A 104407-nucleotide genomic window follows, 5' to 3' on the forward strand; every position below is an offset into this window, starting at 1 on the left:
TTTATAATATGGAACATTTAACACATTTTTCCATCAGTTTTCTTCACCAACACGTATTCATCGTGAAAAATGGCCGTACAGATTGAATTCAATGTAATCCAACTGCTAAAAAAGTTTCACTAAATATATTTTTTCAATGCATAAAATATGAACTATTATCTTCAAACTGCAGTAAGTATTGAGCCTAAATAATGGCTGACCAAACTGACATTTCTTTTATTCAGCATTACATATTTTTAATCAATATTCCTTCATGACTGGGGGAAATAATGGGATGACTGTTTTTCAAATGGACAGCAAAACACTTATGATGACACTGCACACAGTTACAAGCATTACAGGGATCCTTTTGCACTTCAACGATGGAGAATCTGTATGAGAAAAACACAAAAAAACATCAGGACTTGCATTTTTATACTGAAAAATGTTGCATATTTAAAGGAAAAGAGGCCCATGGGGGGTTTTGTTGGCTTTTGTCAAAGCAAAACATTACAGGTACATACAGTTAGAAGAGTGAATTTTCAGAGAAAAGGCTGCGCCCGAGGTGGTAAAGAGTAACTAAGACTATGTATGCATGATTTCTAGACTTCTCTCGCCTCTTTTCTCACTTCGTACATCTTCAGTTCCTGTAAATCCCTCTCACCATACATGCAAATTGAGGACGAGACATAAGGAGAGAGTTGTCTTTCATTTTAAAGCCAAATAAATCAACTAATAAACAGTTTTTCAAGCCCAACTATATTTTATAATATCAAATGTGGTTGGAGTTTAACAGTCTTTCTGAGAACTTGTATGTGGAGCTTCTTTTGATCATATTCACATCAAAATGTCAGGATATCGGATATCAAACCGACTTTTCCTACACCAAATCATCTTTAAAACCTAAAAAAAAAACTTGTGCTGAGTACTTGTTAGCATGTCTTCTACTTCCTGCCACGGTTTTGTGTCTTATCTCGTTTATGCTTCGCTGTTTAAAACATAAAGGATGCACCTATACACCCTGCATTGGAGCTCTATTTCAACTGTTCTATTTTATGCAGAGGAAGAATCAAACAATATGTGGATGTGCATGGACCCTGAAGCCAAAAGCTCAGGTTAACAAAGAGACAATGCCATTGTGATGATACCTAACACTGTAGTTTTAGGTTGATCTAGTGCAAAGAAGTCCAACTAGCTTTGTAGTATACGCCTATGATTGGTTAAGGTGGAGAAGCTGATTGGCCAGCATCTGGTACATTCAGGAAGTAATGACGTATTACCGTTACAAGTTTAGCTGTGAAGCAATCTGGCTGAAGATGATTTGCAGTTAGATATTTTCTCGAATGCTCCAGATGCAGGAGGTCAGAGACTAAAGGAGCTGATTTGGTCAGCTAAACCAATGAGCTATTACCACAAAACACATAAAAAATGTTACTGAACTAAGGTGATAATACATGTGTAAATAGAGACTGTACATACATGTAAATACAGATACACATGTATATGTACGGTGCAGATATGAACATATGCAAACACAAGCCGGCAACAAATAAAAGACACACTAATATAAAGCTTAAAAGACTTTTTAAAAGATGTTTGGTCATACATATCAAACATCATACGGGACGTGTCCTGTGGGAGGTGTTGCGGGAGTATGGGGTGTCTGGCCCATTGCTACGGGCCATTCGATCCCTATACAACCATTGCAAGAGCTTGGTTCGCATTGCCGGCAATAAGTCGGACTCGTTCCCGGTGGGTGATGGGCTCCGCCAGGGCTGCCCTTTGTCACCGGTTCTGTTCATAATTTTTATGGACAGGATTTCTAGGCGCAGCCAAGTGGCGGAGGGCTTTCGCTTTGGTGGCCTCAGAATTTCATCTCTGATTTTTGCGGATGATGTGGTTCTGTTGGCTTCATCGGGTGAGGGCCTCCAGCTCGCACTGGAGCGGTTCGCAGCCGAGTGTGAAGCAGCGGGAATGAGGATCAGCACCTCCAAATCTGAGGCCATGGTTCTCAGCCGGAAAAGGGTGGAGTGCCCACTCCGGGTCGGGGATGAGTTCCTGCCCCAAGTGGAGGAGTTCAAGTATCTCGGGGTCTTGTTCGCGAGTGATGGGAGAAGGGAGCCGGAGATCGACAGACGGATTGGGGCTGCAGCTGCAGTAATGCAGACGCTGCACCGGTCCGTCGTGGTGAAGAGGGAGCTGAGTGTAAAAGCGAAGCTCTCAATTTACCGGTCGATCTACGTCCCTACCCTCACCTATGGCCACGAGCTGTGGGTAGTGACCGAAAGGACGAGATCGCGGATACAAGCGGCGGAAATGAGCTTCCTCCTAAGGGTGGCTGGCCTCTCCCTTAGAGATAGGGTGAGAAGTTCGGCCATCCGGGAGGGGCTCAGAGTAGAGCCGCTGCTGCTCCACATCGAAAGGAGCCAGCTGAGGTGGTTTGGGCATCTGACAAGGATGCCTCCTGGGCGCCTCCTGGGTGAGGTGTTCCAGGCATGTCCCACCGGGAGGAGGCCCCGGGGCAGACCCAGGACACGCTGGAGAGATTATATCTCTCGGCTGGCCTGGGAACGCCTTGGTGTTCCCCTGGATAAGCTGGAGGAGGTGGCTGGGGAGAGGGAGGTCTGGGCCTCTTTGCTTAGGCTGCTGCCCCCGCGACCCGGCCCCGGATAAAGCGGATGAAGATGGATGGATGGATGGATGGTTTGGTCATACAGCTTTAATACGCAGTGACACTGATTCTTAGGTATAATTCTTTGCAAGCAATTTAACACTTTTCTTTCAAAACGTATTCCCTCCCATAGATGTGAAATTGCGTTGGTATTCAGTAACAAAGGAGATCGCATGCATTTCCCATCATTTGATATGTGCACTACAAATGGAGGTATTGTCACCATTAGAGGTAACCACTCCCATCAGATGAGCTTTGTTTTATTTGAGGAAAAGATCACAATTCAGAACAACATGGTACTGATTTACACTAAACGCTCGCATTTAAGGCGCCAAGTGGACCAAACAATAGCAGCAAAGTGCCTCCGACAGAGCAGAGCAGAGCAAACAAAGCCCTCACTGTAGGGTTAAGGGTCTAATAGTATTCAAACATAACTTTTTCACATGTGAATAAACATACATGTAATATTTAACATTATAAACGAATGCCTGGATTTTTGTACTATTGTAACAAAAAAATTGTACAATTTTATGACATATTAAAATAAACTTGTGCATTTGGACCTTTCCCTTTCTTTTTGGTTTCAATATACTGGACCAGAGTGATTTAGTGGTTATATTTTTTCTAAATTTGTGTTAGAAATTTCTGGTTAATTAAATGAAGTGCATCAAATTGTTCAGTCAAAACAGTTTCCATGGAACAAGCTCATAACGGTTCCGAAAATATCTTCTACTCTGTGCTCAGTTTGATGTTTGTAGTGATCTAAAAGTCCTCAACAATGAATTAATCCATTTCAATTGAACCAATATGACCGATTTTATGAGTTGTACAACTTTAACACAATCACACATCACATTCAACACAGATTCTGCTGGCAGATCTACAGAAAAATCAAAAGGAAAGAACACAAGTAATGTTAATTAACTGGTTCGTTTTAAAGATAATTTTGCTTTTAAAAGAAAAATAAACGTGGAGTGAATCCTCTTAGGACTGAGTCATCATCAGTGACTCTCTAACACTATCTAAAATCAAAAGAGCCAAAAACAAAACTGCAAAAAAAGAGAAAGAAAATTAGCCTCAAAACATGCTTGAGGTAGATGCTCATGTCTATGTGCTCAGGCCCGCAGGTCACAGATACATCTGAGTTCTCTAGGAGAGGAAAAATAAAAGATTTCAATAAAGTCGGTGGAAGATTGAGAATGTTTTTAAACTAGAGAACTCTCATTATGCTTGCTGCACAAAGCCAACAGTTACCTGATAAACAAACATTTAGCAGCTACAATGACATATACTTGTTTCTGGAATTGACAGAAACCCAAAAAGACTGTTAAAACAAAATGAATGGTGGAGTAAGTCTCTACTTTTATTTGTATTTTATGCACAAGACTTGTATCTGCTGTTCTGGGGCATCAAAATATCTGCTGTTGCTGGTCTGTGAATATACGCCGTTTTAAATGACTCTCTCGGAAACATACTCAGTATCCTTCTTCCACACTTGAAATTGTGAATGAAGCGATTTGGGAGATAATAATAATAATAATAATAGTTAGGGATATACAAAGATGTTTAGATCTATAAGGACGACACAAATATGCAACTTGATAAATGTCAACAAGTATTTATTATTTAACATCAACATATTAGCTCCCTCTGCTGTCTGTTCTGCAATAAGAGGCAGCAAAAAGAAGAAAAAAACAAACAATGTAGCATGAGCAGCTACTTTTTTCACCATTCTTAACTCAAAAATCATTTAAAAGTTCATTGTCATTGATTTCAAGGTGCCATCATTCCTTATCAATAAGACTCTTGACAACCTGGTTCAAATCATTTATTTGCTATACACAGTTATTTTAAATTATTCTGAGCCCTTATCTCCCCATTAACAAACTATATGATTTATACTGAAGTTGCATGCTTAGATAACCGCCGACCACCATGTCATATATTTGTAAAATGGAAAAGCTACATAGAAATATGAAAAAGACCATGCACTGTTCCTTACTATTGTTCCCCATGACCTGTTTTATCATCTACTGTATAATGACCATGCATTGTAGATGATGAAATACTGCACTAGCAGTTTGGGAGATCTGTAAAAGGACTCCACTCTGAGTCAGAAGATATTAGAACTTTCTCTTTGTGCGCCCGATGTACATCCCGCCGTGAACGGTCAGGCCAGTGCTGAAAATATGGCGAAACACATGATGACAGCCACCAGAGGCCCATTGTAGCTGCCCCCATTATTCACACCTTTGTGAACAGGAAAAGAGAAAAGCATTAAGGTATTAAAACATTGTATATCTAATGAGTCAGCATTGCTTATTACAGACAGAATAAGTAACCCGTTCAGAATAAATTTGTACACGCTAACAGAGAAATGTCATACGTCAGAATTTTGATCTTCTCCTGTAAAAGTGAATCAAAAGTAATGGTCAGAAATGGATAGATTTCAAGCTTATTGTGCTGTTGAAAAAGAATCGCTTAGTTGCTTTTCTGAAAAAAGTCACACACTAGAAATCTCATAAACTGATGCTAGGTGCATTCAGGCTATGCAGGCAGCTTAGCATAAAGCCTGAAAACAGAGGAGAAATAACTTGGCTCAGACTCGACAGGTTAACCAAAATCTACCATCAAAGACTAAGTTTTGATAATTTTTTAAAAAATTGTGTCAGCGTTAATCTCGTTAAAATTACGTTAACGCCATAACCGCATTAACGCGGCAAATCTTCGTTAGCGAGTTAGCGCGGACACGGGGCTAACTCGCTAACGGAGATTTATCATTAAAAATATTACTCTATTTATTGTAATTTAATGTAATCCTCTGTTTTCATCCACTAGCTGTATTGGCAGATTTGATCAGGTAAAAAATAATCTTTATTAAGCGGCATGAAAGGGTAATAACACAAGAATACATAGTTTATTGCAATTTGTTCTAAACACATACCAGTTTTCTTGTTGCCCACAACTATGATGGGAGAGGTGATTGTAGCATTGCTCGAAACATTCCCCTCGTCTCCTAATGGCGCCTCCCTAAGTTTCCTAATTTGGGGGCCGCCACAGTTCTATCGAAAATAAACAAAGACAAACAAAATACATTTTATTTATCTTAGTAATACAAAAAAAAAAATGAATTCTTTCAAGATGTCTGGTAAAAACAAGTCACGTCCACTCACAGGCAGCAATGAGCTACATGTGGATGCCTCACAGAGTCTGGTGACACAGTGCAGGTAGAAAGCGGAAACTGTCCGATTTTTGTGCTCCACAAATCTGAAGGCCTCAAAGTTGAAGTTCGCAGTATGTGACGCTCCGTTTTGTTCCACCACAGTCTGTGCATCCCGTGTACACCTAGAGTGAAACAAAATACATGCACTTGAGAAGGTTTCAAGGGCTCGCTTGAAATGAGTTTCATACTATGTGAATGATTAGATGAATTGTGGTTACATTTGTATAACTCACCCCACAAACAGATCATAAGAGGTGCTTTGCGTGGGATATGGACTTGTTGTTGCAAAGCATCTGTCCAGCAGCACATTGAACCTTTGGGGACAGACAGAGATTTTTTTTATGGGTCTTTTCTGTTAATGCAGCCAGTCTAATGTAAATAGTTAAAGCTTACTTCTTTGTTAGATTGGTGGCTTTCACTGAAACATAAATCTTCGTCTTCAACTCAAGTCCTGTTTCTGGGATGGTTAAGAGCTGTTGGTACTGTTGATCCTGTTCCACAGAAAAGTAACTGAGTAACTGAGTTTGAAAAGTTTTTTGGTAATCTTCCAAAAGTTTTAAAGGGTCTTACTCTGTAGAGTTGCATACTCAGTGTGCTGATAAAGGTGCCATTGTTGTCTTTTATGGCCAGAGTCACACCAGATCTGTAGTTGATAAAAAAAAAAGACAATCATATTATGTTTTTATTTATTTTTATTTATGCTTTTAATATAACAGGTGCATTTATGCACATATTTTTTGCATGTGGCATTACATACTCACACAGCCAAGTTTGTGTTGTTGAGCAGATATTGCATGGGGTATTTGCAGGAGAACTTATACAGGATCTGGGGCCTGTAGGTGATCGTGCCCGCAGCGGGGTCTATAGAAGTAACAGCGCCAGAGATGTTGACAAACTGGACATTTGAAAAGTCAGAAAACTGCCCAGTCCCAACTTGAGTGGTTATCTGTTGACAGAGAAGTCGTTTTTAGCTTGACAGCATACAATAAATTTATTTTAAAAATGTATTATAAATCTGCAGCAAAAAGCTATTGCATAGGTTACCTCAAAATTATTATTGCAGAAAGATAGAGAGGTTGTATTTATGGGAAAGCTGAATTTTAATTTTGGTGGGACGGCAATGAAGTCAGCTGTCCCATAACATCTAGGATTGGTGATCTGATTATTGAGGACCATCAGGGACTCGTTGTAAAAAGAATTGTATATCGGGCAAAGGTAGATGGTCAAGTCCATATTCTCAGTGCCGCAGGTCACGGATATGTCAGAGTTCTCTAGGAGAGGAAAAATAAAAATATTTAGAACAAATTACTGGAAGTTTAAGAGTTTTTTAAACTGGAGAACATGCTGCAGAAAATGATGATACAAACCTGGAGCTCTGTTTGTAGGACTTACAACACAAGCATCTGGTATCTGAGCATCAGCCCTCAAAATTAGGCCAAGCAGGAATAGAAGAAGGAGCAGCTTCATTGTTCTCAGTGTGGACCTGTGAGAAAACACCAAAACAATGAGAATAAGGCATTCACCATTTTCTTTTAACAAAAAGTGTTTTTGGGAAGAAAAGAAAAACTCTTCAAAAATGGACAGATTTCTTTTCCGTGTCAAAAACAACGGGGTAACCTCCCTCCAGGGCAAAGCTTACAGAGGTATTCGTTTCTTAAGGCCATTGTACAACACACAGTAAGCAGCCACTTGAGAGGAAAAACAGAATAAATGTGCTATTTTCAGTCAAGTTCATTAACATCAAATTGATAGCACATTCATAGTTGAGATGATTAAAAAGGTAATTGTATTCTGCATAGACACATTCATCATGCTGTCTCAGTACAAAAATATCTCAAAATACTCACAATACACTTAATATTTATCAGGTTTAACTTTTACATTTAATATTTTTCTCTGCTAATACATAAAAATATTTTTCCTGAGGCAGACACTTTAATTTGAATAATTTTCATAAATATATTTTTCTTTTTTTTAATTGTGAGACTCACCGATAAGCCTTCATCTGGGGTCTTCTTCCTCTCAGCTTCCAGATTCCAGATCCTTTTTATACCGTTGTCCCCACAGGGGCGGGTGATGGAAGACAATAGTGTAACCTGAACACTGAGCCTTGAACATGAACATCTTCTTTTTTCAAATCATTTTGGTTTCTTCTTTTAAAATACAATGTTGACATTTATGCCAAGGAATTATAGTATCATCTATGGTATCACCTTATGTTCTTGTTATATTAATTTAGTTATTTTATTAATTTCATCTTTTTTTTTTATCTGAAGTGAAACATCATATTTAGTTTCATAGCCAAAAAACAAACTGCACTATAGGATTTGGTAGGAGTGTCAACATGTTGTATAAAGACTCATTAAACTGTGCTGTTTGACATAACGTAACATATATGATCTATTTTAAATTAATACATTTACGGATTTGAAAAACACTTAATTGCTGTCTTGGGTATGAGCTGAGTGCGTGTTGCCTAGGAAAGATATACAAACAAATAACATTCTGTTTTCAAAGTTGTCTGATCAGTGATTTGATCACAAGTTCTTGGAGATCTAATGTGATAAAAACAGAAGTAAGTGTCGTCAGAGTTTTGTAATGGGTCGTTTTTTGTTTTGGCCTCAGGCACTAAACTGAAAATAGAACGTTCAGCACTGTTGTGTATAGTCTCTAACTTAAAGACACGCCTATCTCAGAGGAAAACCAAGGTCTTTTGTGAAGCACCAAGACACGAAAGGGACTCCCCAAAGAACACCACCATAATACAACATGAAGGGACAACCTGAGAAAGATTACTTTACAGGGATCTAATGTCAAATGCCAGTTATAATCTCTTCTTTGTTGTGAAAAAAAAAGCATTTGTCTGCAAGCAACACCATCAGTGTTACTCAAGGCATTGCTAGGTGAAAACCTGGACCCCTTGGGAAATGTTATTAACCGGATTCAGGCCTGTGGCAGATTTGCAACAGGAAGTGTCCTCAAAAACAGGTTGTTCTAAAAGAGTGCGATTGTCTGTAAGTTGTTTCTGTAAAACGGGCTCAGTTTCAGTAATAAAAGTATGATTGCTGTGATACTTGATTATGAAACAAATCTTAATTTGTATCTGATTCTCTAAAAACTAAAAAAAAATATACAACAAAGGGACACACTGAAAATGAGCAAACAATATTTTCGGAAGCACAGCCAAGGGATCCCTGGCGATTAGTAACCTGAGGATACATGCTTTATGGGAAAAACAAACAAAGACATATATAGTGCATTTAGGTGTGACGCATAGATTCTACACCTAGCTTATCACAGATGTATCAGTAGCAGTGCAAGTAGGCCAGTGTAACAACAACAACTTCCTTTCCAGGCATTTCTAACAAAAAATGTTACAAAGGTTTTTGTAACAAAATATTTCACAAAATTATGGCTTTCAAGGCCTTTTGAATTCAAATTACATTAAAAGAAACACTTCAATACTGAGGAGAAGATGCTATTTTTTAATTTATCTCATAAATAGGAGCTAAAAATGTTTATATTATAACAGTATATTAGGCTGAAACATGGACAATTATACAATTATACAAACACAAACAATTATGCAAGCTAACATCAGAACATGAAATAGACATTAAGTTGATGACAGGGCAAACTTTAGCAAAAGAGTGATCGAATAATAGGTGACTCTAAATATCTGTGTTTTCAAACAAAGCTAGTAGCTAACTAGTCATCAGCTTTACTCAGGAATTATGTGTGGACCTTAAATCCATATTTTGATACGCAAATGCACAGAATAATGCGATGAAAATATTTCTTTAATGCAAAGGCATAAAGGTTATAATTTTTTCATTCACTTAAAATTTAAACAAAAATAAATATGCAGATGATCAGACTTTAAGCGCAGTTTGGATGAAGATCCTTTAGGTGATCACTGATTGTATGTTAGATTAAATTCTGAACAGTATTTTAGGAGTAGTGAGTCTGGTCAGATCAGTAGGATCCATATATGACAGGGTAGTACATACATTTACTAGTATTACCTGGTCAATCAGAGCCTGGAATGTTCACTGATGGTCCGCTTGTTGGTCCACACTTTACCTTTCAGCTTAAACTATGTGTTAGCTGTTGGGAACTTGACATATTTCTAAAAATCCAAGTCAAAGTTGATTTACTTTCATTTCATATTCTCTTCTCGAATGGGTCAGCCACAATCAGATGGTAAAACTGGGTTTACTGGTGTCACACAATTGCATTTTAAGGCAAATAATACCAATTTAAATGAGCTGGTCTTGATAAAGTTGATCCCAGTGATGAAGTTCACACAGGCTTTGGTTGCAATCATCACATTTAAATTGTTGTAAAATGTGTTTACTTATATAAGAATAAATAAGAATGCATTTACACTTCAACTTGGGCTGTAACACATTTCCATTTCCTCTAATACAACACGCTACATGTGTCATGCTTTTCATGCTTCTTTTTGCTTTAATGGAACAAGCAAGGTATTTTTGTCCACTGGGTCCACACTAATTGTTATTTAACATTCAGATTTCTTGTAAAAAAATAAATAAATAAATTAAATGTAAGGCTTATAATTACTTAGAATGTCTTTTTAACACATGGATGTTGAATTAAGAATATGTCTGTGCAGATCACTAAAATATAATCATTTTTCTTTTTGTCAGTGTTATGTGTGAAGTTGTTAACCTTGTCCCAAAGAATTGTATACTGTCCCTAACTTTGCATACCTTGAATTATGTAATAGAAAATATAAGTAAAATATATATGTAACATTACCTTATTTTTGTATAGCTTCTATATCCCATGCTTGTGATACTAATGCGAGCATACGGATACACTTTGTTACAGGCATGAATTTTGTGTAGCTTGTTGCAGGCTGTGCCCTAAACAGTAAATGACATACATCCTGGAAGTTATATTGTATAAATATAGAAATTTAAAAAAAAAATTTTTTATTATGTGTCAGATTTGACATGATTTACATGATTTTCAAAATGCAAATAAATTGATTACTTCTATTTTTAATGACAGTTTCAAATAAGTATATTTTCTTTATAATTGTAACTTTATAGGGTAAAATTAATCTAAAAGCATTGAATCGTTTAGTACCACACCTACTGACTGCAGTTACTCCCTGCTTTATTGCAAAGCCATGAATATATGCAACACCCGACCTGAGCAGTATCATAACATTTTTGTAACATAGGAGGTGTCCTTTTTTTGTTTAAAGGGTCATATCAGAGCACAGCACTACCTCATACTGTACTGGTAAACCAACCCCAGGATTTTTTTTACCATTATTTTTTATAAAGCTTGATTATCTGTGACCCACTTGTGCATTTTTAAGAACTACACCCTGATCTCAGTGTTTGTTCTCACATAAATTTTGGGTGTTGGTTCAGGTTGTGTACTTTAGAGAAAGCCTCCAGCAATGTCCTTAATACTTATTTAGCAATGGCACATAGAGGCGTGGCTAAGCAAATGCTTTCTGGTTCAGTCTGTACTTCACAGACTGCAAAGAGTAACATTCTTTCACTTTCTGATATTTACTTACTAATTGTACTTACTAATCGTACCACAGCATACTACAATGTTAAAAAACAAACAAAAATAAACTTCTTCCAGAAGAAAAACAAAATGTAATATTAGCATTTAGAGCACCTGGTCTTTATCATTAGTTAATTAGTTAGATACAACCTCAGATTAACATTCAAAATGCCATATTATACTGTCTTTTTTTTTTTTTTTAACAGAAAATAAATCAAAATGCAGAAGCAGTGAGTGGAAAACTACAAGGACACTCTTTCTGCTTCCATTAAGAGAGTCGAATTAAGACAATAAGTAGCAGCTAGATGCCGCGAATCACATGTACTTGATTAATTGAGCATGTGCAAGTAAGACCACCTCTATAAAAGCAGGTGTTTTGGCACTTCTTTGGACTAAAGCATTCAGTTGTGTGTTGACTCAATGTCAATGAGGAAAGACATCAGCAATGATCTTAGTTGATAACTGTTGCTTTCCATCAGTATAGGAAGAGTTATAAGGTAATTTTACAGTGAGAAACATTATTCATAAATGAAAAACTTTCAAAACAGTTGTCAATCTTCTCTAGAGTGGACGCTCCAATGTCAGACAATGCAATGCTCAAGACACCTCAAGACACCTGAGAGCTACGCCTCAGACTCTACAGGCCTCAGTTAGCATGTTGAATGTTAAAATTCATGACAGTACAAGTATGGCTGGTTTGGAACATGGCAACCTTTCTAGCCGTTCTGATTTAGGTTTGCAAAGACGAATGTGAGCAAATCTCAAGCTTTCAGGAAGAATGTTCTTTAGACACATGAGACCAAAGTGGAGATGACTCGTCATGGAGAAAACCCAACAAATCATATCAGCATAAACACCGCATGGTAAATTTTAACACAGCGGTGAAGGGGTGATGGGTTGGGCTTGTTTTGCAGTCACAGGAAATGAAAATTATTCTAGAGTCAAAGGTGAGACCATGTGTCTGACAGCTAAAGCTTGAATGAAATTGAATCACAGACCAAATCTACAACAGAATGGCTGAAAAAGAAAACATCTTCACATTGCTATCAGCTGGGAATTTATCACAATTGTGGTCTTCCTCTCCTTTTTACCCACCACTGTGTCTGATCGGTTGGAACACCAACAAATCAGAATGTAGTTTGGTTATTACTCTGGCTGATGGTGGTTCTATACACACTACTTGTACATTTTGGATTAGGGTTTGTTAAATAAATGAATGACATGATGTTATATGTTGTGTTTTGTTTTTACCTCATTTTCAGACATGTCACTGAACCAGAACCAGGCATGTTCAATTCAAAACCTCAGAAATTAATGAGAATGTGTTTTGTTTTGCTTGTTTGTTTGTTTGTTTGTTTTTTACCATGACTGTATATACTGTTAAGAGCTGGAAGATAATGTAAAGTCAGCATATGTTTTCTATGCAAATGTATAATTTGTAAACTCTAACCACCAGGTGAATATAGTTTTAAAATACTTTGTTTTACAATGATTTTTAATCAAATGATTAAATAGTACTAACTTGATGTCACCTACTTCAAAATTTGTGTGTAAAAAGAAATACCTCCCCCTTAACAAACTTAAAAACGGTTACCTTTAATGAGAACTTTAAAAAACTTGAATACGAAATGACACATCACCTCAGAACTTCTTCTAGTTTCTATGTTTTCTGCTGTGTTTTAAGGCCATCTGGTCTTGGGTCATAGTATCCACAGTGTATTTTCTGCTCAGCTCACAGACTCAGAATAAAAACATTTAAGCCAAAGGTGTCCTGTGTGCACTTTACTGACAGAATTTTCTTACTGTGGTTTATTAGGAAAATGCTTTTTGTGCCACGGGGGATTTAATAGTGTGAGTGTAAGTCAAGTGGAAAAACTGCCTGTGGAACTGAGTGACAGCTCTTTCGATGAATCCAACATTGCAGTAGGGTGACCAGATCTGAAGACCAGATATGAGTAGTATTATTGTAGTTTATTAGTGCTTCCTAACTCCCTCTTAAATACATGCAATACTTTGAAGGGTTTGTTCTTTTGTTTTTGTTTTGAAGAGCTCATGCAAGACGTTAACTATTCTTAACTATTGCTAATTGCTCTTCTATCAGGTAATCAAGTTCAGGTTTCTGTGACAATCTCATCCTTTAACGAGCCACATGTTTTTGGCTTATGTAACTGGCTTATATAAACTAGATACAGGACACTGTGTTGTTATGTGAGCAAAGTGGACACATGCCCAGGACCCTGGAGACAATAAGGCCCTCTGATAAGCTGTGCACTCCTCCTGTTCAGATAAGGACTCCAGCACTGAGACCAAACTTATTCTAGTTAAGTAAAACTAAACTAAAACAAGGAGAATGGTCCTCTTGAAATGTTCAAGATGACAGAACAATAATTAAGGACAACATTTTAAGGGGCACCTGTCACTTATGGACATTGAAACTGAACTATGTGGCAGCTGGACTTTAGGAACTATTATATTTTAATTATTAAACATTCTTGCTATGAACATGCACACTATTTACATAAAATAACACAACCACAGCCTAGACTCCTAAAACAAATGCTTTCAAAAGCTTGGAAAAAAAGACAGCCAAGGTTGATGTATTTCTGAGGTCACTTGGGAAATCATTCCAGAATCTTGGTGCAAGGTCCGCAAAGACGCCCCTTTTGAAATAAGCTTGGGCTGCAGGATGGTCTAGAATGATTGGGAAGCAGACTTTAATGATCTTGTGGCAGCAGATGCAAAACCAATTAAAGCTTTAAATACAGTGCCAAAAAGACGCCAAAGGATTTTTAAAATGTATTTGACTCCTTCAGGTTTATGTAATGTTCTGATTCTAAATGTATATATATATAATAAACAATATGAGTTGCAAGCATAATCGTATTACTGTATTGTGTAATTGTACTCTTGTGTATAGGTTACATTGTGTTGCATGTTCGGTGTCTGTGGTTATGAGAGGGGAAAGAAATGTTGACCATGTCATGTAGCATATATACACATTGTACTAAAGTTGACATTGAGTGATGATGAGCACGTATTGATGTTTCTAAACAGGAAAAGTAAGAAAAAGAGATTGATTCTGAGTTCATCAAATTCTTACAAGAATGCAGCAGCAGGGGAAATTCATCGTTTCATCCAGGAGTTGAAGCTGTATCACAGCAGATTTCATACATATATCAGTATGTCAGTGGGGTAGTTTGAACTCTTGGTGGCAGAGTGGGGACCACATCTGAGGAGGCAGAAATAACTTCAGAGGGCCTATTCATCTGGAGCAGTAGAGGTGGATGGATTGATCAAAATATTGATAGTACTGATACCAAAGCTGATATTGGTATCACATCGACACTAGCACGATAGGATTGATACTCTGTTTCTAGCCTCTAATTTCAGTATGTAGCTGACTGAATCATGGGGAAATGAAAAAATATACCTCAAAAATTTAGTATGAAAAATTTCAGAACCTTTTTGTATCATGTCATGTCTATATTTTAAGACAGAAGTTGACCCAAAGTTATTCAGAGGCAGGCACATTCACATTACAAGTCTTCAAAAACCCAGTTTCAGAATATATGAAAAGCTGTGTTTGTTATGTTAAATAATTATTCTGAAATTATTATTGTTGTTATTTAGTGGTCATTAAAATGTCTATAGAATCTAAAAAAAACTGATGATGATTCATCTCATAAGTCATGACACATTGCTCTCTACATAAGCTACTTTTATAAGTTAGAAGTATCAGTATTGGTAATACTGGCCAAGTATTCACTTACTATCAGATCGCAGTAGCGCACCACTACAGGGCAGTGCCTAGCTGTGCGGCTGAGGTAAAATGGTAGTATTTCACAATTTGTGTATGTGTGCTTTTTGAGCAACAAATGCACTTGTTGCCTAATGCCTAAAAAGAAACTATGCTCCTGGAAACTCCTTTTAACCCTTTGCTGTAACCTTCCACATAACCTGAAGAGTACCTCCTCATGAGCGAATGATAGCTTTCCTTGAGAAGTCTAAATCAAGTTTAATGCAATGGTCTGGTCAGATCTGTTTTTTAGGATCTAAAAATTAAGCTTGCTTTGAAAAGTTAAATGCTGCAAAGTCAACCAGTGAAATTAAGCAGTGAAATTAAGCGGTTGGTGTGAATGGCTGAATTAGGTATAGTTGAATCCAAGAAATATTTGTAACACAGAAAGATTTTATAATGACACAAAGACTACTGATAGCAAGTTTGTGTGCTTAAATCGAGCAAATTTTCACAATGAACAAAGAGGGAAAAGGTGCCTACAAGATCACTTTTGCCCAGGACGCCATATCAGGTAACTCACTCAATCAAAAGAACTCCTTCAGGAGTACCTGAGGCGGGAACCTGTGGAATAATCCAGAAACTGTTTGGCACTGCTGGATCATTCTCCTCAGTGAGTTTGCTAGAAACGAAACTTCAACTTTAGGTTTTTTTTCACTCTCTGTATTTTCCTGATAGCAACTGCTTTGGAAATCTGCTGACGGTATTTTTAATTGGACCGCTGGTCGAGGCAGTTGAAACTGACGGGAGAGGATTGGCCAGCATCGCTCCTCCTGTGTTCTAGAGAGTTCGGAGTGGGAATAATATTGAGGAGGTCCGGCCGCTCCCACACACATACACACACACACACTACTGACTGATAGCGGGGATCAGGACCCGTCACACCCAGTCACTCAGGGCGAAGGCAACCTGCGCCACAGTAGGAAAACAACAGAGGTGAGTATAGAGAGGAGAAGCGTGTGGCATGCTGACGTCAAGTGGTTAGCGTCACGTTAACGTCATTAACGGCTGCAGTGTTTTAAGGTAACATCTAAGCTAGTTGGTGCTTTTTTTTGCTGTTGTTTTGTAATTAGGCTTATCTTACTGTCACACATCCTTAAGTATGCATGTTTAGTGTAGCTTAACCGATAGGATGCTTGACAGTTAAAATGACAAACAACAGGTATAAACTGCTGCTGCATGTTCCGTCTTACCCAAAACGGTCGGGATGAACTTTCTAATATGCGTTAAAGTTACATAAAGTGGGAAGAAAGATCCAGAAAGTTCGCATCCTTCTGAAATATGAAAGGGCACGCCCACTCGCACTGCTGCTGATAGACTGGCATGGACTTGCTGCTGCACAGTCACTCTTTCCCATCATCACTCCCAAAACAATGCAATGCAGTGTCCATAAACAGTGTTAGCGAAGCACATCAGTATAAACAAGAGTCAGTGCAATTTGCAAATAAAGTTGCTTTGCGTTATCCAAAGCAAACACCTGTATAAGTTGTCATATTTTGCAAATTAAGACTGCAAGCTAAAAACTACCCGTCATTATCAATATAGGAATGTTCATGCAGACCGTAATAAAGCATAGCTAAAATCAACCCACTGTTAACCACAGTCCAAATATATATATATTTATATATCAATCAGCTCTACTTTCCATTTTGCTAACCCAAGCCATAAAGCCCTGGCTCTTATCAAACTGCCAGTCTCCACATTTCTGCTGCACCACTACTGGCAGCATGCCCCACAGGAGGAACCCAGCCACCCACTGGCATGAAAACTTTGTTATAATGACCTCCCATGTGGTTTAAGATTAGGGTATCATTACAGTGTGTTGGTAATCTGCTACTGTAGCAACAGTAAACATGGCTTTTCCTATTTAGCTGTTTTCCCAACATTTTCCACGTAGTTTCACTCAGAAATGTATTGATAGAGAATCCCTTTTGTAGTTTATATTTTTGAGATTATAAAACAGAATATAGAATATCAGTGTCTTGTAATGGCCACTAGAGGTGATTTTGGATGGCGCATTCTTGTTAGACCAACAGCAGTCTGCACACTAAAAACACAGAGAAAAAAATTTTGATTTTGATTATAGGTGTCCAACTACCTTATTCCTGGAAGAGGCCCATGCTTTCCTGTCGTTCCTTGTTAATGTAATAAAGGCACTTAATACCAAGTTCTCAGAAAGGAGGAGGCCTAGTAACAGGTGTGGTGGACTTAACTTTCACTGAAACCATTTGTTTGAACAGCTCAGACTCTGATAATAGCCTCATTACCCCATACTACAAGAGTGCGTCATGGTATCCCCACCCCACCAGTGCTTAGAGCTTAAGTTACTCATCTGCCACATATCCACACTGTCACTTTAGTGCCAGTCTGTGATTAACAACTATAAATAATGATCTTATTCTCAGGAACCATGTCCAAAGGACCAGCAGTTGGTATTGACCTGGGAACTACCTACTCCTGTGTAGGAGTTTTTCAGCATGGCAAAGTGGAAATCATTGCCAATGACCAGGGAAACAGGACTACACCCAGTTATGTTGCATTCACTGACACGGAGAGGCTGATTGGGGATGCAGCCAAGAACCAAGTGGCCTTGAACCCAAACAACACAGTATTTGGTATGCTTTGTTTCCCTAGAAAATTCAAGAATAGAAGATGAGCTTTGATGTTTCTGCGTATTAATCCTTTATTGCTTCCCAGATGCCAAACGTCTCATTGGACGCCGGTTTGATGACAGCGTTGTCCAGTCAGACATGAAACATTGGCCCTTTACAGTGATCAATGATGCTTCACGACCCAAAGTAAAGGTGGAATACAAGGGTGAGGCCAAGACGTTTTACCCAGAGGAGATCTCCTCCATGGTGCTGCTTAAAATGAAGGAGATTGCAGAAGCATACCTTGGCAAGGTACTTCTGAGCAAAAAGATTTATAATCTTTTATTTTAAGTCTCTCTTTCCCAGCAAGACACAGAAATGTCAACAGTAGGCTGCACTGCTTGTGTCATGTTTACTTTAACAGCCTAGATACCCCCTGGTTTAAAATTAACTAAAAAACCTGCTCACCACAGTTCTCATTGATAGTCTTATTAAAATTTCCAGACGGTAACAAGTGCCGTAGTGACTGTGCCTGCCTACTTCAACGACTCTCAGCGCCAGGCTACCAAAGATGCAGGGACCATTTCTGGGCTTAATGTCCTTCGTATCATCAATGAGCCCACCGCTGCTGCCATTGCCTATGGCCTGGACAAAAAGGTATGCTGGAGTTTTTTGATGTTGTGCAAAAAGCCCTAAAGTTTGTCTGAAAAAAAAATAAAAATGTAGTAAATCCACAATCTACAAATTACAATGAAACGCTACATTTTTAGGTTGGATCAGAGAGAAATGTTCTCATCTTCGATCTGGGCGGCGGCACATTTGACGTCTCGATCCTGACAATTGAAGACGGCATCTTTGAAGTGAAGTCCACGGCGGGTGACACTCACTTGGGCGGTGAAGACTTTGACAACCGCATGGTGAACCACTTCATCTCCGAGTTCAAACGCAAGTACAAAAAAGACATTAGCGACAACAAGAGGGCGGTGCGTCGTCTGCGCACGGCATGTGAGAGGGCCAAGCGCACCCTGTCATCCAGCACTCAGGCTAGCATTGAAATTGACTCTCTGTACGAGGGCATCGATTTCTACACCTCCATCACCAGAGCCCGGTTTGAGGAGCTGAACGCAGATCTGTTCCGAGGAACCCTGGAGCCTGTGGAAAAGGCTCTCCGTGATGCCAAGATGGATAAGGCCCAAATCCATGACATTGTGCTAGTGGGGGGTTCTACTCGTATTCCTAAGATCCAGAAGCTCTTGCAAGATTTCTTCAACGGGAAGGAACTCAATAAGAGCATTAACCCTGATGAGGCAGTGGCCTACGGTGCAGGTATGGCCCCTGTGTGCTTAGAAATAGAACAACAACTGTCTTGCACTACAGAGCTTCTAATGAGCAACATTTTTTCTGCAGCTGTGCAGGCAGCCATCTTGGCAGGTGACAAATCTGAGAATGTGCAGGATCTCCTGCTGCTGGATGTGACCCCCTTGTCTCTGGGCATCGAGACTGCTGGAGGAGTCATGACTGTGCTGATCAAGAGAAACACCACAATCCCCACAAAGCAGACCCAAACCTTTACCACCTATTCAGACAACCAGCCTGGTGTGCTCATTCAGGTAAAACTACAACCTCAGTCCCCTCCAGGGTTTTAATAGTTTTGCAATTTTCATTAGTTTTTATTTTTATTTAGTTTTGACTTCAGATTTTCAATTTTATATCAGTTTTAATTAGTTTTTACCAATTGTTTGCTAGTTTAGTTTAGTTTTTATTTTTTGAAACTCCTTAGTTTCAGTTTAGTTTTGATTAGTTTCAGTTATAGTTTTAGTTGTGTTTGCAATAATTAAGTGTAACAAAATCCCAGTTTCATCATATCAGTCATTCTCTTCTGCTTATCCTTGGGTATGTTGCTATTCCAGCTACCATACTGCACCCTGGACAGGTCGCCTGTCTGTCGCAGGGCTAACACGCAGAGACAGACAACTCACATTCCCACCTATGGGTTCTTTAAATAAAGGCAGATGAGCAACCATTGATACCAGGCAACTTTAAAATGTATATCTTGGCCCCAATGAGACTATTAACTCTCGCAGCACCGGGTGTTCGTAATTTTGGTTCAACTGAATTGATAAACTTTTTGAAGGTAATTGACTCACACAGTTGTGTAGATATCCCCGTCCTGTTGTCTCGGGATGCATCACGCTGCCTTGCCTGGGGTTAGCTTCTGTTTTAGGTAAGCTAGGTTAGCCTTCTTGTGTGAGCTTTTCAAGTGCACTTTAAGGTTTGTGGGATTTTTTTTCCCTTTAGAAATGTCCCTCATAATTTGTCTGTTTCCACTACAAGACACTTGCTTTATCCAAAACACAATCATATTCAAAGTAATCCCAAATTGGACTCTGGCGCTTTCTCCCGACTTTTCCTGACATGATTCTGCGCGTGGACGGAGCAGCAACACAGACGACTCGACTAACGTGCTGCCACCTGCTGGCATAATGAGACAGCAAGAAAAAAACCTGGAAACTAAACTTCATTTTCACCCTTGACTATTGTATGACACGCACACATCAATGAAAACTAAACACATTTTTGCTATAAATTCAGTTAATTTTAGTTAGTTTTGTGAACACTCATTCCAGTTTTAGTTAGTTTTCCTTTTTTTGTTTTTATTTTTATTTCCGTTAACGAAAATGTTTTTTCACTTCTAGTTTTCGTTATTTTGTTAGTTTTCGTTAACAATAATAACCTCAGTCCCCTCTTCCATTTGTTTACTAAAATGTAAGACTGAAACATTGAAAATGCTTTTTTGATGTTTTGTCATCAGGTGTTTGAGGGTGAAAGAGCAATGACAAAAGACAACAACCTCTTGGGGAAATTTGAGCTCACCGGAATCCCACCAGCCCCACGTGGGGTTCCACAGATTGAGGTGACATTCGATATCGACGCCAACGGCATTATGAATGTGTCTGCAGTCGACAAGAGCACCGGCAAGGAGAACAAGATCACAATCACCAATGACAAAGGTAACTAGGAAGTAAACTGTATCCAGATTGTGAAAATTGAGTTCTTTGCAATTAAGCCATCTTATTGCTCTGCAACTCAGGTCGCTTGAGCAAAGAGGACATCGAGCGCATGGTCCAGGAAGCTGAGAAGTACAAAGCTGAGGACGACGTGCAAAGACAGAAGGTCTCTACCAAGAACGGTCTGGAGTCTTACGCCTTCAACATGAAGTCCACTGTGGAGGATGAGAAGCTAAAGGGCAAGATCAGCGACGAAGACAAACAGAAGGTTTTGGATAAATGTAACGAGGTCATCAGCTGGCTGGATAGAAACCAGGTATGAGTTTGTGCTGAACTGTGATTAGAAACCTTGAAAACAAATGCTCAGAATAAACTTGCATTTGACTCCCTCTTGTTACTTCTCTACAGACGGCAGAAAAAGATGAGTTTGAACATCAGCAGAAAGAGCTGGAGAAGCTGTGCAACCCCATCATGACCAAGCTGTACCAAAGTGCAGGTGGGGTTCCGGGGGGGATGCCCGGCGGCTTCCCCGGGGCTGGTGCTGCTCCTGGAGGAGGAGGATCCTCCGGCCCCACCATCGAGGAGGTCGACTAAGCCGCAGCTTGAACAGATGTGCATGAGCCTGTTCCCTTTGCTCTTGAAACGTTCGTGTGAGAGTAACACCATTCATGTTATCGCAGCATTATCTAAATACTCAAAACCATTAACTTCCATTCTCTGTTGACTGTTTTGACTTTTTTCTTCTTTCTTTTTTTTTAAACTTTGTTTTGTATGCCAGGCTTAAGGCTGTATCTGCACTGTGACTTTATTGATTAACAGTCTCTCTTGGCAGTCAAGTTCCTTTGAGTTTAGTTCACATTTGCATTCCCAGTGTTTTTCTGGGTTGATATATGAAGTTAAAATTGTTGCTTATTGCACAATGATTAGCTAAATTAAACCAAATGAAATATTTTCATGATTTCCGAGTCATTTATTTATTACCTCAAAGCTTTTCTGTGAAATTGAGCAGCACTATGGAGCGTTTTCTCAGGCATGGCTTTCAACTTGCACGTTTCAATCTGAAACTGTATCAAAGCCGACGACTAAGCAGACATGCTTGTAGTTTTTCAAGGCTTCCTTTGTGTTTTTGTGGGTAGTTTACCATCAAAATGTATTTGCTAGTCCTGATAGTGTGCACAATAATAGAGCAGAGACAAGACAGGCAACAACATTTTTCTCATTTATTTTGCTTAGTCGTGACTACTTAAGATGTTGGAAAGTTCATGGGGGTGTATTGGTTCCTCTTGGTCGCAGGTTATGGACCATTGCTGGTACACGTGTGAGAACATATGTTGAAGTGTTCGGCAGGTCAGCGCGAGTTAGAGTTTCTTGGGCATTCGTGCATCCGGTAGGCACACATGTAGAAGATACCTGAAACAGGGTAGGGTAAATAGTTGAGTAAAAAATAAAAAACACATAACTCAACACTTAAAGCATCATGAGATCCAAACCTGAGAAGAACGTGAGCACCACTGCCACCCAGCCCATTATATAGGACCAGGAGAATCGCCAGCTGCCATAACGTTTGCCGTAGTAGTTCACCGTCACCCCTGTGTACACAGCCATCGCCAGCAACACAAAGAAGCCTGCACAAAAAGATAGCATAAGTACCGGAGGTGCTAATTCTCTGCTATACCAGGAAAGCTTGTATATGTCTGCATGTGAGGAGCTCACAGGAGATAAAGAAGAGGATGCCAGCTGCAAATGTCTTGTCAAACCCGTCGAAGGAGGAGTAGTGGATGAAGGCCATGACGCCAATCACAATGCCAATGAAACAAGCCAGCAGGGAAAGGATCATGAAGGCCCGGGTGGCATCCCAGTATGCTGTGAGCCAGAGCAAGACAGGCCAGACTTAATAAATGCAGACTTTAGAAGTATGTTTATTCTTTGTTACACATTCAGTTTGTGAAGTTGTATGTCGCCTGTATTCGTGCTTGTCCTAATGTATGGGACAGATCTAGCTTGCCATCTAGAGCATGTCAAAAAAAATTGATGAAGTAAGAGAGAAAATGGAAAGCTGTTTTATGTTGTGTTGATGGTGCAAATAAAAGCATATGAAGAAATCTCACACACAGGCTCCCCACCAAAAATAGATTTCCTAATAACATCTGTGCCACTAGTGTGACTCGCAACCTACTTGAGGTGGAAGCACAATTTCGCAGTCCCACTGTACGGAGGACTGAAAGTGCCAAAGCCAGAAATAAATGAATAAATAATTCAATGCAAGCCTTTTGCGTCTTTATTATATTATTTTCAATTTTGAAATAGTTCCCTTATTTTTAATGCTCTTTTTACATCACTCCCCGCATTCCTACTTTATTACCAAACATCAAAATATGTTGTGGGTTCAGGGAGTTTTTTTATTTGTCGATCAACACTAGGTTCAGAAATGTTTGCCAACAAATAAAGCAGTTTGTCTGGACTGTGCACGCTTTGGTGAGAGCACATAAAGAAGTATAGATGCGATGTTTCTAAGTCAAATAATTTTATATTTATCCAAACAGAGGTAAAAAGGAAAGGGGAAATGTTTTTAAAATGAATGAATCTATATTCATTAATAAATGTTATTAACCACTTAATTTTAGAGATAAATAATTGCTGGTGCTATTTAAAGCATAAATGTTTTGGCATTTTACAATTAGTTAATTGGTTAATGGCTATATGTATTATTTTTTCATTTACTGTGATATTTTTTAATCAGTGAGTCATTTATTGATTTTATTGATTAATTAATTTTTATTTTTACATTTTGGGTTGTTTTTTTTTCAGATTGGGTTTTTAAGTTTCAGTCCTCCATACCCATGAACTCAAAGGAAGTAACCATAGTGAAAATTGGAACTAACAAAATATATTGATTAAATAACAAAGAAATTATTATTTTTTTCAGCTTTTTTTGTAACACCAATTTATTTAAGTATTTTATTTTATTTTATTTTGGAAGTTTTGGTCCTCCATACACATGAAGTCCAGAGGGGAAGTATTCCAGTGTTGATCAAGGTTCTGGACTAATTGTGAGCATTTAAGATGTATTAATGAGGGTATGCCTGTCTGTAGCCATGCAGTGTAAGACAACCAGCAGGTCTTACCAATACTGTCTGTATGCGTCATGCATTTCCCAGGCACACAGTACCGCCACAGGCCCTGGTGCATGTAATTGCTGGAGTGCCGATACTGCATCCAGTAGTCAGTTGCCGTGGAGACAATGAGGAGTATGTTTCCAACTCCGGCACAGAACAACCCACCTCCCATGAAGCTGTACATCCTGCCAAAAAACACTGACTGACACGTAGACAGAAAACAGGTCAAGGCCTCACCACCACATCTGAGCCCCGGCTATACCAATTAGAGCACGTACTTCCTGTTACAGAGAGGAGTAACAGTGGGCATGAATAAAACAATATCTAAATACATTCAGCAGCATGCCACAAATGCGATGCTGGAGCTATAGACAGATCTGATTGCATATATATGAAAAAGAAAAAAAGAACCGTCTTATAAGACATGAACAAGCAGCAAGTTCAATCTGACAAATCATTAACCTCTAACTCTGCTGCAGCAGGAAGTGTCTATATCTTTAAAAGCACGTGCAGGGCTGATAAACATTTTTCAAACCCAGATATATTTATGTTAAATTATACCCAAGTCTGGTCCATCAACCCAAGTCTGTTCACTGTACCAAACATGGTACAGTGAACAGTGTGTAAATGATGCACACGAGCTCGGGAATTTTATTCCATCTAGATTCAGTGGTGCATCCATAACACACGGCATATTGTTTAAATATTTTATATAAAGTGGGCTTTTCCACTCTGTTTTAAATTTAATTGAAGCGAAATTTAAGAGAAGCAAGGATTCACCCACTGAACTCAATTCAAACAACACTAAAAAAGACTTTCTTACTCCATACAAAATACAGTTAATTGCACTGTGTTTCCATATTGATCACATACCTCTTGTTCTCCTAAGAAAAAGTCAGAGATTCCAATAATTCGGGTTGTCAAGGCACGGAGGAGCCCAATATTGCCCAGGATGGCAGGAAAGTTTTGTTTGTGCATAGGAAACCAAGCGAACAAACGGGCCGATGGAACAATGGAGCGTGCTGAGCCACAACCAATCAGAGAGGATGAGTTTTGTGTTTTAGGGAATCTGCTGAAAATACAAAACCGTTAAAGCGCTGCGCACATCTCGGCAATACTGATGACACAGGGCTTTTAATTCAAAACGCTCCACAACCATACACAGTAAACCCGTGGCCTGCGCTGCTCAACCATAGTACTGCTGAAAGAGAGATTATTTAACATAGTGCAAAATGTAGAAACAGAATCCTCTGCAGTGTTGAATTATGTAATGTGACTTTGGTAAATCATTTTGCCCATTATTCACATGTTAAAGTTTTGTTTTTAATAAATATTGGGCTCTTTCTCTCTCTGATATAGACTTTCATAAAATTCAAATTGTACAATTCACAAAAACTTTTATAAGGCTCATAACATCATCATTTTAGTTCCATTAAAATGTTGAAAGTACAAATTATGATCATCTAAATAAAGTTTATATATATATATATATGTATATATTTAGCACTAGCGAGCCCAGAGGAATTCATTTAATTATAGATGAAATAAACAAAATAAATTGCTGGACCATATGCATGCAGTTGACGTGAAAGTGTGATGAGTGTGGTTAATAAAACTGTATAATGTGGGTGAAGAAGCTGCAGCACAAGTGGTTTATCTTTGCTGTAGCACCTGGCAGAGGGTTGCGTGTGAGAAATTAATATTTCATTTGGTTGCTTGATAGTGTCGCATATTCTATACGAAAAGGTGTTACTGTTGAAAGAGTCAGGACAGATGAGTTTCTAATCAGGAGCACAATCAGAGGGTCAATTATGAAGAGTTTGTTTTCCAAGAGTTTGGAAGAAATAAGTAAAGCAAAGCAAAGTCACTCCAAGTCTGACATATTTCTTGTCTTAGCTCTTCCTTCCCTGTATCGTTAATGGTGTGTTTTGACGCCTCAGTATCGAATGAAGGCCAAAAAGCAAAATAGGTTTCAGGCTTTTTCCAGTGGGTTCCCCAGTTAGGCGTAGCCACCCTTAATAACTTGTGATGCACACCGAGTCACTTTGTTCTGGAGGCAGGTCTGACATATGACAGAAACCACTCAGTTCAGAAAAGACAAACAAGAGTTACGCCTAGCAGGTGTCCAAGGTGGAAAGAGTGAAGGCAGACGTTAACGAAGCACACAGCTGAATTAATTATTTATTGGTACGGTTACTTATTCACAACACAATAAAAAAAACCTTTGAGCTTTTTTTATAAGGACAGGAGGGAAACTGTCACACTGTGATATGTACATGTAGATTTAGGCTCATGAGGAGACGCCTAAAATACATAAGATAATAAAAAAGATCTAAACAATTTACTTCCTTAAACTGAATCATGTTTTATATCAATCTCAGCTCTGTCCCATCTGGTGTATCCAAATCGTGTTTAAGCCCACATAACAGAGCTATAAAAACATGACAATAGTAGTTAATTAACAGTAGTTAACAGTTTGAGTCATGCTGAGCAATGATGGAATTTATTTTAGCATAATGTGTAAGAAAATAAGTGGGTGGAGTTTATGTAAAGGTGGTTATTTCATTTCTGTAGTCAGAGTCACTGGCTATTTCTATAAAGGTCATTTAGAGCACACACAGGTGTACAATGAGCATGGATTCAGCAGCCTGGTTCAGCAGCCTGGTTCAGCATTGTTCATTAGTGAGCTTGGCCTGCACAGGACCACTGGTAGCACGAGAATAGGATAAAATCCATTTATGAAACATTTTGTTTGAGGATTGTTTGCATTTCAATCATTTTATTATGATTTACACAAACCCTTTTTAACATATTTATGTTTATTCAGAGCAAATTTAGGTTTTAATGCAATCTATAAAACTCAAAGGCTGAACCCATGTTAAATGTGTTGGCACTAACATGTCTGCTGCTGTGACATTTTCAATCAAGTAGCACAGCAGCAGTTTATCTTCATATCCCCCTTGACAATGAGCTTCAAAGGGCAACAAGCCAATATGTCTGTACTTTTAGTTGCTATAAATACGAGTGGACCTGCTCTGAATTTAATCCTAATTTCACAAAAACCATTCACACATTTAAGTTCTCGAGCATTTACTGTGAACCATGTAAAGGAAAAGGTCAATAGTAATAGTAACTGAGTAATAACTGAGTCAAAGGCCATCACATGCTTGACTCCGTTATTACCACTAGGGGGTGCATTTTATTTAATCTTGCGCCAAACACTGACTCATTAGCTGCATTTTGACTTGCAGAATGTGCTGCACATTAACTTACCTTCCTATATTAGGTTTACATTGCAGTTTGGGTATCCAATGCTCCATACAGTAAGTAAGGTTAATGTATTAATGTCATAGTCCCGGGTCTGTGACCCAATGTTTTGAATTTAGTGGGTTTTCTAGTTTTGTTTGCTTATGAATCGTGTAATGTGTATATTGTTTCTTGTAGTTCTCCCCTTGGTATATTTAGTCTTCTTCTGTTATACATTGTGTTCGAATAATTCCTCCCTCATTGTTCCCCATCCTCTTGTGTCTTGTTTCCTGCGTTAGTCATTGATGCCTCCCCGTGAAGTCAGTCTCGTCTCGTTGCTAAGTTGTCTGTTTCCCTGTCATCTCTCAGTGTCTCTTCCCAGTCTCCTCTTGTCCTCTGCCAGATCGTTAGTTCTCCCCCAATGTGTCTCATCCATGTTCCACGTTCTCAGCTTCAGCTTTCATGTTTCACGTCCTTAGTGTTTCGTTTCTTCCCAGTTTAGTGTTAGTGAAAGTCTGCGTCTCCTTTTGCCTTTTGTTTTGTGTTTTGTTTGATTTTGTGCGGCCTTAAAATGTGGTTTGCTTTGGTTAAATTTAGTCCTACGAACTCACTTCAAATACATGATGTGCGCCTGCAGATCGTGACAATTAATCCCACATTGATCAAAAATAATTTGGCAGACAAGAGAAACATTTACACAAATCTTAGAGGACTTTTACTATTGCCCTTCACATATTAAAAATCCCCTATACAAAAAATAGTGTTTGCTATTGTTAACTAAAGCACTCTGTTGTGTACACACTGATGCATGAACAGGTCTCAACACTTAAACTGTTTTTACCTTAATCTGGGAAAGCTTCTTCAAATTCATCTTCAGTCCCTATTCAAGACGGGTTACTTTTGCTCGTACACCACAGACACTTTGTGCTCCAATTTCCAGTTGTTCATATTGTAGTTATTATGCACGTGCACTTTTTTATATAGACGAGAAGAGAGAACTAAATTTCCAACAAGGGAAAGTATCTTTCGACAGGAAAAAATGACAAATCTACTGTCGACCTAATGTTGTACATTTTTAGATACACGTGAAGTGGTCTCTTTTACAAACTGAGCCTGTGTGCGTGTGGGAGGGGTCAGCAAACCACACAGACCCTAATCCACGCTACAGGGCTAAAAGCATAAATTTGTCAAACCCCTCTAAATTGCATAACCTATTCAAATTGCATCGGATTACCATTATCATCCTAGCCTGGTGGGACCCAGCGTGTATTTGCCGAAGGCAATGGAGTCCAACTCGCTTTCCACGCCATCCACTGTCTCCCTGCCAAAACACTGTAGTACTTCCACTAATAAGATCTGCACAAAAGAGGCACATGCAGCAGATGACGGTGCAGACACGAGGAAAAGCCTTTTATATCTTGCTGCTGTCACGTTTCAGGAGACATACAGAAAGATGAAGGCTTCCTCCGCTCATTAAACCGCATTCACAAACTCGCATTTTCAGAATACTGCAATCCGTAGAAGGCATCAAATCACACACAGTGTGAAGTATTAGACATTTTACAGGGAGCATGATATAACAATATCCAAGTTCATTCAAACCTCAGGGACATTTCGCCATTTTCCTTTTTCCTCACTCTCCTCTTTAAAACCTTCTCCTGATCACATTGCTTGCATTACAAAATGGTTGTGTTTAAATTATTCAGGGTGTCTTTAATCGTTATCAGTCGTTATTTAAACATACAGAGTCCAAGATGATTTCTTTCAGTTTGGTTCAAATTTATTTTTATAGGTCACCCAGCAATGTATAGACTTCCAAGGAACCTTGAGAGGACTGTTGTTATGTATTAGCTGTGTATAAACAAGGCTAAATTGAGAAGAACTGAATTCAGTCAGCAAGCACTTGGCAACAGTGGGGAGAAAGAACTGTCCTTTAACAGGAACTGACTGAATGAAGGGATAAGGCAAAGGGGATAAAAGGTAAGAGAAGCATAAAGAGACAACATATAGCAAACAGGACAATAATGCTACGGGCCATTCGATCCCTATACAACCGTTGCAAGAGCTTGGTTCGCATTGCCGGCAATAAGTCGGACTCGTTCCCGGTGGGTGATGGGCTCCGCCAGGGCTGCCCTTTGTCACCGGTTCTGTTCATAATTTTTATGGACAGGATTTCTAGGCGCAGCCAAGTGGCGGAGGGCTTTCGCTTTGGTGGCCTCAGAATCTTGTCTCTGATTTTTGCGGATGATGTGGTTCTGTTGGCTTCATCGGGTGAGGGCCTCCAGCTCGCACTGGAGCGGTTCGCAGCCGAGTGTGAAGCAGCAGGAATGAGGATCAGCACCTCCAAATCTGAGGCCATGGTTCTCAGCCGGAAAAGGGTGGAGTGCCCACTCCGGGTCGGGGATGAGTTCCTGCCCCAAGTGGAGGAGTTCAAGTATCTCGGGGTCTTGTTCGTGAGTGATGGGAGAAGGGAGCCGGAGATCGACAGACGGATTGGGGCTGCAGCTGCAGTAATGCAGACGCTGCACCGGTCCGTCGTGGTGAAGAGGGAGCTGAGTGTAAAAGCGAAGCTCTCAATTTACCGGTTGATCTACGTCCTTACCCTCACCTATGGCCACGAGCTGTGGGTAGTGACCGAAAGAACGAGATCGCGGATACAAGCAGCGGAAATGAGCTTCCTCCGAAGGGTGGCTGGCCTCTCCCTTAGAGATAGGGTGAGAAGTTCGGCCATCCGGGAGGGGCTCAGAGTAGAGCCGCTGCTGCTCCACATCGAAAGGAGCCAGCTGAGGTGGTTTGGGCATCTGACAAGGATACCCCTTGGGCGCCTCCTGGGTGAGGTGTTCCAGGCATGTCCCACCGGGAGGAGGCCCCGGGGCAGACCCAGGACACGCTGGAGGGATTATATCTCTCGGCTGGCCTGGGAACGCCTTGGTGTTCCCCTGGATAAGCTGGAGGAGGTGGCTGGGGAGAGGGAGGTCTGGGCCTCTTTGCTTAGGCTGCTGCCCCCGCGACCCGGCCTCGGATAAAGCGGATGAAGATGGATGGATGGATGGACAATAATGCACACCACACAACATGTTAATGACATGCAGCAGCCTCATAGGGAAAACAGAGGGAGTTAAGAAATTCTCAGGCCACTGGAGGAACCTACAGCCATAATTACTGGCCTAGTCACACTAGAGAAAAAGTAGGGCAGTAACCTCCAAGAAACTAGGAAAAGTCGGCAGGTGCTGTTGGTTACTGCATTGAATCTTTCAGCATTTTGCAAATACTTGCAGCGACCAACTGTTTACCCAGAGGCTGAGGGTGTTGCATGCTCATGGGAGATAATTTTTGATTGGAGGTTGCACAGGTCGCCTGGTGGGAAGCAACCTCTGCGTAAACAATTACACTCTAACTTGGACCGACTACAGTTGCTCTTAGGCAGATTGGTGAAGGTTTGCGCCTAATTGCCATCTTATTTATAAATGCAGACGGATTGCCAACACATTCACTCTGAGTCAGACTGTACAGATGAACACAACCTATCTGCAACGTGTCTATTGGCAATTGGGGACTTGGCTCAGCTGGTCCCTAAATGGTAATATTCATACACTACATAAAAATAAGTGGTCTGTGTTACTTTGCAGTTACATCGCTTTGCAGAATTCACATTAATGCACATTTCTGTGCACGTAGACAGCAACAGATGTCAATTGCCATAATATCACAAACAGATTTCAGGTAACTGTCAAATGGATCCCATGCAATGTTGTTGCTGTTCTATCATCATCTCGATGCTCCACAGTTATTTAAAGACATCGGCTAAGAGTAGTCGCACAGACCTGATCCCCATTTTTCAATCGACCATTTCAAAGGCAGTGAGATCAAGTTCATTTCACACCGCTGCAATAATTTCGGTTGTACTGTGCTCCCAAACCTCTTTTTTTTCCTACTGCGGCTGTACCAAGAATGGTTGAGAGTCCCACAATCCAGCTCCACCTATAAGTTTGATCAAAAAGGTAATCTTGAAGATAAACATTCACAAACATTCCCATATTAGCGGCTTTAAACTAAATGGAAGCGTATTGTTATTTACTGATTAGTGCATATATTACTGTTTACCACCTCAGTTTACTGTGTTAGTACTAATTTAAGTAAAACACAACATACAGGTGAGGGTGAGGAGAAGCTTTGCAGGTGTTAATAATTTATTTTATTTGCACAAAGCCAATTCACAGCAGCAGTCTTCTCGGGATGCTATTGTATCACACAGCAAAGCTCCTGCATCCTGGAGAGAAAGAACAAAAGAAAGCACATATTTCATTCCACTTAAACATTTAGAAAATGTGCGCTGTTTAATTAATAATTTACATGCTTGATTTAGCATAGCTTTTTAACTTCATGGTAAATTTCTCATATGAACCCTTCAGACTCGCTTGGATTTAATAAGGTTTTTATTTTGATTTTTCGCTACCAAATACTCATTATGAGTTTGGCCGTCGAACACAGTTCAGTGACTCTTTAATGATGACTGTGGATATCGTTATCGAAAAGCAAAAATACGGCATTAAATAAAACGCTCACTCATGTATGCACATAAAGAGGGCCGAGTGTGCACAGATCACCATCATTCAGTATAACTCAGAGATGGATGGAAATGTTTTTCTAACAAATGCTTTATTGGTCGGTTTAAAAATGAACACACCGGTGATCTACAGGAGTACCACAGTACACAGTCACACAAAGATTACAGAAAAAACAGCAGCACACACAAACACGACACACATGCACGCGCACGCACACCGACATGATGGGTTATTAGCACATTATCTGCCTCGTGATGTCTCCCATCATTTTGGTTTGATGGTTCAGGAGTAAACAGAAGATACATTCAATAATCAGCTGTACAACAATGTAATACTTGGATTCAACCCTAACCACCCCCACAATTTGTTAAAAATACAATATTTTCCCGCAGATCCGCAGATTTTTGTAATATATTTAACCATATCTTTTAAAAAAAATTTGGAAAGATGTCTATATACACAGAGGAGGAGTAACGGAAATCACAAAAAATAAAGATTAAATCACTAAAATAAGATTTAAAAAAAAAAGAATAGAAATAGTTTGTGAAAAGGCAGATGGCAAGCCTCGACACGTTCCCTTTTCTCTTCAGTTTTTCAGCAGATACCATGGCAACAGATTGATGGTTCGCAAAGACGGGAAATCAGGGAGGAAAAATGGACGGTGTCACATGGCGTAATCGGCGACTGTCTACATGAGATTCTGGAAAGAAAAGACACAACAAAGATTAATGGGACAACAGTGTATGACTGCACAGATCAGCATCATTTAAATACAGTTTACAACAAGCATGAGCCTGAATGATTGAATGATTTTTTTTTAAATCTGCAGTTGTTTAGTGGGTAGTGCATGAAAACTGCTCATTCTTTAAAAAACTGTTTAAAAAAGACAAATTGCTAAAATTAATATACTTTGAGGAATCCCAAAAACAATAACTCAGATGACATTATGGGTTTTTTTTTTAGATGTATTTCTTAAATGTTCCCAATTATATTACATTTTATTCCCAAAGACTCTGAAAAAAAAAATACACCAGATATATTGAATCATATCTCAATAACAGGCACCAAATCATGCTCTGAAAATGAGATTTGAAAAGTGATTGTGGACATACCAGGCAGGAGGATGGCTAGAAAGTAAGAGGATTATATTTGGGCGCTTCAACTTCGCTACACTCCTCACAATTAAGGCCTCACTCACACAGGACTAGAGACCAGTTGGCAAACCTCTTGGTCGTTTGGGAAAAATGTGTGTCCCCTGATTAATTTCTGTTGGCCAGTGATTGCTGGCAGTCACAAAGTGAAATTAGCCGCAACCAAAAGCCTTCTTGTAATTTCTTTAGTAGCTAGCAGACAGTCACACGTCTGCACGCTGAGTGGCAGTGAAACTGGAAAGAAACTTGTGTTTGAGCCAATGAGCAAGCAGGTTCACAGCCAGACTACTCTTCTTTGTCACATCGGTAAAAACGATGATCTCAAGGATGACATCACTGAAGCCACATCCATTTTTTATTCTGTCTATGCAACCAAGATGTTTAAAAAAAGTGCAACTGTAACTTTGAAGGCAAACAGTCTGCATTTTTAGTTTGTGTCATGCTATTCACAGTTAGTTAGCTATGCAAACTACAGGAGCAATCACAGAGAGGTTTTTTCCCTAGTGACCTGCTGCTGTCACAGCTCAGTCACGCAGACTCTAGGGCTGTGAGACTGAGCAAACAACAAACAGGCTAAACTTTTAAGCCTAAAGATAGCGACTTTAATTAGAAAAAGACAGATTTCAGGAGTGTGTTGCATACTCATTAGTAAAGCGTGGAATTATTTCAACTGCATCTATTCAGCTGTCTGTAGGTCTTTTTTAGGTTAAGTTAAAAATCACCACAAAATCTATACTTCTAGATTTTACTGAGAAACTGCAGTACTTTTTTGAGTTTTAGATAACTATTTTTATCTCTCCTCCAAAAGCTGCAGTAAACTTTTGCCATTCACTGTCTCAGCCTGCCCTCAGGTTGCTGTTGAATGGACTGTGCACCACATTATAAAGGCTATGTCTGTTCAGCGGTATCAGCCCCAGTGTACCTCATTTCTCCTAAGACCAGCACTAGATGGTTGCTGAAACACTCCTCCACCAAGGGACCCGTAGTTTGACGTCTGGACGTTGGGCACGATGCTTGACTGTCCGTACGGGATTACATTCTTATCTGCAGATGACAAACAGATTACTCAAAGTCACAGCTGTATTTATATAGGTTAAACCCTGAGTGATGGAGCACAGTGCAAATAGACCCCCTGCTACTAAAAGCAAGGCTGCTTGACTATGGGATGATAAGTGTGCAAACATTCGGTGGCAGTTGTTTCTTTCTCAGCCCAAAGGGATTTGCATGGAGCATCATAATAACATTAATACATATCAGTTGAGGTCCAGCTGTTGAAGCTAGGCGGCATGCGATGCAAAGACAGATGTTGCTCTTTTATCTTTTTCCTGAATGATGCTCCAGGATGTTGCATTATGTGCTTACCCTGCGATAACCACTTTGTAGATCCTCTTCTTTCGGGTGAGAAATGTTCTCCCCTCTTCTGAAGAGTGGGTGAGTCACTCCCCTCTTTGTGTGCTCGACTGCGGCTCAACACATCAGCCAAGAGCTGCAGGGAGTCATCTGTGCGGAGAGGAGCCGGTGGAGGGGGGAGCTCTGCACATGATTGATAATTGATGATTAAAAAAATAAATAAACAGAGAATTTTGACTTTAAAGAAATAGTTTGACATTTTGGGGAAAAGACGCTTAATTGCTTTCTTGCCAAGAGTTAGATGAGAGGATACCACTGTCTGTTTATTATATATGAAGCTAAACATAGTAGTGCACACAGTAATCTTTGCACAAAGACTGGAAACAGTAGGGAATGGTTAACTTAGTGCTGCTCTAAAGCAGCAGCAGCAGTGCCTCTAAGGCTAACTGATTATATTTTGTTTGTTAAATTAGGAAAAAAGCACCAATGGAAAACTACAAATGGCAATTTTACATGGTGCTATTAGCCAAATTCACAGAAGAGAACGCATTATTTAAAACTCTCAGGGAGTAAATTAACGATCGTATTTGCCAAAAAGTTACTACTTTATAAATAAGCTTTACTAAACATTTACAAATATCAGAAAGACCAGAAATAATCCAAAGTGAATTCTTGCACTTGATTATGAAGTCTGCTGCCATGCTAGCCACTCTGGGGTGCTTTACTGAGATAAGTGCTAACACCAGAATGCTGTTATGCTCACAATAACAATGATGACCTTCCGAGGGGTCGCCAAATATAATGTTCTGGTTCTGACATAAACGGTAGTAACCAGACCGAAAAGCAGCGAACATTTCGGTGCTTTATTTCGGTGCTTTTTTTTTTCCTGAGATGTCACACACTTTGAATTCTAGCCAATCATTTTACCTTTGCGAGCGTAGTAGGTGGGCCCAGGTACGTACGTTCTTTTAGAGCAGAGCTACAGATTAAAAATGCCCAATGCGAACCGGTCAAAAGTCTGGCTGTACTTCACAGCAAAAGATGCAAACACAGCAGCCTGCAACAAGTGCTTTAAGCTGATACTGTGATACTGTCAAAGGAGGTAGCACCTCAAATCCGATGAAACACCTGGCGACGCATAGCGTTTTTTTTTTAAAGCCGAAAAATGAAAAAATTGATAGCTTGCTGAGAGACCTCACACCGTGCACATCGGGTGTGGTGCCTGTTATCGGACCCAGAATTAGCAACATCCCCCAAAAACCCGAAGAGGAGAGTCCTGGCCCCTAGCCCTGCCAGTGTAGCAGAAATGATGACGGATGATGATGCAGCAGCAGCCGTTCTTCTCTGCGTGAGTAGCTTAATGTTGTTTGTGTATAATTTACGTTGAGTAGGCTAACCACGTTATTACATTAATGCATGTAAGGTGAACTAGCAAACACCATCATAGCTACATGCGGCTGTCTTCTTGTTTGATGGCAGATACTTCCTTCACCTTGGCCAAAAAGGCTAAAATGACCAAAGAAAAAGCGGAAAACAGTTAAACATGAGAGGTTTTTGGACAAAGTTTGTGTTTTTTCCATTGTTTAAGCACTGCTTCCAGCCAAGAGTGATACCATATCTGCCCCATAGCTGCAGAAAAGGCTAACATTGTTATCTTTTTGCAAAAAAAACAGCTGAACATGAGAGGTTTTTGGACCAATTTTGTGTTCTCCATTCTTTAAGCACCGGTTTGAGCACCGTTTAAGCACCGGCACCATTTCAAAAGTACCGGTTTGGCACTTTGCTTAGGCTGCTGCCCCCGCGACCCGGTCTCGGATAAAGCGGATGAAGATGGATGGATGGATGGACGGTTTGGCATCAGATAAAACCTAAACGATACCCATCCCTAATGATGATATTTGTTAATTAACTGTAAGGTGTGGCTGTTAGATAACTTAGAAAACTGAACAGACTATGGTGCCTTATATACATCACCAAAGCTATTAGAATCCAGTCTCTGAGGAAAATGAAGGTCAGGAAAAAACAAACAAGGTCAATTTGGCAGTCCAGCCAGCAGCTGTTGAGATATTTAAGTAAGTTAACTACAAAACATCACATATTGATTTGTGAACTTACATTTGAAAGGCTGAGGTTTAGTAGGCAAAGGCATCATGTTGCATTAAAGACTTTAGAAAGATGTATACAGAGGCCATAAATTAAGTGTACCCTTTTCTTTGGACTTCTAAATAGCTCGTCAACCTTCAGCAGCAAAAGAGCCAAAAGAGCCATTTTAGCCCCTCCTACCAAACAACGGGAGAAAAAAAGGTTGCACAGGCTGGGGGATCAGACGTATGGATAATGGATGTAATTGGGAGAGGATAAATTAGTTCAAATTAGGTTTTTTTCACATAATTATTTTTCAAAGCTTGTGGGAACAGCAGCTGAAGGGCTAAAGAGCCGCATGAGGCTCGTAAACCACAGGTTACCAACTTCTGTTCTCTGAAATCAGACTTCTTTTTGAAACTGTGAGACTCGCCCCCTGCTGGCCACTAGAAAGAATTCACATTTGAGCCACTTCCTCACTGGCTTCTCTTTTCAGATCTGGAGGCTACAATCATTTTTATACACAGTCTTAATTGGTGACCGAACACACTAAAAGAGCACTCCAGAGAGCCAAGCTGCCAGAGTGGTTAATATACCTCATTTGTTTTTCCAGCCTAAAACAGAACTTAGAAGCATGCGGTGGAGCACATCATACCTGCTTCACTGTGCAGATCTCTCTTGTTTGGTCCATCCTTGGGCGTTTTCTTCTTACTCCTGGATCTGTGCGCCGGGGCTGTGGGGCTCGACTCTGCAGCTGTAACAGGAAATTGTCCTGACGGGAAAGAACACTGATGTCATCCTCAGGACACGAACAGGGAAAACTAAGAAACGCTGAGCGTCACTCTGAATAAATGCGACATGATTTTCGTGTACAAATTCTCTCCGTTCAGTTACATCATAAACTAAATTATACATGACACTATGTGGTTGTGTGTGGATGCTGTGAAGCATTAAGCTGAATTCAAACTGACCTTTACCAAGGCTTTCCCCTTTGAAATCATCTACCCACTGGCTAGTGCGGTATACCTCACTGCCATCCTGGGCCTTCATGTTGGTAAACAGATCGGGGTTAGACTGGGAGACCAAGTGGTGACGTGCCAAGAGGTCAAAATGCTGCAGTCGTGGACTGTCATTAGGCTTGGATGCATCTTGCTGGTGGGGAGATGTCAAAGTTGCAGTGTAGGACAGCTCATCTGGTTTAGAGGGCAGGCTGGGGAGTTCCTCCCTGGAAGTGTCCATCAAGTAGGTTCTGGCTGGCAGAGGAGGACACCAGTCATCGTCCTCCTCCTCAGAGCTAAGGGACAAGAGAAGGCAGTGAGTGTGCATCTGTGAGGGAATTACCACAAATAAAAAATTGCTTATAAACAACACTGCAGATGTGAGTGAATGGCTGAATTAACCACCAATCCCTGTCATCAGTTTACACTAATCATGTTTTACTGAATATTTTAAGTATCATACGGTTTTGTGCAAAAGTCTTGAGCCACCCTTTATCTCTTTATAATTTGCCAGGATGGTATTAGATGGTTGATAAAAGGCTGATGATACTTTTCTGTGTTCATAATTCCATCAATTTTGACAATATCTCCAACACCACTTGCTGAAATGCTCCAAACTATGACAGAGTGTCCACCATGTTTTAAAGATGGCTGTAGACACTCACTGTTGTGCCTCTCTTCTTTGGGTTCATCAGTCCATTCAAGTTCCCGTTTGAGTTGTAGCAAGCACCAAGCAACCAAAAAACGTTGCTTTGAAAGTGGTCAGGTACAAGGAGTAGACTGAAACGAGCCACGCTAAAAAAAAAAAAACCTTTGAAAAACCTCCAGAAAGCCAGGACTTTAGAAAGGAAGGGTGACTCAAGACTTTTACAAAGTACCGCACAGCATTAAACAATCAGAGATGTAAAACTACCTGCTGTGGCGACAGAAAAACAAAAGCAATGTAATGTTTTTTTACTCCCATGAACCTGCATTTTATTCACACAGACAACTAAGTTCAAACATTCGGTATGTTTGAACTTCTAAGTAAAATATCAGCTCATTTAGAACTTAATGCCAGCCTTACTTTTGTTGAAGTGGGGTCGTTAGAAACTGAACAAATTATGGAAAACAACATTTTTTTTTTAAAAATTCACTGTTTACTTTTTTCCTCATAGCAGAGGCTTCACAGACCAGCATGTTGAGAAACGAAGCTGAAATGAGCCAAGATTTTAGACTTTAAACAAATAATTAGTGATTTGCGCTTACAGCTACTACAGATGTGTGTGTTTACTTGTTGTTTTTTCCGTCTATGAGGATTTTGTGATAATCTGCAAACTAAAACACACAAATGTCAAGCTGCTAGATCACACAAGCTTGTAACATGTCGAAACAAACATCTGGTGTTGAGATACTTCCAAGTATTTCTACTTGTGCACAGAAATACCACTAACACCACTACATATATAAAAAATATTCAAATCAATTCAGTTTTATTTATATAGCACCAAATCACAACAACAGTCACCTCAAGGCGCTTTATACTGCAACTTAAAGACCCTTCAATAATAATATATATTAAAAAAATAATAACCTAATTTCAAGTCCTTGTGGGAAAAGGGAACCAGTGTAGCATTCCCGAAGACCAGAACCACCTCCATAATTTCTGTTGTCACTTCAATGCCGTCAGGGCTAATTTAATGAACGATGTGTCATTGAAAAGGCAAAGTACTAATCCAGCCTGTCAGATGGTGGCTAATGTCGTTAGGAAAGACACGGCACAGTCAGACCAGCCCTCCGATCCAACCCCGATATGTCCGCAATCTAATCTGTCAGAACTAGTTAGAGTGGACGCTCCCTTCTGCAGCCCCAAAGCACGATCTACTCACTGCCTGCAGACACAGCTGTTAATGTGAAAACTCCCCAGACTCCAAACTTCACTCGAGTTTTGCTTGGCAGTCACAGCACAGTTCTAGGGCAGTTTTGATATCCATCTGCCTTAACTGCCTCTGTCATATAGGTGAAGGCAGAGGCCTCCATGCTAAAAATAAACTGACTGATCACACAAAAATAAATGCCACTGTTCTTGGAGGGGGGGTAAAGAAGTGGCCTTAACAACAACCTGACATTTAACAGTGCAGTGATTTGTCTCACCTGTGCTGCTCATCTTCTGTGTGTGTTTTTGTACGGTGTCCATCTTTATTGGCGGGAAGAGGTAGAGACAAGACATCCACCCAGGTGAGAGGACCTGCCTTGGATGATGACCCAGTAGTCCTCTGCTTTACCAGTTTGTCTAAAAAAAACCAAACAATGTGTGAGCCATAATCGTTGTGTTACTCGTTTCCACACTAAAGCTCAAACTGCTTGCTAAGTAAAGGTTTTTAAATATGTCCTTTCTGTGTCCACAGCTGTTAGCACCTCAAAGAATTTTCCTTTTACTGGCCATTTTATATCATCAAGGGCACCTTAAGCGTCTGTAGAGTCACTGGATATCAAAAGAATGAAGCACTTAACCTCCGCATATCTTTCCATTCGCACAATATGTTTCAAAGTTTCAGAGCATGGCAGGCTTATTCACAAAGCACCTTTCAATAAGCCAATTCAAAGCCCAGGATATTGGATATAAAAGGGCATTTAAGTATATTATATGTGAGTTAATGAAGCTGCCCAAGCTTTCACATGTGGGTGGAAGTATACGTGTTGTAGGTGGTTACAACACTTGCATATAAGAAAAGAGATGAAAACATTGCACTATGGCAGCCATATAAACTATCTATAAAACAAAGCACATTTTTGGCCAATGTCAAGCTATAGAAAAAAAAGGCAGCTCACTAATATTTCCTTTTTAAGGTTGCCGTGCTCTAATAAATGTAATTACACAAGCAACGTCTCAGATTGTCACACGTAATCACAAGTCTACACGGTTTTATGAAGTTAACTTATTACTATGGAACTGCAGTGCGTTCAGAAAATGAAAAAAGATGAATGCAGACCTTCCCGTGTAATCATGTCGTTCTATATCGTCCAAGAAAAGATCTCATCACTGTGCAATCTCGTAATTAAAACGTCTTAAAAAGGTTAAGGTGGTGATGATGATGATGATCCACTTTGAATAACAGAACAGGTGTTTTCCTCCCCGCAAAATTAAATGAATGTGTGATTTTCAAATGGTCATTAACCGTCTCAACAGATTTTCAAGAAGCATAATGCTGCCATAACGACAACCAGTGTTGGTCAAGTTACTTAAAAAAAATAATTAGTAACTAATTACTGATTACTTCCCCAAAAAAAGTAATCCCGTTACTTTACTGATTACTTATTTTCAAAAGTAATTAATTACTTAGTTACTTAGTTACTTTTTAAAAACATGATTTACAACCCGAATAGGTGATAAAGCGATAGATCTTTCAGCCCAATTCTACTTTTTCTGCATAATCCATCATACAAAATGTAATCAAATGGAAAAGTCTCTTTTTAAAACTTGTTTTATTAGTTTTAATCTTTTAACTTTATGCATCAAGCAAACATTAAATTATCTGCACCATTCTCTGACTTGAATAAATTAGTTTAACATTTAAACCTATTTTCTGCACATTCCAGCACATAAAATATATTTTTTGTGTGTTTACACTCACTCTTTCAAACAGATGCAAGTAAAACACAGCAGAAAATAAATAAAGTCACAGACTAGCGGTCCTTTTGCTCTATTTTCACCTGTAAAGCAGGAGTTGGCTAGGCGGAGGTTTACCCTGGTGCAGGTGTGTGGTCTGTGGAAGAATCCGCTAGTTTCTCTGTGAATTTCCCATTACGTCATAGTGCACTCGGTGCTTGCTCGGAAGTTTAGGGGTTTTTGTTCGCTGAGAAAGAAGTTTTCTTCCCACGCACAACGGACACTAATGTTTTTGTCACTTTTTATGGAATCAAACTCAAAGTAAGGTCAGTACTTCCAAGCTTTAAACGCTGCACGCTCATACTCTCTCCCGCACTCGATACATGATCCATTGTTGATCTGCACACAGCTGTTGTCACAAACGTTGCACTCGCTTACGTCACTGTCATGAGACATTCTCGCAAAAAAAATCACGGTTTTAGTAACGCAGTAACGCAGCGTTCCTACGGGAAAGTAACGGTAATCTAATTACAGTTTTTGCAATAGTAATCCCTTACTTTACTCGTTACTTGAAAAAAGTAATCAGATTACAGTAACGCATTACAAGTAACGCGTTACTGCCCATCTCTGACGACAACTACAGAAAATTATTTTTCTCATGACTGCGTATAAAGAGCATGACAGACAACCACATTTCCAATTAAGCTGTCCAAAGATACATTTTTTAATCTTTTCCGCTTCCACAAAATTCTCACCGTTGCTCTTCTTGCTGTACTGAAGCTTGGCGTATTCAGATCCAGAGTGACCAGACTTTATGGTCCAATGATCCAAGTCCTGCTCCAGACCTCCAAACCCACTGTTTGACAGTATTGGGTTGCTGCTGTACGGGTCTGGACCCTGGTTGTAGGACGTGCTCGAGTAGGTGTCGTAGTACGCCAGGAGGTCGTCTTCAGCCGTTGTGTTGATGGTGCTGTAGATGGGACTGTCGTTGGACGCCGCGCTGTGCTTCTCTGACTGGTTCGGGTAGTTTATGATCCCAACAGCTGCACAGCAAATGACTATGTTACATTAACAAGGACAATCTTTTATTCAGCACTCTAGCATTTCACATCAGAGAGCTCTTACTGTTGTAATATCTCTCTGAATCCAGTTTGCCAGAGCAGCAGTTGACCGAGTCTTTGCTGTTGTGAGTGAGGGTTGGAGTGGGCCAAGAGTCTGCCAGCCAGGGGTAGTTGCCCATATTTGATCCCAACAAGCCAGGCCTGGGAAGAAAGATTAGATTATATCAATACTGCTTCTATGAAACACACAGTGACACTAATCATCTGATGAATCAAATCATAACGTAGAGTTTACCCTCCATTAATGATTCCTGATCCCTCACTGTGAGCGAAGCCAACTGCAAGAGGAAAAAAGAGCAAAGTTATAAATTTGGAAAACAGCAAAGAAGGTAAAGCTTTTGCCTTAAGTCCCTTTTTTCCCCCAAAGAGCCACTGAAAGATAAAGATGTTTTGGACCGAATTATCATGCTCCATAACCAAATAAACAGTTTATCCCACACGGAGGTTTAAGAAAGCAGATTTGAATTGATATTTTATGAGGGTGCACTGTTGACCTACATACACCAAGAGGAACACAGCAGATCTATATAGAGTATGCCCGCAATACATAAAAATGCAGATGTCATTTTTCTGCTGCTGGAGTTTCTGGAGTTAGGGATGGTTAAAATCCATTTTTAATTAAATAAAGAAATCCATACCATAAAGAGAAATATATACATGCAACACTATGAAATATTAATGCGTAAATTAAATTGCATATTTGCTCCTAAGGCCTTGAGCCATTATTGAACAAATACATCTCAAAGTCAGACAAGAACTGAGAACTGATGTGCTGTGTGCTTCTGAGCCAAAGGGCATCAAGTAAAGTGTGCGCTGAGCTTTTTATATATGCTTCAGAGTGTCTCTTGAGGATTTTTTCTTTCTTTTTTTCCCTTTGCTCCTGCCATGAAGACTACCCATTGGGAATAAATATATTTTAATTAACTGAATATGCGATTAAAGTGCAGGCATCGCTTTGCAAAGCACAAACTAAAATCGAAAACATTCATCACTGCTCCCGATATCCCCGGAGGTCTATTAAGAACTTTGTCACCTGTCATTGGATGAAAACAAAATCTGATGGTTTGCGTCTTTTTTTTCTCCGTTACATAATGAGTCGTCTGTGACAAGGTTCATCAAATCATCTCGAGTCCTGTGACAATAACCTCTCCTGCTTTTTCCTTTTTTTTCTCTACCTAAAGCAGGTAAGTAAGTCATAGTTAATCCCCCCTCCCCCCCCCCCTCACCTGCTGGGGTGTATGCGAAGGATGTGGTATAGTGTCCCAGCTGCTTCCTCCTTCGGTGGCGACAGTATAGCCACCCGCTGAAGCCCATCAGCACCAACCACGCAGCCACACCCAGCCCAGCGATGAAGGCTGGCTGGCGGATGACGCTTGTGATCTGCTCTGCTATGCTGAGGTCATCGCCCTTAGTCACGGTCGTTGAAGTCTTCTCAAGCGGGGGAGCTGAAAGAGAAGCGATCCAGTTAATCGAGCCACATGACACACAGCCAAAGCAGAGAGCTGTCAGTCACTTCAGGGTAGGAAAAAACACAAGCTTTTTAAATGGTTTTGTTTCCTCACATATCATTCAGGTTGATTAAATAGTTAACTGAGTAAATTCTTCTTTTAATGGGCCAGCACAGTCGAGGGGATTAGGATCAGATTGGGGCATTAAAGCACTTGAAAACTGGTTAAGTTATATTGATTTTATTTGTGGACATACTTCCTGGCTGCACAGACACGCATTAGGAGATGTGCCGGAGACGCCCCAAAGGAACAACAGGTGGAAAGTTACAACTTACAAGCAGTTTATCTTAGCCATCTATAATTAGTCTGCCATCTATAATCCAGTTTTGAGATCCCTTCCCAGATGCCTTAACGCCCACTCACATCCTGGGCCATTTGACCTCAGGAAATAGGGTGGGGCCAGGTTTCACAGTGGATTCACCCGAAACCTTGGCTGTCTGTGACCCACACCCGTTTTAACACCTTGGCTCGTGTGATTAGGTAGAGGATCAATAGGGGGTCCATGACCCTCTTGTTGGAAACTTCTATAGGGCTTAAAATCTGTTGCTCTGGTGGAGAGTCCCAAGTTCACTACGCATGGTTGCAATTATTTTGGGGTTGTAAATGATCTTTCCCTAGTGTGACTATATCATAAAACTGTAACTTGCATTGGTACAGATTAAACAAGACATAGAAGACATGCTAGTTTTTCCACCTTTGGTGTTTTTAGACTTTTTGATAAGTCAAGTTAGATCCAACAGAAGAAGTTAGAAGATCTCACCTAACTTTCATCAATAACTCAAATAGGTAAGTTTCCCATGTTTTCTGTAAAAGGGTTACAAATAAAAGAAAAACATTTCAGGAAACACTGGAAGCAAAACATGTTCTTTGGAAGCAACGTATCTTCTCTGACTATGTGACTAATATAGTCAAGTAAATTTAAAAGCAGAGCCACAGAGACACAAAACTAAACCAAATAAATGCCAAACGTATTATGCAATCACAGCTACTGACTCGAATTCGTGACAAACACCCTGCAAAAGTTAGTGTTGGTGATGCATCAGCTTTAATCGTATTCATGCAGCGCAGTCAACTCTCCACATACACATTTTACATGTGGTAAAGTCAGCTTGCAGAGTGCGTCTTTGCATATTTCGGCGTGTGTAGTAACTGTAACAGTTTGACTGACTCACTGAGAAGCAGGCTGACAGGCAGACTCTGAGCGCCCACACCCAGGCTGGTGACAGCAGCCACCATCACCGTGTAACGGACTTCAGGCAGCAGGCCCGTCAGCAGGATGGACAGGACTGCTCCATCCACGGTTCGGTTTATCTGGTTCTCCTGCTCAACGCCGCTGCCCAGACACCAGACCTGAGTGACACCAGAGTTTAAGGTCCTCACAATTTAGGCAACTCGCACATGAAAGTTGCTCTACAATGGTACAAGACTACTATCCATAGGATACAAGCAACAGGTACAAGGAGTGCTTAGTATGTAAAATCTTCCCTTCCAAGGCTTCGCACCACCTCTGCCATAATCCCCACACCTGTCCACATTCATCAACACTGAGTAAAGCTTTTATTTATTCTAAATCTTCTATAGAGCATTTGTGATGAACACACTAGGAGTTACAATGAAAATGTGTCAGGTAATACCGTGCAATATTTTCTTCCGTCAGCCTTTGAGGGCTTGAACAAAATATTGGGTGAAATATTTAAGGGGATTAAATATGATCCCTGCCTTTGGCTGATGATCCATCACACATTCAGAAGAATATGGATTCTCATGATCAGACTCATAACTGTCTACGTGTAGACACACGACAGCGAGAGGGAATCAAAACAATAGTACTCCGTGTTCTATTTTGATGTTTTTTTCCACGCTCTGGATAAGCAGCCTGATGATTAGTAATCAGTGTTGCGCTCATTCTAAGAGACAGATAATGAGAACTCTGTGTTTTTTTCCACAGAGCTAACAGATGACAGGGATGGTGACTGTTCAGCTGAGAATCTGATGACACAAAACCGAGCAGCATCGCAAGTACTGGCAACGCATAAAAGGCAATGACTAATTACTAATTGTTCATTAAAATCTGTGTTTTTTCACAAGCATCTAAACAACCAAACCTGGGAAACACTGAGTAATGCCTGCGCACAGATGCAAATCGAAAGAACAATTTGCTCCCTTTATTCGCTTTGCTGACGAGCTTAACAGCAGAAATAAGCACCAGAGAAGAAGACGAACAGTAAAATATGGCCTCACCTTGTACTCCCTAATTATGCCGCTCTGAATATTATGAGGCGGCGGCTCCCAGGACACGCTGATACTGGTGCTGTTGGTGAGCTGCACCACTGATACAGCCTGTGGAGGGGCACACAAAACTGCAAACAGAGATAAGAAAAAATGAGATGTTACTATAGTTATTAATACATACCAGAGCTGTGATAATTCCTGCACAATTTCCTGCAAATAACAGATATAATTTATAGAAACTAGAAGAACCTGAAAGAAAATAATCCTTAATTACTTATTTATAAGCACTCTCTATAAGAAATCATACAAATTAAACAGTGTCTTTATTTTTCAAAATTAAGAGGTTATTTCAGAATTGTTGCTAAATTAATTAGAACTCATTCGTTCCTTTGCTGTCTGATAATCTAACTCCACTGGAAAAACACTGTTTTTAAAGGATTTCTTTGCCTCATCTAAAGCACTTGAAACTGTTTAACTAATAAATCCCTCCACACTGATAAATGTGACTAAATATTATAAATAAAAAATAGTTCCTAATAAATTAAAGAGCTTTAATCAGTTTTGGAAGGAAACATGTTATTTTACTTTCTTGGCAGCAGTCCTTCGCTTTGCTCAACAAAAGCTGGACACAAGTGGCTTAATCTAGAGATTATGGTTAAAATCACACCTCTAAAGCTCCTAAACTAACATAATACTAACCACATTTTATTAAACCTCTATCTATGAGTTTTATTTTGAAAAAAAAACCCTCTATTTTTGAGTCCAGGCTAACTATTGTTATTCCCAGTTTCTATGCAAAGCTAAGCTGCTGGCTGTTGCTTCACATCGACTACAAAGAAACAAAAGAGGATTTAACTGGTATCTCGAATTTGTTTAAACACATATGCTAAGTCCGGAAGCCATGAGCCAAAAAACAGGTGCAGCAACTGAGTAAAATATAAGACAAAAACAGAGTTTGTAAAATTGTATCAAGCCTGAAAGTCAACATTGTTCAAATCAAATATGTAGATCAAAATCTGATGGTACTTCCATCCATGTTCATAATTCCATCAATTTTGACAAGATTCCCAACACCACTGGCTGAAATGCAGCCCCGAGTAATGACAGAGCCTCTACAGATTTCTGTCCACATTAACCTCTTTCCTGACATCCTCTGTATAAACTGATGATTTGAACAAAAAATTTGGAAATTTTGGATTCTTTGCTCCATAAGACGTCTCCGCTGGTTTTCAGTTCTTGTGTAATTTGGCACAGCTCAGCCTTTTCTCCTTTTTTCTCTTCCTTAAAAATGGCATTTTGACAGCCATCCTTCCACTGAGACCATTTGGGACGAGGCTTCAGCGATCAACTGAAGGTTGAGATTCATTTTCTGGGTCCTATGTCAGGTCTGGATATTTTTTTCGGTCTCATTAGGACATAGCATTCAGATACTCTCCCTCTGCTGTAGATCTGTATAGGTTTTTGCAACAGGCCGCTAATAACCAAGTGCACGAAAATACAGTAAAAAATTGGTTCTTTCCCAAGTTATGTGTCGATACATCGCTGGCTCATTCTTTGAGTTCAGTGCCTTTTTTATGCTTGAATGAGTCAATGAATAAGCAGCTTAATAAGCAAAAAAAAGAAAAAAAGAAAGTTCCTCTGAACATGCTCAGGCACAAGGACTGGACTGAGTTAGAAAGCAGCTAATGTCCAAAGAAAAACTGTGAAAGACCTTAAGAAAGGATTATTAGTCAAGACCACTTAAAAAAAAGTACAATAGAGTTTGGCTGCTGTGCAAACATAAAGAACTGTGGGGTGTTTTAAGACTTTTGCACAGTGTTGTACTTGCTTACTACTAGCTAGCATTACTTGCTACTGATTAGGTTATTAATACACAATCCTTACCCTCCTCCGAGGTACGCAGGAGAACCATGAGGCTGTCATGCCCTTGTAACTCATTGAAGTAAGGCCGGATCTTGACCTCGTACTCGGTACCACTGTGCAGATCTGCTAAGATGGTACTGTAGTCAGACGTGGCCTCCACATCTTGGACCAGCCAGGAGCTGCCAATCGTTCGATAAAATATACGGTAACCCTGAACATACCGCGACTGACGGGCAACCTAAAAAAGGTGGAAGACAAAAAGCACAAAAACATGGTCTCACATTTAAATCAGTTATCAAAAGCAGGGAAGCGTAACCAGCTGTTTCTCTACACGTTGATCTATTGGCGTCATATAATGCTGAGCAGAGTTTCTGAAGCTAATGTTTGGAGATTAGCCTGTCCTCCACACATTACAAGCTGACTTTGAAACCCATCAGTGTTAATCTCACACTCCATGAAATCTTGGCGCTCGTAGGAGACAGAACCATCGGCTTCTGCAGGTAGACAGACACCTCTCCCAGCTCTCTCTGCACCTGTCTGTGGTCCACTCCCTGTTCAGTCGGACTCCCATCTAAGACAGCAAAGAAATCTAATCAGTCCAGGCTGGCAACGTGAAAACAAAACAGCTGAATAGCAGAAATTCAGCAAAACCAGGGAACAACTTTTTGATGAAATTCAACATTGCTCCCGGCAGAAGAGTATCACACTGAGAAAGCAATTAGTTTTGAGACTGCACATGCAAAGCAAGTTTTATTTTTCCAAAGCATGTAGCACATTATCTCTGCCTCAGCTCTACATCCAATATCTAAAATATACTGCCTCATGGAAACTGAAATCAAGACTGAACTGTGAATAATATAATGAAAAACATTACATCAAAAAAGGATTTTTTTTTTCTTTCATCTTATGTAACTCACCCTGCGTCCTGACAGGCTCGGAGATCGGACTGGGGTCGCTGAGGCCGTACGAGTTGACTGCTCTGACGATAAAGAGATAAACGGTGTTGGGGAAGAGTCCGACAACAGTGTGCCTCTCCTGCTTCACATGGTCCGCTACTGTCTGCCAGGTACTGCCCACTGATTGGCTGCAAGATGGATAACGTCAAAGAAAAGACTATCTTAAAATTGAATTTCTTGTGATGAAGATCTGACTGTCAGAGTGAACGACTGAGATCAAAACAAGTGTGTGAACATGACTTAAATGGTAGGTCAAAGTCAAGTCTTTATCAGGAGCGTGTTTGCTGCCTGAAAGAGTTCGGATAGCTGCATGTAAAGTTGGCGCGAGGACTACAATAAACAGCTTCAAGAGATGCTTCTTTTCTCTCTCGTTATCTGTCGTGTTACCATGAGATAACAAGGTAATGGGCTTGATCACAGCTCTTCTGCTCATGCCCTAATTGCACAGACAGATGAAAGTAGAGATGCCAGGAGAGATCTGAATTTTGCATATTTAGGAAATATGGCAACTGCAGTTATAATAGTCACCCTCATTAAGGGATAAATAAATTTTTTAATCTTGCTAGCACAAGAAAATGAAGTGTGATATCTCAAAAGCTATAAATATGAGCCATGGCTGTTTTTTTCTCTTCCTAATTAAATGGTTAAATTATTTTGTCAGAAGAAAAAAAATAACAAAAATGCAAAAAAAAAAAAAAAAGTTAAACTTCTCTTTTAAGAAGTTTCATATCTATTTTTTTTAGATATACTTTAGATACACTTATTTTATTAAGTACACCTATTCTTAAAAATATCCAATTAGCCAATCACAAAGCAGTAAGTAAAAGCTGTTCTGCATGGAGATAAGGTCGAGATGACGTGCTAAGGTTCAAGCCAAACAACAGGATGAGGAAGAAAGGTGATATAAGTGACCTTAAATATCGTATGCTTGTTGGTGCCAGACGAGCTGGGATTACTATTGTTTTTTAGGGAATGGTCTGAAGAAGATAAAATATCTAGTAAGCGGCAGTTCTCTACGCGAAAATATCTTGCTGATGTCAGAGCACAGTGCCAACTAGGGATGGGTATCGTTTAGGTTTTATCCGATACCGGTGCCAAACCGGTACTTTTGAAACGGTGCCGGTGCTTAAACGGTGCCCAAACCGGTGCTTAAAGAATGGAAAACACAAAATTGGTCCAAAAACCTCTCATGTTCAGCTGTTATTTTGTAAAAAGATAACAATGTTAGTCTTTTCTGCAGGTATAGGGCATATATGGTATCACTCTGGGCTGGAAGCAGTGCTTAAACAATAGAAAAAACACAAACTTTGTCCAAAAACCTCTCATGTTTAGCTGTTTTCCACTTTTTCTTCGGTCATTTTAGCCTTTTTGGCCAGGGTGAAGGGAGTATCTGCCATCAAACAAGAAGACAGCCGCATGTAGCTATGATGGTGTTTGCTAGTTCACGTTACATGCATTAATTTAATAACGCGGTTAGCTTACTCAACGTAAATTACACACGAACAACATTAAGCTACTCACGCAGAGAAGAACGGCTGCTGCTGCCATCATCATTTCTGCTACACTGGCAGGGCTAGGTTCATCGGATTTAAAGTGTGACCTCCTTTGACAGTATCAGCTTAAAGCACTTGTTGCAGCTGCTGAGTTTGCATCTTTTGCTGTGAAGTACAGCCAGACTTTTGACCGCTTCGCCTTGGGCATTTTTAATCTGTAGCTCTGCTCTAAAAGAACGTACGTACCTGGACCCGCCTACTATCCTCGAAACGTAAAATGATTGGCTAGAATCTAAAGTGTATCATTCCATACCAGTTGGTGGCGGTAATGCACCTTTCAGTTGTTTGCCAACCGCCAATAGAAATGTAAGGAAGAAGAAAGTGTATGACAGCTCAGGAAAAAAGAGCACCGAAATAAAGCACCGAAATGCGCGCTGCTTTTCGGTCTGGTTACTACCGTTTATGTCAGAACCGGTGCCATGATGGCACCGGATACCGGTACCCATCCCTAGTGCCAACACTAACTCAAATAAACACTTGTTACAACCAAGGTATGCAGAAGTGCCTCTCTGAACATCGAAGCAGATTAGCTGCAGCAGCAGAAGACCACAGCAGGTTAAACTACTGCTAAAAAAAAACAGGAAATTAAAGTGGACAAAATGAGTAGATAAGTGTTGTCTGGGTCTCAGTTTCTCATTTGGATGGTAGGGACAGAATTTTACATAAACATCATGACAGGACTGATCATCCTGCCTTGTACTGTATCAGTGGTTCAGGCTGCTGCTGGTGGCCCCTTAGTACCAACTGAACATTGTTTAAACACCACAGCCTGCCTGAGCACTGTCACTACCCTTGTCCAACAGGAGATTTGTTCCGCAGTGACTGCGTGACGCTATCATGTCAATAAGGACCAAAATCTCAGGGGAATGTTCCCAGCAACGTGTTCAATCTCTGCCATGAAGAATTAAGGCAGTTCTGAAGGCAACATGGGATCTTAAGTGCATTTCTTTACAGTGCTGCAGTGGTTAGCACTGATGGCTCACAGCAAAGCGGTTCTGTGTTTGAATCTGTGTGGTTTGCATGTGCTTGCCTACTCCAGCTTCCTCCCGCAGTAAAATGACACACGTGTCAGGTTAATCGGTGAATAAAACTTGGCTGCAAGTATGACTGTGAAGGGTTGTCTGTGTCTGTATTTTAATCCTATGATGGACTGCCCAGGGAGGACCCCTACTATCACCCAATGACAGCTGGGATAGGCTCCAACCCCCCTCCCCCGTGATATTTAAAATGGAAAACAGTGAAAATTTTCTTTTAATCTCCTAAAAAGAAAACTAAAATAGAAAACTGACACCACAGTCTTAATGCAAATCAGTGCTAATCTTCTTCTGGCTGCAGCCCCATATTAAATGAACAGATATCAATCTTCTCGCTTGACGCTCAGCAGGCACGTGAACAAGAAATGTTTCAGCAGCCTCTGTTGAACGAGCAAACAAATTAAAGAAATCACCAGTCGCTTCTTGGATTCATGAGTTTCTGTTCACTGGAAGAAAAAAAAACCCCTCATAGCTGCTTCTCTCAGCTTGCTAACAAAGTTTTATTCCGTCTTTAATTGCAGCAGGTTATAATGATGACTACTGAATGAGCCTGGCGAGGATACAACAGCTTTATGCTGTGCAGGTACGGGCACTATCAAGCAGCATGAGTGCAGTTTAACATTTTCCTCAGCTCCAGGAAATGGCGAGGCAATTACATCAAGCAGGTCACAGCTTTTTCTCCTTTCTTCTGTGCCTTTTTCTCAATAAATGTTCTCCAGAGAAACAGTTTTGCCATTTAAGACTCGCATTTCTATTTTTTTATGGGGTTTTTTTTTGGCTTTGTTTTCAGTGAAAAAGGAAAATGCAACTGCTCCGTTTATACAGTAAATACTCCATCTAGATTGCCTCCCTTTTAAAATCAAAAACATAACTCTTGCTATGTTTGTTATAAAAAGGCATACTGCAATCATAAAAGTGTTTCTTTCTTTGTTCCTTCTGATCCACAAAAACTAACAACTCATTGGAGTTGGAGCGTGTAGCGCTGAATGGATCTTTATCAGCTCTGTGTGCAAATGTGCCAGACTGAGCTTTCTGCCTGCACAGAAAGAAATCTATGCGTGCTCGTGTGCGTGCATGTTTGTGTCTATACACTTTTTCTGTACCCCCCGTCCTGTTTCTATAATGAGTGAACTTCCAGCTCGGCTCACATCCTGCGATTGCCCCAGGACAGGACAGAGCTGCCAAGCTGACCACTGCAGTAATTGTCTCTTCTTTCACTCTCCCTGTCTCGCTCAGGACTCTAGTTGGTTGTTAGGGCTGCTATGGCTCTCCTCGGAAAAGCCGCGGCTAAACACTGATGTGGTGGGTTTCACTTTGCAACGTGTGGTAACAGAAGTGTCTCTCCCTCAGGCAGAGATGAGTCATTTCCAAAGTCTAATGAGTCTAAATGAAGAAGACTTCATTATCTGGGAAGAGTCAGTCAGACAGTGAGACCTTTATCAAGGGTGGAAGTCGAGGCTGCCTGTTTAACTTTAAGTCAGGAAGACAGTATATTAAGGTAATAAATAAATTAAATAGATAAAATTCAAAAACCAAAATAATATGTGTTCTACTGCAGCTCCTTTCAGTTTGTCCTTGTTTGTGGGTCTCTCTGCCATTGAAGAGTTTCCCATTTCTCCATTTGAATTTGCCTGAATCTGAGCACAGAGTATCACCTGTATCCATCCTGCTACTTTGGTCAGCAGTCACATCATCAATAAACACTAGTGATCCAGTTTCACTGTTAGCCATACACGCCCATGACATTGCCTCCACTATGTTTGACAGGTGATGTCACGCCGGATCGTGACCTGTTCTCTCTTTTGCCATTTTTTTCTTTTCCCCTCATTCTGGTTCATTTGAATTTCTTAGAAAGGTTTGTAGTTAGGGATGGGTACCGGTATCTGGTGCCATGATGGCACCGGTTCTGACATAAATGGTAGTAACCAGACCGAAAAGCAGCGCACATTTCGGTGCTTTATTTCGGTGCTTTTTTTTTTTTCCTGAGCTGTCACACACTTTGAATTCTAGCCAATCATTTTACGTTTCCGAGGATAGTAGGCGGGTCCAGGTACGTACATTCTTTTAGGGCAGAGCTACAGATTAAAAATGCCCAAGGCGAAGCGGTCAAAAGTCTGGCTGTACTTCACAGCAAAATAAGCAAACTCAGCAGCTGCAACAAGTGCTTTAAGCTGATACTGTGATACTGTCAAAGGAGGTAACTCCTCAAATCCGATGAAACACCTGGCGACGCATAGCGGGTTTTTTTTTTTAAAGCCGAAAAATGCGCTGTATTTGATAGCTTGCTGCGAGACCTCACACCGAGCACATCTACTGCGGGTGGGTTGCCTGTTATCGGACCCGAAGTAGCAACATCCCCCAAACACCCAAAGAGTAGAGTCCTGGCCCCTAGCCCTGCCAGTGTAGCAGAAATGATGAGGATGATGATGCAGCAGCAGCCGTTCTTCTCTGCGTGAGTAGCTTAATGTTGTTCGTGTATAATTTACGTTGAGTAGACTAACCACGTTATTACATTAATGCATGTAAGGTGAACTAGCAAACACCGTCATAGCTACATGCGGCTGTCTTCTTGTTTGATGGCAGATACTCCCTTCACCCTGGCCAAAAAGGCTAAAATGACCAAAGAAAAAGTGGGAAACAGTTAAACATGAGAGGTTTTTGGACAAAGTTTGTGTTTTTTCCATTGTTTAAGCACTGCTTCCAGCCAAGAGTGATACCATATATGCCCCATAGCTGCAGAAAAGGCTAACATTGTTATCTTTTTACAAAAAAACAGCTGAACATGAGAGGTTTTTGGACCAATTTTGTGTTCTCCATTCTTTAAGCACCGTTTAAGCACCGGCACCGTTTCAAAAGTACCGGTTTGGCACCGGTATCGGATAAAACCTAAACGATACCCATCCCTATTTGTAGTCTTTTTAAATATTTAGTCTAACCTCTGGCTTGAACCTTGTTGTAAACTCTTTGTATTTCCATTCATGAAGGCGTCTTTTGGTTGTCAGCAATGATAAAGCTACCACATCGAACGTGTTTGTAATTTGTTTTGGTTTTTTCTTAACCATGGAAAGAATTCTGTCATCACTCATTTTAGCTGTCTTTTTTTAAAACGGTGATTTGTGACAGAAGGATAGCAGCAAGTGTAAAAGGGAAGGTTAACAAGATGGTTATAAGACCGTCTATGATGTATGATTTGGAGACAGGAGGCCAAGCTGGAGGTGGCATAGTTGATTTGTCTTAGGCGTGACCGGGATGACAAGTGAGTACATCAGAGGAACAGCTCAGCTCACCTCAGTGGTTGGAAGACAAAGTTAGAGGGGCAATGCTCAGATGGTTTGGACATGTGCAGAGGGGAATAATGGATATATTTGACAAAGGATGTTGCATATGCAGCTATCATGCAAGACCACAAAGAAGATTTATGCATGCAGTAAAACGGACATGCAGAGCGCTGGGTGTTGGGGACAGGGGGGGAGATTATCTGCTGTGACGACCTCGAAAGGAAGCAGCCGTAAGAAAAAGAAGTTGATTTGGACACTCCAACAGTTTTTGCTGTCTCTAATTGGTTTATTTTGGGTGGGTGGGGGTGGGGTTCCATCCAGTAATAGCCTTAACTTGCACTAAAATCTCTTCGGGCCTCATAATCAAAATTACAGCCAAATGTAGAAAATACAAATATAATTACACTTTTAATCAACTTCACATGACTTCATTTGCCACGAAGTAACAAGGTAACAGGCCTCACTTCGCCATGAAACTGCTCGTCAGTGCAGTTAATCGTGTGCCTCTGAAAACTGGGGACTCTGTATATGAAAATGTCTGTAACTACTAAACAGTTTTTGTGAAACCTTTTGAATTAAAGCTGAAAGTCTGTATTTCTACCACATATTTGTTTGATTAAAAATCCATTATAGTGGAGTGCAGAGGCAAAGCTACCAGTATATGGATTTAGAGCTTTAAAACACATTTCAGCAGTTACACTTGTTAAAGCGTCTGGTAGCACCAGTAGTTTTTCATGGTCTTTCTTCATCTTCTATTAATGACATTCTGACTCAATATAGACCTGACCTCAGCAAGTCAACGTGTGACCATTACTGGACAAAACATAAAAAAGCATAAAAACCTTTCAGCAGTTTTTTTTTTTTCAAAGAGGACTGAGTGTGAAAAAGATTTCTGCCTTTCCTCTGATTTGAGGCTTTAGAAAATCTAACCCATGCTGAGAGACTTTGGTCAGTCATGTTTCTTTCAGACCAGATTTAGTGAAGGGTACAAATAGAGACAAGAAGAAGAAGTGGAAATGGTTAAGCAGAGGAAATTCACCATTATTAAGGGTTTAAATCTATGTACAGCAAAGCAAGAAGTTATTAATAAGCTTTACTACTGTAACACATTTTTAAAAAGCTTTGTCTTGTTTTACATTTGACCAGAGCTTTGTTTTTGCATTTAGTTTACTGTGGATGGATGGATGGATGGATGGATGGATGGATGGATGGATGGATGGATGGAAGGATGGATGGATGGATGGTTAGCCTGTATTTGCTGTGATCTCGAAATTTCAGATAAACTGAGACAAGTCCACAAAAGACTGAAAAACAAAAGTATGCTCCTGTTTTGAAAACTCACCTGAAGGCTTCGATAATGTAGGAGGTGACAGCGGCCCCGCCTTCATGGGGATTGGACTGCCAGGTGAGGGTGACTGTGTTTTTGGTCACCTCCGTTATGACAGGCTTCTGTGGAGGTCCTGGAAGCTGGATGAACTCAGAAGCTCTGGACACTGAAGAACCTCCATCTTTCATTACAGAAACACACACAAAAAAACCCATAATTACATCATATCAGTGGTTTAGTTTGATTAACATTTTATCTCAAACTGTACTTTGTCTCGTGGAGGCTACAGATTGTGCTCCTATGAAGAACACTGGCAGACTAAGTAGTAGGAAAGGAGGTGTAGTTGAGGAGTGACAGAGTGTGAAGTGTAACAGACAGAGAGACTGTGGCGAGTTTCAGTCTAAGTACCTCTGACAGTCAACATCCCACTCCAGCTCGACTCTCCTGTGGTGCTGGAGACCACGCACGTGTACATACCCGAGTCCGTGTCCTGTTAAACAGCAGTCAGCATTTGAGACAGACTTTAAAAAAATAACACAATAAATGCAAACACTTTCACTTTTTCAGCAATTTTTGCTCATTTTCACTTGATGCTTCTACTCCACTAGACTTTTACGACATGTCAAAAAGCAGTTTTATACATAGAAGAAGTTATATAAGGCATGAGCTAGCCATAGCATCCACCACAGCAGTAGTGAAGTAAATCAAAAATAAAGAAGCTAAGGCTGTAAGCTAGTTCAGGCAGCTCGAGTTGCACAGCCCTTCATACATCACACACCAAACTCATCCTGCCTTTTTGGTTTGTTTAAGCTGTAAATGTAGCGTGTCACTGCTGCTACCCCGCATCATTACCTGCTCTTTCAACCCCTTCACCACCCCAACATCCACCTGTAAGCTCCAAGGGTGAGTCATACTCATCTCTGCCCTGTTGCTACATGTAAATACTGCAGGGAGCGAGGAGCTTGCAGACAGCACGCTCTAACTGTTGCTACGGGCCTGCTGTGATTTTGACCTTGGCGCTGTGTCTTGTTCTTTCTTCAGTAGTAGATGCCACCCACTTTCGTGCAACTGACTCTACTCAGCTATTGAGCCAAAGTACTTAAGACCAGAGAGAAGAGAGCTCCAGTGCCAGAGAGGCTTTTTTGGTTTTGAAGCTCGTGAGCTGTTTGTGTTGTCGGTCATTAACCTTTTTATTTTGCGCTTTTGTTTAGTGACCACCTCCTGGGCTTTGCTATGTTTCTCTTCTTTTGAATTGGATAGCAGCTCGTCCATCTCTGTCTGTTTAATTATTAATCAAAAGCTTTACTTTCATATTTTGCCTTCATCTCTCTTTTATCAACACTTTTTTTTGTAACTTTACCTTTTTAGTGGATCGTAACACTATAATGAAGCTTATGTGTGAGTAATATCAGTAATCACTCATCTGCTTGCTTTCCTGGGTCTATTACATCACTTCCTCTTTCCCACAGTGTCAAATTCAATACCAGCATCGCTATAGTCCATCTAGTCCAATCATTTTCTTGCATGTCTCTTAAGAGCCAATCATGTCTCTGTCAGCGTACTTCAAATCTCAGCGATCTTCTGTCACTCTGCCTTTCAGGCCCCTGCAGCCCACCTCCTCCTCCCCCCTCTCTGCCTCACCCTGGTCACTCAGCCATCCTGCTGTGATGGTTTATCAGAGTCTAATCGCCAAACAGCTTGTTAATCAAATTCTGTATCTTAATAAATCATGTTCATTTTTTCCCAAGTGTCCTCTCTTTATCTAACTTATTACAGCTTAAAAGGAAACAGACAAACGGACTTAAACAGTTTTAACTTTGATGCGATTTTGAATCTAATCTACCAAATTTGAGCCAACAAAGTCAAAAATTAATCAAAAGTAACATTCAGCCACTATAAATATATTTTTTCTTTTCATGAATAAAATGAATAAATGTAATTTTGAATTTTAATCAACAAATAACAATGTGCTTTCGTTTAATTTTCTCCTTTTTGAAAAAAACAAATAATTAGATTATTATGGTAATTATATTTTAGCAAAATATAATTTGTGTGTTCTGGCAGACTAATTATTACAGAAACATGAAAAGAATGCTTTTGATGGCATAAACCTTACACTGAATTTGCTAAACATTTTATGTCAGTAACAATTTTTACCTTGACGATTCAATTCATCAAGAGTTGATGTGCAACGTGAGTGTTACTGAGCAGTAAATATTTACCTATCTCTCACTTGAGAAAGCATTAGTTCTTAATAGATAATAAATCGAGAATTTAAACAACTTTAGTTAATGTGTTGCTGTGTCTCTCTTTGGGGCCGCATCAAGAAGAGCATCTGGCGGGAAAATCTGCCAAATCAAACATGCAGAACTACCCGCTGTGGCGACCCCTTACAAATGAGGGAGCAGCTGAAAGTAGCTTTAGCTTTAATTACAACAACTTTAGCAATTAATAGTTTTGCATCACAACAAAATGATCATAAATAATGGCTACAGTGATTGTTGTTGGTGTAATAGTGTTTATTTGCTTATGTGATGAAAATAGTAGTGATTAATTATATATTGCTTGTGCATTGGCTCTGTGCAGTAGTGCTTTATGCATCTGCCAACCAAGTTAAAGATCTGTGATCTGATTTTGGGTGGAGACACAAATCCTTGTGGGGAAGGGCATCTGTCATTAGAAACTGCCAAATCAAACATGCTGAGCTACCTGCTGTGAAGAAGCCCTTGTGAATAAGGGATGCAGCCAAAAGAAGCATTATATGCTGTGTTGTGTCTATCAACTATTAAAAGACTGTGATTAAATTCTGATGACATCAGAATAACAAGATATCTTATGTAGGAGGTATTTATTTAGGATTAATAGATGTTAGCAAGAGTTTTTACTGAGCAGCGCGATCACTGTAACTCCTACGATGTTAAATGCTGCCACATAGTCAAAACCGCTGCAGTCTTTATTCTTCTTTGGCTTCAGTCCTGCGATACAAGCAGAGAACTTTTAACGCAAACAGTTCCTAAGTCTGATCAAGAGGTTGGTGCCTAAATCTGACCAAACAGCGAACAAAAACCAATGTGATTGAAAGCTAAACTAAATAATGAGCGAAAAACGCAGAAACCACGGTCTCCGGGACCTCCTAGGTGACCCCAACTGCCCACTTATATGCTCTTTCAGTTGATGCAATAATTTATTGCAAATGATAGTTGCCTGACTGAAATTTCATAATGATGTCCATTCGATGCTCTGTGAAGAGCAGTTTTATAATTATACACAGAATATTAATGTCCTTGAGAGGGCTGCTTCATTTAAACCCAGATAATTATTCTTTCATTGTTAATGCTGTATTTCTCACATAATGTGCTGTTTTTCTGCGAGGTGAGCTGACCCTCCGCTGGAAATCATTACAGCAATTGTGCCAGTGGACCAGCTGAGTCTAATTAGTACCAAAATATAAATGCAGATCTTTCTACCAGTTGTTTTGACATTTTTGTGAGCAAACTATTAAGTGTCTCACTTCAGCCTGCAAAAGCATTTAAATCAGAAGCGAGCAGTAAACAACTCATACGTGTCGTTATATTAGCGATGACATTATAAACGCATGCAACACGCTTCTCTGTGATTTCTGCAACCATCGGTTATTTGGAGGTGTCTGCCATTTGGTGCATTTTCACCGACAGCGAGTGCGAGATGCTGATGAGAGCAGTGAGACGCAACCAGCACAGTTAACACAGTGAAAGACACCCAAAAAAAGATTATCTTCAGAGTTGAGTGCAGCTGCAGAATAGGGTGATAATTTTAATAAATTTCAGCTCCGTCACAAGAGCCAGCCTTTCTCACAGCACGCACAGACATTTGAATTATCGTCGTCAAGATAAAAACACGATAATGCCGCTGACAAATTTAAAATGCTAGACCTGCTTGCAACTGTTGTTGAGCTCCTACGCTTCAATAAATTATTCAAAAGGCATATTTAAAAGTTTGCTACAAAAAAGCAAAAACACGTTTTAAAAAATATTTTAAAAAATGTAAAAATTGGCACTTGTACCTTTAAGCTCCAGGTGAAACTGGACCCAATTAAGCAGCCATGTTTGTGCAATTACATGCAAGCCACGCACACTCCATCCACATTAAGCAACTGTCACCGAGCGACACTACGCCCCACTCGACCTTCTTTTTATGTTATGAAGTGTACAGTATGTGCCTGCATGCTTCACTGATACGCTTGCTGTTCGCTCTGGCCGTGTCCTGGCTGAGAGCCAGTCTGCTGGAACTATCCTCAGACCGTATGAGATCATCCACCGCAGTGTTGACCTCTGGCTGACAGACCGCACAGCTTGTGGGCAGGTGAACTTCTTTAGATGACTTCAACTACAGCTAAAATATTGATGGTGGGTTGGGCAGCAGCAGGGTAAATATTTTTAGTCCCTCGCTCATCATCTCCGTGTCCCCATTTTTTCCCCCTTTGTCAACCCCTTGATGCCACACTAATGCATCTCTTCTGTTCCATTGAGCACATTGGCATGGCAGATTTCCCCTGCCTCAGCGGTGCACCGGACCAAACCTTAATGCTCCAAGTTAGCTGAGCACCACTGCTGAGAAAAAGGATGAAGGAGGACGTGAATAAGCACATTCCAGCCAGGAGATTTAATTAAAAGCCGGTTAGATGATGAATCATCTATCGCCAGTCAATTAATGTAAATGATGCTGCCTTTGCTCTGTCCTGCACAGGCTCGCTGACCTCCAGGTGGGGTTATAGCACAAAGGGGTTTCTGACTGCTCTTCCATCAAAGCAGAACACATTAGCATTTACAAACAAGCACCTTCATTAACATTACAATTACACACCGCATGAGCACATAATTACACTGGAGAGATACGCACCGCCTTAGAGAGATTGGTCTTTTTAACTCAGACTCACTTTAATTTTACAAACAGAAATGGAATTGCTGATGGAAATGAGGAAAAAATGGGTTACTACGAGGGCTGCGGGGAAGGTGACAAACGGTCAGAGATCACACAGGTATTTTATTCTCCACAGTTTGTTTTTTTTAAAATATAATTTCCATCTTTCCGTGCACACTCCGTCTTTCCTTCCGCTCCTTCCATTTAAGAGCAACTGCCTTTCAGAAGTCGCTTGTTACGTGCCCTTTCCAACAAATGCCTCATCCGCACACACCCAAACACATACGCACCTTTACGTCTGCGATTTGCAACGTGCCATTTTCCATCAAGGTCAGTCGAGGCGTATTTCCCTGGAGTCTCTCTCCGTCCTTCTCCCATGAAATCTTGACTGAGGTACCTCCATTTACACGGCAATACAGCTGTGCCGTTGCACCCCGAGATACGGTCTGATTGGCTGGGCCTTGGCGAATGATTGGCGGGATACGACCCGAAGGACCTGCCAGTTTGAGTGAAGAAGAGGCGGAATATTATGTTAGGGGTGATATCCTTGTTCCAATTAGATCACAGTGCAGAAGAGTCAAGATAACAGATAACAGATAACAACAGATAACATAAGGAAGGCATATAAAAAGTCTGCAGGAAGGACGACTTTATAAAGTCGCCAGCAGCTGGACAGCAAAGGGTAAAAATACTTAAGATGCTTAGTAAGCAGAAAACAATAGGCTGTATAAGGAGTAAAAGAAAGCTTAAATCTGGTGCTTACAAGCTGCCTGTGGGAAAACATTAAGCCTTCAATTCATTGCTCATCCAGCATGGGGTCTCTAACTGCACACCGTCTCTGTCTGTATGAGCCTCATTGTTGTGCACCCACTAAGTAATTAATATGTTTTCCCCTCATTAGCTGATGGTGCCGAACAAAGAATCAACCCCTCAGGTTTAAAAGTAACTGTACCTATTGAGGTCTTACCTCCCTCCACCTCCAGCAGTGCCTTGGTCAGAACACTTCCTGCTACACTGATGGCCTGGCAGATATAAAAGCCCGAGTCCTCAGGGTGGACATCTGTGATGGTCAGCTCTCCACTCATGGAAACAGAGTAACGACCAGACTGGGAAGGCGGCTGGCCGGGGAACAACAGCATCTAAACAGAAAAATGCATGCAGCAAAAAGCAAATCAATGTTTTTATTGTCGAATCATTTACCTCAGCTATTTGAGTAAGTTTATAGAAAAGGAAATAGGACTAGAACAATTTCAGTCGCAATTTCCTGCAGCTCAAATTGGCTGTTTGAAATGGCTGGTTGTGTCCAAGGAAAACTTTAATGTGGACCCAAATAAAACTGAAAAACAAAGCCAAAGTGTCATATTTAAAAGGCTATGTTCAGCCGCAATCACAAATTCCCAGAAATCCACTCATCAAAAGCGTGTTTTATTTTTAGATCAGTCTGTGGAAGCTTCATTCTTTCTCTTTGAGTCAGGCACAAAAGCATGTACCGCAGTTCAGATTTTTCTTTTGCCAATGTTCTTCTCATACACTCCAGGACAACCTCACTAACGTTGCCAAAAAAGTAAAAAAAACACACACACTGATATCCCACTCCTCACCCTGTGCACCACATTCAGGCTTGGACACATCAGGACTTATATCGCTCCACGTTTTAGATTTTGGAGAACTCTAAAAATAGCAGCACATTTGAAAGTGTCCCAGAGGTGCTGATGGAGGTGACCTTGAAGTGGAGCACTGGCCACATTTAAGTCACGTAAGATTTAAGAGCTTCACCAGTGGTGGTGGATGGCCTCCCTTTCCTGAGTCTGTTTTTGCCGGGCTTTCTTCCTGGTAAAGGGAGTTTTTCCTTCCCATGGTCACCAAGTGCTTGCTCATAGGGGGGGTCATCGGATTGTTGGTGTTTTCTCTGTATTATTATAAGTGTGCCTCGAGGCCACTGTTGTTGTGAATTAAGGGAATCAAATTGAATTCAAAATGAATTTATGATCCCACTTTAAATGAATAACTCATGGACTCAAGTCCCTGAAAAATATTACAGATATTCATGTGCAGCTCCAGATTAGTTATTATTATTTGGTGATCCTGTAACTTCTCATGCATCACCACCATAAGATCAAAATGAAATTTGTCGCCGTGCCTAATGAATAAAAACCTGCAAAGCTAATGACATTCCCATCAGACTCAGCTCTGCTTGTACTTTTACTGCTAATTAGTACGTCTTCCATTAATTACATCCTCCCAGAGATGAGCTGTGGAGCCTTACTTTTAGTTGATGAATTATGTAAAGAATTAATAAATCATTAAAGTAAAACTGTTGTCAAATTCGTTTTGACACATTATTTTACATGTTTTCACCCAAATCCGGGGCTCAAACTATTAACTTCTAATGATAATCTCACATTTGAAAAAAGAAAAAACCCTGAAAGACTCTGGTTGTTGTGTTGTTTTTTGGGGGGGATGATGCCTGTGAAACTGACATTTTATAGCTATCCCATCTTGTTTTCCTGTAAGTGAGATGGATGGGAACAAGGGGGAAGGATGCATCAATCCATTCAGCCATCCATTTCATTCCTCTAAGAGGCTTAGACTCCAGTGGAGGGACCGAGGTTATAAGGCTACAGATAATCCCACATATACAGCAAAAAGCCCTACAAACAGCCAAGCAAGGCATCAACCTATCCTGCCGACTGAAGCTTATTCACAAAATCAGTAGCTCAATTTCCTGTTTGCTCTGTGGAACCTTTCCGAAAACACCTGAAGCTTCTCCTCCACTCCTGAGTCAGTGAACCCAGCTGCCATTAAGCAACATGGCATTTGTGGTCAGGAATAATGTGGAAAGAGGACAGCATTCGTCTGCAATCCTGGCCTGAAGAAGCAATTTCCACACCTGGTGTGCTTCCTGCAAGCCCTCCTTCAGTCTCTTCTACTTTCTCTTCCCTCTCCCGTCGACCCCCCCGAACCAGTGTGGCACGCAAACAGGAGAAAGATTTCTCGCCAACGCAATACTGCAATGTCTTCCAACACTTTGTCTCTGCACATATCTCTGAGCCAAATGCAAATGTGCTGCATTATCTCGCTCGCCTCTCGCTTATTTCGCCTGGAAAAATGTGTCTTGATCAGTGTGGGCAACTCTAAAAAAGAGGTGTCAGAAAAAGTACGATTAAATCAGACAAAAAAAACCTGCTCACATTGTGGTGAGTCGTTCTCGCCTTTTAAACAAAGAAGGTGTGAAACTCTTGGCTATTGATGTGATAAAGAATACTTGAAGTAAAGTTTACAAAGAATGCGCCAAGTGCTCATGAAGAGCAAGCCCGGGCTTGTTAGGGGAGCAAATGTATTTATATTCACTCATTTAGTGTCCTGGATGTCTCTGCTGCTGCAGTATTTAGCATTAGAAAGTGCCTTGTGCGTTGCTCCAGCCTCTTACCTGGCTGCCCTCTTTCTGCCAGAAGATGGCAGGTGGAGGGTTTCCCGTGGTGCCGCATTGGAAGGTGATGCTCCTCCCCTGGGTGGCAATCTGGTCTCGGGGCTTTGTAGCAATCTGAGGTGGTACTGGAAGAGAAGGAGGAGTGTGACCACCCATTAAAAGTCATACTTGTGCATGAAATGGCCTGCTTTATGAACGCTCCCTTTCTGCTGAAAAGCCAACCCAATTTTCTCCTCTATAATTTATCAGTGGGAAAATGTTCATTTAATTTGAATGGGAAGGAACCATTCTGAATCCAATATGGCAAACCCTTTTAAAGACGCCAACACTATAGCAACAATATTTCTTTACTTCCCCCTTTTCCTTAGGAATGCAAACACAGCAAAATGGTAGTTTCCTACTCTTTGTGCCATCCATAAGGGCCCATACTTGCTGATTCGCTGTATTCGGCACATTATTTTCACAGCAGCAAACAAACTGCTTCTAAGCAGTTGTAGCTGCTTGAACCAGTTTTAAATATATATTCGATTTGGAAGCCAGGATGAGAAACTGCCAAAGAGGAACTCGCTGAAGACCTAAGTTGCTTAATGAAGCAGGAGGGAAGCAAACAGTTGTCAAGTAAATGTAGTGAAGTAAAATAAAGTCATATAATAAAGCGGATCTATAAAACGTAATGATATTGAAATACCGAACGTCTCTCGGTTTAGTTATTTTCCAACACCCCCGTTAACCCCGAGCTGGATCGATAAAGCGCTCATTAGCTGTTAACGAGTGAGATTGAAGAGTCTTTTCTTTGACCTTCTGAGTTTTTTTGATCTGTTGCTACATACTCATCATCATCGCCCTCTCGTCCTTAATGAGAAAAATCACCTCCATGTCCTCTTAAAGAGAAAAAATGGGGGGGGGGGGGGGGGGGGGGGATGAAAGAAAATCATGGCAGCAAAAGCCAGCGTCATTCTGATGACATTTACTGAGTTATTTTGGGAAAGGTCTGAGAAGAGCTGCCAATTTCCAGCTTGGGTCGGATCACCATGTTATCCACATCATCACATCCTCTGTAGATTTACACTGACCACTGCATTCTGCCCCCGCCTGAATAATTGGCTCTCACTTCCCACCCAATGGGAAGCTTCTCTAGCCTGGATGCATCCTCTCTACAAATCTCTGCATAGTGCATATGGTGCATATGTAGCTGCACACACAAACACACACACACACACTCGTATTAGGGCGCACAAATGCATATTTGGCTCAATACACAAGAGAACTGAGTCATCTGTGTCGTGTCTTAATATCCTCACCGAGAGCATTTTCCCAGCCGCAGAACATCTTTTATCATTATAGTGTTGTGATGATCTTTCTGTGAAGCTTTTTTTCTCTTTCTTCAGATGTTATAATGTCTTTCAGCAGATCTGATGTGTTAGTCACATATAGCACAAGATTGCTCTCATTTATTTCATATTCACTTTGGTGCTACTTGTGGTTGTTTTTTATCATGGAGTCTTAAAGTGACTCTAAACCATTTTAAAGATTTTATGTAGATTTTGAATAACATTTGCAATGTATATAGTTTAATTCTGTAAGTCCTGTTTTAGTTAGAAGTCTAGCAGCTGGTGCAAAGTAGTCCGTCTGGGAGAAAGGATATTGGGAATATGAGCTCTTGGCTTTATGTCCCAATTAGAGATTTAACTGTGTGTTACTGTTGTCTAGCTGAAACATGATAGTTCAACTGATTTAAATCTATTTTTAAATCTCTAGCACTGTGTTGCCAGCCAGCTTGTTGGTGCAAAAATTCTATTTTATGCCTGTCAGTCTTTGCTATCTTTGCCATTTTTCCTAAATTCACATAAAGACATGAGAAGACGTAATGTGTTTTTGCAGCAGGTTGCAAGCAGCAAAGTGCCTAAAGATACTATTTAAAATCGGTTCTTCAAAATCTCTGTGCAGACATGTTGTTGGTTTCCTTGAGTTTGGTGCGCTTAAATGATTCATAGGTCAGTGTTAAGGTGCTTCTTTCTTGGTCAGTTCCAAGGACTGGGCTGAAAATGATTGAAAAATCAACCAGTGTCTAAAGAAAACCCTTGAATGACCTTCAGAAAGCCTGGAGAACTGATGCACAAGACCACTTTCAAAATATTACAGGAAAATCTGGCTCTTTCAAAGCAAAATATAAAGACATGAAGGATACCTTTTGCAAGTACTGTGTGTCCTTTACTGGGGTTTTATAAAGCAGAATAAGAAGATCTGGACCTGATTTATTGAGAAAATAAGCCTAATGATGTCGTATTGATGCCATCAGTCTTATCCTGACTAAAGGCTAAATTAGAAGCTTACACAAAAAAACAAATTCATAAAAAAGTTGGAATTTGAGGAGTATTACATCAATGTAATTATAGTTTGTGGAGTATTCCTTTATAAATGCATTATGGGAAATGTAGGCAACATTGCTTTTGAAGCTCGACCCAAATTAGGCGCTTGACAAAAGCACAATACATATCAAGGTAATTTTGATCTTGATGGTCAAAAGCTTGATGCATCTCCACCAAACATATTGCTAGTACTAAGTCTAATGATAGAATATTAGTTTAAGTGCTCTGTAATAAGGGATGAGATCAAATACGTCGTTATTTCAGCCTCAGTTTAGTTGTAATTAAAAGCCTTTCAGCTGCATTTCGAACTCCTCCAGCTGCAAAACAGAGAAGGATTTAGAAATTATGGTGCCACACTCTTCTCAACACAGCAGATGTGTGTTTGATAGGAGTCCTTAATCTGCTGTACATTAAGTCACTGTGTCTGGAGCTTACTTAATGCCTGACTGCAGCAACAGGCATGTTGTCAACATGTCAGTACCTAATGGAGGAACTCATTTACACCATTAGGCATTTATAGTTGCTTTTAAAAACCATTAAGAACGTCATACAGAAAATATTTTTTTTCTAGACAAATGAGCAACATAAATGCCCTTCTGTGGAGAAGAATTAGATGGAAAGTGAACTCACAGAGGCGGCCGACCGGAATGATGATAGAGTTTGAAACACGACGGAGAGAGATGGAGAATTAATGAGATGGATGAAACGCTGAGCAACTAAACGGAAAGTATATCATGTAAAAGCACAAAGAAACAAAAAAGAAAAGTGTGAACAGAAAACCGCTTGGTTCGGATTTCATTTACACTGAAAAAGGCATTAGCGGATGAAGTCGTCTGAGACTATTTAAACCAAGACACCGAGTGAGTGAAAAGGACGAGGAGGGAGGAGGGAGATAAAGAGACAGGAAGAGAGGAGGTGGGGGGAGTCATGTCTTATTAATATTGAGACTGCTCTCTGGCAGTGAGTTAACCCACACATCTACCAAACATCTGTCAAATGGCGTAATCCATACGGTTTAGCATAAGCTCCTGGCAGCACCGCTGGACAGGGACTGATATAACACAGTGAGCGTTGGACATCAAGTGGGAACAGGCTTTGCATGATGCTGCTGCCATGTGACTCTACCTTATACGTGAAAATGGCCCTGAATTGAGAGCTTTTTTATGCATGTCTAAGTGTGTGTATGTGTGTGTGTGTGAGAGTTTGTATACAATATGCATGATGTGCTTCTCACCGTGCACCTGCAGCATGGCTGAAGCCTCCGTCTTGCCCACACTGTTCTCTGATGTGCAGGTATACGTCCCTTCATCCTGCTCTTTCACGCGGAACAAACGGAGGTTGTTGCCATTGCGGATTTCAAACCTGTGAATAAAAAGCGAGTTAATGAAAGATCGGGCGGATGCATAGCAAAATAAATAAATAAGTAACCATACTAATCTCCACAAAGTGAAAAATTCTGCCGGTGGTTCGGGGTAATGGAATTTCTTGTCCTTAGAAGGATTTCTTTGCTATCAGGTTGCATTATCTTGAAACCGGTGAAACAATGTGTCTTATCTGCTTTAGATATTGTCACAGGCTCCAGGAAAATGACTGAAACTGATGAAAATCAATTAGAAAGAAATGAGATTACCTCAACACATCTTGGTTTTGTACGGGCAGTAGATTAAATATAAAGAATTATTTATATTATGTACAGTGTAACTCTCTTTGTCTACGCAAGGCGTACAATTACTGAAACACAAAGAGTAAAATCTGCTTAAATTCCATTTATTCCATGGATCAGTGAGCAACCGAAGAAAGACATGAAATGGAAAAAGATGAAAGACAGGTAAGAGTCAAAGATAAAAGACAGAAAAGCTCTTTGCAAACATGAAACGACAATCTTCATCATCCTGTCGCCAAGTGGACAAATAAACTCTTACACCGCAGTCACCGTGACTTTGCTTTTTGTGCAGGTTTTGCCAAAATTGTTCAGGACATACATTTAAGCATTTGGTCTCCCATTAATGGATAATACAGTATATGGACACGTTTAATGAGACATATATGAGTAGCATTTTAAAATGTTTCTATAAAGACTCTTACACCAGGCTTATGTAGGGATCAAGTTTAAAGTAAGACTTCCCAATTCACAGAAAAATCAGCCAAAGAACTGTCATACTTAATATGAATATTTATTCATTTATGAAATATTACCGACTATCACATTTTGCTACAATCCCCAGTGTGTGCAGGTCATGTTCAGTATAAGAATATAATAATTAATAAATCAAGGGCCATATGTTTGACACAGTTTTGTGAAACTGTTGGAAAATAGTCAAAGCCAGTTAGCTTTCCCCCATTTCCAGTAACACATCCCTTTAGCGGCTGCTATCACAAGCTTCAAATTAAGCTGTAATCTGTAAAAGACTCTAACAGCAGCAGCCATTGTGGAGCAGGATGGCATTAACTCACTAAATTGAAAATAAGTAAGTAAAATTATATCTACATAAAATGTGAAAATTCTTTATGTGAAGTTCATATCTCTGCTGTTTAAGTCATTAAGCTGTTAAGTTTCAAAATAATAGAATTATTTATCAGTTTTGGCTAAAAAAGATTATTATAGCGCCATTACTATAAGAAAGCATGAAACTTCTCTCCATAAAATTCTTTCAGTCTTTTCATTTTTTATGAAGTTTTGAAACAAGATGTGACTAAAGTGCAGACTTTCATCACTAATTCAAGGCGTTTAACAAAAACTGATCAAGAATTAAAACTAGTTTTTACACAAAATCCACTTTTTTCAGAGGCACAGAATTAATGTGACAAACTAAAGTCTAGATTTCATGGTCACCGCCAAATGCTGTGTTTCCTCCCTTAAGATGCTCTGCCAGGCCTTCCCTGCAGCCGCCTACACTCGCTGCTTGTTTGTGGGTCTTTCTGCCTTTGTTTCTGTCTTCAGTAACTGAAAAGCACGCTGTGTTGGATTGGGATCAAATGGCTGACTTAGCCATTGAACATTATCCCATTTCTTTGGCTTGAGAACCTCTTGGGCGGTTTTTGCAGTATGCTTTAGACTAGTATTCATTTGTACTGTGAAGTGCGGCCCAACCAGTTTTGCAGCATTTGGCTGAATCTGAGCAGAAAGTATATCTCACCTCACATCATCAGTAAACATTAGTGATGTTTCCACTGGCAGGTATACGGGCCTATGCCTTAACACTGCCTCCACCATGTTTGACAGATGATGTGGTACGCTGGATCAGACCGCCAAAGTATGCTTCTTCATACTTTTCTCGTCCGGTCAGTCCGATACATCTTGGCTTCATCTGTCCAAATAATTTTTTCAGAGTCTAATCTGGCCTTGCTGCTCTTCTTGTTGAGCGTAACCAGTGGTTTATTGTTCTCTGTATTTCCATTCACAAAGGCATCTCATTGCAAACTTGACATGGACAGTCTACCTTTTGATTTAGTTGGATTTTCAGGGAAGTAATTCCTCAGCTCCATCTGTGGTCTTTCAGTCCATTTAGTATTTCTAAGGTGGCCAGTTTTTTTTTTTTTTAAGAATGTAGCAGAATGTTGATCTGGCCACTGCTAAAGTTTTTGCTGTCTCTCTTATTCTGATTTATTTTGTTTTTTTAAACTTTGCCTTCCTTCACTTGGAAACACATCTCTTTGGCTCTCATGTTGATAGTTCCAGTGAAAAGATACCAAATGCAAGGTCATTACTTGGAATCAATTCCAGGACTTTTAACTGCTTAATTTTTGATGGTATAACAACAGAGCCGGCCTCATGTGGCCATGGAAATGCTTGTCAGTAAATTATCCAGCCTCTGACAAATGGAGAAGTTTTAATTCCTAAACACTTAATTCAGTACTTTTGTCAATCCTGTTGAATCAAAGCTGAAAACCTGCAGTTCAATCACAGCTTGAAAGTTTGATTTAAAAGCCACTGTGGTGGTGTGCAGAGATAGTTACAAAAATTGCAATTGTCTAGATAGATAGATAGATAGATAGATAGATAGATAGATAGATAGATAGATACAGTGCAGTCGACAATAAACAACAAATAAACAACACAGGTGGATGCCACAGGCGCCTTATAAAGGACCTTTAATATGAGATAATGCAGGGATTTATATATATTTCTAAAAGAGTGATCAAAAAACAAAGATTGCTAAAGAGAGTAAAAGTAGGAATGACTTGTAAGAGAGATGTGTTCATAACTAATATGAACACTATAAATCTGAGAAAACAGCTGCATGAAGACATAATACAAAAATCTGTTTGGGCTCTTATGCCTGACAGGTGTGATCACCTGTCACAGAATGAACGGTGTTATAAGGTGTTATAGAGAACGGTAGGAATGATTTCCCAATGTGTTCATTATGGCAGCGAGGTGGAATCAGTCTGAGGGAGAAGGCGCGCTGCTGCCCCAGAAGTGTGATGTGACGCGGGTGTGATATGTAACAGAAAGACACGAGTTAATAAACAGCTCCTGCACATATTTACGTTTTCTCGGGCACGTGTGTTAACACAAGAGTGCTCTCAGGCTGTGTGTGCATCAACAGTCTGTCTCTCTATTTGTCTGCGGTCATGCCCATCAGCTCACCTCCCGCGGGGAAGCTCTCCTTCTTCTCGCCGCCATCGCACAGTAGGAGCGGGATCCCCGTGGACCTCACATAGAAAGTCAACAGTCTCTTCTTCCATGACCACCTGGTTAACAGGCCTTCGCACCAACACGGGGCGCTCTGCTAGACAACAGATGCCTTTAAACATGACCACTTTATGCTCTTCGAAGGACTGACTACGTAACTGTTTGAACCTCACCATACACCACCAGCTCTGCAGGATCACTGTCCCTCTCTCCAACCATGTTACTGCCCACGCAGACGTACATGCCTGCATCGCTCTTCCTGGTGTGAGAGATCATCAGTTTGCCACCACGCATCTGAAAAACACAATGGCATGTTTAGTTATGTTTGCACTGATGCAAAGATCATTAATCGCTCATATTCAAAACACTGTATGAGTCACTGTAGGTGTACGTGTATACGTTGCTGCGATGTTTATTTTCTACCTACATTCTTATGCTTGAGGTTCTCAGCACAGATTTACTTGAAATTAAGTTCAGTTTAAAGCTCCTGCTTGAGCTACTGACGTAAACAATATCTTTCATCCGCCTGTGACTTCTCACAGTTCCAAATCTACTTTTCAACAACCAGAGATTGTGTCCAGCTGTTGTTTTTATACATGAGAGGACAGAAGAAAAGCGACAGCAGAATCAGAAACACTTTACGCTCTACAGCGTACGAAGGTGTCCGCATTAGATGATAGTCAACAGAAACTGTTGGCAGTCTGAATTGATATCTCTCCCACCTGTACAACAGAGTTTTCCTAGATAATTTGAGGGAATATTTATCAGTCCTGAGGAAAGAAAGTCAAACCAGAATCTATCCACACAGGTCTATGCTCACAGTTGTACACGTTAAAGTTTAAATTAATTTTGTTTGGTCATTTTCCTTTTTGAACACCTCTTTAACCTTAAATTTTCAACTTATTCCTGCCCCAGGTACCCAAACACTGCCAATTGTATGTAAAGTCTACCTTTGCAGTCTGTAGTGACTCTGTAATAAATCACAGATGTTTATTGTTTTTTTAAACTTACATTTCAGGCAAAAAAAATTTTTTGATGCTAATATATATAAATGTGTATATATATATATAAATATAAATATATATATATATATATATATATATATATATATATATAAATATATATATATATATATAGGGTTTATATATATATATATATATATATATATATATATATATAAGCATCGAAAAAATTTTTTGATGCTAATATATATAAATGTGTATATATGTGTATATATATATATATATATATATATATATATATATATATATATATATATATATAGGGTTTATATATATATATATATATATATATATATATATATATATATATATATAAGCATCGAAAAAAAATTTTGATGCTAATATATATAAATGTGTATATATGTGTATATATATATATATATATATATATATATATATATAATTTTTTAAGTAAAATAATGAAAGACAGGTCACAGATTTTAATTAAGTGTGACTCAGTCAGAAGTGAAACTGTACCTTTGTGAACTATTTTCAGAGATGGATTCATACGCATTTGGAGCACTGCGAAGTACTCACATCACTAGAGAGTATGTGGGATTAACTCAAAATAAACTTCAGGGCTCGTGTTCATTTCAAATGTAGGTCTCTATTGTATTTTTAATAGTTTTTGGCAACAATTGAGCCTCACAGCACAGACCAATAATATTTATCACACTTCATGTATAAAGGCTATGGCCATTATTAAGTACACTTCGATGTTGGTTTTCATTGGATTTATATCCAGAATTATTGATCATGGATGTTAGGAATTGGAAATTACAGTAGGTCTATAATAAACTAATCAGTAAGAAAGTAACAAGGATCAGATCACTGTGCCTCTGGCTGCCACCTGATCCACAAAGCACCAAACTCCTATGACTCCTCCTTCAGCTGGTGGCCCACAGGACAGCCCACAGGTACGTCTTTCTTTCTCGTGGGTATACCAATCCCTCCACCCCAATATTCAGGAGCTCTGTCATTTGGGAGAGGCTCAGGGTAGAGCCGCTACTCCTCCAAAAGGAGCCAGTTAAAGTGGTTTAGGCATCTGATTAGATGAGGTGGTTGAAGCGTGTCCTGAAGGGAGGAGACCCCGAGACAGGCTCAGGACATGCAGGAAAGATTGGATCTATTAGCTTTGAAGGCCACCTGAAATCCACCGCCTGGGGCACATGTTGAATCATCATAATTTTGAAATGTCTGTCTGTCTGATGACAATATCCAAAAACCAGACATCCATCTTCCTCTACCTCTTCTGCCAGGGAGGTTAGTATGATGTTTTTGGTTGTTTGTTTAGCAGGACAACTGAAAACATTCTGGAGTGAGATTTTTACCAGAGGTGAGACTGCATCCAACTTAAAACTGGTTAACCGTTTGAGGTCTGAGTCATCATTGGTGATGGGCAGAAGTCTAACCCAAGGCACACAGGCTTAAATTTTTGTTTTCTTTAGTCACTCCCCAAAGTCTTTGCAATCAGAGAACAAAGAAAATCATCATTCTTACTTATTTACAAAAGAAAGTAAATGTTGTCTTTCTCCCAAATATATGGTTCGGTTTAGGGTTACCAGCTATGACTACTTTGACCTCTGAGGGTTAGATTTTGGAGATGATCCAGAGATGTAAAGATTAATGCAGCAGAGTTTATCGGGTTTACAAATCGCTGTATTTTTTCGCTAAAAATGAACGTTTTTTTCTAATGATTGTTGAACTTACAGTGACGCGCTCATCTTTGGTGCTGACTCGGACGTTGTTGCGTTTCCAGGACACGGTGGGCTCGGGGTGACCTCGTGGAGGTACACACTCCAACACAGCAGGCTCACCGGCAGCTACCACCACGTCACTCGGGGCCTGCCGGAAATCATCTCTCAGGACTAAAAAGAAGACACAAAGAAATCTAATTAGCTTCAGAGGGCCCTGTATGAGTAATGTATTTAAAACAAGGACTGGAAATCAGACTCACAGATCAGCAAACCGGCACGAAGCCATATAACCAGTATCAACAAATGAAGCACCAATTTGTCTTGGAAGTAATTAAGGCTGCTTTCTCCCAGGTGAACCATCTTTCTGCTGAGAGTTTTCTGAACACATTTTTTTATAGAGAAAGTCAATTATTGTGTCTGCATGTGCCTGACTGCTTACATCCCCAGCATTGTCCTTGTTAGTCTGTGCTTGGTTTTAAAGCCTGCATCCTACTCTGATGTCTCTCCTGTCAGAACAGATGAATAATGCACATCTCTCATTCCAACATGGAGTAAACAAATAACAGCACATTCATAATTTAGCCCGTGTGCAGGGGAAAGAAAGAAGAAAAACTGCCTCTGAATCAATGTGAGGATTGTATCTCTGATTCAAGAGCTCTCTTACAAATCTTCAGCACATCTCTGAGTCAAGAGAAATCAGCACCGACCGAGCAAAGCCTTTCCGCTCGTGTCATTTCTAAAGTTTGGGCTCCCGCCACCCTGTGGATGACGACAGAACTTTGACACGGCGACCTCTGATATCTTCTAATCTTGTGCTGTGATTGACAGATGAAAGCCTCAGTGAGAGCTGCGAACTGAACGCTCTCAAGAGACCTGATGTACAATTGAACTGAATTGACAGGCTCGCATTTTCAATAGACACAGTCCTACAGGATCCTTTCTGAACCAAAGTGTATTATTCCAGTATAATCAATCGGTCTGCTTTCACACGGTAATGAATATTTCATCGACCTTTCTGAGGTGCAAAGATAAAAGATCTTGGGCTTTTCTGCCAATCTTCACTCAGTGACTGCCTTTGTAGCAGACCAGACACAAATCATTTAACACCTCTCTGCTGGCAAAGCAAGACATTTGGAAAACGTTTTTTTAAAGTCTTTACAAGGCAAAACAAGTGTAAAAAAAGAAATGTGAGTTCACTTGCTCCCATCAAGTGCTAAGAACTGCAGTTCTCCGAATGTCTGCTGTGGCTGACTCATCAATAATAAGAGCCTTCTTCTGAATATCGGGCTATTTCTGGCTCTGCCCTGCACTTAGGGTTAGGGTTATTGATTATGGCAAGTTTAGCCAACACTGCAGCAATGAAAGCCCAAATTTGCCTTAGAGTAGGGGTGGCCAATTTTCCCAAATCATTTTCTCAAGGGGCCACATGAGAAACTGGCTCTGCTGTGGAGGGCTGCACTAATAAGCTGAATTCAATGCTGCTCAATATTAATTGGTTCTATTTATAAACTGCTAGTCGATGTTACAATTAGGCCCCTTGGGAAAATTAATTACTCACCTCTGCCTTAGAGTCACAATTGCTAAAAACTTGCTTATAGCTTTTTCAAAATAAGTGTCAACATCAGTGTTGGGCAAGTTACTTTGAAAAGGTAATTAATTATAGTTACTAGTTACTTCTTCAAAAAAGTAACTGAGTTAGTAACTGAGTTGCAATATTCTAAAAGTAATTAATTACTTGAAAAATAACTCTTGCGTTACTTTAAAAAAAAACGTTTAACCCTCTGGGGTCCAGGGTATAATTGGCCATTTTTAACTACTTTTGATTTTCCCTCCACATTTTACCGTTAAAAACTATTTACTTTGCCTTGTTTGGTTTCATTCCTTTCAGCACAACCTCACGTGTCTGAATTTACAGTTATGTTTTCATTTTGACACACTGTACTAACACAACTGATCTAAAATCAGACAAAAAACATAAAATCCGAGTAGAAAAAGTTATATTTTTACTGTAACAACCACAAACATGTTTAATGAATCATATTTCATAACTTTAAATACAAATATAAATTGTCAATTTTAAAATCATATGCACAAGTTTTGCAAACAAAGTTATTTGCATCCATTAACCTTTTACCCTTTTTAAAATAACCATTTCAAACTATTTACAGAACAATCAGCTGTTCTAAGATGCCACACAAATTCTTTGTGCCAGTCCAAAAATAATTTCTGTCCACTGTAAAGGAGAACATCACAGCCTGCAGGCCTGACAGCAGGTGTATCACTCCTCCTGTTTCTACCCGGAGACAGCAGTCGCCTCATTGTTCTGACACACAACACAAAACTATCCACAACACTACACACTAACTACACAAGACAACACATTAACTACACACTCTAAACACGCTAAACGTCACAAATCTCTCACATCTCAAAACTCTCTCTCTCCGTCACTCCTAAAACTTCCCGTTTTTTTTCTCTCATAAGCAGAGTGCTTGCTAGCGCTGTCCTTAGACAGTAAACGCGACTAAGCTATTGAGGAAAAAAACAGAGTCATGTTTATCATGACTCTGGTTTTACGTGGCCTATCAACACAGTTTAAAAACTGGTATCTATCACCTTGTTGCTTTGTCTTTAAGTGGTCATGTGATTGGCCGACAACTTTATTCTTCCTCACTCAAACAGCAGCACTCATGCGACTGTTTCACCCCCTTAGCTCCAGGTGTTGTGCTAGACAGTGATCGTGATTACCGTCCGCGGGAGCGCGCGCAGCTGCTTAAAGCTGTAGCGCCCAGATTACTTACAGCTACTTCCGTGCAACTGATATAAGATGCGGTAAGCTGAACACAGCTTCAACCCTCTGTTTGTTGAAAAATAGTAACGGACCGCATTTTCTTGTTAATAACTGTAACGGCGTTGTAACGATAGGAATAGTAATTGGTTAGATTACTCGTTACTGAAAAAAGTAACGCCGTTACTTGTAACGCCGTTATTCCCATCACTGGTCAACATACAGTTAAAGTTGAGTGTCGAGCACTGGTAGCGTCATTGGTTATATTCATTAGGTTTAAAGTCTCCATTCATTAGGTGGTTGACATCCACGAGTAAACCACTGGTGGTTGTCAGGGGGGTCACGCTCCTAGGCGTGTATGACTCTTTGGGTTTGGTGGGCCACGGTAACAAGTTGTTATCTATTTGAGAAACAGTGCTGCTCTGCAACATCCTTAACTCTGATGCAATGGTAGAGGAAACACTAAGTAATAAGTTTGCCTGCTGCAAGTCAAGAGGACATAATATCCCAGTGGCCATCACTTGCATATCAGAGCTAATCTCTTGCTTTTTTAGAGGTTATTTCAAAAACCTTTGGTCATTTGTAAGTATTTGCAATCCCGCTATTAGAATACTAAAATCCTCTTATCTTGGTTGAAAATATTTTGCCTCTTGGATTGTTACATTAATACTTTTCAAGGTGTTTTTTCCCATTTGTTCAGAATTATAGCATAACACTTTTGCAATCTTTTTCTACTCCTGTTATTTTTTGCATGAGTAGTTCCATAGTAGTAGTAGTTTACACATTCACTTAACAAGCAAAAAGCCCCCCATTCAAGGAGAAAAGACACAAATCCCTTTGGGGTTGTGTCATGAAGGGCAGCTAGTGTAAAGATCTGCCAAAACAAACTTACAGAGTTAAAAGTTGCTTTTCTTTGTGTTTGTATAGATTGCTTCTGGTTTATTAACTTGCAAAATAAATATGATTCAGTCTGGACCTAAAATAAGCGTACCTTGCTATTCAACAGCTTCTTAACGAAATATCATTATGTGTGTTGTTGTTTTTTTTTTTAAAATTAAATTACAATATTAATTTATTTCATCTGAAATGACTTACAGCTTTTTCACTTGTGTGAAAATTAAGATTGGCAGAACTTTAAATTTCCAGTAAAACTGGTTTTCACTGTAAACTGTTGAGCTGCAGAAAGTGGTATATGGAAGCTAGTGGCGTCTTTAGTCACTGAGAATTGTGACATTTCTGTAAGCCACCTTAAATCGACTTGCACTTAGTTTATTCTCAGCCAATTACTCTGAGTACCTGACTAAATCTATGCAACATTAATTATCCACCAGCATGCCTGACAGGTCCGTGTCAACATGGTAGCCCTGGCCTTTTAATACAGCATCAATATTCAGATCCACTGGGCTTGAATAAAATCTCATTTGAAATCACTTTATCGCAGCTATTTAAAGACAGAAAATCATTTCTCACTCTTGTTCAACAGGCATGATTGTCTTGGGGTAATCAGCAATAAATATTCAATACTTAGTCAAGTGCTAGACGGTCAATTCATTTACCTTCTCTGCCCATCTCTCTTTAACTCAGGCTGTATTGTAACTAAATTGCATTGAAAACAAAGAGGAAGTTTACCCTCTTTACCGACTGAAGTCATTTTTTCCCCCAATTTCTTTTTGTTTCATGCTACGAGATTTGAAGTGAGAAGTCTTTTGGAAATTAAGACTTCTGACCCCTTTGACATAATCAAATTTCTCATTTACCCTCAGTGATATACTAATTATTATTCACAGTCAATCAATGCGGTACAGAAGCTCTTTATGTGTCCACGGACCAAAGATCTGCTACAAAGAAAAATACCCTCCACAAAATTCCCAACACAACAGTTGGGAACTTCAGCAAAACCAAACGCAAAGAAAGAAACACAATATTATATATAGACCAAAACTATCATATGTGTAGATACAATATATACATGGTGTTTAATATGAGGTATGGCCGCTTCTCGATGCATGGACTGTACAAGTTGGGTGGCTCTGTTGTCGCTCTTCATTCATTCTGTGGATCATTGGTTGTGTCTGCCTCTTATTAGTGCACCAACCCAGCATCTTGGATAGGAAGCATATAGGGACTAGCTTTGCTCTTGATCCAGAAAGGTCTGCAGCACTCTGCCAGTGTGGCCTGGGCACAATATCCTGCTGCAGGGCATGCTCTGTGGCAGGTCGCAATCTAGTCATGATCATTATGTTTTTTAAATGTGCTGTTTGAATTTTGTTTTCGTGTTCCTCAACATGAATTTCCTAATTATTTTGTGTCCCCTGAACATCAGTATAGTTTCATATGTACTCATTAAAAGGCAAAATAAAAAGTCCACATTTAGTGGTTGGAGGTTTGGTAAGCTCTGTTGGCTTTCATGCCTGTTACATAAGTTCAAGTCATACTTTTTTTTAAACAAATGTGCAGTTCGGTTAAGTTTAGCTGTTAAACGATTTGGTTAGATTTAGAAAAACACAATACGTTTTCACTTCGTTTAAAACTTTTTTTCCCCTTGTTGCCATGCAATCATCTCTCGGCTGCTTCTGGAAACCTGCTTCTGACACAAAACATGTTTCCTATTGAAATGCATTACTTATAAATTTGTGTTCAATTACATAAAAAGTTATTATTCATGTCCATGAAGCTGAAAAAAGGCACAAGTTCTGGTTGGAGCACCTCACCTTGGTACCTCTGGTATCACTAAGAGCAATCAGATCAAAGATGGTATTCTTTTTTCCCACTCCTATGTGGTATTGACAATGGTATCAAGTATTTTCTTTGGTATCAGCAACGACTTTGAAATACTGGCATCATGACAACCTTTGGTCTGAGTCTACTGCTTAAAAATGCAGTAAACTGAACAAATTCTGAGGCGTACGAGTGAGCTCATTTGTGTTCAATAAACAAATTACCAATCCCACCACTGACTAAAAGCAATCAGCGTGACTACTCACAGAATATGTCTGGGTTTTCTAAGATATTAAAATGGATGGAGTACAACCAAAAACGATATTCCTTACAACAGTCTGTTCATCAAATAACCCTGAAGCTGCTCACTTGGCTGCCTATTTCAAATACTTTGCAGAGCTGAAGGGCTAATTGAAAGTGCTGCATTATTTTTAGACTTCGGTCTGTAAGGCCTGGTGAGATAGGAGCGCTGAGGCCTTTGTTTCACTGGCACAGTGACTGAAGTGAAAAAGTTACGGGCAAGGAACTAATCCCTGAACTGTACACATGCACACACACACACACACACAGACATGAGTTCACACAGAAAGCCCATGCACGTACACACCTTTAGCATTTAAGTCCTAGAGTCCCCAGGCACAGTCTCACAGAAAGTGGGACATTTGAGGGTCGAAACGAACGCCAGAGAGCAGAATTTCTGCCATCATTACCCCCAAACACTACAACACGAGCTCCGAAATGTTCTTTGAAGCTGTGTTCGAGTTAATGTGATCTTTCCTTGCTCCGACTTTAAAGGCTGCCATGCCAAACAGAGTTTCCCATGGATGTTTGTATGCAACGACGGTCCCACCACGAAATCGACAAACTTCTTCAGAAACACAGATGAACCACATCTCCTGAGGGGCTGCTGTCCCTAATATAACTTCTCAGACATAATGCGACTGGGTCTAGGAAGCAATCTTCCAAACCAGGCCCCACACTCTCTCCTCTATCCATTCACACTGGGCTCAGACAAGCAGTGTGGTTACTGCAGGGCAGTTAAGAGCTGACCCTGCCTCTGCTGAGGCAAATCCTCATATTCCCCAAGGCACTTTCTGTGAGCTTAAACAATACCAAAGCAGACCTAAATGACTTTTGGTGGTATATTCTTTTATGTGCTGAGTATTCCAGGAGCGCCTGTTCATTTCAACTACTTTAATATTTCAGGGATATACAGATTAAGAGACTTAATCTCCCCGAAAATACTCATCACTTGATTTTTAAGTGATATTATAGACTTGAGCAGACGAGAGCTAAACACTGCAGAAAGGCCATCTGTTAATGTTTTTTTGGAAACATGAACAATAGCGATTAATCATATGAAAATGCCTTTGTATTGCATATTGTATATGGATGACTAGCAGTCCATGGATTCTTTATACGCAGCGGCTGAAAAAAAGCAACACATGACGCGTGAGTGTGACAGACAGGAGGGGGGGGGGGGGGGATTTGCAGAGGTTTCGTGCAAAACATGAGGTGACAGCGAGTGTGGGAAGGAGACACAGTAGACAGCATTGGCCTTGACAGATGTGTGAACGCACAACTAGCTCAGGTTTTCATGGCTGACAGGTAGGAGGGTGGACAGAAGGGTAAGCGCACATTTTGGAGAGTTGCAGACGACCCGCTGCTTGACTTCGATTGTTCTTTTATTCCGGAGAGCAGAAAACCCGTTAGGGAGGTGGTCTAATCCCATTGCTGTGATACTGCCCTGTCATAGCTAATGGAGACTCTGCCTACAGCGAAGAGAGATTGCTTTAATCCACCCATTGTCTGATGGTGTTGATGGGTGATGAGAAGGCACTCCAGGGCAAACAGCCATTATGACAACGACTTGGTCATGAATCCTTCCATTTTCCAAAAATGCAATGCTGTTTCAATTACAAATCGGCACTGAGTGAAGACATTTTTGCAATATTAGTAATCCCTGACAGGATTCCTATAAATCATGCCAGTGGTTCATATTTGCACGACTGCATATTAAAATATAGCCTGACTGATTTCATGCACCAAAAAACAAATATTCTATAAACTGTATTCATCGGAGATAATACCTGCACATTCTTTATGCTGAAAGGAAAACAGAAAGCAGGAGAAGCCAAGAAGCAAGCTGCAAGCAGAACTTTGATTCCTCCATAATCCCTCATCAGGAGTAAGAGGAACATCTGGCTCTAAAGCCTTTTAAGCAAGTTTTATTTTTTTATTTGTCCTACTTTATTCTAATCCTGGCACACCATGTGACTTTCTCCTTGCCGAGACAGCCAGACATTCACATTCATGATTTCTAAATAGGCACAACTACTACTACTCCCCCCCCCCCCCCCACTTGTTTTTCTTTCTTTCCCTTTTTAAGCAAAAAAAGCTGCTTTGGAAGAATAAGGGAATGGATTTCAGTCCACTCCTACCGTCTCATTATTCTGGTTTTTCAACAGGCAGGCAGGGCAGCCGGTTACTGGCAGCACTACGGTGAAAAGAGACGGAAAAAAGGCAGAATTATGACTGCTGTTGGCATTTCGCAGCTGTGCACGTTCCTTACTACAAGGTACTCTGGAAGAGAGCAACAGCAGCTACACAAAAACCATAACATTTGGACCGCAGGTGCAAAAAATGCATAGTATAATATAAAAATAATTACTTAAACAGCAAATTTGCATAGTCCTGAAGACAAAACTCTAAATTTTCAGATAATTTTAATGAATTATGGATAGATCTCATGGTTCAGTGAAGCCAGCAGTCATTTCTGCTACACTTTACATATTCATCTCCTTTGTGTGAATCAAGGCCACAACTTCTTTTTTTTTTTTGCCTGTCACATCTGGTTCTTTAGCCTTCAGAATTGTTGTCTGAAGACCAACAAGGATACCCAATGGATTTACTTTGCCAAATGGATCATCACGGCCTTGCCGTATTGGTCCATTTGATCAACCTTTGTTGTTATTGTTTATTTTATTTTATTTTCTGTTGTTACAGATGGGACAGACATGACTGAGGGATAGGAAAGGGAGATTGAAAGATGAAGGAAAAGAAAAACAGAAGGGAAGAGGGACAGTGAGAAAGGGCACTTAAAAAGAGAAAGAGAAAAAAAAATCTCCTGGATCACCTGATGAGAGAAGAAGAAGAGAAAACAAGCACAAAAAACCCCCAGAGCAACATACTAAACACAACACCATCACGTTAATCTAGCTAAGTGTAAACAGCAGTAAATACTAAATATTGAATGTTGTTGTGTAGCAAGCAGGACCGACAGCGCACAATGTGCTTGGAAATAGCAGCCAATAGAGGTGTAGTTTATGTCTATGAACAGTGAACACCCGTGTGCACACCTGTGTGGATCAGCGCGCTTGTATTCAAAAGGTTTCCCCATGTAATGGTCTGCTAGAGGGCCATAGCCCTGTCCCCCAGGGCATGAAGCACACTGTTCCAAAAAATAGTAATGTCAGAGTATCTTACTGTATATTTTACAGTTTTGTACTGTCTTTCTAAAATATCATTAAATTTACATAAGTAGACTGTGATTTTACATGTCAAAGGTAAAATAACATAACATCACTGTAAATATAGTAAAACACAATTTACTTGTTTTGTAAATATATTTTTTGTACATATGCATATTTAGATTGTTAAAATACATTCAGAAATGTATCATGATTTCACAAATATCTGTCCGTTATTTGAAAGATTGAACTGTTGAATTCAAATGTAATGCTATGGAAAAGTATATAACATGATTCCTATAAGCTTGTGTTACATCACATAAGTATTATTATCTTTGCTATTTAGGGCGATCGTGGCTCAAGAGTTGGCAGTTCGCCTTGTGATCAGAAGGTTACCGGTTCGAGCCCCGGCTCGGACACTCTCGGTATTGTGTCCGTGGTCAAGACTCTTCACCTACCGCTTACTGGTGATGGCCAGAGGGGCCGATGGTGCGATATGGCAGCCTCGCCTCTGTCCCAGGGCATGCAATCCATTATTATTTAAACCAACTTTTAATTGTATATTTCTATACATTTACGTATTATGATTCATATTGCCACATTCATTGACCTTGTTTATAGGTAATTTCATTGTTTGATCACGTTAAAATGTTCCTAATTTAATGTCTAAAAGCACTTGGAAAAAGTAGAATCCCATGTAAAATTAGCGCAACAAACTCTATTTTCATTACTGAAAATAACTGTATTTTCATGGGAAAGTTATTTTCTGTTATTTTACGGTAGTATTTTGGCGCCCCAGCTGCCGGAATATTACTGTGTTTTTAAGATGTTTTTTTTAACAGTGCAGGCATGGAGGAGATCCAGCCTCCAGACATCCAGAGGCCCCAGAGTGTGGGAGCCCAAGGAGGACCACCGGAGGGGCATCCGTGCCACCCTCCTGGGAAGAGCCCCAGATGAGGGGTCACCCAGTAGCCACGGAGCAGAAGCCAGAGGGGGCTGCAGTGGGGTGCCCGCCGGCTCTGCCGGCAGCCAGCTGTGCCAGAGTGAACCGAGCCACAGGCCCAGTGGCCGGAGGCCCGAGGGCCACAACTTCAAGTGTTCTACTATAGAAACCTCTTTCTTAGAGTTTCTGTGGAAACATGAGCTCTGCAAAGAAAACCTGTTACATCTTATCTAAATGACTAGTAGCTAATGTGATCATGCCTTTTTCTTCTACTGGAAAGCACTGCACCAACAACAATGGGGTAATGACCCAGAACAGTTTTCAAAAGGTGTCAAATTGAAAAGCTAAGTCTTTAACCTGAGAAAGGTGTACAATAAACAATAAGATATATATCAGCAGGAATAATAGTAAAGCCTGGGATCCTGATACTTGTAATAAAATGCAGCAAGCACTTTAATCGTATATCCAAACGTCGGTTTTAGTAGTTCTAGCAGGGAAAGTATTTTAACATTTTAAGAGCACACCACTTATAGCTGATTCTCCAAATCATGTTGGAGTGCATGCCTTCATTTCTGAGCCATCATTCATACCCTGCTTCTAAAATTAGAGGTTGAATAAGGACCAGAACACACGTCAGTGATGTACTAGGCTCACAATCCATTATAATTCACAAGTTACTGCAACTAAATGTTACCTTGACCTTGAGCAATATTTTGGTGAATACCTACTAAGTGATCACTATGTGCAAGTTTGATTAGATTCTGACCAATGCTACAGGAGCAGTAGCAATTCTTATTAACTGTGGATGGATGGAGCCTCGACCGGATGAGCTAAATATGGAGAAAAATCTTTTTAATGATCAACTGATCAAAATAGCATCGAGACTAAAATCCATTATTCTGTTGCATTTCCAGTTTACTCATTAGCAAAACAATGTTTAAACATTAAAACATACAACACTAGCATGCTTTAACTAAGTATTAACAGCTTAGTTATAGAAAGGTTTTTTAACAAATGAAAAACTGGAACAACGACACATTTATAAGGAGATTTCAGCCTCGGTTTCAGAACTGCTACTGTTAATTGTTCGATAGATATTTGCTAGCATTAGTTTCTAACTGCTAGCATAGCCTGCTAAGATAGCTTCTTAGCACAGCTCACACAGAAACGTTTGTATCTCAGTGCAAATAGATTTCACTAATGTTGTTATGTTTTCCCCTCTAGTGGACATGTTTCAGTGCACTCTGTCTCTGTCCCATCAGTTGCAACCAGCTGCAGAATACTCATATAGTCACGTGGTCACATGTCTGCAAAATCTCAATATGAAAGTAAAGCCTACATCACTTTTTCAGTTAAATTGCCATCCTGTAGCAACTACTCAGTATTTGTTGAGGAATTTCTCAATTTCTATTTCAAATTTGTACTCATAGTAGGGAATGTGAATAGACTATGTGCACCTTAGCATATGCTACTTTCAGTGGGGAAACTCCTGTAGAGCGCTTCGTTTCCGGTGTGATATTCGCTCCTTGTTTACGGTCGGTTTTTCCAAAACAAGTCAACCAAATGGATGAATCAAGCGGCGATTTACATTTCTCAAGATGTCTTGGGCATTTACCGAATATATCTGTAGATGATGTTCGTCGATTTGTCGATATTTTCCCCCTGCCCCTCAGAACAAAAGAGAAAAAGGATTCAAATTTTATATTTCTCAGCATTTGTATACAGTGGTCCCTCGTTTATCGCGGGTGTTATGTTCTAAAAATAACCAGCGATATGTGAAATCCGCAAAGTAGCCAACTTTATTTTTTTACAATTATTATAGATGTTTTAAGACTGTAAAGCCCCTCACTACACACTTAATACACTTTTCTCAGACAGGCATGAATATTTTCACTTTTCTCTCTTGTTTAAAACTCTAAAGTTCAAACCTTTGTAGAAAAATAAGTCCAGTATTATAGAATGAAACCAAAGATCAAACCCTGTTTTCAGTTCCAGAACACGGGAATAGAGCAGCTGCGAGAGAATTCAACGTCAATGAACCGTCAATGATTCAATGAATCAGCAATCGATGTAGCGATTCTGTACTGTACAGGAGAGACGGCACAGAGGAGATGGACAGTGGTCTGCAGCTGATCAGGACGCAGAACACAATGAGCTGTTAAAAAAAAAAAACATGCAAAATTGCACTAAGAAAATCTGCGAAACAGCACAGCTGCGAAAGGTGAACTGCGTTGTAGCGAGGGACCACTGTAATTTTGAAGGTAAGTCACAGCATACCCTTTGTAAATACTAGAAACCCTTACCAGCAATGATTCTTTTTTTGTGGCTTTTTTTTCACTGTTTGTTGACATGCTGTGTAAGTGTGTTCTTGACTAGCTGATATCGACATAACGGGGGAAACATTTGACTATTGTTCACCTGTAGTTTGAATACTGAACATTTGCCTCTTTAAATCATAAGAACTGTCACTATACAGAGATGTGCTTCTGAATCTGGACGATGTGTCTTCTCATTTTGTAACGCAGTTCTGCTCATGTTGAGTGATGTAAACAACCAATCGATCTACGCGCTTCAATCGTCAAAATTAATCATTTGATTTTTTTATGACACAGCAGTGGTGAGTGTTCCCACCTCTGCTCTTTGTACCTTAACGCAATCTTTCAGTTTTCGTGTTTTGGACATGATTTTGGAGTCCATCTTTGCAGTAGTGATTGACCGCAAAGTAAAGCTACCGGAAATGTACAACCCCACATCCGGTCTTAAAACGGGAAGTTAGCATTTTTTCGTGCACAGGGTTTATTTCTGTGCATGTAGACAACAACGGATTTGCAATTTTCATTGGATTTTCACAGTTCATGCCAACTTTAACCCATTCATTTGCAGATTGATGGCACACTGACTTGATCACAAAGTTGTTTTGACGACAGCACCTGACTCCATTTAATTGCACACCTGGTCCCAAACTTCAAAGCAATCATTTTAAAAGTAACAAGATCACAAGTTCATTGGCCACAACCACAGGCTCCAACCACAGTCTTCCCTAATTTGACTGCAGAACAGATGGGCAAAATATCAGTCCCTGAACCATTTCAAACCAACCTTCAAACTAAACTATCTAAAGAGCATTATGCTAAGAAATAATTAAATTCAGTTATTCAATTTGTGAGACTCTGAAAAGAAATGTCACCCACATAAAATGCAAATTTTTTGTGACAGCAAATTATTAGCTGTCTTTTTTTATTATTTTACATGTTTTTGGCAGCCTTTAGTCTTTATTTGACCGTGCACAGCAGAGACTGACAGACAAGAGAGCAGGGAAATGACATGCAGTTAGAAGCCGCTAGGCCCTGAACCAGCAATTCTGTTCCTAAGGGCTTTTTAGCCCATGCGATATGTACCCTGCCACTGGGTCGCGCCCATAGTCAGCTCTCTTAACACATCCATGGTTTCCCCTGGGAAGAAGCATTGCATGAATGAAACCAACCACAGCGGAAAAAATGTGGAAAAATAATAAAATGGAAATGTGCTTCACCCCAGTGTCAGCAAACAAATACTTCTGTGAAAGAATTTAAATGTATCAGTGTGAATGAACAGAAAGATGAAACAATGGGCAAAATGTTAAGCATCTCTAATTGAGTTTTCTGTGATCAGCTAGAATTTAATTTGTAGCAGTGGTGCTCTGAAAAAATGTGGCTTACGTTCCAAAAATGTTTCCAAATATGATTCACGTGGGCTTCGAGCCCTACAGTTATCCATGACATCCTGTAGTTCAGAGGAATAAGAACAATTTGCCCAAGTAGTTCAAGCAAAAGTGCGGCATGTGGCTAGTGCACTACAGATAAAAGTCTTAGTCATGCAGCCAAATGCATTATGCATCATTCACCGGCAATAAATGAGTAATTAATGTGGTGAAAACCAGGTTAGTGTCAGCACTCCTGCTCCCTGTTCTGAGCTGCAGCATTCACACAGATGCATCAGTATTCATTTCTGCTCAGTGGGAGGTTTAAGCTCTTCCTCCTCCCACCTGTTGTCTCTCAGACTCCTGCCACCGAGCCACAACCGACACACATTTCTGCAAGGCCACCAGCTTAAAACTGGCCTCTCATTAACACTGGAGATTCCCCCCGCCCCCAATGCCAGTGCTAATTGGGTCACTATTTACCCCACAGTCAGCACAACCTCACACAGAGGGGAGGGGGAATCCAAGACCACCATCATTCTGTCCTAGCATATGCCCTGGTAGGCTGCAGGCACTGAGATTAGAGCAAAACAGGCACTTATTAATACTGTTAGTCACTCGGTGCCTGCAGGTGAATCATCCCTTCACCAGTATGACTGCACTGTAATCAGCAGCACACAAAGCTACATTTATTATCAACAACTCAAAACAGGCAGTATGACAGCCTTATATCTCCTCCCAGCTTGGATATCTGCATTACTTGCAGACACTTATGGTTGTCAATATGCAGGATATCTGAGGAGACTGTCCCTATTTTTGGACCCAAGCCACAGATGAGGTCAGCCAGCCGTGAGCGCTCACACACACACACCGCTAGAAAAGAAGCCTCAGTATGGAGGCAGATAAGGCCTTGCTCAAATTGCTGTTTTGTGTTTTTTAACGAGGACAATTCGACCTTGCTAATCTGTTAGGCTCCTTCCCCTAATCAACCCACTGACTAATCCATTTTCTCGTGCCAAAGAGAGCCGCAGTTCAGCCCAGGGCCGAGCCACGCCGGCGCAACGAGGAGAGGGGGAAGACAATGGCACGTGTCTTGGACGGGGGAGAAAAAATAACAGACACGGCTCCATGAGGGAGTCTTTTTTTCTACTTCAGTGCACTTCCAACAACAGATGAGGAAGCTCACACTCTGTACTGCTCAGCAGCAAGCTAACAAATAACAAAGCTTTAAAGGCATGCTCTCCTGATGTCATTTGTACACACTGACTCTGAGGTGAGGAGATGGTAATCTAACTGCCACAGAGACGTCCAGTACAGCCGACACAAACATTCATCAGTGCAGCCCCAACAGAAAAAATGAGTAATGCCTTATCTTTTGTATCGGCTGTAAAAATCCTCATATTTCACCACTTCTGATTGCTCAAATATGAGGAGTTTGACGAAATGACATTTGAAGACGTGAACTTAGATTTAGGAAATTATAATGGGGAATTTTCTGGCATTTCCTTTACTAAATGTTAAATCCATTTAGACAGAAAATCACTAGTAATTAGAGTAATTAGCAAATAATGATCTATTTTTTTTTTTTTTTGGGCTCAGGTTTTCCTTAAGTAATTTGCAGACTTGAACTATAGCAGCATAATGATCTCATTTTATCAAAGCATAATTTATATCAGCCTGGCATTATTTCCTAAAATTTGGCTCCATGGGTCATGCTGTGGTGTATGCTTGCTTGCAATTACCAAAATGGCCAATCAGTGCTGCTAATTTCAGCGTTACTTTCAGTCACAATTGTTTGAGAAGCTGCGGGGACCTTGCACTTTGAAAACCAACAGAAGCACAATACAAAGCCACATTACAGGAACCATGCCAGGCTGAAATCAGCTACAAACAGCCTTTATAATAGTGTTTATCAACCTAGAAATGCTTTATTAGGAGACTGACTTTAGTACGTACCAATTTCTCTAATTCTATCACATACAATTATAATGTTTTGTACACATAATCATACGTATTGTCTTTTTTTTTTTTTGGATTAATTCCTCTAAATGGTGAGGTCTCACAAAAAAAAAGGAGTGAGAAACGTGATGACCTCCTTGAAGGTTCTGGGTGCTTCGGCTCTCAAACAAAAGTCTCATTCACAGTAATCTGTAGACACAATAGTGTCAGAGTATAAGAAACATGGCAAACATACAACCATGCATCTCCTGAACAGTTACATTCATCTCCGTAAGTGAGCGGATAATTGCACTTTTTTGTATTGTTGGCCTCCGTACACAACAGTGTTGGGAAGGTTACTTTTAAAATGTATTCCATTACAGAATACAGAATACATGCCCCAAAATGTATTCTGTTACGTATTCCGTTACGTTACTCAATGAGAGTAACGTATTCTGAATACTTTGGATTACTTAATATATTATCATACTGTTTACAACTACATGAATGTACTATTGCTGTGATTTATTACTGTTACTGAAGGTCCGCGGCTCCGAACCGTAGTAAAGGGACCTCTGGCTAATACGGTGGGTTCTGTGTCGGGCTCGTAGCCGAAAACTAGCTTTACTTTGTTGTCTGGGTCAACTTTGCTAGCAGAGACAGAGAGAGGCGTTGAAAGGCTGCTCCAACGGAACTTATTGTTTCAGAGGAAAACACGAACACAGTGTACAGTCGAGTCTTAATAGCTTACTTACAACTGGGCTGTCAGGCTCTCTTCTTGGCTGCAGTGGTTATTATTATATTTACATGCTTCCAGCTCCCGTTTCTGCTCGATGACAGCTCGTATTTTTCCTTTTTCTCCCTCCCTCGCTCACAGACACATAACGTGTATGGCAGTCCATTCTCCCTGCAGCACGGACTACACTGCCCATGATGCTACATTCTTTAGAGCTATACCTGTAGCATTCTGCCTATTAGCTTAGCACAACAACAACAGGCGCTCTCTCACCCAGGAAACACGCAGAGAGAGAGCGTCACCCTGTAACCATGGCAACCGTAACGCTGCCGCCTGGAACAACAGAACGTAGCTGTCAAACAAAACCCAAACAGTCCTGACCCGCCACAATATGAAACAGGGAAGTACTGCTGTGTAATCCATTTATTTCAACAAAGTAACTGTATTCTAAATACTACCTTTTTAAACGGTAACTGTAACGGAATACAGTTACTCATATTTTGTATTTTAAATATGTAACGGCGGTACATGTATTCCGTTACTCCCCAACACTGGTACACAACTACACTGTTCTAAATTAAGCAATCAAGATCTGATTGAAGCGAAAACTTTCAACTTTGATTCAAGTGATTAAAAAAAAAATCTTTTGTTTTTCAGACTCAAAAGTAACTGAACAAACTAAAAAAAAAGTAAAATATAATGGTTGTTCTTAATCTCGGATGAAGGTCATTTGGCTGAATCTGAGCAGAGAGTATATCCCTGTACACTACAGAATTCATCCTGCTGCTTCTATCAGCAGTCACAGCATCCATAAACACCAGTGACTCGGTTCCACTGGGAGCCATACATACCCGTGCAGTCACGTCTCCCCCATCATGTTTGACAGATGATGCGATATGCTTCGCATAATGAGCCGTTTGCCTCCTTCATGCTTTTCTCTTCCCATCATTCAGGTACAAGTTTATCTTGGCTTCAGGTGTCCAAAGATTTGTTGCAGAAATGTGCAGGCTCTTTTAAATGTTTAGATGTTTGCCTTCTGGTGTGGATCAACTGAGCATTTTTCAAAAGAATATGTCTTAAAGAGTGTTTGAGGTGTGGAGCTGGAAATTTACAGTGCTCGTTATAAATGTTTAATCTTTGGAGAAGAGAATGTTTTGCGCAACTTGGAGATAGTCAAAAAGGAAAAATTCTAAAAATTCGCTGATTTGCGATGGAATGATGCAGCTTTTAGAACAACAGATGCACTCATCAAGACAACGTCTTTTCCAGGGAAACCTTTTTAAAAACTTTTAAGGAGAATGCTGAAATGCGAATCACAACAGCGTGGCTTCGTAAAGATGAACTTACCCAGGCAGAAAACATATTACACATCATGAAATGAAAAATACAATAAAGAGAAACCATACTACTGCCACTATCAAATATGACATTTGCTAATATTTTTTGAAGGCACATTTTTCACTGATAACAGTGCTAATAAAAACACATTTTATGCAGTTATGCAGAAACAGTGCAAGCTGCAGCCACAGAACGATCTGTCAAAGATGGGTGTTGTTCTGCAGATGAGTACAGAGTTGGGGGAGTGAAGCTTCATCAGCCGCAATGGGTGACTGAGTTTGCCCTCTTTTTAGCAAATGTGTAATAAACAGTTTTGCATCTGTGGAGATTGTAGTCGACACAATAGTGCAGAATGGAGCCACAGATGCTTCGATCAATAAATCCAGATGTTTGATTAAAGATGAAATAAGTCCAAGATTATAAATCTGAAAAGTTTTAAGGGTCAAGTTTCTAGTGAAATCAAGTAGTGTCACAAACTCCACTAACTATGGTTCAGCATCCACACTCAGCTGCATCCATTACATTATATACCACAGTTTCACTTCGAAAAACTGAAATCGTTTTCATGTGTTGTGTATTGTTATATCTTAATATTTATGTATAGTAGCTAAGCTGCCTAATGTGGCACAAAATGATTGCATGCCTGCCTCTTCTAAAAGTGTAAACAACGAACACACACAGACTTAAAGACAAATTGCATCACTGTTGCAAAAGTAGCCAAAAAACAAGGACGAATCCACAGGCCATTACTTATCACTGATTTGACCTACACCTACACCTCAATATTTTTAGAAGTCGCTTCCTACTGTTTGTGTGTTTCATATCATTATTTTTAAGCACGGCCACTTAAAAAGCACACAAAGCTGGCAGGCAGCTGCAAAAAGATCTGGGACACAACTGTGAGGCATCTGTGTACACATAACATACATATCAAGATATAGTGCAAAAGGAACCCGAAACACTGTTAGCACGATGATCAATAACACAAGGCCTTACCGGCAACTTCCAGTGAAGCGTTGCGACTAATGGCCTCTCCCAGGTAGTTGCGGGCCACACAGGTGTAAATGCCCTCGTCTGGCTTGCTCCGTCGGCCGTGCACGATGCGCAAGAAGAAAAGGGAGCCGCTGGGCAGGAGCATGCGGTGAGAACGCGGGTCATCTTTGTCTGTCTCCACACGTTCACCATCTTTATACCATTCAATGCTGGGGATGGGGCGGCCCTCTGCCTTGCAGTTGAGGGTGGCAGGCTCCCCCTTGGAGACAATCAAATCCGAGGGGTCCTCCGCAATCCGCGGCGGGCTGTCTTCAAAACGCGGCCGAGACCCTGTGAAGCCGAGATGAAGGTGAGATGTTATCTATCGGGATGACCTGCTGTCATTCATGGAAACAGTTTCTTTGTGAGAGGACAGACAAAAGTGGAACCTTTTTGAAAGGAGGGAAAAAATCTTCTTTCGGAGATGCTTGATAAATTTGTGTGGTGAAGGGGAAAATCATCAGTAATCTCTGTTTGAAGTTCAAAGTAAGATGCTACATTTTCCCACAACAACAACAACCTGTGCGTTTTAGATAAATAAATCAATTTGACATCTATCTGCTCTTTCTATAATCTCTAAACAGCAGGACACAGTGTACATGCGCTGCAGAGAAAGCTACCAGCAAAGCCACCGGCAGCACAGAGGATTCAATCAGCCATATGATATGGTAATAGCCAATCTCTATGTCAGGCAGGGTAGTCGTAGAGATGATAGCTGGCTGAACGCTGAGTATAAGACAAGGTCTTTGCATTTGAAGGAAAAAGACTAAAGTTAAAGGAAGAAGCTACGCAGACTGACATACGTAGATAACTCCCATATCCCCTTCTCTCTGGGGGATCCATTACTATCTTCGCTCGGTTGTGAGACAAAGTCACACTTCTTCAGGACCCAAGGTAAGCTTTTAGACCACGACCAAATGTCTCTAACAATGTGCTTCGTTTTAAAAAATGAATAATTCAAAAGACTGCCGCTTTTAGTTTGGTTCTGAGGAGCAGATGGTCTGCTGCTCAAGTTCCCCCAACCAAAAAAAAGACAGAAAGAAAGAGAGAAAATGAAATGGTCACTGTGCCACTGATTATTGTGCTGCTCTTTCTGAGGCATTATTCTTAGCACATAATCTAGACTGCATGGAAATCCTACATTATCATTGGAGAGGAACAGACAGGACCTAACCTAATGACACACATGCTGCTGCTACATTACACTTAAATCAGGAGGCTTCAGGATAAATCCTCATTTTTTAGCTATAAGCAGATTTGTGGTTGTTATGTTTTTTTCATAGGCTGAAGTCGCTGCTATGGCACAAACCTGAAGTAAACATCTAAAGCGCGATCCGAGCACTCACAGCGCCAGGGTCACAAACCAGGACAGCTCAAAACACTAATGCAGGCTTGTGGATGAATGCTAGCAGAGCCATTAAAATAAGGTATGGCACCTTTACTGAGTACTGACGCGAAAACACACTTTGTTTAAATATATTATATTGTTATATTATACACAGGATAATATATATTATATTGAAACTGAGACATTGGAACAATATTTGATAAAGGGAGGATCTGCAGCCCGGCGATGTCCTGGTGTTGAACCTTGTTCGCAAGCACATACAGGATTTCTAATCCCAGATCATGTAATACAGTTACATCACTCTGTGCTCACTTCCTCTTGAGCGATAACTGCATTTTATTTTATTTTTTAAAAAGCACTATGTATACATGTACTTGAGAGAGACCAGACTTCTTAAAAGAGGTCCCAGGAGCTCAGTGCTGCATTTCAACTGAGGTGGAAATATAAATCATAAAGTAAAGGTCAAAGCAGTAAAAGGCCAAGCTCTACTGCTGAGGCACTTTTAATGAGTAACTCTTGTTTAAAAAAAAAAAAAAAGGCAAAACAAAACACTTAAACCGGCACCGCGTAGTGCAAGCATATTTGAATAGATTCCACCTTTCCAAATCCACATCCACGGGTTCAGGGGCATGTCGCATTGATGACAAGATGGTGCCTCAGTTATTTGAACACGAGTTGCTCAGTGGTGCATATATCAAAAAAGAAATTCCAAGCTTCCTCTGTGTTCCTCACGCTTCCGTAATTTTGGGCCCGTAGAGCACAGCGTCTCTCCAAGTCAAGCTGGTAGAGTGTACGTGCGACTGAAACGTCAGGCCAGATTTCCATCATTATGGAAACAATGGATCGCATTCTGATTAGATTAAGAGCCATTTCAAAGGATTTGAGCCACAATACACACACACACACACACACACACATATATATATATATATATATATACATACATACATATATATGGCCACAAATCATAGTATAGCCTCTTGTTTGTGTTTCCTGGAAGCCTGGTTTCATATTCAATATCTCCATGACTTCACCATGACATCATTAGGACAACAGCATGATTTTTTTTTAAGACTTGACAACCTCATACGTGCTGCAACTGAGTCATCAAGCTCATCATCCATAAATTTAGTTAAACGAACTATTAAATTCTACTGTTTAGACCTTCAATTTCAATCACAGATGAAACGTGGACGGATGAACTCTGTGCACTTTCAAAGCAAACTCAAACTGTATTGGAAAATTAGAGAGAGCAAAGAAAATGACATCTAATGTTGGTATATTCAACTTTAACATGTGACAAGTAGCTCTTAATAAATCCTGAAGTTATAGAACAAAGTTCACTTGATGGACTCAAGCCAAAACATCCTTTATGCTCCGTTTTTGTTCACCACCTCTGGAGTGAAATCGCGCACTGGCTCGTCAGCTACAACATGCCCCGTTTTGTTCTGCAGCTAGTTGCTAGCAGCATCAATCACTCAGTACGGTACTTGGCAGGTTTATGAAAAAGAGCATTTTTGGTAAAAACCGTTGGCTGATATGAACTGCACAACACTGTGGACTGGAGAGCTAAACAATGAGCTGAACATGTTGAGAGGAAGTGTGCTATTGGCTGGTGATTCTCAGTGGGTTTCTCACTAAGAGTGACCCTTTTGCACATCCACTCTTCACATCAATAATATATCGGTGCAGCTTTAATGCTTTCTTTAATGCAGTTTGAGTGGAGCACATTTTTTCCTCTGTGGGACACGCTTATGTGTATAATATTTGTCATTTTGAGGGATCGTGGCATGGGAAAAGATGCACACGGGAACTCTCTTGCAGAGGACATTTTGATGTTGAATGAGTGCCATATGTATTTCTAATTTCCTTCAGGGTGATGAAGTCTCATCTAATATTATCTTAACTAAATAAAGCTTTGCTCATAACAAAAACTCTTGGAGCCGTTTATTTCTGTGAATATCTACAATTATGTCTCCAAGAAGAACAGATAAGAAGTCAGATTAATACAGACAAATGACATTATGTATATTTACAGTAATACCAGCTAATCTCAGCGATTACCTCATCATTTCGCCTACTGCATAAAGCCATCCGTCTGCCATTAATAATGCTATCAACTGTTAACAGGGGTCATTTTAATCCCTTTATTGTGAGCGTATAATACCGTAGTTAAAGCTCTCTATTCTGCAATGTTGAGCTGTCCTTGTACTCACTGTGCCCTCACCCCATTCAGTTGATTTGAATAGCACAAATGTCACTGTGACAAATCTTTGTGTCTTCGTTTTCTCATATTTGAATAGGATACTTTTTAAAATCCTGAAATCAAATTCAGTGCTTTCATTTTGGGAAACTCAGCCCAGCTGTGTCTTAAAGTGCATTAGAGGCAACGTTTTCCAACCAAAGCCAGCTTTGGTATTATTAATAAGAGTCAACGGGCACTTACTACAGATAACAGAATCAGCGTGGCACCATGTTGATGTGTTACAGACAAAATAGTCTCGTCAAAGCAGAAAAATAACAGCAAAACAGCTTCAGGTGGCCAAAGTGACAAGCAGCAACCTGCTCCTGCGACAAGTGTGCAATCAGTGAAAAGTCCACGCCGCTATGAGCATGACAGCAGCACATTTTCTTTGTGAGAAACAATACTTTCACAGCAACGTTTGCCTCGTGACAAGAAGATTGCGGTGCGGCGGTTGAAAGCACCTTTCGGCAAAAAAGAAACTCCGTCAACCTGTTTGTGTCGTGGAAAAATAAATGTCACCGCTGATAATGGGGACCTCAGAGAAGGTATGTTTTTAGTCGGATCATAAACACGGCACATTAGAGCCCGCAGGTCCTCGGAGATCTCCGAGTGCATAGGGGAATTTAGAGTGTGACTTGATTTATGTGAAAATTTTTAATTTGGCGCATCCTGGTGTGAAATGACTTAATTTACAAGAGATGAACAAGTTAGGAAGCGCACTAGCACGCTGTACGGCAGAGTTTCAAAATAAGCACAGAGAATTCAAAGCTTTGACATGAGTCTGTTGCAGCATTTAGTGCACAGACTCACATTTATGAGGGCAGCTATTTTAAAGCTCTCAGCAGAAAGTACAGCTAAAATCAACACACATCGGCAGATATCAGCTCCATACTGGTGAAATATCCAATTTAACGTGCGTGTTGATCCAGCAACCCTCAATTGTAGGTTAAAGCAGAAAACAAAACCGTGTTAGGCCCCCTGTAGCCACTAAACGCGTTTCATCGCTGCGCTGCGGCGTCAGAGCGGACGAATCAATGAGAAGCTTTTAAACATGTTAACTTCTGCAAGCGTGAGGGGCAATGCGGAGGCAAGTTGAGCCATAAGCGTGAATGGCAGTCAACCTTGAGCTGACGTCCAATATGACGGGAGCTTTATTTAAGCGAGAGTGTGCCACCCCCCTGCAAGGTTATCACACTCTGGAATACTCTCAAGGCTAACCGGTAAACACACGAATGTATCAGAGCAAGAGGTGCTTTACAGAGAGAAATGCAGTAAATCCCATCTGATACATGTTTACACTTCAACATGAAAAAAGATATTAAATGAAACGCTTCAATAAATATCGACCGTATCAATATCCTTATGGTCATTTATTTATAATCAGCTCTTAAAAATATTGAAAAGTGTGCCTATTTACACTTAGGGTCCAATATTAAGTCTCAGTTTTGTTATTAAAAAAAAAAGAACATTGCTGTTTTGCATAAAAGTTATTTACTGCCTGTAGAGAGTAATTAGTTTCACTACTTGTGACATTATCTTGGCATTATGAATGCACTGCCACGGAAGTCTCAGACACTTTGATGTTATATATGGCCACGGATCAGCATAAATCCATTCATAATTGATCCTTCTTTAAAGTCACCACAAACCAACAGCAAAGTCAGCAAAAACAAGCCCACAAACCTACCACCACTCATGCTAAACCAGGTGTGGTGCTGTAAGCCGGTTCATCGTAGCTTTTGTTACCCTTTCAAAAACCAAGCTTCGGGCTATGGCACTGGCACGCTCAAATGTGGAGCATCACTTTGCATCGGGGGTTTTCTGTCAGTAGCTTGGTGTTTGAGAAGCTTTGATGCAGTTTTTGCAGAAGTGGATGGTGGATTACAGCCTGGCTTTTTTTGTCCACACATGAACAGCAGCTTTTGAAAAAGCTCCGTAAGATGACGTTTTCTGTGTTTGCATGCGGATGACGGCAAAAAAAAGATTTTATCTCGCAATGTCAGAGGTGCGCACATTTATCTCACTGTGCGTCGTGTTATTGCTTGGATGAGAAGATTTTCTTTAGTGATGGAGAAAATCTTGAAACATTCACCTTATGACTTCCCCCACCCAGGCTTCTGGCCTATAAAAACAACCAACCGCAAAGTACAGTTTGTAATGTTTGTACCTTTGCACAGAAAATTAAAGGCTATGTGCATGTGTGTGTACACATAAAGGCACATTAGGTTTTTATCATGCTGGAGAGATTATGTCCCTCTGGTGCAGGGGTCTGAGCATCTCTGCTGAAACTGCTTTTCTGGTAACCAGGCAAAAAAATGGATGGAGTAACTGTAATATGATTACTTAATTTAGGAGCAGTGTTGCCTGACATTAGTGCATTAAACAGAAATGTAATGCCATCACTGACGTATTACAAAGTAACACTGCTGACAGTGGATCTTAAAGCTTTGTTTTCCTGAGAAAGACAGCCCAGTGCAGCTGCGAAACATTTACGAGACATGTATGCACTGACCTGAAACCTGAACCCTTCTGTGTGTCAAAGTGTCATTTCTCAGAATATTAATTAAGTTCTACCTTAAGTAAATATGATAAAACAGGCTAATTTTAGCAATAAGCACAATAGCACCATACATTCAAGTAACCTGGTTTTACTTGAGCAGTGGGAAATTCTTGGGGTTAGCAATATAGCCCACATGCTTCAAGGGTTGTCATGTTGTGCGTTCGGAGATGCTCCTCGTCTGCCTTGGTTGTAACGAGTGGTTATTTGACTTGCTGTTGTCTTCCCAGCAGCTGAAAGCAGTCTGGCCATTCTCTTCCGACCTCTAACATCAATAAGGCATTTTCACCCAGAGAACTGCCGCTCGCTGGATATTTTCCCTTTTTCTGACCATCCTCTGTAAACCCTCGAGACGCTTGTTTCTGAAATACTCAGACCAAACATGCCACCTTCAAAGTCACTTAAATCACATTTCTTCCCCATTCTGATCATTTGATAGTTGGGATTTTCTCTTTACCTTACAATATAAAGTGCCTTGAGGTGACTGTTGTCGTTACTTGATGCCATATAAACAGAACTATACTGCAGGACATCTTAAGCTGTGCCTCAATGTACAGTTTCTACCATGCGATTGGCTGATTGAATATTTATATTACTGAGCAGTTAAACAGGCGTACCTAAAAAAAAAGGTGGTTTGTGAGTGTTATCATGTCCAGTATCTGCAACACACAACGTAAATTCATGCAGGATTTTTTGTTTTCTTTTCAGTGGTATTAAAAAAATCTAAGCAGATTTAGAGCTGATACAGATTTAACTCGTGATGAACTGATGATCCGTGATGAATCATCCGTGATGATTAGATGGAATAATTGTAATAACTGCAACTGATGTGTGGGAATTTTCCCTTTTATACACAAAGAAAAGGAAAAAACAAAAAAAAAAACGAGAAAGAAATCCAGAGAAAGCGTGCAACCACAGTTTAATGAAAGCTCATTAATGCCACAGGCAGATCTGATAGACAGGTTATTGCATTGGTCCTAATTCTCTCTCTCTCTGACACACGCCCACATGTTTGCTCAAGGCGTCTCCTATATCTCTGCCTCATCTAACACGCAAAGTAAGCCGGGTAGGAGCTGAGAGGGAGATCACGATTGCATTTTTACAAGCTGGTTATTCGGGCTATATCTGGCGTTTCTTGGCTCCTAGCTGTGGTGTTTCATAAGGCTGGGGCTGCTTTCATTAATTAGTATTTACAAATATTAACCCCGCATCCTCCCCAGGGGCAGAAGTGTACTGCAGTCATGCTAATGTGTGAAAACAACAGAGACACCGAGGGGACGTCCTGTTTTGCTTCATATCTCAGAGCCTTTTATCAACACCCAGGCTCGGAGTTAAACACACACACGGAAAACACCTGGACCTGTCTCAGCTCACAGCTTTCTATCTGGTGGAAAAAACAAAAACAGAAACACAACCTGCAGAAAGCTCAGAGGCGAACTTTACACGAAAGTTAAAGTGAGACAGCAGCAGAAGGCTGGCAGCTTGTAGTTGGGGCTCGTGGCTGTCTGCTGAAATTCACTCATGTCTTTTTCTTTCCTTTTTTTTCTCATTTCAATTCGTTTACATACTTAAAAGGGCCAAAACATTCAAGGAGTTCTTGTGACATTGCCAAGTAATCTCCGCGGGAGGGTGATAACATGTCACAGCAGACTACATTTCAAAGCCGAGGAGTCGGGTTTGATTTTCTTCTGGCATCAGACTGAGAACTGAAGCCTTTGTTTAGCAACTGTCCTCCTCTTCCATCATCTAAACTCTAAATGATGTCATCAGCCACTCTACCAGAAGTGGGACATCATCAGCATCCGGCAACATGACTCGAGGCTGTGGCACATTAGACGACTACCTCCCCTCTGCAGTGGTTTCATCATCTGTCTTCTTTTTATCAAGAAGTACTATAGGAAGCTTTAGTCAGCCCTGAGCCACATTTGTCGCTAAGTAATGACCACAAGGGATCGGAGCGGACACAAATCACCAGCTAAGGATTGTTTAGCATCGATTAGTTCTGCAGAAAGCACCACAACAGCTGAGTCTGAATACAGCTCGAGATAACAGAAATTTCAATGAGACGTATTGAAGTCTATTAATTGAGGTTCGGTTTGCATGTCTGCGCGAGAGGCGAGCTGCTGGGCTGAATTACATGCACATTGTGAGGCAGGCCATTGTTGTTCGCAATCACACGGAGGCTTTGTGAAAAACTGCTAGGCTGTGTGTACCGGTGGTGTTTTTGTCTGAGCGCGGTTCAAGCAGGAGTCATGAAGCCTGTTCGAAACCTTTTCACGAATGCTTTTATGAAAATACATATGGGAACACGTTGTATCGTAGAGGCGGGACAAGAGGAAATACCCACTCCAGATCAATAGATGTGGGCAGATGGTGTGGGTGTTGAGAAGTACCTTTAATGTTCAGAGGTGGTTCCAGTTTACAATAATGAAGCAATGTGGGTTGCAAGCAAAGTTACTGGGGTCAAAAGGCTCAGGGTTTGAAGCAAATTTTTTTTGTTTATGACTGAAGACATTGTAAAATAGAGCTGCACTTGGTTTTATGGCCCAAAACTTTAACATTTACCAGCAATGCGAGTAAAACCCTTGGGTGCTATAACTTGCCAGCATAAACAAGCGTGCAAGCACAGTTTAGCAGCAGAAGACAAATCCTTTACCCCCAAAGTTGGTCAGAACTAAACAAAACAACAGGTGATTAGTTAAAAATGTATAGACAGATGAGTGGTTGCTATAAATGGCGAGGTGAAATTGGTTGCAAAGAGGAATTTTGTGCTTGCAGGGAAGATGACGACTTGTTTGCAAACAGTCACCAACCAAGAAACGGAAAACATTTGCCTTCAAAGCAAGTCTTTGCAAATAAGCTAGCTTCTTCCATGCTAACTAATGAATGTGGCAGTTTGCTAGTGACCAAAGCAATTGTGTGGAGGATTTTGATGCAGCACAGTCAGTAACCTTCAGCAACCAATCAATTCAATTCAATTCAATTCAATTTTATTTATATAGCGCCAAATCACAAACCAGTAAGGGAACACGTATTTTTTCTTCTTCTTTTTTTGTAACTGGAGGTTGCCAACCAGTCTCTAGGCCTGTGATGTCATAACGATTCAAACAGATGTTGTAAACTAAACTGAATGTGTTACTTTAAAGGCTTAATAATCATTTTTGTCAAAAAAGCAACAAAAAGTTTCCTGTGAAGCATTTTCTCTGCACGTAATTTTGGGGATATGTGTAGACATTGTTGCAACTGTAAACAAGGGTTTTAAATGTTTCCATCACTAACTCTAAAAGTTTTCTGAGGACTGTTTTCAGGACTAAAAATCTTTGAGTCCAGTTATTAAATCTAATATAATCCTGAATAACATCAGTGTCACAAGCTGTCAGTCAGCCATCCCAGTAAACTATGCAACAAAAAGTTCTACAGCAGTACCATTGGATCCTTTTGGAGGTATAGTTTAAATAATTCCAGAACTGTCTGTGTATTTTTTTTCAATCTTTCAAAAACTCTAAAATATCAGTGTTTCCACTGGCTGTGCAAATCCAGTATTAATGAGGCTTTGGTCTAAAATGTAAATACATCATTTAATCAAGAGAGATTTATTTCCTTTCATGTCCACTGAATCGAAATTTAATTTCCTTAACATTAAATTTTTTTAGCCCCATTGACAATGAAAAAACAAAACATCTGCACTCTCATGAATTGTTTTTTTTTCTGAACCCTGCTTTTATTTATGCTTTGGATTAAGGCTTGGAAATTTAAGCTGTTACTAGAGCAACGATTAAAATATAATCCTTTTGTCAAAGGTAATCAAAAATGATCTTTTAAAAGCATCTTTGGTAATATGTGTGTGCGCCTCTAAAAGCACGCCTGGAGGGTGGTGGCTTGTCAGGCTATTGCACTACCCCTCACAATTTCTGCGCTCACAGCTGGATTAAAAGTGAGAGTTTAATGGTTTCGCTTTTGCTTGAGTGGAGCTTCTTTTGACCTCTGCTGTGGTCTAATGGTTTCGCTGTGTGGCCACTTCAGGGACCAAGGGGACACTGAGAACATGAGAGTCTTGCTGGCATTCATCGGTGGTATTAAAATAATTAAATAAAAATGAATGCACATGTGACATTTCCAGTTTAAAATCCATCTGTTGTTGGGGAGGATGTGTTCAGTTCCCACAGCTGTAGGGGTGTTTGAAATGAAGCTAAACACAACATCTACATCCATCTGGAGGGACAGAAAACACGATAAGAAAAGCCAAGCACAACTAGGAGGCAGTCACGCCATATGGGCTGTTAGTGCGCGTGCACGTGTGCGTGTGAGAAAGAGCCAGTTATACGAGACTTTTGTAGAATTAACATCGTTTTACCTGAAGAAACGCTGACGAAGGAGACAGTCACAAGTAGTAAATTGGCAACGTTCATCTCCTCACTCTCCCGGTGCCAAATCCGCCGGAGTCTGCAGCTCTCTTGAGGGACTCAGCGTCAAAATGATCAGTTAAACCAAAACTCCAGTCATGGGGAAAAAAAGAAAAGAAAAGAAAAGAAAAGTAAAAACGGATTTTACTAAAGAAAACTAACCGAGCTGATGGCTTTGAAAAAGAAGTCTCCGTTGGAATATTCAAACGTTGTAGATCAGCCCGAAAAAAAACTTTGATGTCACTCCCAGAAACCCATGACAGCAGCAGGATCAGCATCAGCACCGCCCGGGAGGAGAAACCTAATAACAAAACTCAGCAGCATCACGCAGCATCACTTCTTAGTGTCCGCATGGTCGCTCACACGCACAGTGACTTCTTCCTAAGATGCCCCCTCTGCTGCTGCCGAAAACAAAACAAAAAAATAAAATAAAATAAAATAAAATAAAAAAGATGGGGTGGGGGGGCTTAGCTATATTTAGCCCGGTCATAAATAAAACAATTCCTCTCCTCTTCCTCTGCTCAGAGTCGGGCACTTGCGGGTTGCAGCGTCAGTTTGAGCGAATATGAAGCGCTGAACACGCCGAGCCGAGCTGCGCACTCCCAGATCCGCAACAATCCTCGCCAACCTCCAGGAGTCTGTGTTTTAAAGAGACAGACACGACATCTGTGCTCTCAAAGTGCCCTCACAGGACGGGAGCGTGAAATCAAACTTGCAGAAGGGGCGCAGCTGCTGGTCTTATTATGAACTGTGGTAGTATAAGCGTCAGTGTGGAAGTCACTTTTATTAGAAATAGTACTTGTGTTTCAGGTAAATGGTGTGTTTTTAATGTCTATATTGGCTAATGACAAAAATACTGAAAACTAATTATGGCTAATAATGTGAAGATCTTAAAGGTGGTTTTATGTCTAATATTAATGTAAGCCAATAGAAATGCTCTTGGGTTGTAATGTAGGGCAGCATTACAATTTCAGGGTCACACAAAAAGGTTGAGAACCAGAACCAGTGGGTTAGAGGGTAAATCCTAGACTTAATGTTCAGATTCCAAGAGTTACATGGCAAATATGGGGATTTTTAATACCTTGGCGTTGGCATCAGCATAGCTTGGCCAGAACTGCATTGCATTTTTGACTTGGGAGTCCATCCATCTCTTTAATGCGTGAATAAAAAAGTCCTCAAGTTTGTAACAAACAAACAGTGTTGGGGAGTAACGGAATACATGTACCGCCGTTACGTATTTAAAATACAAAATATGAGTAACTGTATTCCGTTACAGTTACCGTTTAAAAAGGTGGTATTTAGAATACAGTTACTTTGCTGAAATAAATGGATTACACGACGGTACTTCCCTGTTTCATATTGTGGC

The 104407-nt window shown here is 40.2% G+C and overlaps 4 protein-coding genes and 1 long non-coding RNA gene across 8 annotated transcripts; 1 reads left to right on the forward strand and 4 right to left on the reverse strand.

The window, feature by feature from the left end:
- Positions 1-4252: 4252 nt before the first annotated feature.
- LOC146503484 (zona pellucida-like domain-containing protein 1) lies at positions 4253-8058 on the reverse strand. Its single transcript, XM_085184636.1, has 9 exons — positions 7865-8058; positions 7241-7356; positions 6918-7144; positions 6635-6819; positions 6444-6516; positions 6267-6364; positions 6107-6187; positions 5595-5995; positions 4253-4900 (listed from the first exon to the last, which is right to left on the reverse strand). The coding sequence occupies exons 1-8, from the start codon at positions 7876-7878 to the stop codon at positions 5752-5754; spliced, it is 1038 nt and encodes a 345-aa protein (XP_085040762.1). The 5' UTR covers positions 7879-8058; the 3' UTR covers positions 4253-4900; positions 5595-5751.
- A 7776-nt stretch (positions 8059-15834) lies between these two features.
- Positions 15835-21772, forward strand: hspa8b (heat shock protein family A (Hsp70) member 8b). The gene is made up of 9 exons (XM_085184635.1): positions 15835-16158; positions 17628-17837; positions 17920-18125; positions 18318-18470; positions 18584-19139; positions 19221-19423; positions 20626-20824; positions 20905-21137; positions 21230-21772. The coding sequence occupies exons 2-9, from the start codon at positions 17633-17635 to the stop codon at positions 21413-21415; spliced, it is 1941 nt and encodes a 646-aa protein (XP_085040761.1). The 5' UTR covers positions 15835-16158; positions 17628-17632; the 3' UTR covers positions 21416-21772.
- A 255-nt stretch (positions 21773-22027) lies between these two features.
- Positions 22028-25011, reverse strand: lim2.3 (lens intrinsic membrane protein 2.3). 2 transcript variants are annotated; one of them, XM_085184637.1, is made up of 5 exons: positions 24811-25011; positions 23947-24139; positions 22535-22684; positions 22312-22446; positions 22028-22231 (listed from the first exon to the last, which is right to left on the reverse strand). In XM_085184637.1, exons 1-5 carry the CDS (start codon positions 24913-24915, stop codon positions 22170-22172), a joined length of 645 nt encoding a protein of 214 aa, XP_085040763.1. In that variant the 5' UTR covers positions 24916-25011; the 3' UTR covers positions 22028-22169. The 2 variants fall into 2 exon arrangements, with proteins under 2 accessions (XP_085040763.1, XP_085040764.1); XM_085184638.1 differs by having other exon boundaries at positions 23947-24135; positions 24811-24901.
- A 6176-nt stretch (positions 25012-31187) lies between these two features.
- LOC146503487 (roundabout homolog 2) lies at positions 31188-103722 on the reverse strand. 3 transcript variants are annotated; one of them, XM_085131316.1, is made up of 26 exons: positions 102993-103722; positions 92453-92779; positions 73860-74017; positions 71301-71421; positions 71083-71224; positions 67726-67853; positions 64123-64247; positions 61660-61831; positions 60983-61188; positions 56202-56283; positions 55809-55974; positions 48563-48729; positions 48095-48216; positions 47667-47883; positions 45792-45910; positions 44723-44900; positions 43269-43487; positions 42278-42320; positions 42047-42183; positions 41677-41964; positions 39466-39604; positions 37306-37628; positions 36990-37106; positions 34265-34435; positions 33825-33946; positions 31188-32451 (listed from the first exon to the last, which is right to left on the reverse strand). In XM_085131316.1, exons 1-26 carry the CDS (start codon positions 103045-103047, stop codon positions 32440-32442), a joined length of 4056 nt encoding a protein of 1351 aa, XP_084987442.1. In that variant the 5' UTR covers positions 103048-103722; the 3' UTR covers positions 31188-32439. The 3 variants fall into 3 exon arrangements, with proteins under 3 accessions (XP_084987442.1, XP_084987440.1, XP_084987441.1); XM_085131314.1 differs by lacking the exon at positions 31188-32451 and having other exon boundaries at positions 32573-33946; XM_085131315.1 differs by lacking the exon at positions 31188-32451 and having other exon boundaries at positions 32573-33946; positions 71083-71221; positions 102993-103721.
- LOC146503488 (uncharacterized) lies at positions 49560-55802 on the reverse strand. Its single transcript, XR_014868806.1, has 2 exons — positions 50597-55802; positions 49560-49655 (listed from the first exon to the last, which is right to left on the reverse strand). It is a non-coding gene; the product is annotated as an uncharacterized LOC146503488 (long non-coding RNA).
- Positions 103723-104407: the final 685 nt, after the last annotated feature.

This window comes from Neolamprologus multifasciatus, chromosome 14, assembly GCF_963576455.1.
Source record: "Neolamprologus multifasciatus chromosome 14, fNeoMul1.2, whole genome shotgun sequence".
Lineage (NCBI taxonomy): Eukaryota > Metazoa > Chordata > Actinopteri > Cichliformes > Cichlidae > Neolamprologus > Neolamprologus multifasciatus.

Coding starts and splice junctions, on each gene's coding strand:
- LOC146503487 (XM_085131314.1), bottom strand. CDS start 103,047: ATGAACGTTGCCAATTTACTACTTGTGACTGTCTCCTTCGTCAGCGTT. Junction 92,780..102,992: donor CTTCGTCAGCGTTTCTTCAG/GTAAAACGATGT, acceptor TCGGCTTCACAG/GGTCTCGGCCGCGTTTTGAA. Junction 33,947..34,264: donor TACAAAGTGGTTATCGCAGG/GTAAGCACATAA, acceptor TGTCATCTGCAG/ATAAGAATGTAATCCCGTAC.
- lim2.3 (XM_085184637.1), bottom strand. CDS start 24,915: ATGCACAAACAAAACTTTCCTGCCATCCTGGGCAATATTGGGCTCCTC. Junction 22,685..23,946: donor GACGCATACAGACAGTATTG/GTAAGACCTGCT, acceptor TCTGGCTCACAG/CATACTGGGATGCCACCCGG. Junction 22,232..22,311: donor GGTGCTCACGTTCTTCTCAG/GTTTGGATCTCA, acceptor ACCCTGTTTCAG/GTATCTTCTACATGTGTGCC.
- hspa8b (XM_085184635.1), top strand. CDS start 17,633: ATGTCCAAAGGACCAGCAGTTGGTATTGACCTGGGAACTACCTACTCC. Junction 18,126..18,317: donor CAGAAGCATACCTTGGCAAG/GTACTTCTGAGC, acceptor TAAAATTTCCAG/ACGGTAACAAGTGCCGTAGT. Junction 19,140..19,220: donor GGCAGTGGCCTACGGTGCAG/GTATGGCCCCTG, acceptor TTTTTTCTGCAG/CTGTGCAGGCAGCCATCTTG.
- LOC146503484 (XM_085184636.1), bottom strand. Junction 6,820..6,917: donor TCTGCAATAATAATTTTGAG/GTAACCTATGCA, acceptor CTCTGTCAACAG/ATAACCACTCAAGTTGGGAC. Junction 6,517..6,634: donor AACAACACAAACTTGGCTGT/GTGAGTATGTAA, acceptor TATCAACTACAG/ATCTGGTGTGACTCTGGCCA.